The 113,396-nt window shown below is 36.0% G+C and overlaps 1 protein-coding gene across 5 annotated transcripts; it reads right to left on the minus strand.

Annotated features, from left to right (window-relative positions):
• Positions 1-7,321: 7,321 nt before the first annotated feature.
• On the minus strand, positions 7,322-94,711 carry SYT14 (synaptotagmin 14). 5 transcript variants are annotated; one of them, XM_032989547.2, is made up of 9 exons: positions 94,616-94,711; positions 81,761-81,808; positions 66,628-66,792; positions 59,926-60,144; positions 32,965-33,233; positions 30,754-31,203; positions 14,062-14,251; positions 10,904-10,960; positions 7,322-9,759 (listed from the first exon to the last, which is right to left on the minus strand). In XM_032989547.2, the coding sequence occupies exons 1-9, from the start codon at positions 94,626-94,628 to the stop codon at positions 9,446-9,448; spliced, it is 1,725 nt and encodes a 574-aa protein (XP_032845438.2). In that variant the 5' UTR covers positions 94,629-94,711; the 3' UTR covers positions 7,322-9,445. The 5 variants fall into 5 exon arrangements, with proteins under 5 accessions (XP_032845438.2, XP_032845435.2, XP_032845439.2 ...); XM_032989544.2 differs by lacking the exon at positions 59,926-60,144; XM_032989548.2 differs by lacking the exon at positions 10,904-10,960.
• Between the last annotated feature and the right edge of the window lie 18,685 nt (positions 94,712-113,396).

Consider the following 113,396-nt stretch of genomic DNA (forward strand, 5'->3'; position numbering starts at 1 on the left):
ACAAAGAAGCAGAGGGAATCACAGATGACCCCAGAAGAAAACTGTATAAAGTCAACCAGAACGATCACCTGAGTGTGTCTTTATTTAACAGTATACACATCGTATTTGTCAGAATGTTATCACACTGGTTAATTTAAAACTCTCTAAGTAGAAGATTCATGACATCAACAAAGACTGTGAGGAACAGAAAGGGAATTGGGAAAACTTAGGAAATTTGGAAATAGAGCCAGGAAGTGTATAAGGGCTAGGATTAGCTAGCTTGCCAAAATTCAAAAAGTTTTTCTTCTCTTTAATGCAGACAACAGTTCAAATGTTTGACTAAGTGCTTCTATCTTCTGAACAGCGAAGCCTATTACATTTGTTTAAGATTGAATGAATTCTAAAGGAAAGTGACAACAACTGGTTTTAAAAGTGATTTTTCCTTTTTTTCCAAATATTTTCCAGCAATGAAGTTCACATGCGAAAAGCTGATCCAATGTACAGAAAATATTTTGAATAACCAAAGGATACCCATTCCAGTCCTCATATTGACAAAAATACATTTCACAGAGTAACCAATACAAATAGAGAGAGCAAACAAAATAAAAATCCACAGCTGCAAAGCTTCAGATACGCAAAATGACTATTTTAGTGTTGTGACAGATGCGTGACTTGAAAATATACTATAGCATGTTTTAGTCCAACTAACATGGGATTAAAGTTACCTGTGCTGTACAGGCAAATATAACTAAAAACAGCTGGTGGCATTCTACCTCTCCCCAAAATCAGAATAGTAATAGGATGTGTATGCTGAAAGTCCAGTTGTTGGGGTTTTTTTTATTTGTGTTTTTTTTTTTTTTTTTTTTTAAAAAGACAACTGACAACATTAAACAAACATTGCATACTGGATACCCACAAGATTAATATACAGTAACACAAAATGATAAAAGTAGGTTTTTGCTAGGTAATAACAAAGAAAACAAAACAACAAGTAACAACTGGAGATACAGTAGGTACAATGTGACACTTAATTGTTAATCCCTCTGGGGATTTACAATCTGACACCCAGTATGCAGATCTGCATATTCACTACCAGAACTCCTGTTTTCACCTGCTGAGAACCCAAATGCCATGAAACGTATGTCTTCATCTGGATTATAATGACAATTTCAAACAAAGTCCTGAGACTTTAATAATCTGCATAAACAGTTTCATACAGTCATTTGCTCTAATTGTTACTGTCAAAACGTAACAAAAAAAAAAATTGAGAATTTTAATTACTGCATATTCAACTTAAAAACATAGCAGAGAAGAAAAGCAGATCAAGGAATTCTGAAAACAGGAATGAATTCAGTCACAGACATTAGTTAGGGGCTCCAAGATTCTGTACAGAAATGAAAGTATGAAAACAAAATAAGCAAATTCAAGAAAGCAAATGAGCACTGATATTTCACCTCTAAAAACTTTAGCAAAAATGCCTTTTTTAAAAAATGCGTATCATTAGAAGCATGGTTGATAACATGACTGCAATAGACCCATTTTCTACAATCTTTGATATACAAAAATAATTCTCTGACTTCTGTGCCAAACAGGACTTGCAAATATAACCTATTCCCATTAAAACTGTGCTTGGTGTCTTAAATGTTTAAGGCTATATGTGCACTGAAATTTAAGGAATTTCAAGTTGAAACAGTAGTTGAAAACTGTTATATTACATAAACTGCACAATGAAGGGATACTGGTAGGAAATGTATATACAATGCAGCATGAGTCTGTTTCTGTAAGACCAGCATACAAGAGACAGTTATTATACAATATCAGGACTTCAGACACAGAAAAGTCGAATCTGTTCTCAAAGTTACACACTTCAGATACAGATATAAAATGGATAAAACGAGATAATTTGACAGCACTGACTTGTATTTTTGTGATGGGATTTTAATTAAAATGCACAAAGAAATACAACTCAACACTTTGCTACTGATACGATAATGCACAACCAGTCAGAAAAGAGGTATATTGAATTCTCAGCTGTGAGTCACATTTACAGAAGCCTATTTTATATTTGTTCAGAGAGATCCACCATATCATTTTTGTCTTTAAGTAATAGCAAGTCCAAACATTATTTGTCCAAAGAATTAGAAACAGACTTGGTTCTTTGGTTAACACCATGTGACTTACATCAGACACAGGAATCAATTAAGAATAAACAGTCATATGAGGAGGTCTCTTGGAAGGGGGAAAACTTCAAATTCAAAGAAATGCATTGTGTTAAACTGAACTGCCATTTGAAACCTCCTGTACTAGGAATAATCAGGTTAAGACATCTCTTCAGTTGCAGTGACATTGCTTACACACCATTAGTTTCTCTATGTATTAGTTTTATACAAAAGAAAGAAGGCACCGAGTACATCGGTGGCATACAGGCAGTATAAAAGTATGCAAGAAAATGCTACATACTGTATATCTCATACTTTTTAAAAATGCAGTGAATGTGTGCTATCTCTACACAATATAATGCTTCACAAATCCAATTCCTTATATCCCAGTGAAAGAATGAATTAAAATGTGAAACACATTTTAAAAATCTTGCTGATAACAGCTCGATTCAATGTTTGTACTCACTAAGATCAGTTATTAGCTTATAGTCACCAGAAAGCAAGTTCAAAATTACTGAAGATCAAGGGAACTATAATCTATAACTATACTTTTGGGACAGAGCCAGCAGCCATTACTGATGACAGATGTCCTGCTAAGAATGGAGAGGAGGCTCAGTTTTACCACTGTTATTCATGTTAATAGTGCCTTTCTCTGAGTCATCCCAGAGAAAGAGATGGAACTGCTTACAGGGAAAGCTACTACACAACATGAAAGATGTGTGGTTAAACCAGGACCCGAGTAAAAGGCAGTAGGTTCAGGTCCATAGTCATTATATCAGCACTTCAGATTGTGTAACAGTGATATAGCTTGCTCATAGAGCATTTAGTTTTACATTGTTAAATGATCTTATATAAAAATAGGTAAGAAAGCTCTGTAAGAAAGTATATATACTATATAAGGAGAAATCTCTCCTTAAAAAAAAGCAAAGAAAGGGAAAAATTGAATAAAAGGTTTCACTAATTACACTTTGTCACGCAAATCACATTAAAAACAGTTATCGTAAATGAAACAGTACTGAGCACTAATGAACCTTGTGGTTTACTGGAAAGGACAGCAAACTAGCTGTACAGTAAAAAAAGATCATTGCTCTATCTCCTTTTTTGTAAATATTTCCTAATATATTCAACTGCTTAGAAATTTCTTAAAATGTCATAATAAGCCATTTTAAAAATTTACTATCAAAACTTGTTTAAAGCCCTGCTTGCTCCTTGCTTGCACTATGGCCTAGAGATTACATCTCAAAACTATGATAATGCTTCGGGTTAATTCTGTGAACTCACTCAACTCATGCTTGGGAAATGAACCAAAATTTTTAAAGCAATCTACTTTGGACCCTCAGCATGCAGTGAATGCCCACATGATTTGCAAAACAGCAAAAAAACCCTAACTTGATAGGTCAAGACTCCTGTCCTCAGATATATGAGAAAACAAGGATGACATTAATTACATCCCTGAATGTCCGTGAGGTATTCTATTCCTTCAGTGGTACGGTATTACTGCTTCTGCTCTCCTGAGTGGGGTCCTCAGAAACAAGCAGCTTTTGTAGGCTTTATGCCAGCTCAACCAGTAGATGCTTCCAAGGAAGTCAATGAGTTCTTCTTTCTATTAGGCTAGCCTTGCCCATTTTCTGGGCATAGCTGTTTACTGGTCTTCAGCCCTACAGGAGCAATACTACCCACTTTCCTGACTCCTGCACATTCCTCTGCATAAAAGATCTTATTTCTATATTATACCAGTATAAGCCTGCACAGCAAAACATAATCCAGCACATATCAGACCAATTTCTTAATTCAGTCACACCACATTACATATGAACTAAGCTTGCTAGCATTAAGATAATTGTGACGTATGCAGGTAGGCATAATATAAGCAGATATGTTGGGTGCATAAGATTTCTGCATAGTCTGCATAAAGGAAGAAACCCTGCTTGAACTTAAGGGGGGGAAGTGATAAGTTCTTAAGGCTGAACTAATCCATGTCACTGTAGGCCAGCTGGTACTCACCCTAGGCAAATAAAACACCATCTACCCTGCTTACATCTGTAAAATACACTAGGTTAGAAGCCATGTAACGCCCACACAGACCAGTGCTGCTTTGAATGTATAAATTCCCACAATTCACATGTCACGGTGTCTCTGAATAGGGCCCTCTGAGGGCCACATGGCTCCAAGAGTGGTATCTGAGTTGCTGTCGCTGCCGCTGTATGAAGACATCTTTTATTTTAATGTTCTTGCTCCCAGATGACATTTCTTCATCAGGTGTTGATTCACTGACAAGCACACACTCCTGTGACTTTCCCCTCAAAAACTACCATCAGAACAAAGTAGTCTGAAATCCCGCTGTGATACGTTACAAAAGCTGGCAGTTGAGTTAAATAGACCAAAAATACAGTACATTCTTGATGGCTCGTTCTAGCAATAAACTTTGCTGAATGTTCCAGTTAAAAGCATCGAGATGCTTGGAGGTTGTTTTAAGATTTTTAATATTAAGTTTTAAAAATATTTCATAAACTGAGGAAAAAAAGAAACAAAAATAAGAGATAATGATTAAATAACAGATTTGTGACGGTACCCAGATATTTGGTTTTTTACCTCCATTGATAATTGAGATCATATTTGATTGTGTTGCAGGTGACATGCTGTACCACTGCTCTAACCTACTGACCCTGTTGCACTTCACACTTTCAGGGTCAGGTCTCCTCTCCTGTTGATGCCCATTACATAAACATTAATGGCAGGCAGGCATGCACATCAGCGGGGGAATTAAATGGATGTTTAGCTGTTACTGAGAATTCAACTTCAGGAGAAAGTCAGTATGCCATACAAGTGACAAGCCATAATTTTAAAGACAGCTTTAAACAGGACAGCTTTTTTTCCACCAGAAAAGTGTGATGAATAAGGAAAGGGCTCAATACAACTCTCAGGCAAATGAAAGGGCATTCTGCTGTTAGTTTCTAGTTGGAACAGCTCAGGCCAAAATGCTTCCCCTTAAGCCTCATTCTCTGATTTTACTACAGGCTTTTTGTTAGAACTTGTATGTGTAAGAGCTATCTGTATTAAATTCCTTCATTAAGATGTCTCCTTCAAAGAAAAATGTCGCCTTCTGCTTCACTATGTTAAAAATGATGGTTTGCATTTCAGAAATCCTAGAGAGTTGGACAGGTCACATAAATTTTTGCACCAGTACCTTACTGTAAGAGGTGCAGAGTGCCCTTGACTTCTGAGGTCCAGTGACTGCCAGAGACAGCTTTTCAGGGTGCTGGGGAGTTTGCAGGAGCAAGTCGTTAAGGAGAAAAGAGAACAAATCAATAACACAAACACAAGTTTTAGACAATAAAAAAAAAATTGCTCCAAAAGTGTGAAAAATGGGAAGGTACTGATCCTGGCACTGCATCTGCCATCAGGAATGGTTGCAAAAACTTACAGGTGAAAATATTTCCTACAGTGAATGTCATACAATCTGTTTTCAGCTTAAGTTTTCTCTTAATTGATAAATAATGTTCAGCTTCAGTAAGAACACATACATTCATTCCAAAGGCTCACCGTATTTTGAAATCTAGTTACTAATGAGGCTAGAGGATTTTAATCGTATTTAGAAATTATGTCTTATTTCTCCAGTAGCAGCACTTACACCTTGCCTAACTTCTGCCTTTGCAGTCAGACCTCACAGTATGGTTACAAAGTGGATGTCTTAAGTCCTGAGCATGAGGCAAGCGCCATGGGGACCAAGCTTTGAATCTTACCAGTACTGTCCTCCTTCCCTGTGCCACCTGGCTGAGCTGGGACAGCAGCATGGCTCTGCTCACTCCTTGCCTCCATGTGTGTGGGAAGACAGCGATGTCCTGCAGCCGCTGTACAACCTCCCATCCTTCTGCGCAGTGATTTCATACTGCCCTTCACAATCTTGCCCTTACCACAGAAAGGAACTAACCAACTTTTTAATATTTATAATACTTTAAGAAGACCTATGTGAAATGTTCTAACCATTAAACCAAACAGATCACGTGCACAAAGGATGCAAAATTTTCAAGAATGGAATCTGTAAGAACGTCACTGTTCTATAATTATTTAAGGCTACACTGACAGGAAACAGATTCAATTCAAGAACTGTAACCTCTACATAGTATATCGGCTCACAGAAAAGTAATGAATTTGATGAACTCTTCCAAGTACTTATTGTACTTTTGAACAAAGGTAAAGAACAAAAAGCTATGAAAAAAAAAAGCACAGACAACTCTAAGGAAAACACGAATGCCTCTAATTTGTTTCTGATACTTTGTTCTTTAGAAACCCTGTTCCATGCTTAAGACCTAACTGAATGCACAAAAGCACACTCTATGTATAAGCTCTTATGCAGGATTTTAGAAAAACAATATCTAATGGCAGGTTTCAGATACAAAAGTATAGATTTGCATAAAGCAATAAGAAAAACAAAATTACAAACAAATCATAAGAATGGAATCTAGGAAATAAAAACAACATGAGAGCTACTGATATTATAACTAATTAATAAAAATCCCAGGGCAAATCCAATTATCAGTGTGACTGGTTTTGCATGGCAAATCCATATTCTACTGCCTCAAAATTAAACATTTACTTCCACTCTTTATACATTCAGTTCCCAGCCTTTGTACAGTATAAATCCAAGCCAAACCGCCTCCTGTGAAGCACAGACTGGACCTGGATATCTTGGGAAAAGACACATGATCTAGAAAGAGATTCCTCTTCCTAAATGTGCCCAATGCAGGCTACTATAAATCTCTGCTGCGTTTAAATTAAGATTTCACTGTCTTAGGAATCCAAATGGTTAGATGTAAAGCTGAAGCAATGCAACCTACAAACAGAAACCCAAGTCATAACACAGTTTAGTTTAGCTTGGTTCTGTCAGCGGTTATTTGTGGCACCTTCCAAACTGACTTCTTTTGTTCAATGGTGATGTTAAGTATATTCTCCACTGGAATTATTTTGCTCAGTTCTTGCTGTTAAATACTGTGCATTATTTTACAAAGCAAGACTCATACAAAGAGACAACCATCAAGAGATAACTTTCAGCTTTAGGAAAGAGCATCTAAATATCCACAAACAGAATGAATAAAAACATTTCCATATACACTGAAAACCTGCTTTTGAACAGCCTCTAAGTCAGTGTTTCTATTATATGGAAAGCTAAAAGAATTGGGAAAATCTGAGCATTTGCCTTATGTATATAAAATTAATGTTGATTTTTTTATTAAATTCTACACTCAACATTACATTTCACAGACTGAGCAACAAAAAGGACTGGAAAAGATAACTTGTATTGTATTACTCCAAGACCATTCCTGTTTAAAGAAAGTTTTTGCATTATACGTATTTAGTAAATAAAGCTTCTGTAAATGAAGCAGCAGCATAATACCAGGAAAAAAAAAAAGTCGGTAATAATGTTTTAAATCTTTATATCGACAAAAACTGAAAGCCAAGCTCTGCAAATAAACCCCTCAAAAGGCACCAAATAAACCAAGAAATAGAATTACAGTATCCTTTAAAAATGACTTAATGAAATTGTTAAGTAGTGTGAGAATTTGAGAACCATGTGAAATATCTTTATTATATCATATTCACTGTCTCCAACCTCACTGTACTTGACTGTCTGTATGCTAAAGCCAGGATTGTTCAAAGGTATTATAAAAAAAATCAAGAGAAAAACATTTGTCCAAATGAGAACACTCTAGGCCACCACTAATTCTCTCAACAAATTCCAAAACTTCAGTCTTCTACCCACCAGTCAATGAAGTCCCATATTAGTAAGACACCACCATCATTTACAAAAAAATCACTTGCATTCCATATAGTGATAATTAAAAGTAAATGAAACTTATAATTACAGGCAAAAAGAATATTTCAATTGGGAAGCTTTTAAAAAATATCTTTACTCAATAATCCACAATTTCAGTAATACGAATCAGATTCAGCAGTCAGTAAATTAGTGTGATTCTGGTTAAAGTATCTGGGACAAATAGGAATCTCAGAAGCACTGATATTTGCCTAATTTCAGTGGAAGCCATGAGTGTTTATCTGATGACAAACTTTCTAGTGATACTGCAGCTTCTCAACTCTGTCATTAGAAAGCTGTATTTCCCAACTCGAACATAAGCAAAGCAAACTTCAATTTTGCATGTGAACATTCACTCAATTGCTGGCAAACCACTAGAAAAATAACTTACTGATGTTCTCTTCTCCAAGAAGAAATGTAAAAACTCCTGGTCTGCTCCCTACTTCCAACGAACAGCATATGGTAGCCCCTAAAACAGCTCGGAAGAGACTCAAATGGATACCTATTTCAACTAAAGCCACAGTATTTTGCATTCATTCAGAGTAGCTCAACTGTTGCCACTTCCTTCACAGTCTTTCAACCTAACTTCCAACTGTTGACATTTTAAAGAAATTCATATTGATTTGTTTAATGAAAATATATTTTAGTAAAGTCGTGCTCTATGAGCTTCCTACATTGGAATACATGAATACAGGAAGTGCTTTCAACAGAAAGTTACACAGTTTTACAGTACAACCTGTCTAAGGAGATTTGGAAGGGACCAAACTAATGATCTGGTCTCTTTGGATTAGGCAGAAGTACAGGCAAGAAGGAAAAACCCAATTTATGCCATATATAGAGCTCGTTCCTGTCACAGATTGAAGAAACATTAGTTTGATGTCAAAGTTCACCTGATGCCCAAATGCTAATATTTTTCAAACCAACTGCATATCAAAAAATGAAAACTTACTTGCACTAAATTTCTGGAAAGAAACTCAATGTAAAACAATATATTCATATTTGCTGTATCACTAAGTGTTCTCCACTGGTGGGGTTTTTTCTTTTCTTTTGCTGTACAGATCATTAACTTTTCTGAAAGTGCAAATTATTGACCTTTAATCTGAATGCAGGTGGGTCAGAAGCTACAGTATTAGAGCAATCCAAAAAGTACACAAGGAGGAGCTTACATTGATTTGGAGAACCTTACATAAAATGTTTCTGAATTGAAAACCACAAAATGAACTCAAACAAATACAGCATCAGGTGGATGGGGGAGGGAGTGCTAACGTATCTGTGTACAGCAAGGCTTCTCTGACACTGAGGAAGTGTCTGACACTAAGCGAAGATTATATATTAAATCCCACCATTTTGCATGTTGTGCATTCTTTACGATGGAATGTTGACCTCAGTTTTCATTTTTTACTTCCGCAACAAATCTGTTGATTTTGATGGGGGATGATCATCTTCTTGAGAGACCAAACTCCCTTAAAACCACAACTGCACTTTGTATTGTCCATTATGATTCTAGTAAAGTATGCCATCTACATACTTGCTGTCCTTTAGATTCTTTCATTTCAGTCCAGTGATTGAGTTCATCTTCTCCTGAACTGTTGAGACCTAAGGAAATCCACCCTATCATCTCTTTTCGTTTCATGCTGCGCTTATTATATACAGACAGTATGAGTGTCACATCTGAAAGCTGAAACAGTGCCACTTGGAAAACGAAGGTTTCTTTGTATACTGGATTTGGCTGTCCTCGGCGGATCGAAGTTTTGCATTTGGACATCTCTTGCCCCATCGAGTTCAGCAGTGTTAACTTAACATATGTATCTACAAAATAAATCATATTTTGCAATGTCAGATATCTTAGAACAGAAGTTTTAGAGAATGAGATATTTAGAAAGTACAAGGATATGGCGTATACCAGGCTGACTGAACACAGCTTAGTTTGGAAACATGGAAAGATGACAAGTAAGCAAAATATTACAAACACACTACACATTAACTAGTTTCAGTACTATGTAAATGGATTAAGTTAAAGGTATACCTCATAATCCTCTTCCCGTCATCCCCCCTTAATTGTTCGAAACAAACTTTAATTGCATTAACACTTAACAAGCTCCAACTAGCCACAACACTGTAAAGCATACCGCTGAATTTTCAGAGAATAAGAATAAACAAAGTGGAATGAAGGCAACTAATGAAGAAAAAAAAAAAAAAAAAGAATAAAGTTGATATGCAGTGATGGTATCAAAACAGCCAGGATGAAATGCTTATGAATAATCTCTGCATGGATGTGGTTCTCACTTTGGGCTTTTCAATTTTATTTATTTCAAAGACCAAAATGTAGCAAAGTGCATTCAAAGGTGGAAGTTTACACAATATAAAACCCCTCTTAATGCCTAGATTCATGAAAGAATACATTTAACACACCTTTAAAGACAAATAAGTTTTTGCATAATTCAAGATGGTTGTTTAAACCATAGCTTCTATAGTGCTCTTAGGAAGCTCATTTAAGAAGCTGATGCAAGTAAATGAGGTTAGCACACACTGGGCGTTAGTATTTGGGTGCAAACCCTTATTCTTAAAGCTCTGTTTTCATTTGACTAGAAGCACCAAGTGATACTCCTGCAGAAGGATGTACATTTCATTAACTGATTTTAAGAAATATAAAGCTATATAAAACAATCTGGCGTTTCATTCTTTATTCCTGTTATATTCATGTTAATTTATAATACTATTAACATATTGGAATTTATATAAAAAAAAGACATTGAATATTCACTTTGCAGGTACACTGAAATCCCAACATCCATAATCAGAGATAAATGCAACTTTTGCATTAGAGTGCCACAAATAATAAATATGTACTTTTATAAACCAGTATGGTAGGCAGCCGTGGATAGCTTTACTGCTGGCAAGTTTTCTTTTGCATGAAAAAGACAACATCCAATTAGTTTCTACAGGAACTCACCTCGGATTATATAAACCTGTCCACCTATCAAGTGTTTTAGACAACAGAACAGTCCGTCTGACAACAGGGGGTGGAAAGCAGTAAAAGAAATAATGACCAGATGTCAATAGTTGGGTGAGAGAGGATCAGAGGTTAAAGTTTAAGAGGAAGCACTATTCACTGGAGTGGAAGAACACAAAACCTTAGCAGCACAGATCAGAAAAAGGATTGAACAGAAGGATTGTTGGGTAAAATTTAATGAAATGAAAATTTTGTGCAGTTTTTGTGTAATCTTTAATAAAAATTACACCACCTATATAATGGATTATCTTAGCACTTATAGCTACTGGGTTTTAAAGCACACTCAACATAGAAAGAATCATGCAAACGATTAGGTTATAGAAGACTGGGTAAAAATCACTGTATCCTTTTTACCAAACCTTACGCTTTTTCATGCAAACTCCAGCATATTAAGAAAAACTGCACACGGTAATTATAGTTCATATATTAAAAGCAATAAAATGAAAAATTACTGAACTAAAAACCAAGATGGTTTTGCCCTTAGCTTTAATAGTTACAGATATTTGACTGTAGTACTTTACTTCTTGCGTAGTGATGGACATGGGCGCAAGAATGACTGATCTAATCTCTAAAAATAGCTGAAATGCTTACATCTGAAATTCAGCTATGTCTCTCTAATTAAAATGTAGAGATCTCACTTGTTAAAATCCATGTATTTATGGATTTAATGCGTGTGTGCATGCATACACACACATGCATTTAATGTGCAAAAGCTTGTACCCAGTTTCAACAAAATTTTAAAGAATACTAAGAAGCATCTTTTTCTTAGACAAAATATTAACTGTCATACAGAGAAATGAAGACACATTCTAACATTAACTGTTATTGCCTGAAGGATTTGGCTTATCTGCCTGTACTCTGTTGCTAAATGAGTTACTATGTAACATATAAATATGTTATAGGAGAGGACGCTATACTACTAAGAGGCAGAAATGTAGGACTCAATCCATATTTGTTGCAGGAGTATTTCACAAAAATTGCATAGGTTCACAACCCCTAGACTACAGAAAGGATCACGTGGGAAAGAGTAATTGCTTCCATTTCTATCTTAGCTTCTCAAGACCTGAATGAAAACTGACCTGTGCATGTATTTTGCAGCACTTCTCAAGACTCTGGACCACTAATGGTCCAAACAACAAATCTGATCAGAGCATTTCATCATCATCTCTATGGGCTTTAGTTTCCATTTTGTGGAAACAGAGAGGGGCTGGTATGTGTCCACGATGTACCTGACAGGGAGTTCCGAGATGGCAGTGTTATTCACCTGGGTTCAGGAATTTACAAGAAGGTGCAGCCACTGCTGAGGAGGAGGGGAAGGGGGTGACACAAAACAGCCCACAGGAGAAATTCGGATTCGACAACATTCTGTGCACGGTCTTACTGGACCCAGAAAGTGCCTTAGTTTCCAGCTTTCTAGAAACAACAGAACTCCAAGCCCACATTTTCCTAAACAGAACTGGACTGTTATTATTATGAATATCAAAACTTCCTCCTATCCTTCACGGGGGATGACAAAAGGTAACACACAAGATATTCCCTCCAAAAAGGTTAGGCAAAACATGGTATTGCAGGGTTATGTGCCATGTTCTATGTTGCTTTCTTGCAATCTGAAACGGATTTTTGACCCCAGTGACACACACAGCTGTTAGCTAGACATCATGGGCTCACAGACCACATTTTGGGAATCAATATACCAGGGAATGAACATATCTGTCTTCAAAACAAGTACTGAACCTCCATCTAACTTTCATATTCTAAATATTAAGAAAAACTTGGCCTTCTCCAGAGATTCCAGAAGGATAAGAATAAGCCACCTACTGTTCTTGCTTTCAGGGAACACATGATCCCTTCTCTCCAGATCTCTCCCATTCATTCCTTCCCCCCATATTCCAGTGTCCTTGGGCCTTCTTGGCTTTCCCATCTATTTCTACGGTTTGTCTCCCAATAGGTGACTCTGAGCAGCTACCTAATTATATAAAAGTATTAGAGATTCTTCTTTCATCTTCATTCTCTGGTCATGTTAACAAAGTCTGACTCCATTGGTGTGAAAAGTACAGAGAAAGCAAAGCAGAATAAGGATGAGCCAAATGCAATTAATGAATAAAATAAAACATGGGTCAAGAAAGAAAGAGGAGCCCATCAGTCTCAATTTGTTTGGCTTCCTGAACTCTGAAGACAATGTGAGACGTGCAAACCACTTATAAAATGTTGACAGCCTGATACATAATCTAGTAGTGCCAGATAATCTGCTAGTGCCATACAAATCTGGGGATTAAGAAACAGAAAGAAGGACTAAAACCTAAAACTCCAGACAAAATCAAGAGGAACAGACAGGTATGTCTAACTACAACTTACGTAAATCAGACTCATCATCTGAAAAAACAACAAAATATTTTAAAAGTTCATTTCTGAACTTTGTCAAGCTATAGCAAATAATTAGAGACAGTAAAAATATTCTGTGTGTGTGACATTCCATCTGGCTCCAATGTAGAAGTATATAAAGTACACAGATATTTGGGACAAATCTATTTTTGAACAAACGCTTGAACACACAGTTCAAGTCCTTTCTGATGGTGAACATTCCTTCTGCACAGTAAATATGTCAAAGTTCTCAATTTGTTTCTCCATTGTCTTCACTGACATTCCCAAGTTACATATAATATATTACTACCACATATACACAGGCACATAACCAATTAAAGACTGCAGTATCAACCTCTCTAGGAAGAGCAATAACTGTTTAGAGTGTTTATATTAATATTAGCTGGCATGTACTTTCTCTTTGAACACTTAACTTTTTATTCTTGGCCTGTGATGTGAGGCACTAGTAATTTAGCCATTAATCATTATGATAAAGGTAATTTATTAGTCAGTCATCATGAAAAATTAAATCAGTCCTGTCAACTTACAATTAATATTTTGAATTTTAGATTTTTGCTATTTCCCAACTGACTAGAAATATAAAACATGAAACAGATTAGTTGATGATTGCTCTATTTCATTTTGATTGGGTAAGACTAAATGATAGGATTGAAGTCCTTGCTACCAAGAGCCCCACCAGTACAGAAGCATTAGGATGAAAAAAGATTTTCACTCACTGGGTGGTCTGTTCGCTGCCAAGTTTTTGAAGTGGCTGCCTTTTATCACTTCTGCTGATAATCTTCCAGTTGTTGCGTTATAAAGGAGGCCAACGAGGATTTCTGGAGCTGAGCCATGTACCAGAGACTGACAAGAGGAGGTACTTTCACTGCAAGACACTTCTGACATGCTCATTTGAGAGTCACAACCCTATAAAACAGATAACATTTTCTGTGTATTCTATGGAATGATGTTACTGGGAAGTCAATTTTCAGAATAATGCATAGAAAAATAGGAAAGCAACTTACTGACAATAACAGAAGTTCCATTCGATCACCCAATAAGAAATCTACATCCTTAATATATTCCCAGTTCACACATGTTAGATGTAACAAAGACTAAAGCGATCTGGAATTAAAATAATTCTTAATTTTGTGTTTCTGTTGCTTCATAACTCAGGAGAAATAATAGCAGAAGATGAAGAGCAGACTTTATGGTCCCCATTTACTTCAATTGCTAAAATAATCTGTCAGCATCCCAGAGAACATTAAACCTTGGATCTTTTACTTTCCAAAACTGGAAAACAGTAGTGGAACTCTGAAGATAATAAAATGCAGGAAATTCTTATTCATCCTTCGTAAAGGTTATTCTCTAGACTGAGAATTTATGAGTAGCAAAATAACAGAACACATGCAAATAGAAAAATGCACTCTGTATAGAATAAATTAGTTTACAAGGAATTTAACTGATCCAGGGATACAGAATTGCAATAGACCCTTTGTCTTGGGTGGGAAAGGGAGAATGCCATCCTAAAGCTCACCAAGTGATGCTTTAATTTCCACCTGCAAGCTTCCAAAAAAAATTCAGATCTCTCATGAATCCACACTACATCACATCTTTGACAGGAGCTTCTAATATTCATTTTCATCATTTCAACCCCTCATTATTGGCCTTAAAAAAAAAAAGAAAAAAAAGACTGTACTTTCTTTATGCTGCCATGCTAATCATACCGTAGTAGTTCCTACTTTCTTGCTTTCGTGCACTGGCACATAGAGTTGTAGCACTGAAAACAAGAAACTAGATGGAATCTAGCCAATGGCATGGCAATTTGTTTGGTAGCCGAGAAGAGACTTTTGAATTATCAGTACATCCCTTTATGAGTCTCTCAGAAAAAGCGTAAATTGGATCCACAGATTTGTCAAATACGGCTTGACTCATTTGGGAATCTGGCAGCACTCTTTCAAGGAGACATCAAGATTTTGTGAAGCTGATTCTTCCAGATTCCAAATGTCTCTATCATTTCCAGCAACAGCTGACATGGGTGCAAGATCAGTCCTAAAACCTAAATAGTACAAATCCTCATCAAGATAAAATTAACTCTAAAAGCAAGTAACTTAATCTGACATATAAAGCCCAAATGCATTTTAGAATCTCACATTATAGAAGACATGATGCCTACCAGAAGAAATTATGAACCTATAACAATATCCTTCATATGAACATTTTAACTCGTTCTTCTCAATAGAACATTTCCAAGAAGTCTGGCAGAAGTTTCAAGCAGCAATCCAGTTCCTCATTAATAAACATTCACTGTTGTTAGCAAATGTATTCTTACTACTAAAGAAGGACCTCAACAAAATTGCCTGATTTCCATCCCCCAAGCTGAAAATTCTGAATTTTAAATCTTTGGTTATTTCTCTAAAAGTTCTTTATTCAATTCCAAGAATAAATTTCAAATGGTTTGCAAATTGTAAATTGATGAAAATGAATTACAAGTATACATTCATTCTCTGATTCTTGGCACTCACTAAACAGGAAACTTTTGATTCCTAACTTCGACAGTAGAATACAAAATGGAAAATAAAAAGAAAGATGACTTGATTCAGCAGTCAAAGTATACACTGCACACTTGAAAGCTTCAGCCCGTCACAACTGCAGCTATTACTTATGTTTTCCGATCTTTTAAAATTGTAACACATTACCTCTATGGTGCTTATTCTTCTTATTATTTTGTTGGGCCAGGAATTTAACCACAGTCAACCTGCCACTGTTCAAAGCCTCAAATTTTATTCTGATCATGCTGCAAGTCCACAGAAAAAGACACAACACAAAGCAAGCAGCTGGGTAACACTCCCCCCCAAACCCTCAAAGGGCTCTGACATCTGTACCAAGAGAAGCTGATGATAGCACTTCTTTCCTAATTGTGACTTATTTGTACAGTTTACTGATGTTCTAATAGGGACTCAGTCTAAATCAGTTTATAATAGTTAAACTGATTACACAATGGGTATCAGAATAATGTTTAAAATGTTAGAAAAAGCATATAGTAAATGAGTGATGACTGAATGGGAATAAGTCCTGAAGTACCTTGAAAGGGAAGACAAGTAGCTTCTGTGTGATGTAACAGAGAAGGGGGAAAACAACTGAAATAAGTGTGATATTACAAAATTACATAAGGATGGGATAGAAATGTCATTCATCTACAGTAGAATCCTGAGCTGATGTAAGAAGGACAAGACTGTGTTTGTCAAGGCCAGAGAAAAGGATCTCACCAGCTGAATGGTGGGATGAGAAGACCTCAGTGATGCTTCAGATCTGTAAGTGGATGGAAATGCAACAAAGTGCCTGTACCTTAGAACTGTTGCACAGGACGAATTGGTAGATGTAGCCTTGATGAAAATCTCGTAAGAGGGTCTAACTTAAATGTTTAGCTAAAATATTTTCTAAACCAAAATATTTTGCCTTTTGTTTTGAGAGAGGTGGCAGGTTTGAAATAAACAAAACCATGTTGTTTAATCCTTAGTATATAATAACCGTATGAATCTCCTTCCTGCAAAATGCTCTGGTGACAGAAAAGACATCAAAATAAAGCAACCAAACTCACTGAAGAAACAATCTAAACAATATTTTGTTTTCCATTTCACATAAAAAAAGACTCCAACCCATTTTGTTTCTTTCTGACTCAAATGTATTTTAGAAAATACTCTGCTTTTCGGTTAGGAACTGGAAAATTCTAATATAAAAGAAGTCAGACATTAAGAAAAATGAAGCAGTGAGGTGTAAGTCGGATTAGAAGACAGACTGATGATACTGGGTAAAAATATGGTTAAACTACATGAGCCAAAGTATAATTTCTGTGTCTATGATAAGGGAGAAAACAGAGAATTTGGGGGCAAGTAGGTAAAAAACATGAGAAAAAGGGGAAGGTGAGGTTGTATTTTGTCAATTTTCTTTTGATAGAAAACAGAAAGATCCTATAAGGAAGAGAAGAAGAAATAAGAATCAGGTAAGTTAAAGAGATAGCTGAGATCAACAGGGCTCAGATCAACGACTGAAGAAAGACTTTTCATTGCAGGACAAAGTTAAAATCAGGGATACTGAGTATTATTAGATGGCTCCTCAGAAGTATTTTCTCCAGCACAGAGTTTATTGTTCACACTGTGGAAATCCATTCTTTGTTTTAAGTAAGGTGTTCTGTGATAATCATATCTGTTGGTAAGTAACCTGACTGTGTTAAGTCCGTAAGCTGCACTAGAATTGAAAATAAGTTTTTCAATTATTTGTTTAGAGGTTTTTTTCTGTTCACATAGTCAAATTTCAAGAAGCATGCTAACAAACTCATCAAGAAAAAAACAAGACAAGAAGTTACATTTTTACCTGCTCAAAATACAAGCTTCATGATCTCCTGCCAAATTGTAAAATATACAAATTGTAAAATAAACACTGAAATTGCTAATTGGTACAACATGAATATAAACTTAGCTACAACGAAGCTTTCATCTCATGACAACATTACAGTGCTACCGGATGCTTTGAAGCTTCATACAGATCTGCATTCAATCTATCTGTAGGCCACTTAGATACTGTAGCTTCACTGTGGGAAAGATAATATATAGATCAAAAATTACTATTTGTTTGAAATAATCTGTCTATGTAAGTTTATTTTTATAACTCTTCCATCTCTTCCTCTATGAACACTATGTATTTTAATAAGCAGGGAAAAAAAGGACTAAGGTTCCATAATAGCCTAGTAAGAACTGCTCTAAAATTGTAAGTGCAGATTTTTATGAACTTAGATCAACAGTCAAGGTATTGGTGATCTGGCTACAGTGCAAGGAGCTGTCTCTTGAGGTTGTCTCCAGGATACTAATGCTAAATCTCTATCCTACTGTTGCCAATTTAGCCATAACAAAAATAGATTATTAACAGTAAACACAAGAAAAAAACCATTAGGTAAAGTCTATTCCAAATACTTGTTTCAGAGGTCTGTCTTACTACAGTAAATGACAGGTTTTCAGCTTTTCAATTTTATAACAGAGCGCTTTGTACAAAGGACCTAAACCTTTCCCATATACGTCACAGCATAGTACTTTATTACAAAGTTAGGCAGATTTTTATTTGATCAACACAAAAATTGCTGATTTTCACTGGATAACAAAAGTAACAGGTGCTATATTCTACAGAAACTTATTTATAATTGTCCAAACTATTGTTCTTAATGACTTTTTTGCATATTTTATCTAGGGACGAAACGTCACTTTTCAATAAAAACATTTCCATTAAGTGGTATTTGTATTTCACATGTTGCTATTGTACAGAAGTTAGCAATCAAAAAAATCTTTTTTCCCTAGTGTCAATGGAAGTAAACACATACAATGCATATCAGACCTGAACCCCTAAGAAGTATTTTCACTAATATTTTCCTCTGCTCTCTTATAACATAGAGAATCCTCTATTTGCAACAATGATAACATATGTAAAATGTATATATTTGTCTTCCTTCACCATAATTCCATGGAAACAGGATATTTGTTACTTACATATTCATCTCCTACTGTTATTTTTCTATACCCTTAAGTTCTGCTTATAAATTCTGCTCTTCAGCCAACTGGAGTTAATCACAGGGAATAATGTGGCCATGCTCTGAGGGCAGTACAAAAGTACATTTTCCTCAATGCACAGGTTAAAATCACGTGTCTGCAGGCTTACGAAACAAGAACATCTGATTCTCTTGGCTTTTCAAAATATACACAAGAAAGATGAAACCTTGCTGACAATCCTGCAGCAACAAAAATCTGATTCACAGCATGTTACTTGTCAAAATGCCTCTCTCAAATTTTAAATGTTAATGTTATACCACTAATCTCTTAAAGAACTTTTTTTGCACATTACTTTCTTCTACATCTATCTCAACTGAGGGGTTAGGGAAAGAAAGTTGAATCCTAGCAGGCAAAAGAGGGAACTGAATTCAGGGCTCCAACATTTTAGATAAAAGTATTCATCTCTCCTAATCACCAGCCCAGTGCTGAGCCCCAAAGCTACTGCTTCCCTTTGAGGCAAAAGCTTGCTGAGGTGATGAGAGCACCCAGGCACCAAACAGGCTCCAGACCAGCTCTTCGCCTGGAGCCCATCCCTTCTCTGAGAGCCAAGGAGGAGGAGAAAAGTGAACCTAGAGGCTCTGCATCCCTCATTAGTGGCTTAAGCACTAGATACTTCATAAAAACATGTTTCAAAGCTAAAATAATTTTGAAAAAAAATTGAGACCATTCCTGGGAAAGAGAACTTAAACCACGTGACAAGCTCATCCCTGAAAACAGAGGGACGTAAAATAATTAGGAATGTCAAAGAATGAAGCTTTATAATTTTGAATTCTGGCATCTAAATCCCACTTACATGCTATACCGGACACTGATGCTTTTGCAGAGATGTTTGTCTCAGTTCCTCATCACTTCTGCTTCTGTTTCCCCTAATTCACAGAAGAACTGTGAGGATTGATATACTTGAAAAATATGAAGTCCTTAAAAATATGATACTGATAAAAAAATCCTGTTCCTTAAACTCAACAACTGATACTCTTTCTGTGTATTAATACCCACAGGGAGTATCAACTTTTTGTTTCTAAAGGTAGAACTCAAGTGATATATGATGCGCAAAACAATACTAAATATTTGAAATAATAAGATTCTTAAGATTAATAATAATAAAATTTAGTAAAGATGTTGCAAAATAATAATTAAGAAGCAAGTGCCAAAAAAAGGTGGCCTCTTTTTTTGTTTGTTTGTTTGTTTGTTTGCTTGTTTGTTAAAAGGTTTCTTCCTGTACTGTATGCCATTGTCATTTTGAGACTTTGGCAATTTAAAAAAATACCTGATTTTAAATGGTATCAATCTGGAAGTTCTAGGGGTGTTTTGTTTTGTTGGGTTTTGGGTTTTTGTTTGTTTTTTGTAGAGAATACCAATACTTCTGAAATCATACAAAGCTACCTATCTTCGCAACATGTTAGGGAGAAAATTCCAATTTCTATTGTAGCTGGCTGTCCCGTATAGTAAAATTAAAAGAACATATAGCTATCAGTATTTTGCTTTAAACTAATAATCTGAACTTGCAAACACTGAAACATATAGTTTTAGGCATCTCACAAAGATTCAATTTGAGGAAAGCATCGTTATTTATGACAGGCAATTATTTGGGTTTTTTTGCTTAATAGCTTCCTTGAAGCACATTCCAATTAAGTATAGTGCATTTTTATTCATGTACTTAACACTTTACAGTATGAATATCTAAGTCAACTTAAATCACAAACATGAAAGTAAATATTCTACTAATATTTGCATTATGCAACTTGACTTTAGAAAACAAAACATATTTATTTTGGGTAGAATGGCATGCTTTAAAAGCTACCAGGATCTCCTATGCACAAATTCCAATTTAAAAACCTTTAGCAAATAAATACATTCAAAATTGATGGTATTCACATAAAATATGAAATTGTTTTGATTATTAAACTACTGTTAATGTAGTTAAAAATCAGATTATCTGAAGTGATCAAATTCACATTTCTCATCAAAAGCTTCTGCTCTACCTTCTTTTTACTCTTAAGAGAAAAAGCCTTCTGGATGCAGATTTTTACAAAACACATTGTTTTCTCACAGATGAAACACTGGAAAATGGAGATTAAATGAAAAAAAAGTAATTCTTTCATTCACTACAGTCAAGGGACTAAAACCTTTAAAAAAAAAAAAAAAATATGTGCAGCTTTAATTTACCATAGCTACTATAATGTACAGAGCTATAAACCCTCCTCAAATACATGAAGATACTATACAAATTTCAATTTTGAAGTAATTTAAAATTAATTAATTTTAATAAAAATGTAAACCTTTGTGGGTTTTCTAATAAGAAGAATACAGTATAATGAAAATAAGGTTTGTTTTCAAACTTGAGGATACCATAATTTAGTCATAAAACTAAAATGACAAACCAAAATGTATATATTCTTAATAATGGCAAAACAATATTCCATTTTTCTGAAAGATTTTGAACGAGTTCACTCTGAGATTTCTGCTTTTCATATTTCATGAGAATTTGCTATTAGCACTTTCTGTATAAAAGTTTTTTAAGTTATCAGCTCTGCAGAGCAAAACATTAATTCTCTACAGAAAGGGAAACATTTTAGGTTTTCTATAACTTCTATTTGTCTGCATTTAAATTACACCTTTGGCTTTCTTGCCAGATTATTAAAGGTCATCTAGTTGTTCCACAGACTTATTTGGCTTGAAATTTGCACAGCAAACCTAAGCAACAGTGGAGGCAACTGGAAAAGAATGTACAATGGAATTTACAGCATTTACAAAAGTGCTGTTTTTACATTGCAAAAGTCTACCAGCTTTTTATACAACCCTGGGCAAGGGGAGGAAAAGAGGCAAGATGCCTTTTATTACTGAATTCTGTTTTTTGAGATAAGACATGTAGCATAAAGAAACATTCAAGCACTAAAAGCTGTTAGATGTTTGTGCTAGCAATTTAGTTAAGAACATCTGACACAAAACGCAGACATTTTACCTGCACTCCCGATGAAGCCATGCTAACAGCTCCTACCCAGACTCATTCACACCTCCCTCTCTCTTTACTCCCTATCAAACCTGTAAGACCATGGAGATGTTACTGTGGGACAGCTCCCAAGACTACAGACTTCTTTAAATTACAATGCTCTGTCCAGATGGAGTTACTATCTATGCTCATTGGGGACATTAATGGCAGATAATTTCATTTTTCTCTTTTCTCTCTTGGTTATGCTTTTTCAAACCAGGAAAAGAGAAAAAGATTCAGTGATCAGACAGTAAGCATAATTTATGAGTAGTCAATCTATGGACTAGTATTTGATTGAATAGATGTTCATGCAATTATTTTTCACAATGAACAATTCCATAACATTAAACGTATGTTTATAATGCGTTTGTCAGTTAAACTATTTTCAATTAACAGCTCACCCAGCTCTAATCTAATTTGCTAGTGGTACCTCTTTTGATTTGTTCAGGTCATGTTTGATCTCATGATCAGAGGATCATCAGTTGTTTGCAGCTGGAACGGATCTGCTCCAGTTCTCAGAACTACCATAAACACCACAATGAAGGGCAAGAAGAGAAAAATAAACTGGATTCTGCTGGGGCCAGCTGACAGCTGATTAAGCCCAACAGAAAGACAGGAGCTGTTTAAGATGCAGTTCAAGGTCAGACAATGTGAGGGTCAAGCCTGACAAGAGGCTAACACACTAAGACTAAAAGGATCCCTTGCTAAAGGCACCCTATGAACAGATACCAAATACAGGCTGCTTGAATATACAAAATAAGTGACTACCTGGAGAAGTCTAAAATGAAGAATGCTGAAGAACACATACATTATATTGCAAAACCCAGGAGAAGAAGAATCACCTAGTAAGTAAACAAAAAAAATAACATTAAAAGTTCCACAAACATGTAAGCTATAAATTTGCAGACTTGGTAACTTTTTCTGTTTGTGCAACATCTCTGACTAGGGTTTCCCCCCAGTGGAAATAAACTGGAGGAAAACACTGCACATGCTTTTGCTCAAGGGTGCTCAAACCTGCAAACTGAGCTGTTTCTGTGTTTTTCCTTTTTCTTGTTTCCTTGAAAGACAGGAACAAAAGTGAGATGATGTTTGTGTGTACATATACATGCAAACAAGAAAGAATTCAAACTATAAGAAAATAAAATAGTTGGGAAACTCAGTATCTCTAAGGGAAACAGAAATTTCACTTGGATCCATAAGTTAAAGAATGTATCTCCATTGAAAGAGTTGCTTGAAGAAGATTTAAACAGCAGCTTGTAGTCTTCAAAAGTGGAAATTTCATGCTAGTGACAACCTTGAAAGCCACTTCTGGGAAATCTGGAGTATGTTTTAACAGTATGATTATTTTCCATACTGCTCTTTGAAATTGCAGTCCACATTGGGAGATCATACTTATGCCACAGAGAATGACAGTCTGAGAGTCTCAGAGATACCTGATGAAATTCTCATTTTTCTAGCTTTATGTATTGATGAACTTTTTCCATTTTACTTTTTTAATGATGATCTAAACTAGACATACAATTCTAAACAATATGTTTGTCACTGATGGAGCGGCTTTCTGTTGAAGTAAGGGTATTGCTCGAGGATTATGTTGATTTAATCTAGAACAGTCATTCACAGCCTGTCATTTGACTGGGGGCATTTTAGAGACTGAAAAGCATCATCATACACTCAAAATACCACATCTGAAACACTTTCCATTATTTGCTGACACAAGCCTCAAAGATTGTTGAGATCAAACTGAGTAAATAACTTTTTTCAACCAACTCACTGATTAAAGGCAAGATACCAGATTTTAATTGTTATTTTATTCAGTGCACAAATACTAAGACAAACAACAAACAGTACTTATTCTGGCTACATGACCAACTGATGATTTTGACAAATAGATTAAATTCTTCACATTGCTCACTTCAAAGAATTCTCCCAGTATCCTACATTCAGGGTCATAGCAATAGATCTAGTTATCAAAGTAGGAACTTGCCTCCCATCTGGGTATCAGCAAGGTAGTTGAAAATTAATGTTAAATCCAAGTTCTGGTTTTGTTAATGTGTTGAAGAAAGCCCTGGTGTTATGCTGGCATGTTTTTAAAACCTGTAAAAACTTGAAGGCCAGGTGGACTTTGTTAACTCTGTCATGGCAGTGGCATGTACATTCAGAATGCTTTGACTGTCCACATTGGTCAGCATATCCCATAAACGATATATAAGTACCACTTTAATAGCATTTTTTTAAGCTCTGTTATACATGTCTGTCAGCAGTAGCTGGAATCAAATTCTTCTTCTTGTATCTTACAAAATTGTCCAGCAATAAAGGCTAGAAACGCAAAGTAACTGGAAATGTAGTGGATGTACAAGATTCATCTAAGGGCTCTCAGAACCTCCTAAGAAGTCAGGAGCTTGTTTCCAGAGAATTAGGGGTTTTAATTTGGAAAAGCTTTATACTCTTTACATTATTGATGTAACAGGAATCACAATCCTAGTTAGCACAGACATGGCAGAATGACAAACCCTGAATTGCTGCTTTGCAGAAAGCTTCCTGAACAGATCTTGGACTTGATTTTCAATGGACAAATAGCAGCAATGTGGACCATGTCTATGATAGTATAAGGCAGAGCATCCTACTGACAAAGATCCTTCTCTTGATCACAATGGAGATAGCAAATATCCCATAAAAGGGCTGAAGTACTGAGTTTAGTTATGGAGTTTAAAGCAATCTGCAAGGACTATTGCCTCTTACTCTGGATTCATTCAAACAACTGCACATGAATTTCTGTGTAGGTTGAGGAAACATTCTAGCATTTCTGGATAGCTCACTTAAAAGGTTTGTTCAATCTGTGAACAGAAATAACTATACCACCCTCTACAATAGTAATCAATTATCAGAAACAAGTGGCATATGTTGAAACTGGTCAATCACTTCGCTCCTGAGATGACAGAACAGCTGCAGTCACCTGACACAAGTTGTGATGGTAAAAAAAAAAAATAAAATTTTTTTTGAAAACTATCTAAAAGTATTCTACAAAGTATCAATGTTATTCTATATGGGACTGAAACAGTCTCACAGTTTCAATGCCTAGTCCAGCGCTTCTTTGATGAACAGACTAATTATTCACTAAAATTTGCACTGAATGATTAAACATATTTACATAAGAAAATATCAGAAGCAAATAGTACTGAGTTAGAAAGCCAGTTAGCTTTTAACTTATCATCTGGTCAGATTCTATGTGAGTTCTTGAAAGTTGCATCTGTCAGAACAGTGCAGACACACCACTTGCTTTAGAGCACAGCAGCCACAGCTCTCTCTGGGTTTCCCCCCACCCCGTATCCTGATGAAGACCTGAGCAGAGAGCCCCTGGTTAGCACTTATCTTCTCAGCTGCCAGGAGCAGTGCCTGGTGACCACCACACAAAGGCACACAAGTTGAGGCAGCCATGACACTGAGAAGACAGTGACTGCTTCTTGCCAATAATGCCATGATAAGCTGGGACTGCTTCATTTGCCAAGAACTGTCAAGTTCTCCTGCAGCCTCAGTAACATGATCACCATTTTCCAATCACCTAATAATTTTCTTCAGCGGAGTCATCCTTCTTATTGTGTCAAAGGATTAATTCCGATCTTCCATGTTTTATACAGCTATCTCAAATGAACTCAGCAAGCTATTCCTGAGATAAAAATGTGCTCAATGTTTAAAGATAATTGCCCCTTACTTTGATGGACATAATTTTTACAAGCTAACTGAAAGCATTTATGCACCATCACATAGATACCGATCCACTTACGTGGAATTCTAGTTAAATAAAATACTATGAACAAAATATTTTGAGTCTTTTTTCTTTTCTTACCTAGACAAGTCTTAGTCATTTTTTCATTAGCCATTCTAAAGTATTATAATGGTATTTAGTAAAGATCTGTTTATACATACGAGTTTTAATATTTAGCCTTCCAAAGACAATCCTGAATAGACAATGCCACAAGAACACAGTAGCAAAGTCACCAATATGTCTAAGTATAAGAATTTCCACAAACCTGACAGCTCAACTCTATAATGGAAAAGAATTCCCAAGAAAAGCTTTTTTTTCTGAGAAGTTTATAAACTGATAAACATCCATTACAAAGAATTCTGAAGATATGCCACACATAAAGGGCAATACAGAACAAATGCCTTAAGCACAATGCATAAACCAGTGTATACTAGATGATTAACTGTTGTCCTCAAAGTGGAGAGAGCACATGTATATGTGCAAGAGCGAGTGTTTTTATACACTGCATGCATAAATGCCTCCACTCAAAAAATATTGTAATTGAAATAATTCTCAGACACTCTGGATATTTATAGTAAAGATATGCAAAATAATCCTTTAGGCACGTATGACTGCCTACACCATCCATTCTTTGTTATGGGGATCACATCTAGGAGCTCAATATGTTAGAAATGGAGAATGTTATAGAAAGAAATAAAATTAAATTTAATTCTTCACAGTAAACGTCTTGTTACTGACAATTCATAATGAACAATTACTAGATTTGCTTAGCAGGAAGAGGTAGTTTTGGTTATCCAAATTGTACTTCCAAAATCAATCAAAAAATAAAACCCATGATTGTTTGTCGCTATTCTACACCAAAACCCAACCTATGGGCTGGTGAAGAGGATTACACTTTGTTTTTTGATCTTTTTAAAACAGATTTCACTCAATAAACTGCTTATAAGTTTTTATAATCATATTATACTGGAGGCTGTTCACTGTTAGGAAAATTTCTTTGGATAAGAAGGAAGAGAAACTAAAAACAGGTCCACAGGGATTTCCTGAAGAAAAATAAACAACATCACAATAGATTCTAAACTCCAAGACATGTGAACAAAAATTTGTCTACCACTGTACAAAAAAAGGAAAATTTCTCTAAAAGCATCAGCAAAGGTGGTCTTAAGCAAACTATACTCAGACAAAACCACAATGTACAAACCTGCTATTAATTTCTGATGCAGCAGCCAGTTTCTATTAAATCTGAAATGGACACAATCTCAAATAACTGCGGCATCTGCACTTTGGCTAGCCCATATTGGTTCTGTTGCTTCCTCCTCACTCAAATGTATGCTAAACTTAGAAGAAATTGTGTGATAAATAAGGTAGCTAAGAAGGAATTCCCTGTTATGTGGGAGAACTTCAGCAACGCAGGACTGTTAAATACATATGGCAACAGGACTGGGGATAGTATCTGCTAATGCAAGACATTACACACAGTGTAGGAAGGTGAGGAACAGGGTGAAACCTTGGGTGAGAAACATAGTTTGTGAATAGATTTGTAAATTTGAAGCCATGTGTAACTTTGAAACCTATTTAAGGAATATACTAGTATCATGTACTCACCACGACATGCACTTGTCCACATTTTAACAATAACCAGAGAGTTACTGGCCCCACTCATGTGAGTATGCCACTATGTTTGAAAGGCACCCAACTTGCTGGTCTACCCTTGTGAACAGCTTTAAGGTATAACTGAAAAAATACTAAACTCCACAGGATACAAAGTATTCTTACACAATCAGAAGACAGATTATTAGTTAATAAAATACATTCATATAATATCAGGCACAGTCAGAAGCAAATAAAATATATTTCTGCAGAGATTAGCATAGATGTTTCAACAGATTAGGAAATTTCAATGGATTAGGAAGTTTCAGTGACAGAAGGTATATTTAATATATAAAATCCATATAATGAGAAGCAGTGGAAAAAAACAGGACAACTGTCACAGGTCCAAGAAATATCTTTGTAAAAAAGCTGTCAAATATAAACACTTCTCAGCAACAAAACACTCTGCAATTGAAGGTGGCAAATTTAATTCAGAATTTACAATGTACCTCATAATGGATTTTATAATTACAAATATCCCTGAACAACTGGATCTCTCCAAATTGAAACAACACTTACCTTCTCTTGTTAAGTAACTCCTGCCTGGCACTTATGATTAGTTGGACCTAAAGATTGTTGCTGTTTTATTCTAGTAGAAGGACAGTAGAGGAGTAAAACCAATGCGTATAAATAGACCCAGAGGCAAACACCTGAGAAGGGTAAGAACTAATTAAGCTCAAGGATGACGCTAGCATAAGAAAAAATGGTAATAAATTGGCCATGAAGAAATTCAGGTTGAAAATGGAACCATCTGATGTTTTCAGATGAATATTCACAAATTCATGTTCAGGATAACATGGCTGTTTGCAATAACAAGGGCTTGAGCTCAAGTGACCCAGGATGCACCCCAATTCCAGTCATACATCCTAAAAACACAATAAATTTTAACAGTCTTGCAAAATAACTACATACTAAATCCTGTAATAAATCTGCTTGCTGAAAAAATATTATTATAGGCTATAAATAATAATTGAAAATTACCTACAAACTCAGATGTGAATGAATTTCTAAACATTTAAAACCGGATTTGCACAACTCCAAAAAACCATAGTTCCTCATTCAAGCTATCAAGACTATGAAGGTTCCTTTCCAGCAACAGGCAGGACTATGATACATCTGCCTAAACCCCATCACAGCAACAAACTCTGAAGAACCCTTCACTTGCTACCAATATTCCTTATTCTTGTTCCTTCCCCCCAAAAATGAGGAGAGAAATGCAGACATGGCATCACTTACCACCACAGAAAATAAATAGCAATCTTCTGATTTTTCATGCCTTCTGCTTTTGTTTTTACTCTCCTTGCCACAAAAGCTCAAGAAAAATAATACAGAAGAATAAACAACGCACATAGGGGATATACCAATCAGTCAACAGCCTGGCCCATTCATTGGCCTCTTTCACAGACACTGGTAAGTTTTATACAAGAACCTACTGAAAACACACACAAATTTAGCAAGTACATTTAGAATATTCAATGTTTTGTTTCATGGGGTGCTTTTTTTCCCAGCTGTGAAACTAGCAAACTCTGCATTAGGGAAGTTCACACTAGGTAGGTAAGCCACTTCATCCTTGGAATAGACTGATTTGTACTTCTTAAGAAATCATTAAAAAACTGTTCTATTGCCAATTGATCCTCCAGCAGACCCAAGTTTTAGCCTCAGATTTTACTAATTCTAATTAATATATTTTTAGTCATTAAATACAGTGGCATTTTGAGTGCCTCTTGTAATACTCATGTTCAACAGTGTCTTAGTTTGGGCTGAAATAGAGTTAATATTCCTTTTCAGGGACTAGATGAGTGCTGTGTTTTGGATTTAGCTTTGGGTTTGGCATGAGAAGAATGCTGATAGCACACTGATGTTTTCAGCTGCTACCGGGACTTCAAGGACTCTCCGACTCCCCATGTCCTGCCCGTGTGCAAGGGCACAGGGAAGGAGCACGGCCAGAGCACCTGACCCTAACTGGCCAGTGAAATATTCCATATCATGGAACGTCATGCTCACTGTATAGAGGAGGGGTGGTTGGGAAGGGGCTCCCTCTCTCTCTCTCTCGCTTCCGGGATTGCGATTGTGGGATCTTGGTATCTCGGGGTCGCTGGCTGGGAATGGGCTGGGGATTGGTTAGTGGGTGGTGAGCAATTACGCTGTACATTGCCTGTTTATATATTCTTTTTGTTTTCCCCCCATCATCGTTATTGTTCTCGTTTTATTGCCATTATTAAACTGTTCTTATCTCAGCCTGCGAGTCTCCCTTCTCCCCTCTAATCCCCTCCCCCATTCCCAGGTGGGGAGGAGGAAGGGAGGGTGATTAGCTGCAGTGGTTGGTTGCCTATCAGGCCCAAACCACAACAAACAGAAATGCCATTTCAATTGATCCGAACTTTTTTTTGAAAATGCAGAACAAATTAACTGCACTGTTTCACCTGATAAAATCCTTTCCTTTCTTTGCCTTCTCCTCCTCTATTTCTTTTATTGATAGTTTAAAAAAAACCCTACAACATGCATACAATGTCCAAATAAGGATGCCCTTTGTAAATCACCTTCTCTTTCCCCCAAAAGTCCGTTATTTAGCATATATGCAGCTCTTAAGCAATGAACATTCAAGCACTCCTAGCCTGGGAAGCCTTGACCACAACAGCACAAGCATTCTCTTTCTGGGCAAAAGCATACTTATATATTTATAAAAAAGAAAAAGGAGATGCTGATGACTGCCCGTACACTGATTTCCTGTGTTTTTTAACAGTGATACCTAATTTTATACTTAATTAAAGTTGCTTTGCTTTATTAAAAGCATTAAATTATTTTGGGGGCAAAAAATTTTGTTCATCAGATAGGTAGCTTCTTTCCAGCAAACAGAAATTTTTTTCAGTTTGAACTACTTTTCACACTATTTTTCACTTCAGACGGAACCAGAAATCAATTATTTACTAGGTTCTAATCTCAGGTGATTAAAAATGACTTTGTGCTCTCAAAATTCCTCTCTCTTACCCTTCTTTCTTGAAAGGAAAATATCTTTTGCAATCAAGATTTAATTGTAACAGATGGAAGGCACTTGTTAGTAGAGCTTTTTTCCACCTTTTTTTTTTTTTTTTTTTGAAGTGAAATACTGTGGGTAGTGGAGTATAGATTATACTATTAAATACATATATATGTATTTGCATGTACATATATATGCATACATTCACCACTATATCCCTATTTATAGACTGGAAATTTCCAACTAATGAAAAGGAAAAATATGGGCAGCTTTTGCAGGTGGAAAGTGAATGCACTTACAGAGGCTCTAAGGAAATTATTGTTGTGCTAATACAGTGCTATGACTTGAAAAAACTGAGTGGATGTGATGACTCTATAAATATACACACTGTTCTTACAAAATTCAGGACACTGTATATCACGGCATTCTTATTCTGCCTCATTTAATACTCACAGACAGACTGTAAGAAGGTTCCAGTATCACTGGCACTGACATCTTCCCTTGAAGATTCAACTTTGTTAAGTAAAAAATCTTTTCTCCCACAATCCTCTCTTTTTTCATGCGACGTACACTGTACAGTCTAAAGCGAACTGCGTAATTCCCAATCATCTCAGACTCAACATGATTAAATTTGAATGTCTCTGTGAAGACAGGGCACGGTCCCCGCTGGATGCTGGTTTTTGCTTTCTGCTTCTTTATAGGGAGAAGAACTAGGTGTACTTGCCACGAGCTTCCACCTGTCCTGCTGTATGTGGGAATGTCTGTGACAGCTGTCACTGTCACCAAAAGCTTCTGTTCCTGTGAGTCATAGTCAAAAGTCACATCCAGTGTGCCATATTTAGCTACTGGCTCAGGATCAAAAGGTTTAGGAAGCTGTGAAGATGATCCTCGAGCTGACATATCCTGAAGAAGAAGAAAAAAAGCTATTTATTTATTGTATTCTATTATTAAATCTAGCATGGAAATATATGGCTTTCTCTAAGCAATATGAAGGGGCTATGATCTTTTTATTCATTTCATAAACAAGGTAATAAGTACTGAAACCCCAAGGAGATGGCCAACTAGCAGCCAAGAAGAAATCAGAAGACTTTACCCAGCCAGTACAACCAAAAGCCAGGAGCCAATCAGAGCTCAGATTCAATTAGGCTGTATTTATGATCTAGTCTTTTGTGCCCCACATTAAAATGTATATATATTTGTTATGAGACAGAACTACCTTGTGTTTCAGTGCGAGTATACACACTTTTTTAAGTTAACATATCACAGTGCTTTAAGAGCCAGACAGTATTTGAAAGCATGGTGAGATGCCAGCAAAAAATACAGGTGTTGTAACACATACATACACATTCAGCTCTTGTTGCAGTCCACAAGTGTTCTACGAATGTACCAAAAATTAATCATGGCTTTGTTGCTGTAAGTTTACTGGAACTGTGTAAAAAGCATCTGTTTTGAACACACCTTCTGAACCTTCTGTAAACAGCATCAGTCCTAAAGCTGTATTTTAAACTTAATTTTGTTTACTGTCACTTCAAACTTTGAACAAAATATTGATCCTCTATATTGTTGCAACAGCTAGCTTGACAGTGATACTGAAACATAAAATATTTATAAGTACAGGTCAACCTACTGTTCATATAATAAATTATTCCAAGTATGTAAACCAAATGTATTTCCCCTGTATTTTCATATTATCAAAGATACGCTTGTTCATGTAAACGAATAGATGCCATAATAAAGCCTTCTGGATTAAAAAATGTTATGTTCTTATTTTAAAGTGGTTGCTACATAGATATGGGAATTCATTCCTCTGAAAGCTTCATTCTTCAAGTTGTTGAGTGGCTATAAAAAAAGTTGGCAGTATTCTCCGTTCTTATTGAGTATGCTTACATTAATGACTGGTGTGACACAAAATGGGAAGAACTAGGATTAGATTGGCTGCAATCTGTTACAGTTTGAGGACCATATGTACACACTATGTCTTTAGCAGCAATGAACTTCATACAGACTGTGGTCCTAGTTCATCATCAGGTACATGTAGCCAGCTAGCTACTGGAGGACCTTACACCTGGGCCTTCCAGATGATGCACCAACACCCCAGGTATACAACATCAAGTTACCAAGAGGTCTACTAAAACAGAAACAGCTGTTGTTGGCACATCAGGACTGAACCCTAATATGCACCTCAAAACTCCAGGTAGAAACAAAAGACAAATTTGTACCAAAAAAAAGCCTCTTCTGCACATGACATCACTAACGTAGACTTACCCATAGATGTCAGTGCAGTAACTGGTTATTTACAGGAAACGTGTCAGAAAAGATGATTTCCTCATAGTAAAAACAAATATCATCACAGTTTATAGCAGAAAAAAAGGAAAATTAAGTGGAACAAATCTCTATATTACCATCAATACTTTAAAAAAATAATTGTAATTTTTTATCATAAAAGATGTTTTACAACATGGGTTATTCAGTTTGAAAAGCATTATCAGAATATTTTTCTTCATTTGGGTTGTTGGAAAAATTATATTTTCTGACTATTTTTTTTTTAAATGAATGAGCTGTAATATTAGTGTTCATGCAACAATGCACTGATCTTTAGATAAAAAAAACTTTAAAAAGGTTGCACTGCATGATGTTTCAGAACACTCAACTGTTTTCATTTACCTCTGGACTAAGCACAGCTGTGCTATCACTTGGTACATCCTCTTCATATCCTTTGTTATGAAAGCTTTCTATTTCATGTCCCGTGCTTCCTTCACTTGGGCACTTATATGAACATCTTGGACTGTTGCTACACTGGGAAAATTCACATTTACTGTCTCCAACTTCAGAAGGCGTACATGAAAGATGAGGAGATCCACTATCATCCTGGTATGGAGGTGGCTGCAGTTCATCTAGCGGAGGTGTTCTCCTCATCCTCTGAATGCAGTTCGCTGAGAATAAGTGAAAATTTTTTACTTACTTTCTGATTATTTACTGTTGAAACAGTTCTGTGGAAAACGGTAAGTCTAAATATCTCAACAGATTATTTTAAAATCTATAAATATATTTTTTTACTTTACATTTCAAATTAGATAACAAATACAAATGGAAAATATTTGTTAAAAATGGAAATGAATGATCTCTCAGGTGAAAGAGATTTAGATAGAAGCAAAGTATTAAGGATATAGTCACAATGGAATGTGTAAACCACCTATAAATAAATATAGGACAAATATGACATGACAAAAATTCTAGGCTTGAATTTCAGGGATGCTTACCTTGCAAAAACCTTTGGATATCATAAATCAGATGCTATGCAGGTGCAACGTGGACTAATTAAAGAAACAAAATGCACTCCCTGAAGCCATGATATCAAACTTCTGATTGCCTCTCATGCAGTTGCTCACCCACAGAGATATTAAATTAAACTCTGAAGGCAAAAAAGGTACTAATAAAGGCAGATACAAGCCTTTTCACACAAGTGAACCCTGCTCACCGGTGAATTTAACAAGTGAAGCAGTGTCTCAGATTCTTTATTACTTTTTAAGGACAGCTAAAGGGTACATTTCTGGTGTCTACAAGTTAGACACTAAATCCAGTCACTAAAGACAGTGCAAAAAGGATCGTGAACTATCTTGTGTTTTGGATGAATACTTGATGCTGACCATCTATGCTTCTCACACTAGATAGATAGATAGAAATGTGGTTATACACCTCCTCAGACAATAAACACGATGCATGGCTATGGATATAGAAAGTTAATTCCAGATAATTGCATTTCAATTTTTGATCTCATGTTTTACTACACAGCATTACACAGTTGACAAGAATTGGGAAAAGACAGCAAGGTGTGCAGTAGCTTAAATGAAAGGAATACCAAGGATAGGTAAAAACCTGTATCACATTTTGTTTACATCATCTGTGGAGGTTTAATGAAGATTTTTATGTTTTTATGTCCTTCACACATAGAATTAACTTATTTGCAAAAATTTCAAAGCAACAGTGTTTCTGGTGTCAGACATACCACTTTCACTCATAGAAAAATCTACCAAACAAAGAAGTTAATAAAAGTACTAACATTAGAATAATATAAGCTTTGATTTCAGATTCATCTATGAAAGAAACTGACCTTCTTTCACACATGACAAAGGTGGTACATTTTAGTTTCATCATCAAATTTTTTGTATACAGGATTGCCCTGCCTATGTCCTAAATTCTCACCAAGTACATCAACCTTTTAACTATTTCCAAGGTAATTACCAGTTGCTCAACATACGACATAAACAGACAGAGTACACATGAGAGTTACCCTTTATGGAACAAGGATAAAAACACAGTAATATGGCTCTCTTGGGAAATAGTCTTAGCGTGAGGTTCCCTTTTGTTCTCCTTTCCTTTGGAAGTCTGGGCTGTATCTGAATGGCATGCTAGAATGTTTCACAGCATCTGAGACTTGATGTAAGCCCCAACCACTATGGTTTTGGTGCACACTCTCCATGGGAAGCAAACCCAGACATGTTGGCTAGGAGGGAGCCAATGTGCACTGCAGAGCCCCAAAGCTGGGTACGTGAAGGACAGGGACAGGACAGCTCATTATGGTGCCCACCTACTGCCCAGATAAACCTAGGCCTCAAAGATAATCAGGGAATACAGGGCTCTTTTCTATTTCACTGGGCTCCTAATGGAACTCATCTCAGCTTTAGCCAAGGCAAATGAGTAATTACAACACTCCTACCAGGTGATACCACTATCAGGAATCCTCTCTTCTCTGATAAACCCATCAGAGCCAGCCTACCATTCAGAGCAATTCCAAATGATTGTTACAGCACTCCTGCAAAAGGTCTTCTGCTGTTATTTAACCCAGTGCCACTAACTCTTGAAACTCCAGTCCCACAGGGCTGGAAAGGAAAACAAAGCAGGCAGGGAATCTTATACTCAAAATGTAGTCATCAGTCTAGCAGATACACATAAAACCTTACCTATGAAAGAGAGTCAAGTGGAACAGTCAGAATCTTAAAATTGTCATGCAGCAATAGTGAGAAAGCTTTATTTGCAAAACATAGATATGGGAAAGCACTTTTTCTTTTTTTTTTTCTTTTTTTTTTTTAATATTAGATAACTTGTGCCCATGAAACTACATAGATATCATTTTAGAATCTAAACATATTTTAATCATAATAATAATACCCTTTGACTATACCATGAAAACAGAATTTCCTTTTCATAGCTTATGTAATTAAATATTTCAGCAAATTTAGAGCAACAACATTTCTGTGCTTTGTTACTAAAAGGCAACGAATGGCATTAAATGAGACAGTAACTACCATGTAGCTATGACTTAATTTCTTTCTTTTTACTTGTAGTCAAGACTGCGAAGACTTTTTATCTCCCAGCTTTTCCACAACTTAACGAAATAAAAGTGTGTCCGGGTAACTATCAACACCATTATTGCCTTACATGAGTAAATAAATGACTATGTGACTCATTTTTTTCACTTTGATGTACTCCATTATACGTCCCTATGGGAAAACTGCACAGGCTGTGTGACAGAAAAGGAACTTTTAATGTAGGTGGGGAAGAAGTGAAGAAAAGAAAATTCTTATTAACCAGCTGTGACTCAAAAAACTAAGAAAAAGCTAAAACACTGGGGCAGGTTTTAACTATTTATTTTTGAAAGCTTAGCTGACCAAATAGAAATAGCATGTAAATTCTTAAGACAAATATCTGGGTTTAAAAACCTAAGGACACCAAGGACACCTCTGCCTAAACAGGTATAAACTAGTTTCAAACAAAAGGTTTCTCTACATAAAAAGTTATCAAAGTTTTCAGATTAATTCTTAAAGTCTCATTTTAAATTAATTTCACTGTCCTGACAGTAAATGGTGCAATAAAATGATGATTTCATGTTACAGCTCTCTGAAAATACTGAAAATTTTATTTACATGAAGACATTCTAATGACTGATGATATCAAAGACAAATGATACCACAGTCAGAAGTGAATACAGCAACACTAAATATCTGATAGTGGGTATTTTCCTTAAAAATTACACAGAAGTAGCAAGTAACTTCATTAATCAACCCATCAAGTAAATTTTGCATATGTATCAAAGTTTAAAACAAAAAAAAACACTGCTAATGCATGCTGGCCTATCACTCATTGTATTGGAGAAAACCATTTGGAGCTAAAAGGAAAGCATGCTTGCATATTTACATGTAGAACCACTGTCTATAACATACCTTGTACCTTTCATTTAAGGTGTAAACTTAGACACAGTTACACTTGCGCATACTTCCATACTGTGACAATCCCAAAGAATACCTTCCAAAGACCACTGAATGTGGCTAATAAGATCTGCTAGAGTTACCCCTAAGAAGCAAATGGCTAGTGAAAATCTAGAATTGTTGCATCATTTCTATGCAAGCTTCCCAAGAAACTTTCTGCTTTCAAACCACACATAAATTCAATTTTGCCAATTCCCCCAATGAAATTAATAATTTTAAATTACCATAGCAGTTTGGACTAGACAGGGTAAAAAACAAGCCAACATATATCGCAAACCTGGAATAAAAAAGTAATCACAGAGAAGCCAAATCGGGTTTAGCCTGAGGCTCCTACCAGCCAGAAAATGCCAGAACAGAGGAAAGACAAATAGAAAGAAAGATCCCGCATCAAGTTTTCCACCCAAAGTACGTGAAATAACTGCATTCTCTAACATGAGTGAAACTAAGTTGTTTAGAAACAAATATTTAGTAAACTCTAAATGGAGAACACAGTGTATTGCTGTCAATAGGCAGATTTGAATAATCAATCTTTTAAGGATTAACTGCTTTAATTAAAATTTTCTTCCTTCTTTAGTGGACTGGGAAAAGACACCTATAGTGGGAATAGTAAAGTCCTTGCTCAACAGCTGAAGAAACCAAAACTGTAAGAGAAATACCTGACAAACACAAACACATGAACATTTTGCTGGTACACTCGGAAATTACAGCATGTAAACTACCATTAGCACATTGGAGTCAGAAGTAAATAAATACCTTCTTTCTAGTACTGTTTGTTAAACAATGAAGGTTAATCTTATTTCAAAAATTCCAGGTACAGGGGTCTGATTGAAAGCTAAGGGGAGATAATACCTATCTTGACATCAAACTCAAGGGACTGTCAGTAAAATCTGACAGAGGAACCTAGGCCAAAATGAGCATTATTCCTGGAACATACAATTGACAACTATGAGAAAATACACAAAATTTTCATTTTTCTGAGTGGAATCACTGTTTAAAGATACATGAGCCTACTGTAAGAAATGTTTTTTCTTCAGGTTTTCAATTCCTATTTTACCTTTCTACTTCCAGTACTCCTCATTTCTTCTCTCTGTCCTGATCCCTTGTGAAGCATGCTAGGCTGTACAACATTTCACCATGAAGCTGGTGATGTTCCTTTCCATGTTTACAATGTCTAGATTTTGCTATCTTAATTAATTTTCCCAAAGGTTGTTAGCAGCAGCACAAATCTAGCTTTCCTTAGCCCGTATTTCCTGAGTAATTCCAAGAACATCCAACTCAACACACGGGAAAAGAAACTATCCTTGTGGTTTTAATTCCCCTGTCTCATAAGCGGTAATTAACTACACGTTTGCAACTTAGAGCTTCTCATATATATTACTTCTTTAAATATTCATACTACTATGGGAGGCAGCATTATCACAAAACTTCTTCAGTAATCTGGTTTCCAGTTCCTTTAAAACAAATAATCACTATATAAATTAATAATTTTTGCAAGTCATATTTTGCAATTATCAGAATATCTTCATACTCAAACAGTACCTTTTCTTCCTCTAATATATCTCCACATACACTATGCTTCATAATTATTTATTTTAAAAATTTAACGTAAATTTAAAGTTTTCGAGCCTTCAAGGGGTTCTATGTAAATGTTAAGACAATTTAAATAAAACATAAAATGAAATATGTGTTTAAAAATTAAAGAAACTGTTCTTATTCTGAATGATTAAGTACCCTTAGAGATTTCTGATATGTAGCACAGACAGTCCAAATGGAATTTTCATGTTTGAACTTTTCTACCATCCAAAAATATTATGTTGACTGAATTACCCCACATTATGAGGAATATAAAATATAAACATTAAATATTGAATGAAACCTCGGGGCTCTCCTTCCTTTAAAATAAAAAGCTTATATGCATCTTTGTGAAGAAAAAAACCATATTATTTCATAATAAAATAAATTCCACTATTCTATCTCTTTACCCAAAGAATTATGGCACAAGTCTTGCCTAATGAAAAAAAGGGAATATAGGGGTGGTATAGGGTCATTATGGACAATAAGGAAAAAAAAAAAAAAAAAAAACCAACAACAAAACTGTCAGCTTTCTTTTTGCATTTGTCACATTTTAGACATTTATTCACAGTTGAACTGCAAATAAGCAATTCACCAGTAAAAAAAGAAAAGTAATCATATCTGTTTGGAGTGGCTTTTTTCAACAAAAAAAATATTAACCTTTTCTCTTAATATTTTGAAAATTCCATACACTATGAGCTTAATCCCAGACTTGTGGAAATCAAAACAGCATTGCTTCCATTTACATCTGATGTCACGTGAATTTCTTAGCACTGCATTTTCCTCATCTTCCAAGGCTAATTCTACTGATTATTCATGTAATAAAAAGGTTATCTTTTGTTTTTTTTTTAATAAAACTACTCCAAATTACTGATTTATCTTTATATACAGTCCTTAAAGCTTCAATTTTCTTCCTCAGGAAATGCCTAAGACCAAATGAAGTTACTGATACTCCCATAGTAATTTTTAAAAAATTATTTGTCTATTTACATCATGAGCCTGAAGAACTACAGCTTGGTTCTGTTTGCCAACAAATGAAATTTGCTCTTTTCTGCAGTGATTAGAGCACTTATGATTTGTAAGAATTTACGGTCTGTTTTACAGAGCAATACAGAAAAGTACTTCAGTGGTGAAAATTTCCAACCTATCTCTTTCCAAAATTAGCCCAAATTATAACATTTAAACTACAAATACATTATTAAAGCATTATATTGAGCTAACTGTCAAAGACATTCCTTTGTTTCCTTCCCCAAATATTTTGGTCGTCTTTCAATGAAAATTATACATTAGCATCTCTCGAATTCATTTTCTTTCAATTTAAGTATCATTCTCTGATTTCTTATACAGTATTTCTATTAATTTGAATAGAAAGGAGTTCTGCTACCTGATACTGTATTTATACTTTCCAGCTGACCAAAATACATCTAAATATTCCTTAAACCTATTGGTTCAGGATTTTAATCTCTTGTTGATGCAAGTATCAATAATTCAAGTTTTCTTGGACTTTGTTTATTTTTTTTACTTTTAAAAGGAGTCTTCAAAAACTCTTATTTTCTGAGCCTATATCCTGTTATAAAGATTTTTGGAAGCAGTGATCTTTAACAACTGAAATTGTAAAATTGTTTGCCTTCCCTTCCATAATTACATTTCCTTAGGTAAAGCATTTATACTAAGTATGCTCATTCAACTTCTTAGGTAGAAAAAGTTACTTTCTGTTCCATTTAGATGCTGGTTTTATTTTTACAGGATTTATAAGCACTCAACCTTCCTCTACCCTACTTTTCAGATCACTATGTTGTCTAACTTAATAAATGAGGTATTTATATAAAAAAAGGCATTCCTTTGCATCTCTGTTCACTGTTCACTTTTTCCAAGTTATCAAAATTTTTAGAAAAATACCACTTCCAAAAAGATAGTAAGTTAAATGAATTTGCAGAATCTTCCTTCTTCTTCCCTTCCTTCCCCCTTTAAGATACACTAGTAGCCCTGCTTGGTGAAGGTGATTGACAACCAGCTTTGAAATCTTAAAGACTGTCTTGGTGACAAGGAAATGCCTTTTATCATCTCTGTGAAAATTCACCCAAATTCAGCTAATCTCGCCAGCATTTACAGATGCTTAACAGAAATTCAGAGTTTAACAGCCTTGAAAACTCCACCCACTGTAAACCATCTCAGGCCCCTGAGAATCCCCATTTCTGACCAGTGTGTGCATACTAGCATCCCCTCAGCTGGGTGTGGCCTTAGGAAATATTTTCCTGTCATTGCTGTACTTCATTTGAGTTCAGTTTTCACTTTAAAATATATTGTTCAAATTCCAGTCCAGTTTAATACTACTTCAGCTGCAGTATTAAGCACAGGAGTTGAACAGCAGGATAAAGTGCTGAAAAGGTGATACAGATCCCACAGAGGTCTAAAATCAATTCCCAGTAAAATACTGTAACCCACCTAATATTCCTGTAATGTTCCTGCTCTCATTCTATTTGGTCTCAAATGAAGAAAGAAAGTGTGATTAGAAAGCAAGATTAGTGTGTTATGTGTGTCCTTTTCTTGAACATTTTAATAATTTCGCAGCTTATTTCAGGCACGTTTATTTTTTATTTGACAAAATAAAAGAAAAAAACCCCAAGTGTTCTATGCAATATAGAAATCCCCTCTAAGATCTCAATACTTATTTATTTGATGCTATAAACAAGATCCATTTGGCAGTATATACTGCACTTAAATGTGTTCCTTACCTATTAAAATTTAACCTTTTTTCTTTCCATACTTTTAAGTAAGATACAACTAATTCCTTTAGTGAAAACTCTTTCTGCAACTTAAAATACAGTAACTTTATGGCTTCTTAAAAACAGCTTCACCTTGGTAGCTGCATTTTGTAATTTTTTTCAAAAAATCATGTAAAGTTTCCTAGTATTTTAGCTCTTTATTTATTACTACTCTAACTAGTGAAAATGAACCAGGAAAGATATTTTCCATCAAGACCTGCTTCCAGAATCGGAACACGAAGCTTGCTTTGATTCCTTTGCCTTATTTTCACAGCAATTTTGAGTGCAAATGATACTCGGCTAGAGTGAGTCACTAACACAGAGAAGCACTACAATGATTCTCCATGAGCCATTTCAGTAAGGCACAGGTTAAATTTTCTGTCCACCTACTTAAGATAACTATATGATCCCAATTTGGGTATCTTACAACTGCTAATATATATAAAGTGAAATATATATTATTGTGAATAATAGTACTACTATAACAGTAGAAATTAATGTGTTTGGCATTTTACAGCTGGGGAACTGAAGTACAGGTTTAAATAAGAGGTAATAAAGATCGCTGTGAATCTAACTCAGAAGTGCTCATAATCACAGAAAGCTTCCAATGAAGTGTGGAAATGAAACCAAATCTTTTTAAATTAGTACCCTAGCTGCTTCTTCCAGGTCTTTTTTTTTTTTTTCTTTTTAATTTTACTTCAAGCCTTGTAAATTATTATTAATCTAAAATTCACCTGAATTGTGTACCACCACCAACATGGAAACCTCCAAGCCACTAGCTTCTTAAGAGATATACCCCCACAGAATTTTCCATTATCATCATCTCTGCAGTGAAAGAGAAGGAAGAGAAAACAAAAGATACAATATTAGGGTGGGGAAAAAAGAAGAAAAGAAAAAAAAAAAAAAAGGCAAAAGGAGAAAGTAGGTGCAATGATTCAGAAAAAAGTGACAGGTTGTTGGTAAACGAACAAAGGAAAGAAATAAAAGGAAAGAAGTTTAGTAGATCTGTATAGAAAATGAGAAAAAGAGCAAAGAGAGGAATAAAGAACAGACGATGCAAACAGGAATGAAAAATCACAAACAGCTAAATAACAAAGCAAAAATGATGGAAGAAAAGTGAAGGAATGGAGAAATTATAACACATGACATGCAAAAAAGTGGCTCAGATCTAAGAAAAAAGCAACGTCAACAGAGCAAAAAGATAAAAGATAAATCAGTGATGTCGGATGGGTGGGAATATCCGTATTTGTAGGTGAAAAACTGCACAACCTAGAGAACACAGCTAGTCACATTCCAGGAAAGGCAAGACATTTCCCAGAATAAACATCTATTTTTATATTTATATTTTAGATTTATTATTATTTTTCCTTTTGAGTGGGCAGACCATGGTAATTATTTATTCAGATTTTGAGATTCCAAGGGACCTCAATTTCTCTTCCCTGTTAAGGCACTTTTCCCCCTTCTTTTGTTGACATACTGGCTCGGTGACTACAGTAAAGTGGACTGTATTTCCTGCAGTATATTAGAATTAATTAGAATTCCTGTAAAAAGGATTCTAGAAAATTCGGATTTTTTTTTTTATTTTGAAACAGCTCTCAATTTCACCAAACAAAAAACAGCTAGAACCCATAAAAATCAAGGGCAATCTCAGTTTTCAGGATTACCTAATAGGTCAACAACAGAAGGAAATTGTCTATATATGCTCAAGAACTCCTTTAAAACCTTTTAGATATTAGTGCCTGTAGAAAATATGCCTAGGAATAATGGCACTAGTACTACTGTTGGGGCCAACTGTCCAGAAAAAGAAAGGCTAAATAGACACAGGAGATGAATATGCTTCAAAACCAAGGTATCTTCCCTTTGCACACCCAGTAAGAGGGCTACAAATTCACAGACAAGGAAAGGATTCAGCTACAGGGAGAATGTTGGTCTGTTCCACTCACTCCAGCAAGGCCTGAAACAAGTTTCTCCAGACATAAAGAACACAGTCACTCAAAACAATTTCCCGCACTTCTTTGTGGTGCTTGAGACCTCCCACTGTCACAGATGAGCTGCTTTACTAGGCTTATATGTAATATATGGTGTAGTTCTTGCTATGTTTCCACAGTTGTCATATAATTCACAAAACAGATAATTTTCTGCATTTTGACAGGACAAGATGAATATGAGTCTGGCTGGTGAAGATATTTTCACTCAGCCATAGCACCAGTCATAAGAGCTATGCAAGAGCTTACAAGGATGACACAACAGTTGCCAAGCTGCATATTGCATCCAGAGGGCTCATAAGGTCTACAGAATGATGCTTCAGTCCTCAACAAAGAGTAGGAGAGGAACTGGTCTTCCACATCATCTGCTCAAAGAAACAGTAGTGCTGAACAACCAAGCATCAGTGTGCAGCATTATCATTCTCAACCCATTTACTTCCCAAAACACTAAATAGAAAGTCATGTTGGCATGAACATGGTCTTATACCTACAATATTAAACTTGCTAGCTGTTGTGACCAAGTAAAAACATGTGTATCCATCACATGTTGTTTCTCATGAACATTTCTTACAGTTGCAAAAATTTATACACCTAATTTGAAATTACAGTTTGATGCTGCTTGTTGAATAAGAGACATAAAGGTGGTGCACAGCAGTTAATTAGTAATCAAAGTCTGACAGCTACAGCTGCAAAATGTTTGTATGATAATTTCAAAATTGAAAATTATTTATTTCACTCTACATGAAATTAATGTACACTCATTAGAAAGTCAGTGATTATCTTGAAAAGTAGTACTGGAACATTTCAGTAGCTTTGCTACAACATCAGAAAGTTTACAATGCTTCTCTCCAGACCTATTACCATCCCACCCTTTCTCATAATTTGGTGTCAGCAACGTTTTTAGATCTTAACATTACGACTGAAAATATACTCAGCAGAATGATGTTTAACATGGTTCAGAGACGGAATGCTATTTTTTTTCAAATCTCAGCATCAAAGACTTTAATCTACTTTATTAATAAACTACTTCATTAAACTATATGCAAAACTGCTACATAACTGATACATGTGCAGGTTGCAACAAAGGAAATTCTGATTAAATATAAAGAAAAAACTTCAAAATTAGAGTGGTTATAGACTGCAAGGGGTTACCCAGAGAGACTCTGTATCTGACAGCCTTGAAGGTTCCAAAGTTTCTCCTGGCTAGGGCCCTGAGCAGCCAGGTCCAACTCTGAAGTTAGCTCTTTCAGTCAGAAGATCAGACTAGATGACCTCCATCAGTACTTTTCAAACTGTTATTAACTGATTCTACAACATATATTGAAAAACTCAATTCAATACTATAGTAAAGGATGGGGATCATCTCCAATACAGGTATTTCAAATATCTATAAATCTCCCTCTAGAATACAGCAATTTAATAATTACAGGCGAGTATAGCTCCTCTGCATACGCTAGTTACATTAACACATCCTGCATTAAATACATATATCTACCAACATAGTACTTTAATTGTTAAAAACAAACAAAAAATCCCATCAAAACCTGCCACCACAGAAAAAAACCCACAAAAAAACCTCAAAAAAACAATCCTAAACCCAACCCAAAGAAACAAGTAACACAGGGAGCAAAAGAGATTCAGAATACTTTGTTAAATAGTGATGTTCTACTGCAGTATACCTTGTAGCTGACTAGTTTTAAACAATGTAGTATCACTGAAAATTTTCTGATCATAAAATGAGCATGCCAAGATACAGACTTCTAAGTTAAAAACATCCTAACAATAGTTTACACACATACAGAGACATATATGTAAACACACATATATACATATACACACCCCATGGCCATGTATCAGTAACAGGAACAATTTAAGGTTTATGAAATATTATATATAATTAAGATTATACTGAGGAAGTAATATCCATTACAAAACGCTGATGTTAGACAGCAAATATTGACCTTTATAATTTATCAAGTGAAAAAGCCTTAATTTGCTTGTTATTCCAACTTTAACAATAAGTACGATAGCTTAGATGGCAGAAAAAAAAAACAACCCCCAAAAAAACCCCCAAAACAAACCCAGCATTTGTTATCACTTCACATTAACATTTTGACCAGTCAACAATTCAGCAGTGATGAAATGTGCAGTTTGATTCAAAGACAAGGCTATTTAAATAACTCAAAATAAGAAATGGGTATTGAAACATTAGAATTTTGATAAGCGATCACAGCTGCACTAGAATTAGTTTCTATAGCAACAGAGGAAATAATGTGGAGAATTTCACTGCAATACAAGATGGATTCCTTACAAACACTGCTGTTCAAATAGAAAACTTTGAAATTATTCACCGTATTAAAATATTTCTATTAAAATGGTTATTCAAATACCCTATACCTTGTACTTCATACATTGTTCTATTTTCGTTCTCCCGGATTCAATTCTAGTCCATCCATTCAAGTTTCATATTACATTTTCACACTTTCCCCATCGCTTACCTTTCTATTTTAAAATTAATTGAAGTGACTTATTCTGAAAAATACTGTAACTTCAATCTCAAACTAATCTGCATTTTCAATCATTTTTTTTATTATCCCTACATAGAAGCACTCATTACATTTCTTTTTTCCACCAGTGCACTTGTAAAATGTAAGAGAATGCTTTGCACGTGCTATTCATAAGAAGCTGCATCACAGCCATGAGAATTAACATCACTATGGAACTTCTGAAACTTGTACTCATATGAGACTTGCACTAGCTTTTATCAGTGTGTGCTCTCATGTCCTAAGCATGATTAAGAAACCATAGCAAATCTATTAGTATTCATGGACCGAATATCCGTAAGATGTTAAGATAAAAGCCTTTCAGTTGAGCACATCTTTAGATTTCAAATGTTGCTCATTTCTAACACTAAGAATTATTGTTTCATTGCTTCGTCTTTGATTCTAGATATTTTTGGCAACTAATTAAAAGCATATGCCTGAACCTTTTATGTATTTTGCCCTTATAATGAGACCTATTACTCTGGCTTATTCTATCCTTTTGAGTTCCAAAGTATCTTTCGAGTTACCATGGATACAAGTGATATGCTTTCTCCCACAACTGCTTTGTGTGCCTTATCAAACACCAGAAAACTGACACAGTAGGAATCTGAACCATCTATACAGGCTGAATATCTAACCCCTTGGAAGTGTTCCTCTTTTTTTTTCCCCCTCAGAAAATTGAGGTATGCCATATACTAACATTTGTAATGAAATAAACAAGCAGGTTCTTTTCTATCTGAAATCTAGTACTTTTGCTTGAGGAAAACAAAATTTAAAAAGGTGCAGGCATTAAGCAATTTAATCTGATCAACCCTGAAAGAGCGTTAAAATGAAAATGGGAGTAACCAGAATCATTCTGAGTTTGCTGTTTATTTTGAGCTGTCAGAGTTTAAGTGTTTCTAGATTAATATATCCATTGGAGATGTAAAATGCAGCAAATTTCAGCAAGCATTTCAGAAAGGAGTTGCAGAAACATTGTATGCAACTCTGAGATTACGCATAAACTAGAGTAAATAAAACTCCCTTAAACAGAAATTGTTAGGCCTCTTTATACCAATTTATTATGGGCATTTTCAAATGCAAATGGCATTCCAACAAGCTGGGAATAATTTGTACTAATCAGTGAAGAAGAGGGCAGTTAGTAAACTGATTTTCCCATTATGTTTCTGTATCCTTACCTCTACTTAAAAACAAAAGTCTCTCTCCCACTCAGACAGCAAAATTTACACTGGATTCAAAAACCAAGTGCTGATACTAACAAAATCTGAATTAAGGTATGATAAGTAAAGGGAAATAACAAGAAGGGAAAATAAATTATTGTAATATGAACTTGTCAGACTCATTCAGAACCATCTCCCAACTTTCAAAGCATTAAATTAATGGAAAGACAGCCACATAAATGGGTGCCACGAAAGCAATTAAGAGATAGAGAGCCAGAGAAGAATGGGTAGGCAAATGCTGCTCTTGCCCCTTTTCTCCAGTTATCCAAACTTTTCTATGTACTACAGCAAAATACTCAACAAAATTACCTGACTTGTTCATGTCCACAAACTCAGTCTTGTATCTGAGCCAGACACTGAAGCTTAAAAACCAGACTCTTACCTTTATATTAACATTATGAAATAACTGTACCATACTGGTAAATTTTCTACAAGCACATATAAACTGAAGACATATTAAATATTTTAATTTTTCTAACAGTGTCACTGTAGGTTAGACTAACATGTGCATGGATTTCATAAGATGCATTTCTTTGAAGTTTTAAGTTTAACTTTGAACTGTCTCAAGTTATGATACTTTCTTTTGGGGACAAAAACATCCACATAATGTTTTTACTGTGAGCATTTAACTGGAATTAAATCTCACTTTTTTTTTTTTTTTCCCCTGAAAATTTCTTTCAAAAGTAATTGAAAGCTAGAGAACGATGAAAAGGAACTCAAAATTGTCTGCTACATTGTGGTATTTATGGTAAGTCATCTATATTATCAAAATATTGCTAGTTCTGCAGTTTCATGTTGGAACCACTCACAAAAAAAAATTAGCATCTGGAACAGTGGAGATATTTACACAGTGGCTCTGTACCTCTGCCATTACATTCACCGTTACATATGCTATCACTTCTCCTCTGTCTAATATTCTCCTGGATTATCCACACCATGTAAAAAAGCACACAAGAGATCCCCCATTCCTCTCTGAGTAGGATTAAAGTGCAAAGTGGTGTTTTTAAAGTAACTACCACTGTTACCATCCTTCATAAAAAGTGCTCCTAAGTTCTTCCTTCACAGAATCTCACAGTTGTCTGGAAATTGCCACTGTTGTTCCCTACACCTCTGAGGCCAACAGATTGCCTTTAACATTAATGACAACTACTCATTTTATTTTCAAAGTTTTTCTTCTTTTAAAGCCCTTTCTTATTAATGGGAAGGAAATGGCACCAGGAAAAGCAGATGATTCAGAGCAGTAGTTCTCATTGCCAGTGAAAGGAATTTTGTCCTCAACACAGTCAGAGATAACAGCTATTTTCAAACAGGATGATGAGTTTCTCTGAAGGAGAGCACTGAATACTAGTGTCTTAACAGATTAATTATTCCACAGTTGCAAGGTAAAATGACCATCAACTCCAAACACCTATTCAAATTTTACCAGATCTACTCAAAAGTTATCTATTGGCCAAATTTTGTGTGTACATACAATTCACGATCCAAGATTTGACAGGGAAAGAAAAAGAAGATATCAGAGCAGTATGATCAACTTCATCTTCAAGAAGAGATTTTAAGTCATACATTTACTTGCAAATTTTTGTGTGATTATTTCTATACTAAGATGTAAGCAAATAAACACTGTAAAGCCCAGGGAAAATACATCATTATTCTCTCTCGTTAGTCTCAACCTAAAAATAGTTCCATTCTGGCATTATGTACAGAATTTAACATAGCCAAATATAAAGTACTCAAAAACAAAATAATTTTGAGAAGGTAGCTACAAATTAATTCAAAATTAGATTAGTTTTCTGGTTCATGTCCATCAGATCTTGAAAATAAGCACAACAGATTTTTTTTTTTATTTTCACTCAACTCATCAAATTGCCACAAATGCTACATATGCAACAGAAACACTTTGAAGTATAATAAATCTTAATAAAATGTAACATAGATGGCATTGTACTTTTCACTTCAGAGTTGCCTTTTTTCCTATCAAAATTCACAGGAACTTGGACAAAATTCTAAAAAGATACTCTTTAAACCTTACTAACATAGCGTTCTTAGTGCTACAGATTTAAAAACGAAGTTTCAGAAGTCATTACCTGTACTACCAAACTAACAGACTACTAAAATACAGGGATAACCAAACAACAGATCAGATATAACAAAAAGAGGAAATATGAGATACTGGAAGCCACAGAAAGTTTCAGCAAAATTAAGTAACATTCGAAACAAGATTCCTTGAAGATATGAAGAAATTAGTCTAATCACTAGTGTTAATCTTGACCAATTTAAACGAGTACAGATGCTGCCCCTCTTTTTTGCCAGAAGACCAGAGTCGGCCCTGACCTTTCGGTTATGAGTGTGTTTTCTGGTACAGATATCAACTCTTTGCAGTAAACAGCAGCAATCCTGTCACCTGTTCAAGTCATACACATAAACTGTATTTGTTCAGGCTGAGCATTTTCAAAGAAAAGAACATCACACCTGGAGTCAGCCTCTTGAAGAGATGAACCTTTTGTAGTTTCATTCTCCAAGATTTGGATTTTTCATATACACATGCTCTTATCAGCTCTATTTTTAACCTGCCGCTCATATAGGATACTTAAAATTCTGAACATGTTTACATTATCCATCCAGCAGGCTAATGGAACTGCATACCAGACAGTCATGCATAATTCAAATCAATATCCTCAGGCTTGCAACTCTAAGTCAAAGCTGCCTTTAAATAAGCTGGGTGTGACTTTAACATGAATAAAACGTATCTAATTTTTAACCTTTATCTGACAAATTGATATATTTGCAAAGGAATGTCATAAATCTTCTTTAAAAATTAAAACAAATAGAGAATCACAATAACCGAAAATCTTTTAAAAAACACTTTTAAGGGCAAAATTTAGAATAGTTCAACAAGACCGAGAGCAAAGGTTTCAAATAGAGAGCTGGGTAATTTTTACTTTCTTTTTTTTTTTTTTTTTTTTAAAGCAAAATGTACAAATATATACATAAAAACACATGCTGGCAGAATATTAAGTGGTGTGGAAGGTGAATGTAGCAGATTTCCTATTTACAAACTTAAAGATCAAGCTTTAATTGAATTGGGCATAGGTGAGTCCACACAGAAAATCTTACACCCAGTTAAGCATGTCTGCAAAATTCTCTCTAAGGACCAGAATCAGAATTTTCATAATAAAATAATTTCCCCTTTGAGTTCTCCTACGCTCTTTCAAGAGACCATGATTCTAGTACAGCCGATATAACCTTCAGCTATGCTGAAATGACCAGAAGCATGGAAATTACACTAGCTAAGGATCTACTTCCAGCTTCCTTGTAAATACAGTGGAGGAAAGGTAATTGCAAACAAAATAACCCCCCCCCCGAAAAACTCACCCCAAAACACAAAACCAAAAAAGGACTTCAAGTTGCATAAGATAACATATCATGCTTTCACTTTCCACCAAGGAAAATACTCCAATAATTCCTAAAAGTTAGAATAACTTTATAACACAAAAGTGTTTTAAATGGGGGGGGGGGGGGGGGGGGGGGGGGCAGGAGGGGAGGGCAGGAACAAAAAAAACAACAACGAAAAAATACACAGGAAATCCAGATCTTTGCATCCACAGAAGCTACAGACACAATTTCATGCTGTTTACTCAGATACGATACAGTCCCAATAAATAATACACATGATTAAAGTAGCTATGAAAACAGTCATCCTAACAATAACATACATGTTATTAGATAAAAATGGTAACATTGTTCATCTCTTACAAGGACAATATATTAATCAAATAATTCCAGGAGAATACTTATGATACAGTCATAGCATGTCTATGAAATTGATGCATATGCATAAGGAAAATAATCTACACAGACTAGGTAACAAAACAAGTTCAGTTACAAAAATAACCCATTGTTCTTTTACCAAAGAGATGGTTAAAACGTGATGTGATCAGATTATAAAAACCAGTCCTAATGGTAACTTATCTTTAACCTAGGGGGGAAAAGCACAATGGGGGGGGGGGGGGGGGGGGGTAGTCTCAGACTAGAGCTAAAAATCTTTTTATTTTTACCTTTAAAGGTAAGAAGAATGATCCATTTATCCACAGGGGCTGTGGAGGAAGAACAGATAAGCTGTTCTTTTGTAATATTCTTACATAAAGTTGTAATAATGTTTTTAGCTCTCATATTTATGTAACAAGTACTGCTCCATTCTGCCCTACCAAATAGCATGACTATTCTCAGCATTAAGTAGAGTACCGGGTGTATACAGGGTAAAATTCCTTTTTCCAATGCACCTAACATACGTCTACACAGAGATTTCCTGTCTACTCTTCAATCCTGTTTCTTAGTCACTCGTTCCATGATAGAGCCATGGGATCTCTGCAATTAGGGTTAAGATTAATGAAAACTGTACCTTTTTTGTCTATTCTGTGAGAGACTTTCTGAACAAGACACATCTTATGGTATACATGCATAAAGATCAAAGAAACTGCTCCCTTGTATCACTAGATATTACTGTAATAGCAAGAAAGAAGAACTCCCATACCCAATAGCTTTTAGATCATATCAGTACAAGAAATACTCAATTTTCAATGGGAACTCTCGGAATCAGCAAAAGCATTAGGTTCATCAAGTGATCTTTTCTGCTGATATAGTACTACCTCTTGTGTTTATATCACAAATCAGTTCTACATTTTATTAATGTAGAACATCTGTATGAAATACAATGCCACAAGAAACTATTTCAGCCACAAATATTTATCTGAACTTTTCCAGGTTCTTGATCCTTTCATAAACTCCAGATCCAAACAGACAAGAGACTTATTAAAATAATAACTTTACAATAAAATGGAAACTTTCCTGTAATTATTAATGTATGATTTACATCACTTCAGAGACATCACATTGCTAAGGGTGACTTTCTTCAAAGCCTTCACATTAACGCAAAGGGTATTTCCTCAAAGACTTCAAAACGCTGGCAGGAGGAACCTAATTTGTGAGATTGCTTTGCTCACTTGTGCACATCAGGAAAAAAGAAGCCTTTTTCCACTGAAGGGCAGTTTTTCCTACTCTTTGGAGTTGGTCTAGCTGGAAGAGGAATTTTCCTGTTGTAAATCTTATCATCATCGACTTTGAGTTTTGTTCCTAGTTTTCTTCTCTCCGCAGATGACATGCATGCTTTAACAACAACTTTTCCCAGCATCTCTGGTGTTAAATCACAGGGTAGATCCATGATTTCAGAATTATAAATTTGCGCTTCCATGTGTTTCCTTTGGTTGACAAGATTCTGCACAACTTTGATATCATCTATCTGGCTTTTAAACTCAAAAGTTCTCAATGTAAATCCATTCTCTTCCAAACTGTTTAAACTCACACAGAATTCCTTTGCATTTAAAGCCCATGTTTGCATCTTGCCACCTCTGTAATATTCCTCAAGAAAATTACAGAAGTAATAGTGAATTACGTATGTACTTTCTACTCCTATCTGTGAATTCTGTCAGTTCCAGGACTCCAGACTTTGTAAACACTATGCTTGTCTGCCATTCATGAAGGTAAATAAACATAACCACAGCGTGATCATAGCCTAATACCTGAATTACTTGTATGAAAAGTTCCTTGCTATCAGGAACTTTTGAAAAGACAAACAGTAACGTTTTCTTAGGAAGTAAAAAGATCTGAATTCTGTAAAACTGAATAAAACAGAGAGCAAAAGTTAATCTTTAAATCACCTTAGTCTCTACATTGCTCAGTTGACTGTATTTTGGGGGAAACACACATCATAATTTCAAATACTTAACAGAACTGACTGCCTTCCACTATTATAGAAGAACAATAGAGTACTGTCATAACGCACTAGGAATCTACTTTGAAACTCTCTCTCTCTCAAAAAAAAAACAAACCCAAAACCCAAACCAACCAAACAAGCGACAGTATCAGAGAAATTAAGTAGAAAGCAATGCAAATCAAGTTAGCTCTAGACACTATTCTGCAGATCCTCGAATTACCAAAGTGTCTTTTGTACTACACAAAACCATCCCTAACACATTCTCTTGATACAGCTACGGATTGAACTGCCACACTCCCCAGAGGCTTCAAAGCCACAGGAAATTCTCTTTCTTAAAATTTTAAGGGCTTGGAACCAACAAAGACTCACTCCAATTTACCAACAAATAGGAGGCAGACACACATAATCAGGGATCATAACTCTATCATTAGTATTGCATCACTGCACTTTTTCCTGTGCTACATGAAGATTTTTAAATACTCTTGAAATAACAAGTGTCAAGGGTAGATGTCCACATAATACAAAACAAGCATAAGAAAGCTGGATCAACTGAAGAAATATTGTAATTAAAAAAATCCTCCCTTTTCTTTCCCCAAAATCTCTAAAAAATGCATCAAGAATGGTATCAAGAATGGTATCAATTGATAGTACACAAGTACTATCCGATGATATACATGACTATGAAAATCTGGAATATCTCATAACTGTAACATGACTCAGCCTTCAAAATACACTCTGAAACATTTGGGAAATACTGCTCTGAAGATTAGTCTTTACTGAAGACCCTTTCAAAGCATCTTGATGAATGTACTACTTGAAGCCCTAAGTCTATGCAAAGCTGCAGGCCAAAAAGTGAATTTTCTTCCAATAAGTATTATACCAGTGAAATCTCACAGCTAACCTGATAAAGACACATCAGAGAAAAATGGGTGGCCACCTTCTCCCTAAACACTCTTTACGTTGTATTTCTAAGTCATTTCTTTAAAGCAGATTAGAGGAAAAAGGAAAGAAATAACTATTTAAGTTACGATCTAGTATTCAACTAGGCTTTCAGTCTGCCAGTCTGAATACTAGTTAATAGTTCTTATTCCATGTAAGCCATCTTATTTGCCTGTAATTCTTAGCATCTGGAATGTATGGATAGGTAAATCAATTTTGCGAGAAATTTGTGGCCTTATTTTGCTGAACACAATACAACCATACTGAGGCCCTCAACCTGATGTTGAAACATTAAGTCTTCATTCACAATTGGCTTGAAAATATATCTGCTTATATGCAAGGAATAATGATAGAAACTAAACTGGACAACATATGGTTATCATGGCATTCACCATATCATATCATCCATTATTTCTCTCTCAGCCTGTCCAGTGGCTTTCTCCTTAGCTTGACGAGTCTGAAGAAGTAAAATCCTGCTTTACAGAAGGTATTTACCAAGGAAAACTCCCACAGGTCACTTTAACAAACTGGGGAGATTCACCTGTATACCAGTTTTGAGGTGCTTATGAAGGAGCTTTTGGTGTTCATGTTGGGAAGATACTGAAAGAAAATCTCTCTATATACTTCAAGTGGTTTTGTGAAGAGACTTTTCCCAAGATATGAAAACTAACAAGAGAGAAAGAAAAGGCAAAAAGCTGCATAAAGAATCAGATCCAAGAGATTCCAGAAGAACAGTCGCCTTCACGTGCAGAGATTGACACTGAGGAGCAAGGCAAACATATGTCCAACAGACACATCAACATAAAGTGCCGAAAGCCTAGAGAAGAATAAAAGTGGAGAAGATAAACTACAAAAATAACATCATACTCTACCTTCACAATATGGAAAAGATGGATAAAATCCAGTAGCATATGCCTGCTAGAGCAGCAGATTCTCATTTGAGAGAACTTATGTTTTCTCACTGCAGTCTTTTAGTGCTTCCATATGTTTCAAAAAAACCTTGTGAAATGTAAGGCACTTGGTCCAATCTCAGAAATAGAGCCTCTGAACAAGCATGTCTTCACCCATGGGGCTTTATCAATTGAGTTAGAAAAAGACTTTAAAATAGGCTGGAGATGGAATCTATGATTGTACTGAGCTGGTAAACTATAGTTAAATAAAGTATATCTAAGTACACTGAGTAAGCAAGCAAGCTTACTACTTTTTTCCATCGTGATATCACTTACTTTGACTCAGAATTGGGATCAATGCCCTTTGCTTGCTTTCTAATCTGGAATTTTGCACAGCTATTAAAGAGGTGATTTGGGCAAGACACGCTTTAAAAACATCACAATTTAACTATAAAAACCTAGACTGTTTTCTTCCCCTCTTCTACCTTTCTCATCTCATGGGATTCTGAGAATCTTGATTTCAAAAGCAAAGAGGAACCAACAGATTTTGACATCTGCCTGGAAAACTGTAATTTCAATACATTTACCCTAACATTTCTAAGTTTAAAAACTTCCTTTTGTAGGAATTTAAGGGACTGCTTCCTTAAAAAAAATATATTGTACTTGCCTATGAAGCTTATAGAGATAGCAAAGACAAAACAACTTGCCTGTATAACGCTTGAGTTTTTGAAGTTCAGGAAGTAGATGCTACTGGAGACAAAGAGGCTAGTTTAATGACATATTGTATGTTTTTTTGAAACTGAAGTTATTAAGAAAGCATGATCCATTTAAGATCACAGCAATATAGATACTAAAAAATATTTCCAATTATCAAAGTACAAAGAAAAATGCCAATTTTAAATTTAAATTTTGTACACTTCCTTATTTAGATCACTATTTCAATTAATAATCTCCTTGCTAGCAGAAATATCTGGTGTTATTTTTCCTTTTTTTTTTACTTATTTTTGTTCTTTATTTTCTGAAACAGATGTGTAATACTGCAGCCTATATTAATTCCCTCTTCCAAAATATTACAAATAATTGGAGCACAAAGACAATACTACATAATCAACAAGATAATAACAGCATTTGAAATGGTAGGGAATAATACAAGAAGTAGGATGCACATGATAAAAAATGACAAGGAAGTTTTACCAGGATATGTATCAGGGAAAAAGAAAAACAGTCACTTCAGGTAGTAGCCATACTTTACTGGATAACATGAGAAAGAACACAAAGAATGTTACTGGCAAAAGAAATTTCAAACTTTGAGCTGACCCTAGAACTCTGGGCCTAAGCACAGAGACTGGGTTGAGTCCATACACAGATATCATGAAATACTGTAGTTACACAGGTTTCTCTCTTCTGCGATTAACAGTTTCGGGTCATTTGTGCAAACATTGGAAATTTCAGGTGTAAACCTATCTTCTGTACGACTCTGCCATCTGTATCATTCACTTTTCCGTTCTGTACCATTTCACTTTTGATGATATTTGTCATCATCTTGATTTCCTCATGTATTAGATTGTCCTTTAGAGATACTCTGAAATTAAGCCTGTCCATGCTCACTGCAAAAGTTATGTATTTATAACAGTGTGCAGTCTGTAGAAATACTTGTATCTAAGCACAATATATTTATTTTTCCATTTAAAATATATACTATAACTCATCAAAATGTAAGTGCATCAATTGTGCTATATAAATATATATAGCAGATCAGACACTGGTCACAAGCAGGTATTTGTGAACCAAAATTTAAAAACCTAAATTTCATAGAATGAACTAAAGTGCTACTAGAAAATTCCATCATCAAAATACGCCAACAAAACCCACAAAACATATTGCTTTCTTCATTTAACTGTTAAAAACTTTACACAAAATGCCATGTCAGTTCTATATAAATATGCTGAAAAGAAAGATTAATATGGCCATCTAGAGGAGAAAAGAATGATGTGAAAACATACCACACACATTTTCAGCCTTCAGAAGAAAACATTTTTAGAGGCATGCAGCCAGAAAATAGATGTAATAAACTAGTTATGTAATTGATAATAAGTGAATCTTAAAATAATATGATCAGGCATTTTGATGGTCTTAGTAATGCAAACGTATTAATATTATACATGTTTTTAGCAATGCAAGCAAAACTTAACAGGGTGTAATAATAAAGACAAGATTATATTTTTGTCACATTAAATTTTCTGTGTGCACTGTTAAGTGCACACACATCTAAACAAAGAAATTTAAAAAGTGAAAAGTGAAGATTAAAGTGCAAACACTTATTAGTAAAACTTTATTGACTCCTTTGAAAACACACAACACACTGTTGCAAGATACAACACACAAGAGAGATTAACTGCTGAAAATAACACAGTTTTCCAAAAATTAAATATAATTTTAATTTCTTATATTACTCTACCTCTGACAGAATTTTTAATTATATCATCAGAGGCTGTTTTACTAGCAATGAGCAGGTGGGAAACAGAGATGAGGCAAAAATGAATACTCTCCTCTGATTGATTTACTGTAGCACTATCAAGCCCTGTTCAACATACGGACTGATTTGTGCCTTAAGCTGGAAGTACAGCTGAAATGTTTAAGTCTTAGATGTAGAAATGATAAAGTACATATGAGGAAACAGAAGTACACAAAGTCAAATATATTGAGAATTGTTTCTCATATTAAGTAAAATACATAGGAACACAATGTTTGCTCCTGCTCCTCTACAAACAATCAAAAAATGGTTCTACCGTTTGTCTTTACACTTCTTATAAAAATAATTCAACAGTCATAAAAACCAAGTATATAATTAAAAATGTCAGGATTCCTATGGCATCAGTATTCCACAGATTTATTTCGCAAGTTTAAGGAGCAGGAAAGCTTTGAATTTTTAAAAATGACACTGAAACATCTAGAATGTTGATACTCTCCACTTGGAATCAGAGATTTTTAACCTCATCTGTACAGTGAATTGTATCTCTGAACACATCTAAACTGTTTGGTAGCAATAGTCAGTCTCTCATTTATTTTTGATTGCAGGCTTTATTCATGAGGTTTCCACCTTTTATTTTCGTCAAAGTTCTATGTTGGGCAGCTTTTGCCCTGTAATGATCATGTCATAACAAGGCAAGTTCCGTCTTTTCCTCTATTCTAACACATTTTTATCATTGCACAAAGATTTTTTTCTTTTCTGATTGAAATAATTTAGGAAGAACATAAAAATAATAGCACTAATTATTCTAGTGTGCCACCTTCAGGTCACTGAAAAGTAAAAAATACTAGGTTGTTAATCTGTTGCCATGTCCAATACCACAAAACTCTTTTTAATACTACTGAACATAATTTTGTTAAGATTAATGGATTACAAAAATGAGACAAAATCATCACTAATTTGCAAGCATTTTGCAGAAAACGGTAGAATGATTGCAGGCTATCAAATAAATAACAGTGTTGATTCTCCAATCCTTGTAAAATGTGGGAAGAGAATGCTCTCACAAGCAGGAACAAAAGCAAAACACTGACAGCATTAAAGCTTTTTTGGAGAAAGCTAGTATAAGTATGCAGTTAAAAATTCACAATTTTCTAAGTTAGAATGTTTTGATAGTTCTTGCTTTAAAAGGTTTTTTCCAAACTCTGAATGTTCTTTCATTATAATAAATTCAATTTGCATACTAATTTTAGAATGAATATGTGTGTGCATATATATAAATGGGTTTTACATCCAGCCAGCTTCCTGAATGGAGAGAGCACTGAGAAGAGATAGCAGCTGGTGACAGATATCTTTAGCAACATAAGAAAAGACAAAAAAGGAGGAGGGGGGAAACAATTGTAACTTTGATGATGCAATACCTGGTCTTGCCAATAGGGTTCTTTTGTCTTAGATTCTAACCATGATATAGATTTCCAGACTGGAGTTCTCATTCCCCAGAAGAGGATAAAAGTCAGTGACTATGAATTTTGATGATCTGAGAGGATGTTAAGGAATATAATTATTAAAAAAACAAAACAAAAAAACTGGATACAGGCTACCACAATGCCTTTTGTATTACAGGGCCAAAGTAAAAAGCTCAGATGAACTGACAACTTTTCACTAAGAAGGTGAACTAGGTAAGATTAAAAAAATCCAAACAGTTGTGAAATAGAAGGAGGAATGTCACATGTTCCTTTTAACATGAATTACTCTAGGACTATTTCAACAACTGGCCTCAATAGTTTGAAGAGAGACAAATACTTTATTCTGGGTATCTGAAAGCAGTCGCCTTGTATAATTTGTATGTGGTATTATTTGTTAAAAATACAATTGGGTTTTCCATCTTCTGTTAATATACATCACCATTCTTTCCCAACAATGACATAAGGATGAAAAAAAAAAAGTATTTTATCATATTCTCCCACCAACACTGTTGATAGATCTCAGTAGATATAAAACCCAAACATGATACTTCCACTGTCCCCTCTTCCTTGTTGTCCATCACAGTGTCTTAACACCTCACCTCACCTCTGCATCTCCTTCCCTATTTACTAGCACTCACTCCCAGCCTTTCTACAATGTAACAGCAAAGGAGAGAATCAAAATTTCTGATGATCAGAAAAGAATCTTCTTACTCTGCAACTTACTTCAATTATGGCTTTCATGTCCTTTGAGTCTCAACTTGGAATCATGAATGAGCATACACTAATTTCAAATTTCAGTGGCAAATAAACTTTTATGTAATTGAATTACATCACATAGTAGAAAATTTAAATTTTTTCACGCACTTCTGGACTGTATAGAACATTTAAGGACACATATCTTTTAATTACATGTATCCACTTTTTATTAGAAAATATCAATCACTAAAAGACCTTTGCATCTTAACATATCAAAGGAAGACCAACGAACATTTTACTATAACACAGCATCTATATTAGAATCTGACTTCTATGTAACTTCAACAAAATCTCACTTTCCATGTTAGAAAATGGCTACAGACGGAGTTCTCATTTGCAGCTCTTTTCAAGCACAAAAAGAATATTGACAAAATATTGACAGCATAATTCTCAGCCTCTATGTCTGGTTGTCACCCTAACTTAAAATCAAGAAATATATACCCCAGAAGAAACATCCATTATTTACATCCGACTTTTAATGCCATGGAAAAATTACATTAATCTAATCAGTGTAATAATTCCTTTCTGTGATTTCAAGAGATGAAAAGATACAGAACATGCCAGTAATGCACACCACAATGACCATGTGTACCGTAACCAATAACCAATTCCATTTACTTTGCTGTTATGACAGCTTATCAATAGAGAAATAACAGGTCTTCTTTGTATTTATAATAACACAGGATTCATCAAGAGTTGCCATGTTTCTTTCCTAAAATAAACAGTTTAAAATCCCCCTAAAATAAAATGACTAATGCTAAGTTGTACAAAACTTAATATAACAAGATATCATTTGCAATATTTCTGGAAGAATGTGCACAAGTCTGTGCCATTTTTTTTTGAGCATGCACAAGTATAAAAGATATCTGGATATTTCTTGCAGACATTGACTATTTGCAAGTCAAGCTGTCCTCATCTAGGACTTACATATCCAGAACATAACTCTGAAATTTGGAATAAAAGGAATGCTTTTAAATCACTCTTACCTTCATCTATTGAGGCTTCACTACTGTATCCATCATATTCTGCAGACAGGGGACTATATTTTTGTCTGGTTTCCCATATATAGTTTTTTGGCTGTCTGCCATCCACCACTGGCAGCCTGGAACTCTGGGTTCTAGACAAGGCCTCATGATATTTACCCAGTGCTTCATCTTCACTCTCAGATGATGAACCATGCTGGTCTTTACTCATATAAGAGTTGTCTGTTTGAATAAAATAAAGCAAATCGACTACAGCTCAAAATGGCATACAAGAAAATAACCATATGAGGTTATCATTGAAGATATGTAAGCAATTTCAATTAAAATTTCTGTAATATCTTAAAAATATCATCTTCTTGTAACTGTAAGTACTACATGATTTTGTAATTGGTGAGAGCCATTTTTATTTTCTAGAAAAACTGAAATATCATTAAGCCCCCAAAAAACATTCTAAATCTTATTCAACAGAAAATGGATCAATTTATGTGAGGCAGCACACACTGAATTTATTGAAACCCTTCATTAAGTAAGAAAATGCTTAAAAGAATTTATGTTAAGTAAATCCAACACTGCTGCAATATTACATTTGGATACCTAACATATCAAAAAGGCAGCTCTTGATCCTCCATTCCCAGCTGATTTTTGCTGTGAGCATGGAGTATAACATAAAAATGAAACTGATTTACAGACAAGCCTACAACAAAATCGTCTTAGGTTATTTATGTCAGTAGTGCTTAAACTCACAATAATAAATGGGAAAATGCTAGTGAAAGATGCTTGCATGCACAATTTTATTTAACTTAAAATAAACAGCCCCTTGTTCAATAACTGAAATTAATGCGGATTCTCACTGCAGACATCTGGCAACAGGAAAAATTGCACAGAAGGACCTATCTCGTTAATTCTTTTATACCAGTTCTCCTACAATGCCCACTCCTGTGGCCAACTTTTTCCAACTACATCTCAAGTATGACTTCCTCCCACAAGTCAAAGATTCAGCTGCATTTTTATTTCTGTGAAAGGAAAGCTTCCTCCTCCCTTTTCCAAACCTCAAATGGATTCTGTCCAAATTTTACATGCCATGTAGAGGTTCTGTAGATCTCAAACTCTCACAGGCATTAAAAGAGTTCACATAAACTTAAAGGTCAGCATTACAACTACTCTGTGAGCAGGCCTATGGCATATGATTTGCCAATAGATTTCTATCACTGGCAGAGTTCCGAGATGCCCATAATACTGCTTTTCAGCTCCTGATTCTGAAGGGATATTGTCTAACATGCTATGCAGCCATGATCAACTGCTTCTTCCCTCCCTGCTTTCATGTCCTCCTCCCAGTCCCTGTCCTTAGCTCTAGTTCTGCATTTCCACTCCCATTAGTCTCTGCCTTCATGCACTGCCAGTCTCGCTCCTCTGCCTGGGTATTCCGACTAAAGGAGGGATTCCACTTACCCAAAATTCAGCCATTAAAGTAACTCAACCTACGCCATCCATCTAGGCCTCTTTTACAGTCAGGTGTTTGCCTCTTCCAATTACAGAGATCCTTCCTTCCCACTATTAGGTAAGCCTCTACAGTAGATGAGTAAAATCATTTCCTGTACAGGTCTATTTCTCCCTGGTACTCATAAAGAAAAGCCCATGCTGCAAGTTAAGATAAGACATCTTTTGCAAAGTTACATTTATATGAATAGAATCTTATCCTAAGTTCTTGCCTCCTGGCCCCATTCTCCATGTTCCTGCCCCAAGCACCCATTTCTGGCCTCTTATGGGGACTTCCTCTTTATTCTCTTTGTCCATTCAATCCCAAATTCTCTTTATTTGCACCTAACCAACTACTCATCTAACCTCAGTCTTTCACCCTTTGTCTCTCCACCTTCATATAATGTTATCCGTTCTCTCCATAGCTGTCACCCATTCTACTTCAAATCGCAGTCCACCACTTGCATCGTGTCACATTTGTTCAGGAAGTTTCTGTTCTCACATAAGTCATGTTTATTCTCAGTTCTTCTGTTCAAACTTCCAGTGTCCTTCAGTAACCGTAAGTATCAAAAGCAGGATAAGACCTGCTCTGTTCTTCAACCCCCACAATAAAGCATGTAAGTGCAAACAGGATGCTCAGTGAATTTAACAAGGAAATTTTAAGAAGTACTCACTATGCCTTTTTAAAAAGCAAAGTTTCAAATATTTACAAATTAGTCAAACAGACATGTTTTTTTCACAGAAGAACATGGGCATCTCTGACATGGGAAAAGTGCTCTCCCACATTCCAACTACATACTCCAATATACAAAGGCACCAAAGCATCTTAGTGAAACAGATGTGAAATCTACTTATTTTTTGCACAGATAACCAGAATGTTTTTCCTCATACTTTATTCCTGGAATCAGCTAAAGATTTTAAATTATACCTTTACAAAAAAAAAAAAAAAAAAAAAAAGACAGAAAACATGCCAGATTTCATCTGAAGTATTTCACATTTGGCATAGTTTTAAGAAACTGAAAATAAGGTAGGTCTTGGAATGGAAAATGTCAGGAAACTTTAACTCTGGACAGCACTACCAGCTCTACATGCAATGTGTATATAATCTTGCTTTAGTGCTTATAGGAAAACTGGTGCCTTAAAAGACTGCTAATGAGCAACTAGATCTTTCAACGCTAGGCTATCAATTTTAATACAAGTGTAACAGATATGGTTCTTCTCATTGTATGGATGGCTATAAAGCAAGTTCAATTTCACTGATCACTTACTGAAAATATCACACCAAGCAGGATATATTCTGGCTAGCAGATTCACTGCAAGAGGCTGTTCAGAAAAAGGAACCTCCTTTGCTGGTACATAGAGTAAAATTTTGTATCTCACATAGCCCTCAACAGGTTGAAACCTGCCACCTAGGAAACAACAGATTTCCACAACTAAAGCAGGGCATACCAGGACTGAAATATACTGCCAGACAAGAATAGTATTTACATATATGAAATCAGGTTCATTAATCAGTCTCCATAAAGAATGGAATAGTAGAAAACATGGTAGCAACATTTTTGAAAGAAGTGCTGAAAGTTATGCCTCTAATAATACACTGATGTTTGTAAGCATCCAGAAGTTCTCAGTGATACCAGATATTTTTATTCCAGTTCTTAGCATAAAAGAAAAAGAATGAGGATGTATACTATTATTACAAGTCATGAAACAAGACCTCTTCAGAGGACTTAAAAACCTCATTAAATTTCAAACACAAGCTACTCACAGAAACATTTTTAAAATGAACAATACAACTCTGTTTCAGTTCGTTGGGAAAAAATAGCTTCCTACACATTAAAAAAATCCTCAGGGTTTTATGCTTCTCCTTGCCACTTCTCTTTTGATTTTTATAACTTACTTGGAAACTTGCCTAATAGAATTCATGTTCTTATTAAAAACTTTCCTATTTGGCTAACACAGATCATGTGTCATTATTAACCTACAGAAAGCTATTATTAGATCTAAAATGCCATTTTTGATACAGAATATACTGTTCAAATATATATTTGAAAAGCAAAAGGTAAAATGATAGTTTAGCATATGAACATGGAAACCACTTCCTAAATCAAACTTTAAAACAAAGCAAAACAACAACAACAAAATGCCAACAGAACTAATAACTGAAATCTTCAGGTAAAGGAAAACGTACACATACTAAAAAAAAAAAAATATGAAATCATTAATTTCTCTACAGAAACCGCATCTCCAGAAAAACCTATGTTGCTTTCTAAAAATTCACTACACAGCCTGCAAAACAATTGTGTAAAAATGCAAGATTTTCATTCTTACTCACAAACTATCACTGCAACTCCATTGTTATATTAAGACTGGATGTTGAATACAGCACACACAGCATACATATCAACAATACATATGTTTTCTTTGTAAGACTACAACTTTAAGACAAGCTTCATTCAGTTCTTTCTATACTTAAAATCACTTAATTGCCACTTCTCATTGAGTTCTGTGTCTTGAAATTATTATCTTACATAACCCAGAAATACATTCTGAAGATCTACTATAATGTAACAGAAGTTGGGTTTTTTTCTTTATCATTTTATCACATTTTATGTAATGATTTTAAAATATACAAAATAAAAACCACTTTCACAGAACAAATGTTAATTTCCAGTATTAATCAATTCATAGTTTTCAACAGAAAACACACAAGGCACTGCAGAAAAGGTAGGAAAAACTGTATATAGAAAAAGAAAAGTTAGAACATTGGACAGGCATTTATTAATCAGTTCCTTTAGGTAATACTTTAAAAAGTAGTTAACTTCCAAGAAATATCAACATAATTAGAGAATGATGCACTGACAACACAAACCTACTTTCATTCACTGGAAACATTATTATTAAATGCATAAATTAGATGAAAAAAGTAGGAAGTATCATAAGTTTCAGGAAAGGTTGAAGAATGCAGTTTGCTGATGGATTCCTCACCTTTTCCTGGTGTCTTCTTATTACATAGCTCTCTCTCCGATTTCTTTGAGTTTTTCTTTTTACCCACTTCTGCAACTGTAGATGACACATTGTCTTCATCCTTTGTTATGGATTTTTCTTCTCTCAAAAAAAAGGCTTCAGATTTCTTTTCTTTGATTTCATTAATGCAGTTGGGATGGTCATTGTGCATCTTCTTCAAGCTGGAGTCTGGTAATTTTTGCTTCTGTACTTCAGCAAGTTTTGCTTCTAAATCTTGGGGAATGTTCATACTGTGTGCTTCTTCTGAATCCTTAAAGTCAACTCCAGGTGACCGTGGTTTAATTTTTCTATGCAAATGATTCTTAGAATTATCTGATACTGCGTGGAGGCAATTATCTTGTTCCTCAACAGATTGTTCCATTGTAAATTTATTACTTTCCAGGTTACTATCCTTTAAGAACTTATCATTTACAAAACACTCATTTCCTCCTACTGCTTCCCTTTCATAAGGTCCTCCTACAGTGTTCAAATCCTGAGGTACTTCTGAGTTACTTAAATGATTATTATTATCTGCGCCTTTTAACTGGCACTGTTTTTTGTCCACGACATGGTCAGACACTCCATCTTGACTTGTATCTTTTTTTACAAAATCTAACGAATTAGAGTAATGAGTATCTTTATGTTCTGCAGTACCTCTTTTCACTTTCATATTCGTTTCCTGAGAATGAGTTAATGATGATGTATGCTCCTCTCTCCCTTCCACAGGTTTATCATTCTGTGTTTTAGAGCTTTCATCTTCAGCCCGCAGGCCATTTATCATGCTTGTTACTTGCTCTGTTACTGAATCAGCTACACTGTAGCCGACCTCTCCAACAACACTGGTCAGATCATCCACAGCACTGCTAAGCGTGTCGACCAGAGAAGACACAGAGGGAAGGCTCAGATTTTGCTGGAGGTTTCTGAAAAACGCCATTTGTCCAACCTATTCAGCAACAACTTTTAATACTGAAAGGTCCTCTGTTTCACAAACAGATCAACTCAATTTCTCCAAGTTCAACTTCAGAGCTATTTGCTTTGCTATCTCAAACTCAATACATTTACCAGGGGAAGTTGCAGCTTTGCTCTTTCCATTCAATATAGATTGAAAATAGTAAGAAAGCAGCTAAGTAAATATCTTGAAATGAAGCCACAATCAACCAGCAAAACCATAGTCTTTCATCAACTGCAGCATCAACTAGTCACAATAAAATTCATTATTTTCAAAAATAAGACAACTGTGTGAGGTGGAAATACGTTTGTGTTTTTTTTTTTTTATTCTAACCTGCAAAGAAGAAGTTGTGAGACATTTAAATTATGTCTTTTCATCAATGTCACACTAAAACAAGCTTTTAACATAACAGCTGCACAAAAATACGCATCATGGAGACTTCACCACAAAATACCTGTTATCTTTTACATAAGGTAAGATATTTTGGAACCTGAAGATTTGTTTTGTAGCAAAAAAAAATGTTAAGATGATCAACTTAATTTCCAAGCGGAGAGTTTTTCTGTCTCCAAGAAAATTGAAAATAAAAATCTAGCTGCACCTTTTAAAGAGGCAGAAGGGATGAAAACCTCTCAAATTTCCCATTCTGTTCTCTGGTGCCTGTCTCTTCCTCTGAAGTCAGCTAACAAAGCCCGTTCAATTTCCACAGCCCAAAAGTAGAAAGGGGTTATTTTACCAACATCCAATATCTTTTTCAATGTCTTTTTTTTTTTTTTTTCATTTCACATTATCATTAAAGACCTTATTCTATTAAAAAAGTATAGAATCAATTTGTTATTCAGGGATAAGATACCTTCAGTTTCTAATGTTTTACTTGTTTAAAACTATTTTCCAGATAAGTAAATGCAAGACCTTCTCCAAATGGTCGGTGAAGGATTTTAGTACTGAAAACCTAGTAATCCCGTTCACAAATTTACTTGAGAAGATTTAATTACACACAATTATGGAGCATTTAAAATATGTTCAAAAGTATTGCCATAGTGCAAGAGAAATGTTTTCCCATAAGTAAATGTCAACTCTTTGGCTATATAGCTGTTGAATTTCTGTGGCTTGTGAATACAAAGGTTTCTTCCTTTCCACACACTACACAGTCACAGGAAAAGTCAATACTGTGCATTTTCATCACTTCACTCAACTGATTGTTTGTATATTTCTACACATCCTTGTAAAAATGTGTGCTCTTATAATTAAGTTTAGTACACTGTATTTCGGATACTTACAAAGTTTATCTTGTGAATTCTTTCTTGTAGTATATCCTGAATCGAGATCTGGGAAACCACTAACATTTTCAAAACACATCTTCTTATTAATATATAGGAAAAGTAGCAACATGAGAATAATGAACACCCCGACAGCAGACAGGAATCCAATTGCTTCAGGAGATACTAAAAGAAACAGAAAGAAACACATTTTTAAAAGTCTTGTAAAAGTTGTAACATTTATCAGAATTGGTCATTAGTAATACTACCAAGGTTCCAAATATATATGCAAAATATAACTAAAAAAACACCATTTAAATTTGAATTAATGTTTAAGCATCTTTTCAAAGAACAGAAGTATTTGGTCCTAATCTAAGGGAGGACTGACACTGTGAGCAAGAGGTTCTGTCCGAGTACTGGACTCCATAACAAGACAGGGTGTCTGCAGAAAATGGGGAGATTATCAGCAGATGCCAAAAGGCTGATGATTTTTGATGGAATATCTGAGAGAGCAAGCACTGGAAGGGAGCTAAGAGCATCCCCCCTTCCTGGAAGGGGCTGGAGGTTTGGCTACCTGGACTCAAAGCCAACTCTAAGATAGTGCTGTTGGGGAGAGACTGAGCCCTTGATGATGAGGCCATTGCCTCTGCCAGCCTTGTTATACTCAACTCCCAGCTCCTCCTCCCTTAGGGACCAGCTGGCCCTCGCTGCTCCCTGACAAATAGTATACTGTGTGAGCAAAAAACAGCATGGGAAGAAGCACCTAACAATATGTTTCTTGCCCTGGTACTTGTACCACCTGTGTATAAACCAAGAAAGAGCCAAGTAGAGATAAAGCGTACTTAATCAAAACCAGGTAAGGAAAAAAGGCTGAAGTAGACTGATGTGTTTAGAAAGTATACAAAATGAAGAATATGTAATTCCTATTAAGCAGGTAACTGAAGGGAAGTATCGGGCATCTTTGCAGGGGTAGAATCTTACAAGTCCATCAGTACCTAAGTAACAACATCAGTAACACCATTAAGGCCAATATTACCTAGGAAATGGTTTTAGAAATATTAAATCTGGGAATGGATGTAGTAAATTGGATCAATGGGGAAAAAGTAATTAAAGGAGCAGCTTGTTTATTTGAAAGGAGACTGGGCAGAGAAAGGCATATAGAAGCACAGCAAGAAAGAAGATCTAGAAATGTAAGAAATAATGAACAAGTTATAAAAGCAGCTCAAGAACAAGAAGACACATCTTTTGACAGAAGAAGTGCAGATGCCCACAGACTATAATGAAGCTAACTTGCTTTATTAATCAAGGCTAACAGGATGTCAGAGGGAAGCCCCTTTGGCAACTCACTGGACTCTCCACTGGGTCTACATTCGAAAAACTTGATGTGAGAAGTTAAAGAGTGAAAGAATTGCAAATTTGTTACTAAGTAGTGTGGGAGGTTAGAGTGAAGGGTTATAGAACTATAACTCGATAATATTTGGGTGCAGTTTATATGAAAAAAGTGATAGAACTCAATAATTGCATGTAATTAACAATGGTGTAAAGCATTATAAAACTGTGATTCACAGTGGTATGTTTATTAGTTAATCTGTTAACTGGTTTATTAGTAGCACACTGATCAATCCATGAACATTATAGCCTATTGTATCAGTTATATCTCAAACCTGCATTCTAAAGAGGGAGAATAAGAACTTGGGGTAAGAATCACCTTAATACTTGGAGTGTTTTTTGTGGCCACAACACACAGACATGCACCTTCCAAGACTGAAAACTGCTGCATTCATCTAGACGAAAGCTAGGACTTCATATATCCCTTTCTTCCTGCTGTTTTTGCTAGACTGTGTCCCTCTACTCACTACCATAAATTCCACTCTTGGGCACTGATTTTTTTCTATCCATAAATGATTTACGAAGATTTATCAGATTTATGAATTCCACTTGCCAAGATCTTGGCACTTCACTTTAGGAGTATAATGTGTGGCAACATCTTTCACTATGTAAAAAGGAGCGGGATTAAAGAAAAGTTGGCAACAGACTCTGCATTCTCAGAGATGAAAAAGGACAAGAGGCAAGAGTCCGAAGTAGCAACAAGGAAAATTCCAGTTGGAGATGAGGGGAAAGAATTCCAGAATAAGAGGGGTTTTTCACTAGAACAGATTGCCTAGATTAGTTATAGAATCCAACTTTAATGTAAGCTCTACTTTGAGCAGGGGGCTGAACTGCAAATTACTTTCCCAGAAGCCTTCCAAATTAAATTATTCTCTGAGTCTACATATGTCCCTTGTAAATCTGGGCTCATACATCTATGTAAAAGTGCTGACTGAGAAACACATGCAGTTCCACAACCTCCTCAGTTTGTTTTGCAGGATGACAGGAATCATTTGTGTTTGTGGTTCTGTTGTTAAATAATTATATAGGTGTGTTTTAAAAACTGAAAAAGAAAGATCAAAAGAAATGCACCTTCCACCATCTAAAAGGAATTGGTCAGATTTATACTTCTATTTTGAGCTGGATATCCAGACCTATATCTGAAACTGTGAAAATTATTTTTGCTTCACTTTTCATCTCTGACCAGAAGAGATCACATAACATTATACCTAGAACACTGAAAACTTTCACATGAAAAGGAACATGCCAATAACTTCTAATCACCCATCCTGACAAAATTACTAAAGAAATACCAGAATGGCAACCAAAGAAGTCCCAAAATAAAACAGAAAACCCTATTAGACTAGAACCTCTATTTAGTCAAAATCAAATGAGTAAATTTTTTTCTTTTTTTATTAGATCATACCAGAAAAGCTAGGAAAAACAGGAGCAACTCTGAACTGAGTCAGGAACACTGTCTTCTGAAGAACTGAAGGCAAAGCTAGAAATAATTGGAAAGCTTAAAAATCTGACTTTCACCTTCCAACCCACTACAGTCCAAGAAAGAAGAAGAAATATAAGAATACAGTGTAACTGCTTAATAGGGCCAGAATAAAACAAACAGTGCAACAGGGAGGAGCAGGCATGTAGTATTTTCAATTTCAGACAGAACAACAGAAATACAAAGACCCATAGAGTTAGAGTTCTTCATCAGTCCTTCAGGATGAGATGTCCTGATGCATCAAGCAGAGCAACAAGGTGAGAATCATGGAATTCTATTCTGGACCAGAGAGGAAATGAAGCCAAAACATTTTTAAAAATATTTTCATTACCATAAACAAATAGAAGAAAAAAAAAATCCTTTTGTTCACAAAAGACATTGGTTGCACATCCTACTAAGATTACCTGATATTCCCTTCAGAAGTCTGCTTCGAGTTGTTCATAATTTAATTAAAATCACTTGTTACAGCTAAAGTTTATGGGAACACTCCCTCACATTGAAGGGGTTTTGTTTAGGTTCCAAAAAAATAGTTAAGCCACGACCAAGAATAAGCTGAAGAAAAAAAATTACCACTCTAGTGGTGACTTTTTTTTTTTTTTTTTTTTTTTTTTTTAAAGTCCTAGTGTTCCCTGATTGAGAACAAGGAAAATCTGGCATGTGTCAAGTGTTCATCTATAATTTGTCAGGCATCCATTTACCATTTTCCTAAATATGGGAAAGCTCTGAGATTTGACAAAAGCCTCAGTTTGTGTATATTCATTTTTGACCTCAAAGTTTAACAGATGAAAGTTCCCAAGGTTCTGATGGCAGAAGGCATGCTCCCTCCCCTCCCAAGACTGCATATGGATAACTGAGAATGTCTGGGGCTATAGGAACAATATCCAATTTCTTTTGAATTATTGATCTTGACCCACATGAGATTAGAGACTGGGCCAAGAGCAGAAAAATCTTAATTCTTCTATATCTTCCAGTTCTAACACCTATCAAATACAGAAGCAGTGGCAAAACAGGCAGGAAGAATAAACTGTAATTCACCACGACACAGAGATCAGTGGAATTGACAGTGAAGTGGAAGGTGGCAATTAAGCACAAGTTAATGATGTCCAGTGAGGAAAAGGAAAGTATGAGTTATGATGAGGGTGCAGCACCTGGATTTAGTACACATAACAAGTTGGAAAGTGAAGAGAAGGCACAAAGAGACGACACATTAGGAAGAGTGGACAGGTAAAGATAATGGGACCACAGAAACTTATCTACAGGGATAATTGCTTTATTATTGGAGCAGGCTGTCCTAAGCAACTTTGATTCAGTGTCAACACTGCTTTCAGCAGGAGATTGAACTGAATTCCAATCATTCAGTGATTCACAATAAAGGACAGTGAATGTTTTAATAGGATAGATTAACTGTACAACATCTTCAGACAAAAGTACACATTCAAGTATTTCACATTTGCTCTTTTAAAACTGTAGGGGTTTTTTTGTTTTTGTTTTTTTTGTTTGTTTGTTTGTTTGTTTTTAATTTATGCTTACATTGCTCAGCAATCAAAGCTCCTTTGATCCATCAAAATATCTGTTTAAGGAAGTTAACCACAACCTGAAAGTACCTTGAAAACACAATACCTTTGTTTTTAACTTGCGTACTTCCTGGATACTAATTAGTTAAAAAAGGCACTGTATGCAAACTGTATAGTTCTCTATGGAAACACAGTATCTGATGACATCTTTCTGAAGTGAAAAAAAAACATTGGCTGATACCTTACAAAAAGAACGAAACCTTAGCTGCAGCAAGACTAATTAATTATTTATGTAATTCAGTGTGAACATAGGACTTGAAAATTATATTTCCCTATCAGTTTGCATCCATGTAAAGAATCTTAAAATGCTTGTTCACAGATTAATTATATTATCAAGTTAAAATCCTTTAATGTGTTGCCATTATAAAGCCAGAAAATAAAACCCAAATTTGTACTTCAATCTTCCACATGTAAATGTGTACAGATTCCCATGTATGAATAAAGTTTCATACATCACATTAATCCTTCAATTAGTTTCTCACAGCTGAAGTGTCAAGCAGCTATACTTCATAGCCAGAAAAAAAAAAAGTTATTTTTGCATATAAAATACATCTGTGCCACATTCAGCACCAGAATTATTTTGATTCAGAACACACTGTCATAAATTCTGATTGGTTTGGGCATTAATTGTAGCATGAAAAGCATTTTAAAAACTCTGAGGTTCCCAGTGGTTTCTTTTACAATCACAAACCAGTAGAAAGGCAATACTTTCTCACAGTCATATTTCAAATTCAAATGACCTGCTTTTATAAACTTCATAATTATCCTCAGTTCTTAAGAAATACAACACTGAATGTTTGAAATTCATAACAATATAACACAGTTTTTGAAATACTAAAAGAACAAATGGCTTACTGCAAAGTTATTAAGACTAATTGAATTGCTGGATATGGCAATGGCATAGAAAGTTATATTCATTATGGGAGTATTACATTAACATCACTTTAACTCACTTTTATTATCATCATCTCTAGAATTATAATTATTAGAACACAGAAACTTACCATCTCTTCATCTTAAATATCAAATTAGCATCTCTTTCTCAAATAATAACTTCCCTGTTATTAAACAACTTTTATTTTCCAAAAGATGCTTCAGAGTCTTCAGAAAATAATGGCATCTTTAAATAAATATCACCAAAACAACAAATATCCTCAGACATATTAAAAAGCATTCCATGTTTTTAATATGTACCTACCCTCCCATTTATGTTTAATATCCAGTCAATTATTTTTTGAATTCTCACACTCCACATCATACTGTTCACTTAGCTAGTAATGTACAAAGCCACATAGTTATCTCAGTGATGTTTTAATTATTCATTTACAAGTGCAATACTATCTCTTCCGTGCACAAATTAAGTAACCAGGGGTACGATCCAAAGAACCACAACTACCTTTAAGACCCTAGCACAAAAACATGTGAAATGAAAAATGTAAGCTCATTTTTATTTATAGCCTGTTTTATTTAATTTTTTACAACTCGATCTAAGATATTTTAGCCTTTTAAATTCTTTTAAAAAAACAGCACTGTTGTTTTTGATATAGACCTGAAGAATTATTAGTTTTTACACCATTACATCTTGACATTACATGAAAATAACCTGTGCCATCCAGCTCAAAAATATGTTCATCCAAGTGCTATTCACTGCTGCTTGTCACTTCATAGCAACTTTCTGACTTGCACAAGAAGTTAATGTATTTTCAGAAAGCTTAACAGGTTGATGAATGACAAAAGAAGATTCATGCCTTCACTGCCTTACCTCCACGCTTGAATTATTTATCTCCAAACAGTACATACTTATTTCTTACCTACAACTAATGTCATAATGGAAAAAAAACCTAAAAAACAAAACCCTCTATACCTCAGAGTCAGCTCGAAAGTAAAATACTTTGGTCTGACTGATTAATCAACAGGAATAAGAACTGTACTTCCATATGTATCAGTCTACATGTAAATATTTTTTTCTTTTAGGACTAATTCTATAAGATGGTCTCTTCTTTAAAAGTGACTGAACTTGAAGGCTACCTGAGATTTTGTGCTCTTTTTAAACAGCTTTTCTTTGACAAGGTGAACTCAATACACAATGTTTCACAGTAATTTAGCAGAATTATTATCTTCCTGTTTGCTGGAGTAGTTGAAGAAGCAGTCACAAGTGAATAGAATCTAGCTTACGTAGTCAAAATGCTACACCTACAGTGGGCAATATTTTATCCAATGTTGTGTTAGAGGACTTAAAAAATTAAACTCTTGACTACCTGCACTGTCTTACAAACAAGATGAACTCTATGTTGCAGCTGATATTATTCTTAGAATACTTTCTTGTATAAAAAACAGAAGGAAATTTACCACAAAAATTGACTAGCTGATGTTTCTGCTAAAAATTAATGACAACGAACTCAAAATTCCCTCTAAACATTTTATTAAATGTGTCAAAATACAAAATTCCAAATGTGTTTCCTATGTTCCCTGTTACATTTTGTATTCATCTTTCTTCTTTCTCTCATATAAAACATTGGAACTATGTAATTAATTTCTACAAATTTACCTACTTCCTTTATGTTTTACCAAAACAAGCATCAGGAAAAGTGGCTTAGCTCAACTTAAAGCATGTAATTAAATCTCATCTGTTCATGTTTTTAATTTTTTAGCTACATATAGGTAACATTCAAACTGAAACTTTTCTGTATAAAGATGCTGTCCCCTTCAATTCAAACTTGTGTTTTGTCTTCCTCCTGAAGCACAGCCCACTACTAATGGCTACATTTGTCAGCATATTATGTTAAATACATGTTATACAGCTACTTTTATGATGTTCTTTCCTATGTGTTTGTTTCTCCTGCGTCTTGCACTTTGTTATACAGCAAGTGTACACACCCTCTGGTACATATCACAAGCACATGCAACATGAGCTAATCTGTATTTCAACACTTTTAATATATATATTTCCAGTATATTGCCCCGAGTGACATGCAATTTTAAATTAACATAAACCAGAAATGACAACTGAATTTCAATGCAGAATATAAAAGACCATTTCATAAATAAGAATATTATTAACAATTTTTATTAACATGAACCTTCCAGGAGTTTTGAAAGACTGACAGAATGAAATCAGGATGAAAGTGGTTATTTAATTTTCTATTTGGAATAACAATGCCCTATAAAAATTCTATTTCTAAACCTTTCGAAGTGATACTGGGGAAAACAGAAAACTTACAATATCTGAAGTGATACATGATGCCATTTAAGGGTTAATTTATAAAAAAACATCATACACTTAACATTAAGTAAAAAATAAATGTATTTGTTTACATGAAAAGATTTACTGGAATTACTGTATCACAACAGCTACACCAGTCTAACTCCACTGTCACTTTTATTCCAGTGTAAAGTTTTCAGGAATAATAGCAACTTTTTTCACCATTTGGTTTATATCACTTCACACTGACTAAAGGATAATCTGAACTGCTACAGAGATAAATCAAAACTTATTTTTCCCCTTGTTTTCTTAACATCTAATACAAGAACTAGTAAGAAAAAAATATGTTTTAACATCTAGATTCCAGGACTTCCTTCACACAGGAAGCAAGTCTAGAATGTATTTCAAATAAAAAAATTACATTTATTTCATTTTATTATGAACAATTAAATTACTTGACTAAAAATTTACATCAGAGTTCAACATGTTTCATAAATTAGTTTGTGTTAAAAAGGGCTTTGTTCAGCAAGTTAACTAATCACATATATAACTGCACAAAAATACTTGTAGCAACTCTAGTACTGTCTCTGCAGATTGTCATTTACAGGATTCCTTTCCCTTTCTTTTAAAATACCATGCTGAAACTGTCTTTTGGAGATAAATTTAATTATAGGAAAAGAGGACCCTGGGCTCCAAAATATCACTGATCTAAGAAAGAATTTAGGAACAACATAAACCATAGTCTGAGATGGAGATTTCAACGTCTGACAGAAATCTTTTAATTCCTAAATCCTTATAGACTGAGGAAGTTGTCAGCCTGCCACCCCTGCTGATTTACCAGTCCCTCAATGCCTTTTCTCTCTAACATGCAATTCATCTCCTATTAAGCAGTATCTCACAACAGAAATCTCTGAAACGAAACAGCAAAGGAAGCATCACATTGCTACTTGGAATAGACATAGATCACGTACTCATTTTGATTACCTCGAAATCCCAATAATCTGTTGCAATTACACAGCATATTAACATGACTGTATTCTCCACACAATGGGTAAGAGAAAAGCAGTGATTATAGATTTTTAATGACACATTCAAATAATCCTCCCAGTGCAAAAGTATTAAAGACCTGCAGGGGTCTAGAGACTTGGAGTTTAAAAGTTCATAGCTACTACAAAGTAGCTCTCCGCTACCGGGGGGAAAAAAAAAAAATATGTAAAAAAAAAACTTTTAAAACCACATTTTTCCTATCAGCCACTACAATTAACAACAAAATGTGAGAAAATCCAGGATCCAGATTTCTGAACAGCACAGTGATTAACTAGGATACATAGCAAAGTACTGTGCAGTAAAAATGATTATATCTTAAGTGAAGAAATGTCAGGATTTGGATATAGCAGGGTTCTTACACACAAAACTTGCTGCGGAAGAAAAGGTAGTGCAATAGTTGGAGTTATGTGACCCCAGTAGCTGCTGCTTTCCAAAAGTCTCCAAACACAGAACACACAGAAACATACCTTTGCTTCCTGTATGGGCATCATCAATCTCCAAGAAAAATATTTACTTCGTATTAAGTTTTCTCTAGTCCAAAATGTACATAAATATAGTTTAGCTTTCCAACAGAGCACAACATTTAATATATATTCCAGTGGTTTTAATTCGAACATTATTGCTTTCATTTTTTAATAGGTAGCCATACTTATTTATAATATCTCCCAGATATATTAAGTGTAGTATTCATGGGATAAAGGACACAAAATTTCTTCTAGTTGGGGAAAAAAAGAAAAAAAAAAAAAAAAAAAGGCATTTGTCTGTTTAAAATTAACTTGTGCACAATTATGAACAGATTAGCTACTATTTTATGCATATATTATATAAGTAGCTTTAATTATGCATGCTTTTTAATGAAGCTTTTTTTCCTATCTCTGTAAAAAGAGACAATGCACTTTACTTTTTACTGTCCACATCTGAACCCTTACATGAGTAGAAACAACATATATTTATAATGTTTTACATTAATATGAGGTTACCTAATTTAAAGAAATTTGCTACCATCTGTGGTATCACCTTTCACTTGATGGAGAACAAGAAGTTCTACCAACTGGATGACAGAAGACAGAAAAGGGAAAAATTACTTTGTTTCTTTTTCAGAGGCACTTACTTATTGTAGACTATCATAAAAACTGGAATATAACTTGAATATCAGATGCAGTTGACTTTCAATAAAACAATTTTTCAACTTGTAAAATGAAACTTTTTTTTTCCATTTGAATTAAATGCAGTTGGCAACTTAGCATTCAGATACATGCAAATGAATAAGGACAGTTGACCAGAATGTTAGAGGACATAGTTCTACTTAAAATATACTTCTGACAAAACAAAAATTCATACCTTCTTATCTTTTCAAAATTATTATTACAAGTGACATTTTTCATTGTCAGCCAAAGACACTGTCTTTTTCCAAGTTCTTTCTTTTGCATATTAAAGAGCACTTCTGTTCCATTATTAGTCACACAGGCAGTTTGCTGAATAATTTCCTTTGTTTGTGAGACTGCCACAACAATAGAAAGAAAAGAACACCTTGCAAAAGAAAAAAGGTCTTAAAAAACAATTTTTAAAAATCTGTGCAACTCAGACCTTACTCAGATATTCAATCTGCTTTTCCACGAATTAGATACAAAACACATTGCTGAGTTATAAGTATCATTTTGCATTACTTCAAAAACACACAAATGAACAATGAAAAGTGAAAGAGACCTAAAAATAATATGGCCATACATTTTCTGCTTCAATATCACTTCCATGTCATACAGTGAATATTAAACATATCAGAATATATTAAAGAGGGGTTTTCTTCAGTTACAGCTCAAGATTGTAAACACTCATCACAAGTCTGTCTGGTCTGTACCAACAGAACCTGAAAAAGACCTTAATTAAAATATTAGTATACCTAACAACAGCCAATTCCAAGTTAGAGTAGCAGCCTAGCTACAGTGCACTACATAGACAAAAAAGATACATTTTTCTGAAGTCTGATCTGAAGTTCCCTAAATTCTTTCACGCCCATGGCAAATAACCAAAGGAACAGCTTGCATAACTCTCATGACTTTCAAAAACAACTGAGTGTTAGAAAGTAGCCAGCAAAAAGGTAAACCTTTAACTGAGTTATTTCAGAAAAACCCTGTTACCTTCTTCCGCTGTCAAGAACCCTAAATGACTGCATGAAATGACTCGGTCACTACTAACTAAACTAAGCAGGACTCCTCTTTCCTTAGCCAAGTCTTCAATTCATATTGTCAGAATAGAAGTAAGAATTTGAATATGTGTCTACATAAATTTGCATTAAATAATAGAAGTAAACAAGAAGTTCATTTATAATAAAAGCAAAAATAACTCCTTCCTTTTTCCAATTTTCAGAATTCAGCAATGTGTAAATAACAAAACCACACAAACAGTTCAACCACTTAGTGATTTTAAACACAGGAGTCACAAATTTCAGTGCTGTGTTACCAAACTTCTGTACTAACTGATCACACTTCTTTAAAGTCCTTCTCTATAGCTGGAAAATTACTTGTTCTGTATTTTGCAGCTATTAGGTGTTACATAACAGGCACAAAATATGCATTTTCAGGACACACACACACTCTGCTTTTATGCATTTATAAGAAGCCTCTATTTAAAAATACATACAAATCAGTTTTTAATGCTTTCCACAAAAGCCTATCAGTCTTCTTACTCCTGATCAGCTCTTTGCAGATTCTTCTCAAAAGTATATGAATCTGCTAAAAGTAAACTGAACAAGCAAAACACTATAAAAGTACTGTAATCCTTCTTGTGCAGACTAGAAGTGGACCTGCCACAGTCTATCTTAGGCAGCTATGATGCTATAACAATATTATGTGACACAGGAGGTGGCTTTGTGCTAGTCAATTGATACACCTCTGGTTAGCAAGTCTGAGTTCTCTATTGATGCTCTAGTGGTATCATATTTACACTAGAATTCCAATAATCTCAGATATTCAGTAAGAATTAGAACCGGTACTTGCAATTCTTTAAGTTTCAGAAAGCTAAAAATAAATCTACAAGCCAAATTAGTTTTATTTATTTCAGTGGAAGCATTGTTAACATCAAGGATGCTTTAATGATGCTTTCAAATTAAAATGCAACTATTTTAAATGAAAGCACAACTGTTTGCAGTCCCAGTACTGAACCCTAGAGTACCTAAAAAAACTGGAGATCAGGAATGTAAAAAAAAAAAAACATCCATGGTTTTGGCTAATTTCAGAAATGCAAACCTAAAAAAAGAAAGTGATGTTTCAGATTATTTTCATTGTAACAGCTGAATATTCCCTGAAGAGACATTTCCTTTTTAAGCTTTGGGTTTTCTTTTTACAATTATGCATTCATATATAGATAAGAACATTTCATTAAATAATTTGAGCTAAGTGGTGTGGTCACACATAATCTTGCAGACCTTCCTGGTCCCTTTCCACATTTCATCATCTGATACTCCAAGGTTCCTATTTTCCTAGCAAAAATGAACAGGCAGGCAAGAAAAAGACAGTTTAGGAATGTGTTACTTTGCTAACCAGAAAGAAAAATTAATCACCAGCAACAGGTGTTCTTCAAGTTGTATAATCCCCATGTAAATTCTAATTACATTCCATCACTTGAAACCGGAAAGTTTTGCTTTGCATTATTCATAGAAGACACATCCTTGCTTACTTGCTTTTCCCTTTTCCCTATTCAGTACAGGATAAATTAGATGGAACACTGCTCTTTATCAGTTGCTTCTCAACAACATACTTGGAAAGACTCTGAGAAAGATGGACAGAGAAGCAAAGCACAAATGTATGCTGGACATCTCTAAGAACTCTAGTTACTTACACTGGCTACTTATTACTAATCTTTCTTTTAGGCATTCACATGGACACTCTAACTACAGTCACCTGGCAGTTGCAGTTACCTACAGTCACCAGGCAGGAAGCATCAGAGGCTTTCAGGCAAATAGCAAATGCAGAACCATTTTGTCAAACAGTGCACCAACTCTGAGCCTCACAGACAGCATTCAATGAGAACGAGTGAATGAATGCTAGGAGTGCCAGGGTGTACTCTCCTGGTGCCACAGCCACACAGAGACCAGTGAAAAGGGAGAGGGTGACCGTGCAAACTTACCTAGCACCAGACAAGACTACACGGAATTATCCATGCGCCAATCTCAATACATAATTTGTCCATCAAAATTCCCCTGTGAGCTCACATACCAAAAAAGGCTTGGCTTTCACAGCACAGCCAAGAGATGGTGAAGAGGAAGAGCTCTATGCCAAAAAACTTTTCAACTTGATCCTGTATAAGCTTGAAATGAGTACCCAGTGGCATTAAGGACAGAGCTGGAAGGTTTGATTTGACCAGCTTGACTGCTGGCAGTCAGGATAGGCATTCCTATTCTGAGGAGGTCAATCCAAATCTTGAGCATACACTCTGATCCTGGCAAACAAGCAGGCTTGGACAGCTGGCAAATAAAGTAATCCCTAGGAGCCTGGACATTAGTCAGACAATAAAAACATCTTGAATGCATATCAGAAAATGCAAAGTCTTAGAGGCCAAAACCCTACACAATTGGACAATTTGTAGTATGATGGCAAGCACCTTCTGCTTTATATGCACACCTCGAGTAGGGAGAGAGGACAGGCAAGAATGCACTCGCTTCACACACTACAAGGAGAAATCTGTCAGTAACATAACTGGGCATAGGGTTAGAATACACATGGAAACTCATATGAAGAAAAAAGGAACACAACATATCGTAGGTATAAATGGCACTAAGAGGATACTTCTCTTTTAGTCACACTTATCTCTAGGCTAATTTATAACCACCAGTGCTGCAATTGTTATTAACAAAAATGTTTATAATACCATATCAATGAAAAATGGAGCTTAGAATAATGTTCAAGCATAACATAAAACCTTAAAAAGAAAAATACACATCATTTCAATTTAGCTTCCCAGCAATAACATTAAAAACCATACAGCACTGCCTCCAAGAACACAGAAAAATTGTTTTTCTTAAAATCACTACAGTACCCTGAAATAAATAGGGATTAGCAAGATTAATAGATTTTGAAACTTTATCAGTAGGCTTCTGAACTTCCAATGAGTTTCATAATTTAGATAGGAAAACAGAGCCTATTACAGAAGGAATACAAAGCACTATGTGTACTAACTTATCCATCAACAGAGAGACAGCAATAAAGACGTTTCTTTAAAAACAAAACAAAAAAACCCCAACACCAAAACATAAAAAGGAAAAAGTAGCATCCCCTCCAAAATGAGAAAGAAGTAATAAAAAAAGCAAGAATTAAATGATCCACAGTTTAAAAAAGCAGAAAATTGGTTTTGATTACAATACTATCAAACCACATACAACAATTAATTATACTTTTAATAGATGTTTGGAAAAAATGCCCTGTGACCATAAAGCTAATTTTCACCTTAACTAACTTAATTCTGAGGTTAAGAGATACTAAGTAAACATTTAAAAAAAAATTTTTTTAAATTTTACTAAAACCTTTGAGTGAATGCAATGGAAACTAAGCTCTATTCAGAGTCGAAACAAAATTTCTCCCTATCAGGATGTGGCTTGACAATACTACTGGGCCAGTCTAACACTTACGTTGTTGTCAAAAGAATCTTGCAGCCCTCCTCCTCTCCCACCACACTTTCTTGCTCCTTTCCTTTTGAAAGCACTGAGACTCTTCTGACCTAACGGTGAGTCAATTCAAGGAACTAATCCTTGAAGAAACTGTTTTTTTGTTGTTGTTGTTTAAGATGAACTTTCAGATCAGAGCACAGAGATTCAACAGCAATGCCGCAGAAAGGAGCGTAGGGCTAGCAAAAGGGACAGAGAACAGAACTGTGTGTAGTCATTACATCAGCTGAGCTGTTCTGTCAAACTCCAACTTCTATCACTGTAGCTCAGCTTCAAACCTATAAAAGTCCTCTCCTGAGCACAGGTCTCTCTCATGCTCTGTCAATTACTGATTTCACTACTGATACAGTTGTTTTTAGAGAAGCTTGAGACATGAGGATCTCAACTGAAAACATCGGCAGAGATTGCCAATCCATTACATCAGTTGTTTAAAAAACCCTCACAATTTTCTATTTCTACTAGAAGTTAAATCACCCTACAAGGCAAAGATCAAAGTTCTTGTGGTTTCCTATCATAGCTGAACAACAGTAACAACTTCCATGAAAATCACTGAATACTGGAATAGCACATCTTTCCTTCTTGTGAAAAATCAAATTTTATTTTAGAATTTCACATTTTATTTCACTCTTCTTCTGTTTTTTTTTTTTTCTTTTTTTCATCGACAGTGTCAGCATCAAAAGATTTTGCAACACAAAGATGCAACACTAGGATCCAGAAAACCTAAGATCGTAACATTAGATAGCAGATTTCTCAGCAGTACTATTCACAAGCTAAGAAGTTCACTTTCACAAATCATTGCTTACCTTTTCTAATGCAGATTAGCTCATGTACACCGCAAGTTCTTTCTCCACCTATGTGGAAATAAATCATTAGAAATAGTAACAAATAAAATGTATTTGGCTTCTTAATAAGGCTTATAAACAGTGTAAAACAAAAAGCTGTAAAACCATGTCATTTAATAAAAATGCAAAAGATTGATGTAACAAGTTTCCAATTTATACATGATATCCTTTGGAGAGAACAACAAATGTACTTTTGGCTTAATATTGCTAATGATTGTGCAGTTTGAAGGGTTTTACATAGAATTTATACAGATAAAATTAAAAACACAAGCAAATTAGATGAAGCCACACTAATCTTTCCCAAGTATAAAACATAATTTCCTTTTCTAAGGGAACTACCATCTACAGAAGAATTCTCAAAATGTCAAAAATATCTGTAACATAACAGAATGCCAAAATAATGTTATATTATCTTTCATGGTAAAAAAAGAGAAAGCCTGTTACCAAAAGGCTGGGTTTACCTGGAATTTCTCCTTAAGAGGTTTCTTTTAATTAAAAAAATGGCTGAACAGAACGTGAGACATTTCTATGAGAATAATAAAACTGTTTCTAGAAATATTAAGCTTTAGTTTACATTTTAATAAAAAACATTTTAATGTTAGAATTACAGCTAGTAAACAAAACACCAGCATAAAATATATCTAGTGAGGACAATGAAGGAATCCACACAGAAAAGAGAATACATTCAGTCAACCTTGTTGAAAGAGGAAGGTGTGATACAGGGATGGGACATGAAACATGTAAAAGGAGGAACAGGCAGTTACAAACTGTTGAAAAGATTCTTCTAATTGTATCTAGAAATTATTGGAAGAGTTTATTTTTTTTTATTATTATGATCAGTTTAAATTGAATATGTTTACAGTAATCATGATCCTCTTTTAAATTAATAGATTTTGGAATTATATGCCCCACGGCCAAACCTTAAAATTCCAAGCTACACCAAGCTATGGACTATCTTAACCATACTCTAACACCCAGTAAGCCTTTTTCCCACTGACAACAAAGGACTGCATGTATATGAATACGGAACTGAAGGGAACTGCCTAGGTTTTCATACCCAGTTCCCTGCAATCTCATGAAAATACAAAACAGTTCTAAAAACTCACAGAACATCTATTCCATATGCATTAATCACTACTGGGCTCCAAACACTTGACAACACACTAAAATAAGCTTTAAATAACAAAATTCCTTCCATCTCAAAAATGTGGAAATACATTATATAGCACTTATTACTCTCCTTCATTCCATTATAAAGGGATTATGCCATACAATAAAGGATATTATACTGTCAACTAATATTTAAAACTCATAATTGATAACACTAATAGCTAGTGTTATAAATGTTTTAAGAAGATACCTGTATTTATAGCTAAACTTACATTTTTAAAAAATAACTGTAGGAAATGCATAGGTTAGAGGAAAAAAAGGATAAAAGGATCAAATAAATGGAGTGAAACTGAACTTTTATATATTAAAACTGTGAGGTATGTCTGTGAGGTATGAAATTAAAAAGAATCCTCATTTTATGTCAACATACTTTTTTTTTTCAGTAATATGAAACACAAGCCTCAAAGATACACTTGAATGGGAAATCAAATATCAGTGAGTCTGAGGATCCCATGAGTTTTGTATAGTCATCACCATTACAAAACCCAGTTATAAAAGTAATATAATAACTCCCCCTTTTCAGTGTGTTCTAGAAGCTGGACAATACCATTTTCATTCAGAAAACATTTTGGAAAAAAAAAATAACAAAAACTAAGTAAAAAAAAAAAATCTGTTTTTACAACAACTAGGTGTTTTAAAAAAAAAACAGATTACAATCTTCTTTAAAGTCATTGCAGTCATCTTCATGCTACAAGAGAAACTGAAAGAGTAACTGAAACACTTTCTCCCTAGATTTTCTACCACCAATAGACTTAAATTCAAGAGTGAAGAAAGAATAATAATTACTGAAAAAAAAACCCTAATTTTTCATTACACAGATGTCAGACATTTAGTCTAAAATGAAGATTCACCTAGAAATGACTGAGAGAACAGCGAGCAGCATTAGATTTTAATTATATACTGCCCTCAGTGAAATCAACCAGCTTGCAATCTCATCATCAAATACTAATTTTAGATTTGGATTTTGCATTGCTACCTACTGTTTTCCAATGAAAGATATCTTTTTTCCAGTCATTTAGATGATAAAATATGATCGTGTTCCACTAAATAAAGCCTTTACATTAATCCTCATATTACTTCTTATTGACCACAAGGGTACATAATAAATTTATACAATTTAACATGCATTCATTCAGGATTTACATTTTTTTCCTTTTTATTTTGTTAGAAAATGCTGAATGGTATTTCTTATTTAATAGGTGATTAATCTATTACTCTTTTTCCAAAATGCATTTGGATGGAAATCAATTGTTAAATAAAAACAATCTACATGTTTTGAAAATAAAGTTGAAAAACGTATCTTTTATATTTTAAATTAACCAATTAATTAAACACATGAAATATTATCCTCAAGTGACCTGGGCAGATTCTTTTTTTCCTCTGTGCTCTTCAAAACTGTGGAACCAATATACTATTGACACCTTGCTTTTACTCACAGAGTAACAAATAAACACAAGTTTTTCTGTCTTTATAACTCCCAAGAAGTCTCTCAGCTTTGAATAACCCAGTCTTTAAAAGAAACTGAAAATATGAAACATTTTGCATGACAGCAAGATGTCAACTGCTAATTTAGCATTTCAGTCTGAAAAGAGTGGTTTTGTGTCAGCCCACAAATCCCAAAGGTTCAGTGGTATGACCCTCTTAAATTTTACAGTCTTTAAAATCAATTAAAGTAACATTTAATATAGTGGTAGTTCACCATACTTTAATTAAAAAATAAATTTTATTTAGATACAAATTATTATTAATTCTATTTCATCTTGACTATGAACATAATCTCCTACTTAGCATTTTAAAGTTTAAGCGAGTTTGCATATAAAATTATATAATACTTTGTCCAAAATGTAATCTGAGAATATAAAAAAACCACCTGGGGACAGAGAGCTTTTCATAATTTCAGACAATGGAAGTAAAATGAGACATAATGAAAGATGAAGTAATTTTAGAATTGCACATTCAACAAAACATTTTAATTTTCTTTAGCACAAAGGACCACCTAGTGGCCCTAAAGTCTAAATCATGCAAACATTTAGCACAAACAGAATGGCCAGATGTTTTATAGAGGCAGTTGAAACACCTGATGAAATTTAATTTTCTCAATTTAAGACAGAGATTTTGTATACCAAGTCTCTATATGCCAAGATGACTATCACACCAAAAGAGATGAAAAACTGTACATCAAAGAAGATAAAGCACCACCTGAATTTTGTATTGATCGAATTGTAAAATTTTACGTCTTTCTAAAACTAGTACAGTTAAAGTTCTATTACGTTTAGACTTTAGCTGAAACTCGACTATTAAGTGCTGAAAATAATTGGCGAGGAAATTTAACATAGGCGTTATCATAGAGTGATTTAGGTTGGGAACGACCTCCGGCACTGAGAGACTTCAGAGCAGGACCACCTTTACAGGAGGTTTCTCTGGGCCTCAACAACCAAGTTCTGCAAGGAGCGAGATTCCATGACCTCTTCAGGCACCATGGGTTCCTAGGGAAAAGCAGGGAAGGTGTCACCCCTCTCACTGTGAGCAAGTCTTCCTTACAGCCAGCCAGTATTTCCCCTGAGGTAGCCCACACCCACTGCCTCATGCGCTTTCACTGTGCACCTGAAGAACTCTCCATTTCTTAGACCCCGTATTATAGTGAAAGACTCCACTAAGAGTGCCCTTCAGTTTTCCCCAGACTACACAAACATATTTCCTAAGCCTCTCCTCATGTGCCATGTACTCCAGTCCCCCCAACAGGTTACAGCAGTCTGCTAGATTCTCTCCAATTTGTCAGTCTCACTCATACTGGGTTAACACAGCTGGATACACGTCAGACACACACTGCTGGTCCATGTTCAACTTGCTATTCACCAGGACCCTCAGGGTCTTTTGTGGAGAGTTGCTCTTGGCCAGTCCATCTGCAGCTTCTAGTGCTACATGGGCTTGGACTTTTCACTTGTCCTTGTTGAAGTTCATGGGGCTCCCCTCAGCCCATTCCTTCAGCTTGCTGAGCACCTGCCAGATAGCAGCCCTGCCCTCCAGCTTATTAACTGCTCCCCTTTCTAGCATCACCCACAAACTCCTTGAGGGTGTATTCCATCTCTTCAACAAACATGTCACACAGTCTCAGTTCCAGTATCAATCCTGTGCAACTTACGCTCTGCATATAAAATGCATAATTCTTCAGTGCAGCAACAAATCCATGTTAGTAGCTGCAGTGGAATATTACACCATACCACAGAAGCCATTGTCACTGAGTGTAAGTTTTGGGACATGCTTTTTATATGATAAAGTACTTTCCTGCTGAGGATTGTATTTTAATTAGCATTTTCATAAGTTTGGACTACATTCAATGAACATTCACTTAACTTTTTATTCAACATCAGACAACTATTTTTTCCCTTGACGAATCCATGAAATTCCGGTGCAGAATGACAATACCATGCAGGATGAGTAGCACGAACAAGGTGAGGAGCAACGGCGTTTGTTCCAGCCCTTGAGAGCCCACCTCGTCAAATTACAGAGGAGTGGCTGCTGCTCATGGACAGCCATGGCAAAGGACCTGCATCTCAGCAGAGCTCCTTCACTCCTGCTCTGTGACCCCACGTCAGACACAGTCATAGTCAACCTACAGATCCCAGGTAACACTGGTCACCTGCCTCGAGCACGCAGGATTGCCACATGGGAAGGAAAGTGCTGTGCACCAAATGCATAAAATAGAGGCTTTATGGTGCAGAAACATAAAATGGGAGACAAGTGATAAAGCCTAACACACTGATAATGTTAATGAGTCTGAAGCATGTGGAAATACAAAAGCTTTCGTTATGAATGCAAGATACTTAGGAAATCCATTCTTATGCTGTTTCATATAACATACTACAAATTTATTCTAAAAGGCAACTATAATGAAAGTGTTCTGGCTTACATATACAAACAAATCTACCTGAAAAACTGCCTCATACCATGAACTGAACTTAAGGAAGAATCTGGTTTTAGATGAACAGACAACTAACTGTAAAGGAAAATAAACAAAGCTGAAAAGACTTTCACAGAACAGCTACTACAGTTGGCATCAGTATGGTGTTTTTCCTAAAAAGGTTATATATACTCATTAGCCCATCCTCACCCACCATGTAAAATCACCTCTGCATTCGTTTAGTACCCTTTTTACAATTTTAGTCTACAAATAATATTGCATATATAAAAAAATTAAATGTTTAAAGTCGAACACTTGGAAGTAGTCAAAAAACAAACTAAAAAGCAAACAATGCTTGAATTTATTAGGAAAGAGACAGCAAGTTAAAAAAAAAAATTTGCTCTTTTTGTGTTCCTACATCTTGTGTATTTTGTGCAGTTCTGGTCTCCTCTCTGCCCCACCACCTCAAAAAATAAAATAGAATCACAGAAGTCACAGAGAAAGGCAAAAAAAAAGTCAATAAAAATGATTAAAACACAAATGGTTTCCATATGAGGAGTGATTTAATAGACTAAGACTCTTAGACCTGGAAAAAAGACAAAACAGATGGTGGACATAAGCAGGTGAATAAAGAACAATTATTTACTATCTAACACACTAATAAGAGAAATAAGTATCAGATTAAATTAGCAGCAGACATGTTCAGGACCAGAAGTTTTCAAGAGTAAAAGTCAGAAATCAATGTTCTGGTTTTATAATACAAACTCCTACTGTAAAGACTGTCTTCTCTGCTAGCACCATTTAAAATGATCGATACCTTGTAACTTCTTAGCCTAAGGATAAGGTCATCTACCTGTCCTGACTTAAGAATATTTTGTTGGTTGTTATCAGACCATAAAAGTAGTGGCAAACATTAAAACTTTTTTTCACATGGAAAATATTTCATTTTTAATTATATTTGTAATCAACAGAACCAGCAGCACTGATCAATGAATTAGCAATCAATGACAATTAATAAAGAATAGCATAGACATTTCTGTTTCTCAAACAAATTTTGCATCTGATCCTATCTACACTAAATAAATGGAAGCAGTTCCATGGACTTACAGGAACCAAAAAGAAATGGAGACAGCAGAGATTTCCTAAAGTGACTGTGTCATAAAGTAGAGAGGTTCTCAGGGATCTTCTCCCACTGTAATGAATATCATATTATCTCAGCTTCCTTTCTACCCATAATGACCAGACACTTCTCTCTCCTTACTCTGATGATAACTGAAACATAATTAGCACTAAAAACAGATTAAGAAGTATTTTATTTTACCTTGTTCTCAGTCAAATACTTTTTCTGGTAAGTCTTACTAGTGGAAATTAAGAGAGACAGTAAATGCAACTAGCAACAGAAACATTCAGTATAAATGGTTCAAATCTGACCTGACATAAAACCTGTGGATATTTTTTTAAATAAGAATAGAAAAAGAACCAGCAGCTACAGAAAGAATTGTTACTTCACTGCAAATGACAAGAAGATTAAATATACATTGCCAAGCAATGTACATTGCTATCAGATTTTCTGGAAATAAAAAGGAAGATGTCAACAACAAAAGCTTATGGCAAAAAAGGGATGAAAAATTAGCATAACTTTTAGCCAATTCCTACAGATTTTTAGTTAACACCACTGAATCACAACTCTAGAGCAAAGTTTCACAACAGAAGCAAGATAAATATTTCCTTTTTTTTAATTATTAACAATCTACGGATTTCTGTGTAGAATTTATTTTAAAAGTGTACATTTTAATAATTTTAGTTACTCAAGAAATTGTGAGAAAAATATACTCACAGAAACAGTATCAGTAAGTGGATTTCTCCCATTTCAGATAAAACTAAGTTTATGATACAAAAGGAAGCTACCACAAAGAATTTACACTTCAAAAGATCACAGTTAGTATGAAAACTGCTTTAGACTACAAAACAAAAATTAATGTAAGATGTGTGTCAGTCATACTGAACCTATGACTTTTCACATCGAAGAATATGTTCCTCTGCAGTGTGACCTACTAGTTCACAAACTCAACACTCATTTGCTGTCTTACAATTAACTTCCAGAACATTCTCAAAGTTTCTCTCTCTCACTCTAGAGATAAATTTACCCAGAAATCAGAAAACATCTCCAAGAATCAAGTACTCAAAAAATAGAAGGTGCAAGGATTAAATACTGACTTGAAATCCACTTCAACCCCCAGGTGCACATTTAATTTTGTATACAACATAGGACCTTTGCCTTATGCAGTTCAAAACCTGACAATATTCAGGAAAAAGCCGGAGAGCATCAGCTGTGGATCCCTCGTATGATTCATTACAAAAGCTGGAAGAAGTGTAATTGAATCAGGCTGGGAATGAGGTGAACAGAAAATATGACCTAATGGTTAAAGCAGGCAAAAGGTCTCCAGAAGACAGCAAGACTCTTTCCTCCCTTATAGATCCCCTGTATTTTGATGGGTAGTAATATAAGACAACATTTTTAATCATGTAGCAACTGTGCGTTTGCTTTCCTGCATGTCCATCTTGAATGCCCAGAGTTCCAATTTGCAAAAGTGCTAAGCACTGAAAATGAACGGAATTCAAGAAGAATTTCACCCTGAACACATCAACTGTTCTAATATCAAGTATGATAGTTTCATCTCAGCCCACAGGGAGCTTGTCAAACAAGTCTGTAGAGCATCAGAGGTTAGATTTTATTTTTTTTAAAAAAGGTAACCCACTGGATTACCTAAAAGGTAATAGAGGCCTAATGGCTTTCTTTATTTCAATAGAACCATAGAACTATAAAGGTAATGGTGTAACACCAATCCAAACAGGAAATTGGTAATTTTGCATATGGCAGAAGGTTTTACTGCCATCAACAAATAATGCAGGGAATCATCCTTACACTGACAGTAAAAAAATTAATACCAAGTAACACTCACTGAATAGTTTCCACTACAGGCAGTGAATGAACATAAAACAGCATTAAACAGATTCTGTGTGGCTGATCAGATCTGATACCCTGACATTTGGTCCATGCCACATTTAGCAAATGTGTTTAAAAGTGGACCCAAATAAAAAAATTAAATAAGAAGCCATATTTTGTAATTAGGTTTTTTTTTTTTGTTTTTTTTTTTTTTGTTTTTTTTTTTTAATGCTGCTGCTGCTCAATCCCTGCCCTGGCTGCACCAATTTGGATTCAGAAGCACTACTGCCAGTTCAGGTCAGTGCTAACTTGAGGATCTCTGTGTCATCTTACACCCTTCTAGTACATACTGCAGTGACACCTGAATATCCCAGGTAACCTGGAAGTCAAGATAAAACTGTTCCCTAGACCAGAGTCAACCTACGATCCACACGAACAATGCTTCTACTTAAGCATCATATGCAGCTCATTGCTCTTTTGTTTCCTTTTCTGGATATTTGTAACTAGGCATAGTTTTCATGTAACCTACATGAAGCAATGTTCTAAATCCTGTCTTATACCCATAAACAAAAAGCGGGTTCATTCACCAATTTTTGTCATTGTTTCCCAAGGAAATGAGGGTTATATAATTAAATGGCTAGTTTCCTGCCCCATCCTTCTATTGCTTACAAATTCACTGGCTAATAAAAGTCAAAATTGATAGAAAGTTTTAAGAACTTAATACTTTTAGGATTCTACGCTTCATAAAAAAAATCATCAGTCAAACACAACACAAACACAGACCACACCAAACACAGCGACAGCCAACCAGCTGGTAAATCCCTGCACAGTACACACAGCCACAGCTGCCTGCTCCCAGCCAAACAGCTGGCAGATGAGAAAAGAAAGAGAGGACAATCTTGTCAGAAACATTTCAGAGCTCAGGACACTTCAGAGACACTCAAGAGATGCACGGACAAAATGAAAGGTATTTCGAAGCCTAGATAAATGATGAGGACCTGGGCATACCGCATCAGGAAGGGCAAGTGTTACACTAGTAGGATCACAGGGGGAAATTATGGGACGCCATGTTCATTAGTCTCATTACTCTAGCAATAACTCATGAGACAACAACACCACTCTGCAATTCTTTCTTCTCTATGACTTATTAATCTCTTTAATACTACTTCTCAGTTCTTAACACTAAACTCCTCACAATGGAAACCATAGGAAAGAGTTTAAATTGAAAAAAAAAAAAAAAAAGAAACACCTTAGTCTGAAAAGATTCATCTCCAAATGTATTCCCCACCTTCAGAAATGTAGGTTTTTGTATAGCCTATACCACGTTACAGCAGGTTCAAGTGCAGCCCGAAAACCTGGTAAAAGTAGGATGGAGATATGCAAGATACGCAATTCTGCCTTCAGTTACAAAGCATCCCACTGCAACCTTTACATTTCTTTTCCGTCCTCAGTGCAACTGCAATGCGATTTCCATTGCTAGCTCCTCACCTAGACCTCAATTCAACAGAGCACTCAAGGCAGGTGCCAAACTTTCACTATTGCTCAAAAGAGGAAAAGCAGCATAAAGAAATTAAATTAATGCTGCCATGAAGAACATTACCATGGCGATGCTGAAGAATTCTCAGAAGTGTCTCCTCGACCCTCTTTCCTCCCAATCCCAGCAAACTGCCACAAGACTCCAGGCTTGGCCAGCTGTAGGGGAGAGGATCTTAATCTCAGACTGCCTATCAGTCTCGACTTACTACTGCTTTCAGTTTGGCCTTACTCTCTACCATATTTGCCATCCTCCCCATTCTGATACTCTCCGTATTAATTTAACTTGTCCCTATGGAAAAGTGGAAACATTAAGGAATAAATAACCTTGCATCTTAAAATAGAGCTCTTACTTAATACTAACACTAACTCTGTTTTGGAAGAGAAGTATTCAGAAATAAGAACTGTAAATACAATTCTTTTATCTCATTTGAGCCAAAACTTTTCCCATTGGGTTGCCCTCCATTCTTTCCTCACAAATCTGAGATTGCCTGACCTATTCAAACTACATACCTGATGTCTTTATAAAGAAAAAGAACATGTTTCAACATAACATTAACTTTCTAAAGAAAAAGATGTAATTGTTCCCGAAATCACTAAATTAGGGCTTTGAACTTGGTCACATGAAGAATACCTGTCTTTTAAAAGTCTGTCAGTGATCATAATGCATAAAAGCAACAAAGCATTGTCACTGACCAAAACGGCAATGGTCACAGACTATGGCCAGTGGCTCCCTAGTTCTCTAGATCACTTGATAAAACAAGCCTCACTTTTACAAAAACTTTGGGTTTTAGTGTTAGGACCCATGTAAACTGTTAGGCTGACAAAGCGACACTGGAAATGGTACTTAACAGATTTTTATGAACAGCCAGAAGCACGTACTTCTTACAGCTAAAAAATTTTTATTTTAATTGATTTGATTTTGAGCTCATTTAATTTTGTGCACTCTTCAAATATAACTGTATACATCATGCTTTGAAGGAGTTTTAAACTATTTTATATTTATGCTTCAATCAGAAGTTTTCAATCTTGTTTATTTCCCATGTCTTTACTCCCCCCCCCCCCAAAAAAAAAAAAAAAAATCAAAAAAATCTGGACAACTGTAGTGTCTTTAAAACTGAGCAAAGTATTTTCTCTGTTTACTTAATTAAATACACTTACAAATCTACTTGGACATAATGTATATTCTGTATTTTGACACTTTAGAAGTCATGTGGTTTGATCCTGACTTCAAGAGTTAGTATTCACCTAAATCAAAGTCATATTTTTAAATACTGCTGGCCAGGAAACAGTACTGCTAAACAGTACAGTCAAAGCAAGGTACTGATGCAGAGACAGGAGGGAGAGATCACCAAGATGAGGAATAAAAATTGTAACATCTACTAACAAATCTACAGCAATCAGTTACACGGTTGAAAACAAAGAGGATGCTGCATTCCTGCTACAGATGACAGCAGAAAAATGCATTGCATTTTCTGTCTTCAGGAAGAGTACTAAATCAAAACTTAGCAGATCACTTTCATGATTGGATTTTTTTTTTAATCCCGCCTCACATTTAACTGTAAACTACGCACCCAATTTTCTCAAGAGCTTAAGTCTCATTTTGGCAATTTCACATAAGTGCCTACATGACAGCTGGGCTATTTCTAAAGCCTGGCCCTAATGAGAAGTGTTGCATTATTTTCAAAAGCTAGATTGCTTTATTCATTCATGAGTATTTACTTTAACTTTTAAGTAGTAATACCCTAAATCCTCTGAAAATATTAAACATGAATTTCACATTTTGTGAATATTTTCAGACCTAACAAATTCTCACTGATTTCTGGGATAATGCAGCCTAAAATGAAGAGACAGATTTTGAAGGACTGATAATCTTTTTTCTTCTGAGCTTGAGTTATGTAAGAAGTCCAGACCCAGTAGAAATTTTTATCTTGATAACATGAAGAGGGCTTTTCAGCAGGAAAGAACCTAGCCAACTTAAAGATGCCCAACTTAGACTCCTGGTGTGCACAGCTTCCAAGACAGGGTGAACACGCACCTTTGCTTGCGCAGTGCAGCTTCTCCTTACAGGGGCCTGAATTACTAATTTAGGGAAAGTGACAGCACAGAGGCATCCCACGTGCAAAACAAACACCAACAGTTTGTTTATCCCCCTCACTGTTTTCCTAGATTCTTTAAGTTATAATAGCAGACGCTTTCAGAAAGGAACACCACCGTCGAGGAAGTCGCATACCTTAGGACCTTCTTTTGCTGGAAATAAAGTTCTGGGATTTTTAAAATTTATTAATGATTTTTAACGGGGTGTAAAATTACTCTCCGAATCGAGAGGGAAGGTTTCAAAACAAAGCCCGCAAGGCCTGACTTTTAAGATGCCCATCTCCAAACAAAGCCAACAAGTGTCCAGCACATCTCACTCCTTTGTTGCTGTTGTTTTGAAGTGATGACTAGAAAGATCTGCGGACACAAGCCTCCACGCAGCCTGTCAGCTCCCAGCGGCTGGGCAACCGGCGGAGAGCAGGGCACCTCCCTCGCCTGGGGAATCAGTTTTCAGAGACTTCAGGGCCAGGACGGGCGATTACTTTTAAAGCAGTTGGCAAAGTCTCTCCGGGGAGGATGGGTGAGGCACCGCACACTAACGACCAGGGCGAGACGGCCCCTCGCTCCCGCGGCGGCGGGCAGATGCTGCACAGCCGAGGCGGCGCAGCCCCGGCCCCAGGGCGGCCCCACGGGCGGCCCCCACGGGAGGCCGCTCGCCCCCGCCTCCCCACCGGAGCAAGGGCGGCTGGCGGCACGGAGAGGGCGGCTTCGTCCCCCCCAGGTCCCCTCCGCGGCGCCCACAAGCGCACGCCCGGCATCCCCGGGGCAGGCGGCAGAGGAGGAAGGAGGAGGATGAGAAGGATGCCGGCCACCGTGCCAGGGATTATTTACCCCTGCCCGGCTCCCAGGCACGCAGTGGGGAAGGAGGGAGCCGAGACACTCGCCTCTTCCCCACGCACGAAACAGCCCCTCCGCGGCAGCCCCCGCCGCCGGGCCGGGCGTGGGGAGAGGGACAGGAGAGGAGGCGCCCCCCTGCCGCCCTCCCCAACCCGGCTCCGGGCACCGCCGGGCGGGGGTGCCGCTAGGCTTCGCTGCTCCCCCACCCCACAGGGCCGCCCCCCTCCCCACAGCCCGGGGGGAGGAGAGGGAGAGAAAGGGGCTGGGGGAGGGGAGCGATCATGGGGAGCGGGGGGGGGGTGCGAGAGGAACCCGTTATTGGCCTACTTACCATCAATCGCCATGATCCCCGGGGTGGGCCGTACCAAGCGGAGCGCACGCAGGAGAGGCGCTGGCAGGCGCCGCGGCTGCCAGACGGGAGCGCCGGGCGGGGGCGAGGGGGGCGGGCGGGAAGGGGGGCGGGCCGGCGGAGCGTGCCGGGGCGCGTGACTCCTCCCTCCCGCGCCGCCGCCGCCGCCGCCCTGCGCGCGCGCGCGGCGGCCGTTGTAACGGCGCGGGGATGGAGACATCCCCCGCCCCGCCCCGGGCCGGCCCTCAGCGGCCGGTGGTGCGGGCAGCCCTCAGCAGCTCCCGGGGTTTTGGGGGGGGTGGGGCAGTGTGTGGAAACGCCGATATTGGTCAAGGGGGCGGGCTGGTCGCTGTCCCTGGTTCCGTGCCGCGGGTTTCCTTCCCGCGGCTGTTGGTTTGTGCCGGAGAGCAAAGCGGTTAAACCGCTGGTGTCAGCCAGGCTGCGGTTCCCCCGACACCTCCAGAACTTCGCACGGCCGGCACCTGCAGCCCAGCGTGCGCGGCTCATACCGGGCGCTCGTCCTGCCCCGTAAAAACGCCGAAAAAAGTCTGAACTTTTGCTAAGTAAAGCAGCTGAAAGACAGGAAATGTCAGCATTAAAATTACCCCCGCAGCCTTCACCTGCTCCGCAGAACAGGTAGATACATCATGACAGTGCCGCTGCACGATCACAAACTCTTCTTTTCCTCCCGTTGTACCTCTTGACTGACTTGGTGCACAAGACAGATGGCATTTGGGAGTGAATCAGGATCCCGTGGTGAATACAGACACCATAAATCTCAGGTTTGGTGGCTTCCGTTTCTAATTGTAACGTTCTGTAACTGTAGCATCCAATTTCCTATAGTTTTGGGGGTGTAATACTGAAATAACATTCTGTCATGTGGAGCCACATTCACAAGCACGCGATGTATCTTCAGAAGGGCTTGACACCTTCAGATTCATAGCAGCCTTCAACAAATGTTTGAAGTGAATTTAATGCTGAAAGGGATTTGAAGAAATGCGAAGGGGTTAATGGATCTGTAACATTTCACACAGGGTTGGGGTTTTTTTTGTGGGTGTGGGGGGATGTTTTCTCGTTGCAAATTGGCTATGGCAGGCACTTTCCTGTGGCTACACCCTCTGCCCACTCCTTTCCAACCCTCCGGTCCCGCCTCTGTTGCTACTCTTTCCTCTGTCCCACCTGCCACAGGTCCTTCCTCTCCCTTCCATGCCTTTTCCTCAGCTCCCTCAAACTTGGACCATCCTCTCTTCCCTTGGGGATCTCCAGTTGTCTCACCCAGGACATCCTTCCTCCGCACTCTCCTCCTCTCCTCCCAGAAGCTCCATGCAGAAGGAGCAGCACGGTGAGCAAATGGGACAGGGTCTCACAAGGCCCCACAATGTTTACCACAAGGATCCTGGGAGCCAGAAGGATGTCTGAGCTGGGCCATGCGTGGCTCCTCTGACTAACAGAAAAAAGCCAAGCAGATCAGTTGTGTTGTGGATTTTATATTGTGAAAGGCAACGGGTTGTACATAAAGCTGTGTAGACAAGTCCTGGTAGCATTTGGGGCTGTAAAGAAACAGAACACGTTAGTATATGCAAACAGGTACCAATATAATCTTTCTGAAGTCACTGTTCAAGTCCTGGAAGCATTAATCTCCTTCAATCTAGCAGCCTTCAGAAATGTTTTGTCATATGGAAAAATCAATGTGTTTTCTCAATTTCATTCTTCACCTCAGTTAGAAAAAGCAGCCTTGAAGTGAGGAGTTTAAAAGCAAAGTCAGCTTGAGCAAAATGGCCACCTTGGAAAACATGAGTCCCAAATGACAAACATTTGTCCAGACAGGAAGCAACTGTAAAAAGGATCTTAAAAGAGAAAATGTCAGCAGATCTTAGTGGCAAATATATTTCTCTGTATCAGCACTGACATTTACCTCAAATACCCCAATGATTTTCTGTTCATTCCTGGAAAGTATTCCAGCCCTGAAGTTTTCTGTAAAATTTGTCTTGATAGCCATCTTTCTGATGATATTACTGTATTGAGCACAGGCATGAAGACTCCTGCGGGATCAAGTACATCGTTTGAGTTATTATTCTTCTCTCTTTTTTTTTTTTTTTTTTTTTATTTATTATTTATTTCTCTCCCTGCTTTTGGCAGCATCACTGTACAAACTACCAGTCACTGATGACAGCAAAACTTCACAGGGCACAGACATCCACCCGTACAGAATCCCATATTCAGTTTGTGAGATGTTTAAAAAGTCATCTAAAATTTTTGGAGAGCCTCACATGTCATCACATTTCTGTGATTCATGTATGCAATTAACATAGTGGGATGCAGAAGTTCGCATCATTGGACAAGGTCTTTTTGAAGGGGGAGGAATTAATATATGTTTGTGAATTCGTAACATTATGATGAGAACTCTTAGTCCAGGCTTTTAGTTCTCAAAACACAACAGAAACACATAATTTCTACAAAAGTAATGATTTGTTCAGTTTGGAAAAACAGTTTCAGGACACGAGGAACAAACATGGTTCTATATCAACAAAGAGATGGTATGAAAAGTATGTGTGAGGAACCAAAGCACGACTTTTCAGAGCTGTGCTGAATCAAATCAGTTCTATTTGTGATTTAGTTTCACAAGCACATGTTTAAAATTTCTAAGCCTTATTCAAACAGACACTCCAGCCCACCACCCTAAGAGTCTCATTTTTCAACATTACCAGGAGGGACAAATCTTGAACAAACTTCCCAAATTCAACTATTTTTGTTTTGTTCCCATGGTATAATTGTGACTGTATAAGCTATAGCTTCATCCATTCCCTGCATGAAAGGAGCACAGTTGGTCAGTTTGGACGTTAGAGGCTTTCTACTAAATCCAGTGGGCAATTCGTTCAGCTGAAAGCATTTATATGTGATCCTACGAGTCTGCCATTTGCAGAACAGGACAGCTGTGCACAAACGTGCCTGCAGCTCAACACAAGACCTTAAGTAACGATGATATCAGTAATGTACAAATGATTCACAGGTTATCAACAGTTTCCTACCAAAGGGAAGAGCTATCACTTGCTGTGATAACAAATTTGCCGACAGCAATACAACTAACTGACACGTCTAGGATAAATTTTATCCCGTAAGCCCTAAAGTTTTCCACAAACTACCTACACAGGAGAAACTTCTCCCACTGCATTTATGTGAAGACTTTTTGGCAAATGAAATTGAAAGCTGCTGGAAACTTTAACATGAGGACCATAGGAGAATAAATACATTAAAGATCATGAAGGTCTCAGTTACTGGGAAAACAAGTACAGTAATAGAAGATTATATAGGTATATGTATGATATATAACATAGTTTTATATATATATATATATAATGCAAAATAATTCCAATTTAAAACCAAGTCTGTTTAATGTATCTTAGTGCCATTGTTCATATAAACTTTTTGTGTGTGTTTATTATATGAGAATATTTGCTTTTTCTGAGTAGAACTCTGCACTGATTTTTCTCAAAACCAACAGATATTTTATGTGAGATTCCCTCATAATTGCAAGTTTTCTGATCCTTGTTATAAACTGATTCTTTTTACATTTAAGGCATGATCCTTGCCAAACCTATTTAGATTTTCTCTTCCACCTTAGCCATAACTATAATATTAAAACAGATATGATTAAAGAGCCTATGCTTAATGAAGACATAGAATATATGAAAACTACAGTATATATGAACAAAAAGACAAACTGAAGGATTAGAAAACACAGGCTATCAGTAACCAGAAAGGTTGAAGTCCTAGATTAGTAATCTGCTAATTAAGATGCCAGACAGATAAACTATAATTGTCATTATGTGAACAAAATGAGTTCACAATTAAACAAACAGTGGAAGAAAGCTTCAAACAGCTGGATGTAAATTTTCCAGTGGAATGTTGCCATTTCATTCAGATGTAGGTACTTTGCAGAAACATAATTATTTCACTGAAATGCCATTGGGGAGGGGGACAAAATTAGGAGCATATGCAAGGTCTTTAATTTTAGAAAAAACTTTTAATCTCAAGCCTTTTTATATTTTAACATAATGTTGACATTTAAATCAACCATCTTGATTTTATCAATATAAAATCTTTCAGTTAGAAAACTCAATGCTTTGTTGAAATTTCGCTTAATGGGATATTCCAATGTGTGTGTGTGTGTGTGTGTCTGTGTGTGTGTGCGCGCGCCTTTTCTCTTGTTGTATGTCAATCTGGAATGAAAACAGATTTTGAAAGAATAGATCAAAGCTCCCACAAAACTGAAATTCTGTGGTTTTTTAACCGGGAGCCTTACAAAACTCCCAGCAAGAAGCAGAATGATGTGCAGTTCTATGGTATTCTACCCTTGCAGATTATTTATAGGAAATAAAAAAAGCTGGTGCAGCAATGTTGAAACAAAGAGACAGACGAACTCAAAAGCTCTCACCCATAATGTTGAAGTTAAAACATCACCTCTGAAACATCTCTGAGGTATCTCCCAAATATATTATTCCTCCAGCAGCTGAAAAGGTGGCTAAGAACTACAGTGCTGTGGCCTAATTGAATGGGATATCAGTTTACAGCTTTCCCTAAGAATTTTTGGCAGCAATTTTGTGAACACTGCCAATCAGATTTGCAATTTAACGTCCATCTAGATTAGTTTCTCACACAAAGCATTCTTTATTAGGGTGTTAAATACTTGACTTTTCAATATTAGCAGCATTTGCATTATCGAGTTGTTGGCACTAAGTAAATAACCTGTGACTCTTACTTAGCTTCTCAGTTTTTGAAAGCTAGGAAAGACAGCCTGGGCCCTCTGACAGAAATTGCATAGCTACATCTGGTAAGAGTGATCTACCAGGATACCCTCAAGTCTGCAGTTGTTGGAAAAGGATCATAAACCTGACTCTTGAAGCAAATGATTTGGCCAAATACCACTCAGTGTGCAACTTCATATTCATGAATTGGGAAACTGGAATATTTTCAGCAGCACCTTCCTTCTGCCAAACTTGGGACTCCACAAGGTCAGATTTCTAACTAGGATACAGTTGGAAAAGGTTCTATAAGCTAAGGCAAAGAGCAAAGTTTTTTGCTCAGTTTCACATTGTTAATCTACGGACAATGCATCTGCTGCAGAAATAAAAACTGAAAACATAAATAAAAATGTGATTTTTGGTGCCTAATTATTCTAGCTGATGTTCAGTTAGCCACAAGTCATGTGCAAACTTCAGATCTGGATAAATTAGGTAATGACTCTTATTGGTACACTTATAAAAAACTTAACTGGCTCAATTACCAATATAAACATTATTCCACTGTGTTGCCTTGCACTTTTCCAAAACAAAATCATCATGAACATACAGATAGAACTGTTAAGTGCAATTCCAAAGAAATGTGCCTATCTGAACACATGTGCTCATACATACCACAGAAATCATAAACCAAAACTATGCCAAAAAATCCTGTGCCAAATTAATCCAAAATCCATGCAGACATGCCAGTTTGTCCATGAGAAGCTGCCCTAATGAAGTGGATTTCCTGCAGATGTTATTCTTCACCACTTATCTCCATCCCTCCTCAGTGGGACATCCCTAGCTCGCCCCCATCCCATCCTCTGTTATATCCCCAGAGATACCAGGACATGTTGCAATTTTTCCAGAGCTTTGCACATGCTGTTTGAATAGTCACAAAGCTGCTGAATAAAAAGTATAAATGATGAATTGTCATAATTGATTAATTCTCCTGGCCTTTTCTTCAACAGGGGCACTAATTTCATTCCCTTTCCTCTACACAGAAGTTAGTTTCCATGAAACTAGAAGGAACTTAATTATTTCTGGGATCTTGATGAACTTGACCAACCATTTCAAAGCAGAAGCTTCCCTCAGCTTTGACAGGTAGAAGTATTTGACAAAGAGAGCATGTTCACATAAGCCTCATTTGCTTGGGAAATCAGGCTAAAAATCTCAAAGCCCAGCAAATGACCTACACAATTCCAGCAAAGTATGAAAAAAGAGCCATTCAGCTACACTTGCAAAAGAAAACATACAATTAAATACAAAATAACAAGAACAAGAAAACCTTGCTTTTTCAAAGACAGGTATCACATATGAATCTCTCAACATGCAAGTGGATGGAAATTATTGTACTTTCCTGCAGAGCAGTTACGTGGACTTCTAATTAGAGAAACCATAGCATACAATAATGATATGAAAATAGGCCAATATATAGTATGAACAAACAGCTATTCAGGAAGTCATGTCTATTTTTTAAATGGAATAAATCATCAAGAAGCCATCAAAGGTAATACCATGGAACAAAATCAAATTCAATTTCCATTATTCATCACTAAAAGATTAAAAGGGGATGGGAAGACACAATCCAGCTCCTCTGGAGGGCTGTTTTTAGAAAGAACAAGATCCTGGGTGCTAACAGATCCTACTGGTCTGGTTCAGGCCAGCACAAAATGAATGACCTTGCTCTCACAACCCGATGTGATAGAGATGAGTGGCTGCAAATGGTTTGAATGAAGACTGAGCTGCATCGAGCTGGAAAACTGCAGTGTACACAGAGGCAAAGTTGTTGCAGTGTTGGTTACTAAAACATTTTAGTCTCAGATTGCTTGAACGGTATAAAGGCTTTTCTGTCAGGGTGTTCTTAAAGCTGATTGCTCACCAACTGGCACTGAGAACGTGAGAGCAGTTGGCCTCCCTGTGGCCCAAGTAGCTCATAAAAGTGATGCATACGCAGGCGGTGGTAGCAGCACAGGGAGTTAATTGTCCTCCCAAGGAAGAGGGAATGATAACAGATTCACAAAGTGGTTTATGGTGTTACTTACAGCATGTATGCGAGTCCTGTTTTATTGACTAGCCCTGGCCAGATCTACCCACAGTTGCCGTTCTTGGCTAACCTTGACGAAGTCACTCCTGTTGCCATGAAACAGCTTCCCTTGCTCTCACTCTTCATCTCCCTCTAATTGTCCTTAGTGCACTCTCTGAATCCTCTGCTTTGTTTCTCTGCCCTCCCACCTGTAACCTGGTTAACCCAAAGCTGCCACTTCTGAATTGCACAGAGTACTTTTGTGTAGCTGCTCTGCATGTAAAGGAGGAGAAACTGGTCTCTGTAGAGAAGGATGACAGTATCTATTAGCAAAAGAAAGTGCTTGACAAACACTGTCCCCTTGGCAACCAGATAAGGCTTGTAGCTGCAGCCAGAGCTCTTAGAGTGTCTCTGGAATGAACTGGTATCCTTAACCACTCCTACTGGGAGCCTTGTGCAGAGCACATAATCTACGTTTAATTTCTTCCTAGTTGCAGTGATTTATTTTGTGTATGCTCCTGCACAGCTGAGAGCTCAAGCCTGTGGAGGACTCAGTACTTTCCCATTGGACTTAGCCCCTAGGAGCAGTATTGTAAAAATTATTTTTAAAGTAATAAGGGTTCAAAAGGCTGCATCCATCTAATTTCATGCTTCTTTTTACTGACAAAAGCTTTAGCGTGCCTTTTAATTATTTCAAATATTCCAAAGGTATACAGCAACATATGATCTACTCTGATTTTTGGACTTAGCAGAGCTGTTCTTAATGCTGTTTCTGAACATATGTTCTGTTCTTACTTTTAAAATAACTACCAGAATATGTCATTCATTCTGATGGCACCACAGATATTCTATTGATGCATTAATGACACCACTAGATCTAAATAAACATTTTTACTATAAATGCATGCAACCTGCAGAACTGTTAAAAGCTCTGTTAAATGCAGGAACCTGTTTAAATACATTTTTTGATTAACATTTCTACTGCCTTATTAAGAATTCCTTCCATAAAAAGAAACACATTACATGTAAACTGGAAATATAGTCCTGGTTAGTTTGCAACTGCAGTACATAAAACAAGCTGTTTAAAAGACAATCAATTAACCTGTTTTCTCCTTCCCCAAGACCCAGCTTCTTCCATTAGAAGAAACAAAGTTATATATATTCCAGTCTGACCTCCTTAATTCCCTTCCAGCCTGAATTATCCTCTAATCCTACCGATACCCCCATGGTAATAAAGAATTTGAATACTGCAAACTTACATTTAACTGAGGAGGTTGTCTACAGAGAAACAGCTCCAACTGGAGAACAGCAGATAAGTAAACATGATTCCCCCGAGGATGCTGGAACTGGGCAGAGCTGCCAGGGCATGATGGCACCAGAGCGGGATTCATTTGGTACGGGACTGGGTGAGGTGTGTTTGTAATGTACAGAAACGTATGACAGGGGCAGCTATGCATTAGCCATATAGCTTTGATGTGAGTCTGACTTTGGCATAAATTTGCTTTAGCCGTCTAAATGTTTTTCACAAAAAGATGCATCTTAATTTCTCTGCTTTTCAAAAAGCTGAAGGTAGACATATTGAAATAAAACAGTGTTTAATTTCAGATGTATTACATGTCCATCTAGTACTCACATTTCTTCTAAGAGAGGTGGATACACAAGTACCCTTAGGAAAAAATATAATGGAAAATTCAAAGGAAATGTAAAAAATATTCAAAAATCGACTATGAAAAAAAAATCCTAAAAACCAAGTTACTGTGCTGGAGTTTTTTATTACAATATTGTTAAAACTGTAAGGCAACAACTGTCTAGAATAGTGCAGTCTAACTTTCTGCCTTCTTTATCCCTTTCCAATATTAAACTTATTTTTCATTCTTTCCATCTACATGCTACGCTGCACCTGGAACCTCTCCACTACTGATCTCAATCTACACAATTACTTTTCCTTGGCAATGCTTGTTGGCTCCCAAAATTGTTTTCCGTCCAAAAGGGGGTCCAAGTGAAAGCTATGTTCTCCACCACCGTTTTCTTTGCCAGTTCTCCCAAAGTCATTGGCCTTTGTTGCTGGTTATTATCTGTGTGCTTCATTCCCTCTCTTCTACACACACTTAGCGTCCTCAGTAGGTCATTCTTTGGCTCAGCATTTCATCTGAACCTGCTCCCAAGCCTCACCTTTGATATTCTTCCAACTGCAGCCTGTGTGACTCTCCAAAAGAGAAAAGTACTCCACTGGAATTACATCACCATAGTTTAGGACAGGATCTGGCCCTCCTTTAAATTATTTAATGAGATTATTCATTTGTTGCATAATAGAATATTTTAGTCCAAGAGAAATCAAGTTCCTCTGGCTACATCTTCATTGTATTGATCCCCACAATACTGTCGCAATGTAAGGAAATGAAAATTCCTTTATTTCACAGATAAATAACAGTGATATTGAAGCTGTAACCATGCTGCTCAATAAAACAGGACCAGAGACCATCTTGTGGCTATGGGGTCACTTGGCAAAGCCAACTGACAGCCTGGATGTCTCCATACTTTGCATAGCCCTGGGTTCTTTTTTGGTCTCATGAAGTGCCTCTGTGGTCCTAAGACATTATTATTGTATACACTATTTTTTTCTACTCAGAATGTCACAAATAATGTAAGAGCTACATGCAGTCCATCAGAGTGTACATTTATGGCATTTATTGATATGTGGGTAGGTGTTGCATGCCATTTGACATGTTATGATTGTACAAAGAGGTATTTAAAGGTGAAACGTCTGCTGGGAATGTGTTGGAGAACTATGTAGGGTACAGGTTTTTCTGTACCACCCGGTAGCAAGAATTTTGGTGTGACAAATGGCTTACAAGCTTTTTATGAGGCTAAGGAGCAGTCCTCCCTGAAGCAGAGTTCTGTATCCCTTAAAATAAACTTACTGCATGGTCTAGAAGTACTATGGTCACTTTGCCCAGCCATGAAAATCCAATGCAGTAGATTTTTCTTACACTAAACAAATGCAAGGCACATCTCTAGAATGTAAACTTACACGTTACAAGTTGTATTTCAGGGTATGGATAACACAATGACACTGATACCAGGCAATTTGTAACATGGAAGATGATACCATTGTAAAACAATTTGTCTTTTTTCACTCTTTATGAAAAAGTTGCTTCCATAGGCCATTAGAGAGTTTATTTTCAAACAGATGTCATCTTCAGCAATGTTTCTCTGGTGGCTGAGTTCCCTTGGGGTTCTATTTTTTTATGAAAAGTTCACTGGTACTTCTATTACATGTCCCTAGCCTAAAATACAGTTTGAAACAGAAATAAATACTCATTTAGGTATTAAATTGATAAGATTCACAACTCATGAACTATGAATTAATATGCAAACTGAATTAATGAACATACACAAATTCTTAGACTTATGCTAAATGAATTAATATACAAACTGTAAGAGGAGATAACACGAGGCCTGACGTTGCATGGAAACACTCAACTATATGTTAACATTGCTGTCAGACACAGACAAACAGAAATCCGGCATATTCACTGTAGCAGACCAGTGCCATCATTTAATCCATGCAAATGACTAGTACTGCTAGACCTTTTCCTTGGCACAGAGTATAATTCTCTTAGTCAAGGCAAATTGGCCTTAGCCTAGACAGCCAGCATTTAGGTGGAAGCTGTTTGCTAAGGTGATAGAACAGCTGCCACAAATGTAAGTTACTGTTTCAATAACGTTAATCTATTAATGCAGTTACTGAAGCATAAGCATTGAGGTTTTTTTATCTTCTCATCCTTTCTCACTTATAAAACATGACCATTAGCATTATTTCTTCCCACTGGTCACCAGCTTCATAAAACTACCTTGTTTCATTTCATCAGCTTATTAAAACTACAGCTCGCTGAAGTCAATGCTATTGCACCAAATGTGAATTAGGAAACCTATTGCCTTTTGCAATAGTGACACAATAGAGGACAGCTGGTCACAACAAAATCACGACATACCCTCCTGCCACTCATAATTAACTTTTCCTTGGAATGAGAGGAACATGCTGTCCTGTTGCAAAAATTAGTGTGCTTGGTTGTGAGCCAGAGTCAGTGCTAAATACATTTCTGAATACAGCCAGCAACTTAATTTACAAGCATCTGATTAAAATAAAAAACAGCAACCCCACCCCACCCCCCCCAAAAAAAAAAAAAAACAAACAAAAAAAACAACAAAAAAAGAATCAACCTTTCAGAAAATACAATGACATAAACAAGACAATTGTGATCTAATACACTGAGCACAAGGTTGGAGTCAGACTTGGTATTCCCACTGCTGCCACTAAACTGCCATATGACCACGCACAAGTTATCTATCTCAGTTACTTTGAGCTTGTAATTAGCTACCTTTGGACACAACCTAGAGATGAGGCTTCAACTGTGATCTATGGATAAAGTGTCCTGTCTATATAGAAAAAGTTTCCATAATTTTAAGGAGAGATTTACAGTTTCAACAGTTGAAAGTCCTTAACTGAACTATACCTTGTCTGCAGGTATTTATACTGGAGGATTTTAGCAGAATTATGTACCCATGTGATATGATTAAGGCCAAATGAGTACAGATAATCCAACTTTATGCAAAATAAAATCTATGCTGTATGAGTCCCACTCACAGGTTTTGCCACAAAATATACTGGTCTTCTAAAAGTCTGTATGTTTCAAGTCAGCGTATTACAACCATATCAGACCAGTCAGATCAGCAAAATGATTATCATTTATCTTCTGAGTTAATGATCAGACATTTATTTTTAAAGATAGTATACTGCTCTGTGTCCTAATGATCTGGCAATACATGATTGAACAGAAATATACAAATACATGCTGATGTTCAGTAGGCAGAGAACAGTCCTGAGTGACTACCGTGATAAATGCATGGTTGTATAAAAAATACACAGAGCCGTAACATCAAAGTTAAATGCCAACTCTCTAAAACTTTCTGCTTCTGGAAAGGAAACAAGCAAACATTTGCCATCACTGCCTGAGAATGACCATATAGCCTTTCTAGTAATAACTCTAGTGGGGTGAGACTTTTAGCACTCCATTATTTTGGTTATGCAACTTTATCTATAATATCTTGTTTTCAATTGCCAATAGAGTTGCCAAGTTTAATATATTTACTCAACTTTTTCCATCTTTAGTCTCAGCTTTAAGAGTAACATTTCAGAAAGTTTAGACAAACTTTTTGCTGTTTATGAAAGCATGCTTAGGGGAAAAGATTGTTTCAACAACATTAATTTATTAATGCTTACCTTTCCCCTGCCAATGGGTCTACTACTTCCCTGATTCAGTACAGGGATTTGTAACAACCTCAAGTCTAAATCCAAAATACTTTTGTGGTCCTCTGTGGAAGCCACAGTAAACTACCACCTGCACAGAAGCAGCAGAATCTGGAAGTTTGCTCTGAAAATGTCAGTGCATTTCATTAAATGTGCCCACATTGTTCTGAAGTAACCAAAGGCACCAAAACACGCGAGGAATGGATCTTTGCTTTCCTTGTGCATGCTTGTTTTCATTGGAGCCTTCTCTGAGTCAGAGAACAGACTGAACAGAGCTCTCAAGTCAGAATCATGCTTATTTTTTTAAGGAAAGTCTTCTCTGTAAAACTCATGTCTTTATTCTGGAAACTGCAAGATGTGCACTGTAATAGATGAGGAGCTGTAGGAAGAAAAAGAAAAGTTTTCTCTGTAAAGAGCTGGGCAGGCATTGGAGAGCTGTATTTTATTGCCAGCTCTACCACACGCTGCTCATGCTATGCTAGACAAAGCAACATCTTTTAGACAGATACTCCTTATACAGCTGATAAGGGAAGAAAAAATAAAGCCCATGGTTTGTTTTAAAATTGTTTGTCAGAGCAGTTTTTCATGGCTTATCTTTCCAAATTTTCTCAATTTCAGAAACAATTTTTAAAACATTACTAGAAAAGCTTGACTGAATTTTTTTTTTTTCTTTGATGCTTTGGATAGGAAAGAGACAAGGAGAGAAAGAAAAAAAGCCATGCTTCACTTTCATATGTGCATAAATTAAGATCATAAAGCAAAAAAATTCAAAGGATCTGACTTTCAAGCTTTCAAAAGTATTATCCCATCTGGCTTACATTTTGCCCAAAGAAATAGATTGTTCTGTCTGGGGACAGGGAGCGAACAACACTTCGGAAGCGTGTTCAGCAGAGTCTAACCAGGCTTTGACCCGTGAAGCTGCGCTCCTACACTGATGCATGGTGACAGTACAAAAGAGTGTGTAGGAAGCGAGAGGAGGCGTATGGTTGATGAATCCATGCCAGTGTCATTCCACTGGCAAAATCCCCTCTCAGGGAAGCGAAGCTGTTGCAGAAGCTCCTGCAGGCTGAAGGCTGCAGCTGTGTGCATGGAGTACTTATGCTAATCTCGCCCAACCTGGGAAAGGATCGGGGGTGGCTTTATCACCAACACAGTATACCTCTGCTAAACACTCTCATTTTCACTTGGGGCAGTGAACAGAATTAAGCTCCCAGAACAGAATCTATTAATACGAATGAAGAGAAATAATCAGTTTATTTCCTGCCATGCAACTTGGAGACAGCAGTTTTTTCCACTGCGTTTTAAGGTCCTGTTGCCATAGGAGGCATAGAAGTTCAGAACAGTGAACTGCTGTTCATGGAAGCGGCTGGCTCTGAGGAGTTACAGAACGGCGGTTCAAAAAAGGACACAGAGGCAATTACAGAAGCTGCAGGGAAATTAAGTCATTTTTCTTTTATCACAATGCTTGCAGTTTCTGTTTTGACACTGCTGGCACAAGAATAAATTCCAAGCAAAGAAATTCAATCTACATTCAAATAAATGTGATTTTAAAAAGACAGATCAAACCATATTCTTAATACATGGTGACAGTATTCACAAAATCAAGGACTGCTTCATGTAAAAAATACTCATGGATTAGACCTACCTTCTGAATTTTATCCCAGTATAATATTTTATAGAACTACTAAAACTGATGTATTTTTGTCTAAAAAAGAAAAAACTATTTACCTGATAGTCAGTTCTTGTTCAAGATAATTAATGCACATAACAAGACACTATGTCTTTAGATATTGCTTTCTTTTGAATCATCTGTTACATATCTTTATAGAGTTAATTTCAATGTCTGGCAAGCCAAGAGAAACTGCTATTATGGGACCCTTTTACAGCTTGGGAAGGCGAAGTTAACAAACATATAACTTCCAAGCACTTACACAGGGAGTCCATTTGCAAAAAAAAAAAAAATACATAATGCTACATTTGACTTCAGTTATAATTAAAAACATGTATTTTTTAGACAGTAGTGCTCTTCTAGACCTCAGGCCAAAAGATCTTGTTCATCCGATGCTCAATAAAACTTTGAATCTTTAACAGAAGCAGGATGGGATCATTATTATGAAACAATAAAAAAAACATACAGAGCTTTGATTCTGGATATATTCCATTTTGCACCACTGAAGGTGAATCTGTTTTCCAAATGCAGAAAGAACATGTCTTTATATTTCTGCCAACACCCACCTTAGTTTACAGCTTGTAACAGAGAAGCTATCGTAAGCGCTGTGGTTTGTAACATAGGAACAAAAACCTCCGGGGTCTCTGGGGTGGGGAACTACAGTAACAATTATCAGCTTCCAATCTTTGTTCTCGTGAATTGATGCGGTGACACATATTTGCATTTCTCTGATAGCAAATGATAGGGCATGCTAATAGCTATTTAATAGCTGAACAATTATTTAAATTCAGGTTAACCCTAATTACATTTTCTATTAAATCCAGGGTGTCATTTCCCCACCTCCAATGGAAAGAACAATGTGGTGAGGCTTACATGCAAAGAAGGGTCTCTAAAGCTTTTCTCATACCGGTTCCTGGGGGGGACGTCCTGCAGAAGCTGTGACTTTTGAGTTCTTGCTTCTTCCCCAGTCCGAGGAAGCTGAAGGATCAGAAAGTATCAAGACAGTAACTTCCCTAAAACAATGATATTTAGCTTTGCTGATCCTCTTTGGCTTTATAGCCCACTGGACATCTCCACCTGACCCAACCAATAAAAATAACCTAGGGCCCAAACTGCTGTAAAAGCTAAGTGCAGGGCAGTTAGCAAGACTGCAGGAGAGGGCACACAACTATCTTTTTATGTGGAAACTGGTTATGACCCTTCAGTGGAGAGCTGCCCAGGCAATACCACATCCCCGGGTGCAGAAGACATCTGTAGAAGTGTTATCTCCTAAATGGTACAGTGAAGCCAACAGGCCCAGAGGACCTATTTTGCTGAGCACAGGTGGGGGGATTTGTTCTTTAGACTCCTTTGCTTACTTTTGTTCAGCAAAGAATAAATAGAAGCACATAAGTAAAACCAAATTCCCTCTGCATTCCAAAAAAAAAGATTAAATGATTCCCTCACATCTTCTGGAATGCCGGTGCTTGTTCTTCTTTACCCTCTAATTAGTTTATTACTAATGGGTAGTTATTGAAACGCACACATGGTTAATCTCTATTATGATAGTGAAGGTTTTATTTGGGAAACCTTGAGACATTGTGATCAGAAATGCAGCCATTGTTCATCCTCACTGTTGACTAATTTCATTTAGCTTTAAATGTGAGATTAATTTTAATACTATGGGAAATTAATTGTGTTTGTGTTCTAATGATCAGTATTAACCTAATTAGTGACCATGAAAATTCCCAAGCAAAGCACTTAATTATGTTAGAAACAAGACTGTAAATATATTCCTAATGGAAAATTTCCAGTAAAACACTAATGTGGCTACAACCACAAGAAAACATGCAGCATTTTTAAAATTACTTCCATAATGAGCTTCTGATTGCTAACTCTGCCACACAAGGTAGCAGTGTTTGCAATATGTTAGAAATGTATTCAAACATCACAAGTAAGCTATGCAATACTTACATCAATGTTTTTAAGCTTCAGTTTACCAGATGTAATAAAAATCCTTTTCAATAATCTCTGTCTCTAATTCCCAGACAGAAGTGGTACCCTGTTCCTATCCCCAAGGCCACTGAAAACTGTTTTGGGGACAGGAACAAATCCTTCTCTCAACCCACTTATCGTTCACATGCAATCATTTTCCTGCTGATAACCCCTGGGTGTCCACTTCCAGCTGCCCTCCCATGCACTCCTCTGTTGTCCACTCTTCACACTTTTTGTAGCATTTTTATGCATGGCAAGTAACTCAGAAAGGAGTTGCTGCACCCCAGAAAATGCAGGCCAGAGATGCAAATTAGATGAGTAGAACAGAGAATGCCACCACCAAATAACAAGACAACTGGTTTTGCAAATAAAAGGACAGTCTCCGAAAAGGCAGTGTTGTCTTGTCTTCCAGGAGATATACGGCCTTCCTAACCCAACCACGAGTCTATATTAAAGAGCTTGTATATACGGTGCTCACAGAAAATATCATAAATCCTTCTTTTTTTGGTTAAAAAACTTGTGCTCTGCTATGTTATTCTACACAGCCTTTCTTGTAATTAAAGACACCAAATAGCCAAAAGAATCATTACAGTTTCCCTGAGATAATATAGTTATTCATACCTGAACCTGATCATCCTTTCATTTACTTTGTTATAAAGAGTGCTTTCTTGTACATTGTTGCAAGCACTGTCCCAGATTCAAGCCACTTTATAATACAGGGAACATATTGATCAATATGATTCCCACAGGCTGCCTATCATTCCCAAGTACTGGGATGATTGCATTTAAAGTATATATTTAAGATAAAAGCTTTGTATTGAATTAGAAATCAATCTTCTACTTGACCAGATAGTATTGTTTTATGTATTCATATATAGGTCTCTTTTGAATGCTCTTGCATCTGTATGATGCTCAGAGTGAGTGAACCTTCTGCAGGCATGCAGAAATAGTACTTGGAAATACAATTCCCAGCTTTTGTGGGGCTCTGGGTGAGTGGGTCAGGCACTAACTCTCTTGTCACCTTTCAGCTCTTGGTTAAACAATTTGTCTCAGTTACCAACTGTATGCAAAGAGTGCCAGAAATGTATCAAGTTGGTATTATATCTTATCAATTATGCATTGTCTCCAGACACAATACAGATCATGAGGTCTAAAACACAAAACAGAAAAACAGAGAATGTATTCTTCCAGAGCCACTTCATACCATTTATGCACAAGATAGAGATTTTTCACTCTGAATTTAATTCTTCTCTTTCCTTGCAACTTTCTCCCTTTTTATCTTCTCCTATGGTTTCTAATCCAAGTTAAATATTAAAAACATAGAGATAACTAATCCATTAAAGAATTAGTGGAGATGATATCCTGTTCAGATGCTGGCTCCAGTAAACTGATAGTTTACCCTATGAAAAAATTTGTGAGAAAGATTTTTAGTTTCCTATTTCTTTGCATCTACCTTAGCTGTATCACATATGCATTTGTGCCTGAGCTCCCCTCTCCTGGGTAGTAAACACACCTGCATCTCTCAGTGTTATTGAAGGTGTTTACACGTGTGGATTCATTAATGTATGGCTGCGTTCCAGTGGATGCCATGGGCTGTTTACTGTTTTGTCTTTCGCTCTACTAGTTTCAGTACCTTGTGACAGCATATCATTGATGGTCACATTAATGCTAGAACTGTCTTAGGCTGAAAAGATCCCTAGTAAATGCTTTATGGAGCACAAAGAATAAACAAGTCTTAAAATAATATTCCGGTATTGATTTTTGGGGACTGGTGTCTTAAAAATAAGTTTTCAATATCTCAAACTATCCTGCAAAACATACCTGTTTCCAGAGACTTGTATCGCACTAATTTCTAGATACATGGTGTTTTTTTCAGTCACCTTTAGGTGCTAATGGTTGAAATCTATGCTTTGGAAATCAATTTACCTTGACATGGAAAGCCTGGGTTGTTTTTTTTTTTTTCAAACATGCAGAACAAAAAAAGCTCCAGCTATTGTTTTGGCAATTTGTTCATGCAATAAATGTGTTTGCTATCCTGGCTTTTTGAAAATCAACGGTTTAGCTCATTAATCATTTTAAAAACTCATTATCATGATGAGAAAGAAAGCAAAGTTAAATTTTTTTGATTGATGGAGATTTATTAATGGAAAACTTTTATTGCTATATACTTAATTTTGAAGCTACCGACATGAAATGTTATAAGTACAATATATGACTGAATTAAAATTTCATTTTAGATAGTGCCGATCCCTAAAACCATGGTCCATCTCCTTCAATCACACTCTACAAGTTCAAACATCAGTTTGGCACCAGCACAGCATTTGTATCAAGATCACATGCACAGGTCTAAAAAAAAAAGTCCTCTAAACTCATGTGAAAAAATGGTTTCATGTTTGCAGAGACTAAACTTATACAATTAAGACTGCATTGTAGATATAAGTAATAAATTCATAGTTACACCTTGGAAAAGTAACTATAGCATATCAATTTTGGTATTATTTATCATTATGAAACACCTCTCACTTAATTTTCCACAAAAACCATAACATCTAGGCTTTAACATTTTTAGTTCAACTTATATGTCCAAAAATGGATGAATACCACATGAATGCACAAGCAGAAAACGGGAGGGCTGAAGGCATTATAGAGCAATGCAAACACAAAATATACCTATGATGTGGGACCTGACCTACTATTTTTATTCAAACAAATTTTCCGAAAGGAAACGGGTTTAATACAGTAAATGCAGTACAGCCTCAAAGGAGTGTATTCTTCCTCTGGACATCAGTGTATCTACTCTGATATACTAAAATAAACCTCTGCTTGCTACTGAACACAAATTGAGCATAAACATGCCGAGGAAGCCTTGTGGTACGCTGCTAGCAGAGAGGGAATGAATGGAGACACATTCAGAGACACAGCTAGGATGTTTTTGGGCCCCACTAGACCAACTACTCATTTTCATTTTCAAGGCCACTTGCAATGAGAGTAACTTAAACCATCTC

Source organism: Tyto alba, unplaced genomic scaffold (assembly GCF_018691265.1).
Source record: "Tyto alba isolate M040663 unplaced genomic scaffold, T.alba_DEE_v4.0 Super-Scaffold_16, whole genome shotgun sequence".
Lineage (NCBI taxonomy): Eukaryota > Metazoa > Chordata > Aves > Strigiformes > Tytonidae > Tyto > Tyto alba.

Bases quoted from the DNA above. Each gene is read 5' to 3' on its own strand.
- SYT14 (XM_032989542.2), bottom strand. From the start codon at position 64,783: ATGGAACAATCTGTTGAGGAACAAGATAATTGCCTCCACGCAGTATCA. The intron at 33,234-59,925 runs GTAAGAGTGATT...ACTTATTCTCAG, and splicing joins TGAAGCCTCAATAGATGAAG to CGAACTGCATTCAGAGGATG. The intron at 14,252-30,753 runs GTGAGTATTAAA...TCTGTTTTATAG, and splicing joins AACCTTCTTACAGTCTGTCT to GGTTGTGACTCTCAAATGAG.